Source organism: Corvus hawaiiensis, chromosome 5, assembly GCF_020740725.1.
Source record: "Corvus hawaiiensis isolate bCorHaw1 chromosome 5, bCorHaw1.pri.cur, whole genome shotgun sequence".
NCBI lineage: Eukaryota > Metazoa > Chordata > Aves > Passeriformes > Corvidae > Corvus > Corvus hawaiiensis.
The window spans coordinates 8,950,890-9,065,751 of NC_063217.1; the positions used below are offsets into that span (position 1 = coordinate 8,950,890).

At 37.6% G+C, this 114,862-nt stretch overlaps 2 protein-coding genes across 3 annotated transcripts; both read right to left on the reverse strand.

Annotated features, from left to right (window-relative positions):
- Positions 1-7,243: 7,243 nt before the first annotated feature.
- Positions 7,244-108,126, reverse strand: POLN (DNA polymerase nu). The gene is made up of 25 exons (XM_048304689.1): positions 108,083-108,126; positions 99,003-99,137; positions 95,533-95,594; positions 93,213-93,701; positions 92,673-92,860; positions 90,756-90,868; positions 88,787-88,944; positions 86,196-86,264; positions 84,731-84,791; positions 84,457-84,521; positions 83,585-83,668; positions 83,087-83,176; positions 80,978-81,034; positions 80,048-80,101; positions 79,743-79,808; positions 62,761-62,818; positions 61,201-61,278; positions 60,662-60,776; positions 42,694-42,776; positions 38,414-38,545; positions 35,446-35,556; positions 31,104-31,182; positions 20,354-20,421; positions 11,650-11,711; positions 7,244-8,802 (listed from the first exon to the last, which is right to left on the reverse strand). Exons 2-25 carry the CDS (start codon positions 99,121-99,123, stop codon positions 8,734-8,736), a joined length of 2,532 nt encoding a protein of 843 aa, XP_048160646.1. The 5' UTR covers positions 99,124-99,137; positions 108,083-108,126; the 3' UTR covers positions 7,244-8,733.
- HAUS3 (HAUS augmin like complex subunit 3) lies at positions 100,642-109,357 on the reverse strand. Of its 2 annotated transcripts, XM_048304688.1 has the most exons (6): positions 109,269-109,353; positions 108,260-108,322; positions 106,601-108,133; positions 105,154-105,590; positions 103,288-103,516; positions 100,642-101,989 (listed from the first exon to the last, which is right to left on the reverse strand). In XM_048304688.1, exons 3-6 carry the CDS (start codon positions 107,522-107,524, stop codon positions 101,723-101,725), a joined length of 1,857 nt encoding a protein of 618 aa, XP_048160645.1. In that variant the 5' UTR covers positions 107,525-108,133; positions 108,260-108,322; positions 109,269-109,353; the 3' UTR covers positions 100,642-101,722. The 2 variants fall into 2 exon arrangements, with proteins under 2 accessions (XP_048160645.1, XP_048160644.1); XM_048304687.1 differs by lacking the exon at positions 108,260-108,322 and having other exon boundaries at positions 109,269-109,357.
- Between the last annotated feature and the right edge of the window lie 5,505 nt (positions 109,358-114,862).

Sequence of the window (114,862 nt, forward strand, 5' to 3'; positions counted from 1 at the left end):
AAACATGAAGCATTACCTGGATTGAAGAAGAGACAGAGTCCAGGCTTTTCTGTGGAATGCAGTAACTTGGAGGCTGGACAGTCATGCTCTTTTGCTCTTTTTTTGTATTTTCTTTCTTCTTCTTCTTCTTCTTTTTTTTTTTCTGTCTCTCTCTCAGAGCAAATATTTATTAGTTCAAATGCAGTGGCCAGTCCCAAGAGGGACCACAGAAAGCTCCTCAGCAGAACATCCTGTAATCTGGTGATTTGTGCATTCCTGCAGGTGGTGGATGTTGAAAGCCTTTCAGGGAGAAAGGTTTCCTACACTTTGCAGATAAAAGGACAGGAGCAGCAGCAATGTCCATTGCTCTGACTGCCTTTTGAAGAAAGGAACAGCCTCCTCAGTGTTAGAACGAAACACCATGGATATCAGTCACAAAATGAATTCCAGAAGTTGGCACTTAAACTCCAGAGGGACAGAATCCATCACTTCCCTGTGCACAGGTTTTGAGCAGGCTACTTGGATATTCAGAGGACTGGCAAACAAGGGACAGGTCTTAGGCATTTTGTGGAGTGCTGAGTGTATACCTGTTTCTAAAAGCGCTGTGTGACACCAACAGTCTGCCAGCTCCTGCTACTCCTGTCAGGCTGAGTAATCCTCATACTAGCAGCTGATGAAAAGAGGGGTCACAAGTTCATTTGACCCAAGCTGGACTTAGAGATAAGCAAAGATAAACTGCCCAGCTCAGCGGATCACTGCTCCCTGCGTGGCAAGGATGGACAGCAAGAACAAGAGCAGGAAATGGAGGGTGGTGCTGGGGTGGGCTGGGATACACAAACAGACTTCATGGCCAACCTCAAGGGTAAGGTGCACTTACTACACAAAAGCCAACATATTCCTGATCATGCCTGCCAGGTGCTGAGGGCTTTCAAAGGATCCATGCTCACGCTTACCTTTGAGAAAGTCACATGTGTGGTTTTGCTATTTTCAAGCTCCCAAATGAACTGACAGCAATAGTTCTGAAAAGAGTCTTCAGTCAGAAAATATCAATGTGTAGATGCCTCACAGTGATGAGCTCTATCAAATGCACCAGAAGGAATATTTGGGACTATGAGCTTTTACGCCCATTTTGTGATTTGAGCTTGCAGGCTACACAGGCATGTCTTCCTCAGAATTGAAGCAGAGGGAACAATTACCTCTGAAGCCAAAACTGTGTACCTTAAACATATTAGGATATGTGGAAATAATATTTTAAGAAATTCAGGTGTTTCACAACATGGAAAAAAAGCCAGTAATTTCTGATGGAAGTCTGATGAATACAAACTTTGGTCAGTCTTAAGGAGCTGTCTGCAAATCAACCTGGGAACTGTTTTCTGTCTTATGACTTACTGATCTTGTAACTTGTTTCAGAGAAAAGACCCTAATTTGTACATTGCTACGTTTAAACAACCACAGAGTTATGTATATGTTATATACATATATATTAATATGTTACATTTTAAAAGGGTGACCCTGGGTAAGGGAATGTATCAAAACCTCAACCAGCTGAGAAGCAAGTCACGGACAAAGATAGAGATAAAAGTTCCCAGTGCAAGTACCTGGGAGTTTTAACTCACCCAGCTGAAGGTGCCTCCTTGAGAACATGGAGAGGAGTTCTGTCACCAGTCCTCAACCAGTGATCACCAACCCTGTCCAGAGCTTTTGGATCAAGATGTGCCCCATTTCCAAGGTGCCAATAAAGCTTGCTCAGCAACACATTGATGCAGTCGTTCCTGTAACATGTTATCCATAAGGAATTGGCAATGAATGGTCACTGGCAAGTAGGAAGATACGTGGGGAGACAGGGAAACAACAAAGTTTAGAGAGTTTGAACACCACTATTTTTTGCTTGATCAAAAGATTAAAATTCTTTAAAGGGCAGGTCAGAACTTAACTGTTTTGTTTCAGTATGAAGAAAAATCCATCTGCACTAGTTGAGACAGACTTCATCAGAAAACTCCAGTTTTCTCTCTCCTAGTAAAACTCCAGTGATTAAAAAACACCATTATGGGCTCTTTCTCTGAGGCAAATAAGAACCTGGCACTGTCATCCAGACAGACTGCAGAGCTAGACCAGGTGGGATGCTAGCTGGGAATGACCCAGCCGAAAAGCAGAGTGCTTCACTTCCACTATTGGTGGCTACTTAGAGAATAATTGAGGTTGGAAAGGATCTCTGGTGGTCCCTTCTACTCCTGTCCCCAAGGGCCAGCTTCAAAGAGAGGAATGGCAGGAGCTTTATTTCCTCTTACACAGTACAGAGTCTGCCCCGAACTAGTAACACGCATCGTACTGGAAGCACCCTCATTTTGCACTGGGGACGTAAACTGGGAGTCTGATTTGCTGGTGTCATTGAGAGCCAATTCTCTTGCTGTATGTGCCATTCTCTGAAGGCAGAACTGGGGTTGGAAAGGATCCTAATGGTCTGCTCAGCCTCTGCCCCTGGCCTGAAGAAGGATCAAAGTAGCATAAGTATATTGTGATGTGTATTTGTCAATCCTGTTCTAGAAATGCATAGTAATAAATACCGGAAAGCTCTATCAAGTCCATCCAAATGTTCAATTATCACTAGCATTCTTTTGAAAGACTTAACATCTTCCCTAGTTATACCTTGCTGAAATTTAAGCCATTCTCTTCGCATTCCATCTCCAGGGGACCTATGGGGCCTATCCACCTCTATGACAGCCCGTCTCATACTGAATTCTTTCAGATTTCTCCTCAGTCTTCTCAAGGTTAAACAACTTAAATTCTTGCAGCCTTTCCTCACAGGTGATATTGTCTATAGCTCTGGTCACTCTTGTTGCTCTCCTGTGGATTCCTGTTGCTCCATCTATTTTCTGAAATGCACTTCTGAAAGTTGGGCAGGGCATTCAACTGAGACCTTGCTGGGGCTGAAGCGAGTGGAGGGATTGGTTAACCACTCTTGACCATTCTACAAACACCTTCAAATCCCCAGGTCTTTTCCTGAAATTGATACCTAACTAGCTGTTCCCCATATTTTGGGAAACATGTTGCCTATATTTGAGTAGCTAACTGGTTTTGCTTTTGTGTGAAGCTTTGTGTTTATCCTCTCTTGTTTATATTCATCTTATACTACTATTCCACTGTGTTAAAATCCTTTTGAATTATAAACCTGTTGGCCAGAAGGATTTAAAGCAAGATTTCAATTCTACAAAAGCAATATAAACAGGGTTCAAGAGCTTCCCAGAAAGAAAGATATGACTCGTTGTCAGAAAAATATTTGGTTTGTTGTACAATGATAAATGTCTGCCCAGACTGGAGATGTAGGATGAATTAAAGAGGTGATTATTAACCTGATTGCCAGGGAATGGAAGGTGTTAAGGGATATGGATAATGTCAGGAGAATGTTAAAGTTTAGGGTAAGTATAAGAAGTGAAAGGACTAAAAAAATTCAACTCCAAAAGAAAAATCAAATCCATCAGAAGCCATAGTATCAGAAGCAGCCAGAGAGTTTGACTACAGCCCAACATTTAGAACACTTTTTTAACCTCATCTGAGACCCACAGAGGCCCCAAGGGAAGATGTTGACTTCTCCCAGCACATATGCTACAAAAGCTCATTATATTTAAAGGAAAACCTCCCTGGGAAGCTTATTTAATTTAACATCACGGTTCAAGTGAATGGATGGGAAGATAAACAGAGATGGGGATTGCTGGCAGGCGAGTAGGGTGGCTCAGCTTTCAAACTGCTGCAGAATTTTTTCGTTGTGAAGAAATGAAGTTCTTACAGGTGTCTTTCACATGCAGTTTGAAGTCAGTCATCAGCCTGAACCGGCTCTGGGGCATAGCTTAGAGTTACAAAGAGATAGGAAAAAAATCTGGCAGAAGTCCTGAGGACACTTGTCTTCTTCACCTAACCAGACACCAATAAGACATTTAGAATAAATCAGCAATTAACTAATTCCTGGACTCAGCTGGATGTGGACTAATGGATCAGTGCAAAGAGGCCAAGTAACCCAGAGAGATATTTAATTTTGTCTCAGCCAATTCTGTAGAGAAAGGCAGTGTAGCAGGCCGCAGCCACTTGTGGGGAGGATGGAGGTTGATTCTCAGGAGCCTGTAGATACAGTTCTCTGCTTAACACACAAATTGGAAAATGGGATTGTAATCTAATGCATGACACTTTTGAATAATTAGATGTGACAAATTCAGTGTGCACAGCAGATGAAGCTGCCAAAAAGTGTAGGGGAGGGGGGGACCAGAGAGGATTTCTACAGTCAATTTTTGATAGCATGGAAAAATTGATCATGAAATGAACAACTACAGTAAAAATATAGTTAGCCAGGGAACAGTCTCCAAAATGCCATAAATGCATAAATGTCATGCCAAGTGGCAGAGGGAGGGGAACTGAGGGTACAAAGATCAGAGGTAAAAAGACAAACAATTCTTTTTTTTAACTTGTGGACAATTAATAGAGAGATTTTACCAGAAATAAGAGTACCTATGAAGTGCAGGGGAAAGGTTGGCAGTGGATTAAATTATTAGTGCAAGAAGCAAAAGCTGAGGAAGAAAGAAGCTAAAAATTGTCCAACTAATTAGCCTTGAATGGAGAAGGTGACATGGAAAAGTGCACAAAAAATGTGCAAACATTGGCTAGAAGTTGGACCTCCACAATTCAAAACACAGGCAGAGAGGGCAAAAAAATGGCCTGGACTTACAGTAGACAATAACAAGCTTGATAACCAAAAAGGGACTTCCAGAAACAGGTGGTAGAAGTGCACTTCAAATATGTCTCAAGAGAACCAGCTGACAGCGGCTGTTGTCTCCAGTAGAGATGAGCTGATTATTAGGCTGGGGAAGTTTCCCAGCAAGCCAAAAACAGGACATGATTAAACCTTATTTTAAACCCAGAGATGCACTCTCTACTAAAATCATTGCAGAATGGCAGAAAAAATGATTCCTTTCCACTCCCTGAATGTTTCTGACAACGTGCTAATACCAAAAGGAAGTATGCCAGCCAAAAGTGAGCCTGTGAGCCAGGGAATATAGTAAATGCTGGCACAGAATGAGGCAACACAGGTGGGAAGGAGGGATGCAAGCCCAAAACATTTCTGGGCCTTCTTCTGGGATGGCACTATATACTTTAATGTGGTGCAGCATTTGTGCAGAATGTTTGAAGGGATTTTCTGATTTGTCTTCCACCCAGGTGATTGCTGTTGTCCTAACCGAGGAATGACACAGGACCAAAATACAGGTTGGATGGGACCTCAGGAGGTCTCCAGTCCAAGCTCCTGCTCAAAGTAGGGTGAGCTATGAGGTCAAAAAGAGGTTTCTCAGGGGTTTGTCCAGTCTAATCTTCTAATGGTGAAGCAAGAAAAGATGTTTTAGGCCACTGAGGAAATATATCAAAAAACAAGAATACAACCTTGAACCCATTATTTGGCCTCCTTTTAAAATTAAACAAGAAATGAGAGGAACAGATTTTGTTGACTTCGAAAAAATAAAATTAGTTTATTTTTAAGCGTTTTTTTCTTAACCATTTACATGAACAAATGATGTCCTGGGTGCTCTAGCAGATTCAATCTCTTAATCTACTCTCATTTTTCAAAAACTGAGACTTTTTTCCCCCCTCACGTTTAAAATGCCCTGCTCACATAAAATCTGAGGCCAGTGTTTGAGCTATGGTTGTTATCAAGTTGGACCAACATTGAAGATCAGAGTCCTGCTGTCCCACAGTGGTATGAGGACATTACAAGATTTGCAAGCAGGGAAGTATTGGTCATGCCATCACATGCAAACACCAGCAAACAGCTGAGCTGTTCCATTTCCCACAGACACTGAGTTAAAGTATTTTCAAATAGTGCTCTTTCCCCACTACTTCACATGGCAAACAAAGAGATTTACAGATGATTTAAGAGAAGATTCAGGCCATCAAAACCACACCTGAAATCAAACCCAGACACAAATCAGTTCAAAAGGGGCTATTACTGTGTTCAGAGAATCAATTAATGAAACTCCTGCTCACAAAGGATATCTGAAACTAAGTACAACCAGCTATTTCCCTCTCCTCATCTGTTCTGTGATTTCCCATGCTCATTAATCAGTCCTTCTGTGGGGTTCTGCAATTCCGAGAGAAGTTTTTGTTTCTTGCTCTCCCAGTACCTCTTCCCAGGTTGTGAGGAAAAGCGAATCAGTTTAGAGATCAAGTCAAGAGCTTTAAGGATGGAAAAGTGCTCTTATGATTGTTCCTGCTCAAGCCTAACCATGTTTTAAAGTCCCTTTCACACAGAACCAAAATAACCTGACAAGTTGGTTATTTATTATAATAAAGGTATTGAGTTCCATGGTGTGAAATTATTGTGCCACCCAAAGGAATTCAAGGCAGTCATCAAACACTGAATATTTTCACCTGTATTTATCTGGGAGGAAATCTGTGGTCAGGACTGGCCTTGCTTCCCTATAATGGCTCTTTAGATTCAGACCTCAACTAAGGTTTGGAAAAACTGCACTGCCCAGACTTTATGATTATACATGGATCAGCACACAAGTGTGGTAAAACTGGTGCCTTGTCCAGAGGACCTCATTGGGAAATGAATTGCAAACACTACTCTTTCTCAAGTGTAGAAAGCTTCTCAGTTTCTTTACTGGAGAATCTGGAGAACTGGAATGAAATCCCAAGTTCATAGTGTGTATCCTGCAAGTTGGGAGGACACAAACTTCACCCAGTCTAGAGACTTGGTCAGCAACAATCCTCAAAAATGATGCCAGTTTGCCTTTTGCCCTCATACTAGTGCACAGAATGAGGCCTTGGACACGTGTGATAAAGTGGTGCGTTATTGCTTGGCCCTCTTCCTTTTGTTAGCTGACTCTTCGGGAATTTAAAACCATGAAGAAACTGTGACACAAGGAGAATAAAATATTAACTTTGCCTGCTTGTATGACAACCTACACAAAGTGCACATGTCTGGGGAACTGTGACTGACAGTCTTTTGTGAAGGGTTGTGTTTGAAAATTTGTTCTTTATGGTGACCTCTGCATATCTGTAGCTTCATATTTGAACAGATGTCAATTCACACAAGTGGATTGAGGCTCTTGTTTTTCTTAAGCATGTTTTTGGGTTTTGTTAGGCTGAAGGGTATTGCTAGTGCTGTTTGGGGCTTGAAAAAATACACCATCTATCTCATCATAAAGTATGCATCCTAAGAAAAATACACAAGGTGAAAATCAGCTGTGAATGTACAAAAAAAATGGTGATTTCCTCCATACAGTAGCTTTAGAGAAACAGGTTTTAATTAGTAGAGACCTCCCAAAACCAGTAGATCTTCAAGAGGAGTGAAAGAGATGAGACAGTAGAACATTTCACACTTACTCAATGCCAATGCAAACACAGAGGGCTTGAAAATAGCAAAAAGCAGAAGAAAACTTGTGCAACCTCTTCTCTGCTGGAAAGGTGAGATCAGGGCCCCTGCTCACAGGACCTGGCACGGTGTCACAGCCATGCAGGCTGGACCCCCCGACCAAAGCACTGACCCCAATTATTATGCAGAAGGTTCGGACTTTGCTTACATGATCAATGCCAATTTTATAAGAATCAATTTTTAGAAACTACTGACTCACGTCAGCTGACAGGTTATGTATGATGAATAAGCAACATAAGAAAACAATATTTAATAGTTTAATGGCTTCAAGTGCAAAGTAAAATTATTTAATTATGCAAATTAAAAATGCTGCAAAGTCTTTACAACCATACAGTTCTAGAATTTAAATTGTAGTACTGTGATCATTTGGTGTCTAATGCTGAAACATATTGAACAACTCTTAAAAGTTTTGTGCTAGACTGCAACTGAATAATTAGTAGACTTTGAGGACAATTTCATATTCCACAAGCACAGAGACAGAATTTGTGAAACAGTAATGTTATGAAACAAATCTCATTTGAAGAATAAACTCCACAGAAAAACAAGTTATTAATAAAAAATCCAAACATTGAAGTAAAAGCCTGAATCCTAAGAAGTATAAGGCTGAGTCCTAAAATTTATCTAAACAGTATCTAGCATTACATCAGTAATAAAAGTAGTAGATTAGGCAAAACTGTAATATTTCCTCAAAAGTATGCTAAGGCTACTGTGCAAATTCAGTTTGAAATTAAATGAATTGACAACAATCTCCTTATTTTTAATACATTTAGGCTTCTAGTTTTGTTTACCTGTCTTGTCCCAAAATTCTAGATAAAAAATAGGTTCATTAACTCCTTTTCTAAGTCTGAGGAATGGAACATTTAATATGTGATGAACACCAAGCAGCAATGTTCTACTCACAAAATACAAAATAAGCTGAGCACAACAGTTAAGCATCTGATCCAGTTCCAATACTGCCAGCTTATAAGTGTTTTTACACAAGCACTTCACAAAATACTTAACATTAAAGTCTAAACATCTGTGTAACTCAAATAAATTTGTGATGCTCCCACAGGGTTAATACTGTCTTGTTTCATTTCTTACATGTAGTAATTTAGCTGTGAACAAAAGCAGCTCCCTGCTGGTTACCTTGGCTAAAGGAAACACAATGAACTGGTAAAAACCAGTTTTATCTCACTGCTGTTGCCTAGGGCTACAGACAAAATGAAGTAAAAAAATTCACATGCAGAGTATTAGGTGCTTATGAAAGATCCAGCAGCGCTGTTGCCTAGTGATTCAGTGAGGAATCAGCACAGGCCAATGAGGTGTTTGGGTACTGAATAATATCCCCGATGACTGCTTTACATCTCCTGCAATTCTGTCATACACCCCCATGATTTCCCAGTGGTGAGAATCACTTTCAAGGGAACCTGCCAGAAAAAAAAAAAATTAAACAAATAAACACATCACATATAGCAAGATTACTATTTTTGCTTTTCCCTTTGGATGTTGATACTGCTCTAGATTACATGCCTATCCAATACAAAATGTTCTTCCATTTCTATTAATACTCAATTATTGCTACAATTCTGATAAAAATACCTTAACAATTTAAACTAACCTTTAGTTTTCAAATTGCAAATACATGTTACTGAATTGCAAGGAATACACTACAGCAAAATTCATCTTATGCTTTTCAAAAAAGCTGCAAATGATGATTTTGATATTTATCATCAGCAACTTTGTCTGTAATGCGGAAAGATAGTAGGGCTTTTTTACCCCCCACATTTCAAGTTCTGGGGTATTTTTATTGTTGCTTTGGTTTAATTTCAGTTTGTTTTGCAGTTCCTTGTGCTCTTGTACACAGTAGATTTGTTGACATGAAAGCTGCCTCATTAGCATGGACTATATTTTGGAAAAAAAATAAGCTACTTCAAAGATAAAGCATCCTTTACCTCAAAGAAGAAAAAGAGATCTCTCCCCACTAAGACTATATATGTGCTCTACTTTAGTGACATTTTGTCTCCATATTAAAAAATAATATTCATATTAACAGAGCACATAATACATATTTAGCTGAAGTAAGTCTGCTGAAGGAGAGCAGGAACATTTCACAAAAATCTTTTCATCTTCAACATCTCTAATCCTAAAAGACATATTCCTGTATAGAAGGGTAAACAACATGAACAAAAATACAGACTTTTTTATTAAAAGATCACTCTCAATTTCTTCTCTGAGATCAAACTTTGTTTTCTATCTGGCCTCTGTCATTGATCTCTTTTTGATGCTTCAGAGGAAGATGAAGTATTTTCATGATGGATGTAGTCTAACGTGTCATACGAGCAAAAGTATGTCAGGACTCCTACAGTAATTTGCTTAGGAAAAGGAGACCAAACAAGGGTAATGAAATGTGTATCTCCAAATAGTTCTACTGCCTATTCTAATCTTTGAAAGCCCCAGAGAACTACTTATTGTCCAAGAATGTGTTTCTTTTCACCTATTAAAGTGCAGTTGGTGTTTAACGGAGAATTACTGTTCTCATGGGAATGACAAATTGAATCCATTTGTTTAATGCATCAAGATGGATTTGTCAGTGTGTGACAGTAAAACACCTTAGACAGAGGAGAATAAGATGGTATGTCCCATTTGTCCACAGGACATTGAAACCTTCTGCCACTTAATGGTTAGTCTGAAATACGTAACACTAAAATTATATTCCAACCATGTAACCATGAACACTCTCAGTAACCACGTAAACATTTCTTAGAAACTTAGTACAGTGTTCATGTTTATTGCATGACCATGACTTCCTCAAAGTATGAATCTTGTTACCTCTGAAAAAGACACCAAAAGTCCCTAAAACTATCCAAAAAGGACTACAGTGTTGCTATTCACCTTATATGCCACCAGTATGCCATATTTGATTATTTTAATGAACCTTATAGCAGCACGAATGCCAGGTATCTAATACAGTAATTAAAAATATTTAAATGTGATATACCTTGAAAAACACTCTCGCTTCTTTTGGGTTTTTTTCCAAGGAATTTGCAACAACAGAAGCTAGGCAAGTACAGGTGTACAATGTAAGCAACCTACAGAAATGCAGTTTGCAAAGCTTAGGAGTATGAGTGCAAGAAATTTATTATCTCAGTATGTCCAAAAGGTCTCACTGGACCACATTTGGTAAACAGGAATGTAAAATCTTACAAGGCTTAAATGAACAGTGAAGGGGGAAATTCAGTATGGGAAGCAGAAAGATTAATTTAGATCTTGGATACCCTTCATTATCCTTTCTCAATTTTTGAGGGAAGGATGGGCTCCCTAAGGACCTAGAAAAGATCTTCTAACTGCAAGATCTCCAGAGAAAGCCTCACAAAGTAGCTGGAATGCTGCAATAGATAGAGAAGATCTGGAGGAAGAAACACAAGACAAATTATCTAGTACTTTTCTTTTTCAACTGTTTCCATTAGTGCAAGTCTGTATGTTGCAACCATTTCTGAAATAATTAGAATAAAGTTTTTCTGTCTCTGAATCTTTTCGAGTATTACTGCTGATTGAGTGACCTGGCAACACCAAGTACTCCATTTGTCAACTGGAAACCCTTGGGCTGTTGCTCACTTAAGTTTAGGGATTCCCAAGAGCTTTAGTCTTTTACCAAGCAACAAAAGCTGAGCAGTAGGCTACAGTGACAGATACCAGTCTAGTAATGTATATTTTATAATGTAATTCCAGCTAGGTCCAATACATAGATAGCTGTGTAGTTAATCTCCTCACTTTTTACAGATGTTGGTCTGGTAGGTGATGACCTCTACTTTTAGCAATGACCAGCAATTTTGTCTGCTTTTGTCTGTGTTAGGCATCCACACAGAAATGTTAAATAAACCCATTTTTAAAGTGAAAATTACTGAAGAAAGATCTTTTGCAATATTTTTTCAGCAGTAACGAATGCCTGGTACATCTAGAAAGCCTACTAACGGGGCATATTTCTCACTATACCACACCCAACAGAAGTTTGATGGCAATGAATGGAATAGATTTTTAAATTACCATATGCATTGCTATGACAATCTCACTTTCCAAAAGGGAGTGTACTTTCTTTCAGTTATCTTCCTTTAGAAATTTTATAGTTATTTGAAAAAGCAATTACCTGCAAATATGAAAATGAAACAATTGAAGTGAAAAGCAAAATAGTTGTTGCTACATTCCTAATATGATGATGATGACATACAAAGCCAAGTATGCCTGAGAAAGTAATGGAAATTCAGACTTGTCCCTACCTTCAGTGGCACTTCCAAGGCTGTGGTTTGCTGCAGGGACTCCATTGTTCTTTTTACCAATGCTGTAAGGTAAATTCAAAAACCTACAGCTTTATTTTCCAAGTTAGAATTGTTATAGATATACTTATATATAAATAAAAAAAAATCACACTTTAATTCTGTTATATAATACCTGCATTTCTGCATTAAAAAACTACCATTTGCAACTTTTTCAGATTATTTTAAAGAATTTTATTTTAAAGATATTTTATCTCTTGTGAACAGCTTAATTTCTTTTTTAAAATTGAATTTTAGGGTAGAATTTGCAGAATTATTTAATTTATATATCCCATATATCAAGAAGTACAGCACTACTACATTTCATATTAAGGTATATAGAGCATGTGTGAGTGCTCAGTTTTCAAGTTCAATACTCGTAACTATTGGTTTGATGACATTTTATACATTTTCATTTTCTTGTGCAGCCATAAAGCTCAATTTTAAAAAATGAAGTGAGAAAATAAACCCACAAGAATCTGAACTTTTAAAAATATTTTACTCTTCAAAGTAAAAAGATCAGAGCCAAATTTTTAAAAAATTCTTCCCTGTGGGAGAGCAGAGCTATCAGCACTCTAAACAATTAAACTTCAGTACAATTCATGTAACTTAACAACTCATCATGCCATAACACTATGCTCACTATTGCCATGCAAATGCATCTATAATTATTTCAAATCAATCATTTGGGATCAGATTTGTCATCACTGGTCCTGCCAATTAGTGTTTTGCTTGATAAAGATTGCTGCTGCAACACATACTGTTCTAATAAAAATCAAACAGAGATTCAACAGATCAACAGCTTTTAAAAAAGAAGTAATTTTTGGCTAGTGAAAGTGAAATAGGAATACCAGGTGGCCCCAGAACCTCCACTGCTCTGACAGGATGGATGACTAAATAATGCATGCTGTCATGTGCCTCACAGACCTGAGAAAGAGCAGGGTCTGTGATACGAGGTGGTAACTGCTAGAGCGAAACCCACATGATTACTGAGCAGCTTCCTTTGAAGTTATCCCTCGCTGCACATCACGGTTCTTTGGCAGCTGAGGTTAGAGGCAAAGGAGTGGCAAGAACTTTAAGAAGCTGTGGATGTTGTTGCTCTGGCTGCTGCCAAAACCTTTTCTAATGATGCCAGCAATGAAGAGCAGTCTGTAACGTTTCATGTCACATCACTGACACTGAGGCTGGCTTGATAATAATGATGAGGATGACCAGCTTCTACCTGAACAGTCCTCAGACCGTGCTGGCTCACTCAGACTTGTGTGCTAATGAGCTGTCATAAGCTTTTCCATGAAGTCCGAATTATGCAGTAACTCAAAGAATCAGCAGATCAAGTGCCAGAGCTGAGGAAACCAAGATATTTGTTGACACATCTACATACAGCTACACATGTAGACTTGGTTCACGTTCGATTTGAAGTAGTTCATGGTCCAGTGTGGGAGAGAGCAACAATTTTGGAGCGCACAAACAAACATTGCAACCCACAGATTGTGAAAGGAGAAGTGCTGGCCTAAATAATTACTCATTTGTAATCCAGTCCAAGTCAACATGGCTATTAATAGAGGAGCGTTGGGCTGCCTCTGTCTTGAGAAGCCCACTCTGAATTTCAACAAGCTGTCAGCTCCAGGAGGTCAGCAATGCAGCAGGTGCTGGGGCACCCCAACCAGGTGGGATGCCTTCAGAAGGCTCAGTGTGTTGCCAGTCAGTCCTGGGTAAACATTTTTTCCAAGCTATGACTGCACAAAACTTTTGAAAGGACAACACCTGATTTCTGCACTTCCCTTGCAGAACCACTCAGCTCTGTATGTTCCACCAGACATTTATGAAGGGCATACTCAACTCTGTGCAGCCTAACATTTTTTGTGTTAGAGAAATAAACAGCAATAGAGCATTTGGGCAATGGGAGGAATAGGTCATCTTGACAAAATGAGCTCCAACAGACAGTAAAAGATGGAGCATGAGTCAGCAGCGTCAGCTCCTGGGTTGAAAGATGTGAGGGGTATGGCAAAGGGTGCTGCCTGCCTGTGCACTGAGTTAGACCAGTTTTCTCCTAGTTCTCTAGACCTCTGAATTTGACTAGTTCTGTCCCATTTAACTGTTATCCCCAAAAGGGGATTCATGATGGCAGCAATGACTGCAACAGCTTTCTCTGTTGGTTCACACACGTTTTGCTCTAAGGCATCTGGCACCACCAGAATTCTGCTGCATTCTTAAATACTCTTAATTTTAAAATGCACAGATTAATGTGGCCACATCAGTGAACAAACCCAATGGTTCCTCATTCACTTTGACAACCATTAAAAACCTCTCCACAGGTTTGCTTCATTTTCTTTTTTCCTTTTTTTTCTGTCAGTTCAGCTCCCTGTTCTATTTCTCATGTCACACTGACTTCTTCTCTACCCAGAGTTTAGTGGGTGGCATAGTAAAGCCATTCATTTCAAGCAATCTGAAGTTGTTGTGCCTGCATTTCAACCTTTTGAAACCACTCCTTTGCAAATATCAAGAAAAAGCAGCTGGATTGTCATTCCTGTTCAGTGGTCTGCTAAGACAGTAAACAGTGAAGAAGGAAGCATTTCAACTACATTACAGTATTTGCACAAAAAAAAAATAGGTATAGTGGCTGAATACCTTTAGGCTGGAAATTTAAAGGTCTAGATTTTGGAGAGACAAAACTCTGGAATAGTGGTAGTAATTTTTCATATGAAGATTATAATTAATAAAAGAGACCATATGGCATGGGGGTATGTAATCACAGGAGAGGACCCCTTCAGTCCCATGTACATAATATCTGATTCTCCCTCTACTTTCTCAAATCTCCTTGAAAATTTCCCTCTTTCTCCAGGTTCAGAATAAATAATCAGACATCCACAACTCTATCTTCTTTATCTCATCTACATTTTAGTGTAGTCGCTAAAAAACAGAACCACAGCATTTTAATAGATCTGTCTCTACCACTCTTAATTTTTTGTTTCTCTTCTAAGATTTAGACTGGAAACTTTGGGAATAATGATTATTTCTGCTCAGTCAAGAATCCAGTATATCTGGGGCACATAAATTATTAATTTTAAAACATTCCTTTACAGCCAGCCATATACTGCAATGGCATCTGTAAAATGCTGTTCTCCCAATCTTTGCAACTTAACTCTCAAAACCCATAGTCAGCAATTAGAAGAGTTGTTGATTATAGGCATCTTGAAATGCTTTGTAAGTGTTAAGTATGTGCACTAAAATATTATATATAAAAAATGCTGACAGCAAAGTTAAAAGATTATAGAGGAACTGAAATTTTAACATATGTTTTAACAAATATTAGGTTTTCTTGATACTGACCAGAATAAATATGCTTATTGAAAGTGCTGTGAATAGGAACAAAGAAAAGACACGCATGCCTGCTGTGGAACAAAAGCTTATTTGTCCCTATCGAACTGAAGACATTTTTCAAGTGCACTCACCTATGAAATTATGACTCCAGAAACATGTCAAAGCTGGCCAGACATATGATCTATGGAACAGGGATTTTTGCAAATTGAAAGCTATCTAGAGGCATCTTTAGTTTACGCACCAGTGTTTTTCAAGTTAGAAAAAGGCAGCGCAGAGGACAGAAAATGTCACTAACTTGTGATGACCAGTTCATTCTTTTGTTCTTCTGTTACTGCAGTCCCCTTTTGAACATGTGCACATTTTTATGCAGCTGCCTCAGTACCCAGTAAGCATAAAATTGTAGCAGAAAAAAAAGAAATTTCATGGAACTTGTATGTGAGCCAAAAATGTGTACTGGCAGATGTTTAAAAGAAGTATAAGATACTGTTCTTTAGGTAGCAACTGATCTTAATAGCAAAGTAAATAGGCTTAATTTATCTTGATTTTTTTTTTCTTAGACTGGCCATTTCAGTATTCTTATACCTGGTAAAATATTAGAAAAATTGTTTCAAACTCTACATTGTACATGTACCAAAAATAAGAACAGATGCAGAAATTCTTCAATTCTATCAATACGGTATAATTATAAATGAGTTCTAAAAAAAATCCTTTAAAAATTACTCTAATGCACTGTGATATTGAACACAACACACTGGAATACATAAATTTCTACAAAAAGATGTTATTTCAAGTACCAAGTATCTTTCATTTAATTATCACTAATGGATGCAATTAAGCAGGCAGAAAGACACGGAAGAATCCACAGTAACTGCCAGTGGCAAAGTTCACCTTTCAAACTCACCAGCTATTTATAGAACACACGCAGAAGCCAGATTTTACAGATGTAACTACAGGTATCCCTGTACTTTAAAAAAAGAAAAAATTATTCTGCTTTCCTTCACCACAAAGTGTATCCCCCTTCTAGCTGTAATGCATTCAGCATAATCCAAGGGCAACGAGGCACTTCAAACTTAGCATGGAGCAGCAGTGTCAGAAACAGTCCCCACCAAACGAAAAATTGGGTTCTGCCATTCCTAAATACTCTTCCAGAGCCTCTACACAGACTCACAGTCTGATTTGGGGACAGATTGTCTACCTGATTACACAGACTTCAGGACTCAGAGATGCTGAGCCTTCCCAGATCCAAGAACCCAGTTTTTGGCATTCCCATAACATCATCTGCCTTTCTACTTCCTGGGGTGCTGGAAAGCTCAAGATGTGAGGAAGCCAGACAGGCAAGCTGGCTACAAACCAGGGAGATTATTGATGGTAAAGCTGAGAGTCTTCTGCCCAAGCCAAACAAATTTCTGCCAAATGTTTTGATCTGAACTTCCCAAGCACCCTCTAATAGGAAATTAGTATTTTAAAAAGCTCTTTTGCTGTCATGTTCTTGCCCTAAACAGAGAATTGAGGGAAATAATATGCCACATCTTTGATGAAAATTGCACCATTCAGAGTAGTATGTGCTTCATTGTATTTCAAAGTATGTCAAAGCTTGGACAGTCAAAACCTTCTTATAAATAAATGATGTTCTGCCTTGTCCATTGAGAGTGAGCCATATGTGTTCTATAAAACTGCAGATGATGGATTCCTTTTGAAGAAGGTATCCTTCCAAAATGCAGATAAGACCTTGCGATGACCCACCTAATGCAGTATTTTGTGCAGAAGTAGATAAAGAAAAAAAGAACAATTTTTGCTTGCCTCTTGTTTATTAGATTCAAAGGATTCCAAATCATCTGTGCATTATTAGATACACTATATATGGGATTTCTGTATATTGAAAAGTACGGAAAATTCTTATTGGAGCATATGAAGTCCTAAGCAAGACTAAAGAAAGCACCAATATTACAATCCCTTGTCGCAATTTTCGGCTGGGAAGTCTTAGAAGCAAATGGACATTTTAATGTTGTGAAACAATTCAAAAAAGACACTTCCATCATGGAAATGCTGCTGAGAAGGCTTATATCCTGCACTATGATCTAATTAAATATTACTATTTACCTTATGTTCTTCATTTATAAGTCTTAAAAATATTTTAAGTTTTATATCCATTCTACAAACAAGAAAAAGGAGACATATTTGTTGTTGCTTTCCTGAAAAAGTAGATCAGAAGCATGAATGGAATCAGAATGCAAACATACTGAATAGTAGGCCAGTGCTTCTTGGATCACATTAAATGCTGGTGAATAACACAGCACTGACGTGTAATCCATTAAAACCCTCAAACACTGCTCTTTAGCTTTAAGTCCACGTCTGCCTTTACTGAGCTTTGTGACTGTACAACTGAGATTTCTCTCTGGATCATTAAACTGCAGGCTGGAAACTGCAAGTCAGCAGATTCTGTAATTTAAAGTTTCTGAATGGACAAAAGCTCATTAGATATGCGAAGACAAAGCTGACCGCTAAAGAATATTGGCAAATAAAAGTAAGCACAGTAAGGATTTTAAGAAAGGGTGAAAGAACTTTAGGTAAAGAGATGAAAACCATATTTAGACTTTCAAAGCACTTAAGTGAATTAGGAGCACACATCCTACTGACACTTCCTTGGTTTAACACTCAGATATCTAATCTGTTACCTCAATCAGCAGCTCCTGAAAAAATTGGAAAAGATTAGGAGAAAAGAGTGTTCCTATTTAGTTTCATCTGAAAGGAATCTAGGTCAACTGCTCTCAGAATGCTCTGCGATGTGAACCAAAACTGTTCACACCATGGACTGGGACAATAGGGAGATCTGCTTCAGCATGTACTTCCGACTGGAAGTAAGATGCTAGTGCAGATACACCCTTTCTCTGCCTATTCAGATCGTATTAAATCCTCATTAATGACACTGAAGAAGCACCAGCTTTGGAACCTTTTAAGACACCTTAGGTTAGTTCTTCTACCAGTAGCAGAACTATTTGGAAAATAGAGGCAGGGAGGCTGGAAGGAACCTTTGGAGGTTACCTGGTCCAGCCCTGCTGCTCAGAGAGGGCACCTTGAGCTGGTTGCCAAGGACCTTGTCCAGATGGCTTTTTTACATCTCCAAGGATGGAGACTCCACAACCTCTCATGGCAACTTGTGCCAGTGCTCAGTCACCCTCAGGGTAAAACAGTGTTCCCTGATCTTCAGAGAGAACCTTTTGTGTTTCAGTTTGTGCCCATTGCCTCTGGTCCTGTCACTGGGCACCACCACTTCCTCCAGATACATATATACAGTATATATGTATTTTATATATATATATATATATATTCTCTTCCCTGGGCTGAACAGTCCCAGATCTCTCAGCCTGTCTTCATAGAAGAGATGCTCCAGTGTGTTCATCATCCTTGTGACCCTTCATTGCACTCGCTCCAGTCTTGTACTGGGGAGCCCAGAAGTAGATGCAGTACTCCAAGTAAGGCCCCCCCAGGGATGAATAAAGAGGAAGGAAATCAATGTCTCAGGTTGGTCTTTTTTGTAAAGAATAAGACAAGTTATCACTCTTCTGTTCTGACAGGAGTATATCTGAAAGTTCCTGTGATGCAGAATTTTCTTTTTTTCTTTGCCTCTTAGGGCAAAGTAGAGACAAATTGAAAAATCAATCTTCAGTCAGCAGAATGAAACAAACTTCCATCTTGAACACCCAAGTTTAGCAGCCTATGTTAAGTGCAATGACAATTTCCAAGGTATCTCGGACCTCTAGACTGCCCAGGTCCATTTTCTAAAGGTCATCTTAGCAACTTCAATTACAGGGTGATAACTTTGAAGCACAACAAAGAATTTACAGGTATGCTTTTCCTGCACATTGTAGCTACACCTGGAGATCAGGAAACTAATTACTGTGCAGTACATACTTTAAACTTGAGTATTTGAACTGCACTATTTTTGTATCTTCAGAAAAAAGCCTCCAGTCATCATGTTTCCATAGTGGGATAATGTATTACTATTATTCATACAATAGCTGGAGGTTTTTTCTGTTACACTTGAAAATACTGATTTTTCGGAATTTGCTACAAATTCACACTAGTAATGGAGATCTGAATTTGACCCAAGGAGGGCAGAATCTATGATTTTCTATATGTATAAGCAACCATGAATAATTTTTATCTTTTGGGTATAATATTAGCTCTATACTTAATGCAATTTGATGGAAAATAAGATAATAAAAATCCTTCTATGCTGTCCTACAGATCTCTTTCAATATACTACGATTCCTAACTCTGAAATTATGTCACTTTTAGACATTGCCTTTTCTGAACAGATATTGCAATCTCCAATAAATCGTATAATTTTTTTAAATTTAAATCAGATTTTAATTCCTGTATTTAGAAGTCAAATGTTAATATATTAACTTAATTCATTATAATGCCCTGAATATATTGAGCTGAAATATTTCCCAGGTAGCTTGTTTAGATTAGATAGAGGTTTAATGTTCTCATTTTGAACTAATACTCACAAGAGGGATCAGTGATGAAATGAGACTAATATAGCAAATTGCATTGTTCAAATGAACGCAGCACGGGAAGGTGAAATTAATTTTTTATTAAATGCTTAGGCTATAATGGAAGATATTTCTTGTATTGGTTCATTTAAAATATTTGTGACATTATGCTAATTGGTTTAGCCAAACATATTGTTGAGCTTTGGTCAAACTAGACCAAAGTTTGTGAATAAACACTTGGTGCCTACAGGAATAAATCCACTGCTTAACAGAGAAGAGACCCAACAGTCTGCTATGTGCCCTCGCTTGCTTGCTAAATTTGTACCAGATGCTGAGACAAACTCTGGCTTACAGAATAATGTCTGGAAGTAAGCCAAAGGCATGAACTTTTACTAACCTTAACCTTGAGAGTGCCATCATGAAGGTTTCTTAATATAAAAAAGCAGTAAACTAACTTAAAAATTACAGTCTAGTATAACCTTACATTAATGCTTCTTTGTGTAACAGGCCTCAGTCTAAAGTACTTCAAACTGGTTTATTTCCTTCTAAAACCTTAGAGGAAATATTACTTACTTTTACAGGATTCACACAGTGGGTGATGGAATCTTGATAAAAAAACTAAATACAAATAAGCATGGTAATGAATTCCAAATGAGTATATCACGTTTTATCTACATAAGAGCCAGTGGTGGAAAACATTCAGAAAAATCTGCTTAGTATACATTTTCTTAATTGTGAGAATCAGTGTGTTTATTCTTGCTACATAAGTTCTTTATTCTCTGAGAAATCACAGGATATAGAGAGTAAAAATGGGGTGGGAGGGAAAGAGCAAGAGAGATTGTATTTACCTGAAAATTCCTCGATTTGAGAATCTTCTACTTCAAACAACAATTCATCATGGATCTGGGCAATTAACCTGAAAAATTTCAGAGACATCAGATAACATATGCAAAAAAATTTTAACAGTGCTTTTCATTCAGGGATAAGTTAAAGTAAAAATAAACATCCAAAGAAAATTTAAAAATAATTAATGGACTTAACAGAATTGCCGCTCCCCATATTCTGGAAACATAAAGGCCACGGTTGTAAGCCCAAATTGTGCTTGCTAACTTATAAACGTCACTCAGGGATTTGATGGCATGACAAGGCATTACTTAAAACCAACATAATTTGCAGAAAAATGCAACGAATTATTGAGAGAGACTATGTTTTGTTAATATAGCTTATTTTTTGGACTGGATATAAAGAAGAAATTCTTCCCCATGAGGGTGGTGAGGCACTGGAACTGGTTGCCCATAGAAGTTGTGGATGCCCCATCCTTGGCAGTGTTCAGAGCTGGGTTAGATGGGGCTTGGAGCAACCTGGTCTAGTGGAAGGTGTCCCTGTCCATGGCAAGGGGCTGAACAAGGTGGTCTTTAAGGTCCCTTCCAATCCAAACCATTCTGTGATTCCATGATTTAAATTAAATGTCACTTGTAGACTTTTCTTAATACCTTTTCTTAATAATAGCAGTTATTCAAGTAAATAATTCTTTACCAATGGCTGAACCATCAATATGGTTATGACTTACAACTTTTCACAGCTTCTTAAGATAGTTTCACGCTGCCTTAAATTACAATGTGACATTGACTAACAGTGTGGTAAGCTCTAATAATAGACCTTAAATTATTAATCACGTACAACACAGTCAGAAGCAGAGTGAAACAGATTAACATATTTCTAATAGGAAATTGGGACACAGGACACAAAAAAGAAAAAGATTAAAAGACCAGGATCATCTGTAGCAAGAGAATACAGTTACATAAAAAGTTGTAATTTCTAATTCAAGTAAATTAATTAAAGCAAGAATGTCCTCGTAACCATTCAAATGACATGTAAAAGGTATAAATCAGAACAGTGAATATTAAAGATTAATAGACAGTGAATCAATCTAATAAGTGAAAATAATTGCATTCATTAAACCAGTTCAATAAAAACACGATAGACTGGTTATTGTTTGTACCAGAGTAGTGTCTCATGCCTTCAGTCAGGATTAGAGCACCATATATTCTGAATATTTGGTAAGGAAAAGTCCTTTCTTAGAAGAACTTACAGTATACATAAAAACTTCATCATAAATTTATCAGGATTTAGGAATGGAAGAATAGGATTTTCAAAACCTCGCAGCATTGTAACAACTGATCACCTCACGTTCATGCTAAAAGTAAAACAGGAGGAGCAGGGCTGCACCACAATTAAGTGCTACCTTATGTGTGCCTGAAAACCTGTGGAAGTAATGTAAATTAACTCAAATTTTCTCTCTGGACAGCAAAATAGACTTGATACAACTCTACGTGCTCCAGTTCACCTACTGAAAGCAGCCCAGCTCTTTTAGCTTGGGTCTCCATCTGGGCTAAAGGACCCTGTTTCTCACCCACATCATCCTGAACAGCACAGTCCATCAGCTCAGTTATACTGCCAGTTATCTCAGGAACTGCACGGAACTGCAGAGTTACATCTGCCCCATCTTGCACATCTGGTGATTAAACTGAAATTCAGGACAATGTTCTCTCTGCTAAATACAGAACTAGAAGTTGGCATTGCTGGTTCTCTGTCTAGCTCTGCTGCTCTCCTAAGCAATGCCCATTCAGTTAGAAAACGGGAACAATAATTGTGAGATCTAAGAAATCAGTATTTCTAACACACTTCTACTTTCAAATGAAAGATATTACAGAAGATTTAATTAATGCTAAACATGATTTCCTAGATTCATGCCAAGAAGTGAAATAGTATACACTATTTCTTCCTTAATGTTCACCAAACAAGTTACATATTTTTTGATGATGTTTTTTCTCTTTTTCTTACCCATTTCACAGAAAAGTAATGGATTCTGGTCTTACAGTACAAGGCCACCTGTATTTTTTCAGGCTTGCTGTAATAACACTTGCATGCAATATGCTGTTCCACAGAAGGAAGCATTCAATTTGACATCAATAAAGATGAAAGAAAAAAAATCAAAGCAATTTGTACATTCAAAATTTACAGCTTTCACCATTCCCCTGCATGCACCCACCCAGCCACTGCAAATTCTGAGTGAAAGAAGTTTGAAAAAGTCCCTATACTTTTGCTTAACAGCTTAATTGAATCCTCTTCACTTTGAAGGAATACTGCAATAGCAAGCTCCTCTCATTATCTCGTGCTAAAAGGTACGGCCAACTGGATTAGAAACTGCAAACCAGGCAGAGACTAGTATATTTTTATTTCTACAGATGATAAGAATGCCTTTGATTTAGAAACTAGGATTTTATTAACTCTGTTCTTACCTGACTGAAAATTAGGCATGATTTTTGATGAGTACACATATGATTTCCCTTGCAGAGAAATGCGACTTGCATCTGAGCATGCCAGTGGTGTGTAACTAGAAATAATGCTATGGCCTGACCCTTCAAATGCAGAAATATTTCTGTGACTGCCAGTCTGAACATGGCTTTTGACACCACTTTAGTGTGCCCAGAATACAATAACCATCTGAAACTATTATGCTGCACTATAGAATTTAAAAAAGAAAATATTTTTCGTTTTCTTAGCACTACATTGATCATTCTTCCAGTTTCCTATAAAGTAACACAGATACTAAACTTCTCAGGCCTTCAATGGATCTGCCCAGCTATCACTACTATATCATAATCATATTAATGAATTATATATGCCAAAACTAATCAAACTGTTCTCAAAAGATTTTTTTCATTTTTCTGTAGTACCAGGCCAGTTGTCTAATAAAAGACCTAATGAGGATTTTGTTTGTTACTGTAAATTAATATATTCCAGGTCTGGACTCCTCTGTTCTAAAGTACAGAATTGCAAAGCTTTACATGACTACTTCAAACATCTAGAAATAAGTATACTATTGAACTGAACTCAACGAAACAGCTGTTACCTTATCAGTGAGCAGCTGTATTTTTCTTTATCATTAAAGGAAACAAGTTTCTGTCTAAACTTGAAACTAGAGCACTCTGGCATGACATGCTGCAGGCTCCAGTGTAGGTATATTCACTGGAAGAGGCCAGTGTAGGCAAGGGGTTAAAAAAAGACAAGATTGCCATAGCCTTTATCAGAAGGAGGTTTTTAACAGTGATGTGCAGTGTTTCAGGATGTTAGAATGTGCCAAGAGATGCTCAAACTAATTAAATTCATGCTTCTTCTACAGACAAGGGACTAAGGCTGGTTCTGACCTAGATGTTCTGAACTCACACTTGGAAAACCCCAGCTCTGTGCATTGACTTTGTGGGGGTGCCACCTCCCAAAACAGCTACCTGAAGTTAGGCAGAGATTAACCCTCTCTACATTTTTGTGATGCATTTTTGCATCAGCAGGGAAATTTTTACTGCTGTTAACAACACACCCAAAGCATAACATGGTTTAGCTTTCCAGACTGGTCTGTAGGAAGATGATACAGAATATAAAACACCAACAGTTCAGTGGTGGACTTGGCAATGCCAGGTTAACAGTTGGACTCAATGAACTTAGAGGTATTTTCCAACCTAACTGGTTCTATGATTCTTTATTACATCGAGCTGTCTGTTTTAAGAATTTGAGTAGAAAATAAATTAAAATAAGGTTTAAAATTGGGCAACTGGAAAAGCTCTAAATAAAAGGGTTTGATCATCATGCATAACATAGCTTGACTCAAAGATCTTAAAGGTCTTTTCCAACCTAATTGATACTATAATTCTGTAAGGAATCAAGGACAGCTTATTCTGACCAAGAGCCAGGCTGAGAGCCCAGACTAAAGTTTAAGATGGTTCCTGTTGGATACTTCTACATCTTCAGAAAAAAAATGGTGCAGCACCTGGCCACAGGTTGTCTGATTCTGAACTAGAGCACTCCAGTGTAAAATTTCCCTCACAAATGACATATTTTATTTCTAACTTGAAGACATACTGAGAACTAAATCATATCTGAACAAGAGATTTCCGAAGGCAAAAGGTTTCTCTTTGAAGAAGGAGTGAAGAAAAGGAATTATTTGAAATCCATCATAACTTAATGGTTTGAGTAAAAATTCTAGTGAAAAAAATCCTATAATATATCTTAAGAACTTAAAACAATGTTAGTGGTTAAGTTGTTCAGTTTTTATATAAGCAATAAAAATGTAAACATGAAAAAGTTACTAAAAGTACCCCACTTTAAATCGGGCATTAATGATCACTTGGTAGCAAACCAAACATTTTGAAATATTTTTAAAAAATATTTTCTAGAATATTTTCTAAAGTATTTTAAAAATATTTCTCATTTTCTATTCCAACAAGGTTTTTATCTTATTTAAAAAAGCACAATGTCTCTGATCACTGAAACTAAGGTCATACAACAGTATCAGATTTTATATCCCAAATATTAATATCCTTGTCTCTCATCCTGTGTTATTCCCTTTTTCTGATATAATAAATCAATCAATAAAATAATAATCCAACTAGTAACATCAGAATTTTTGTTTTGAATTTGAAACTAATAAATGCCTAATGGGAGACTTCAAAATCGCAGATAAGGGAGTACACAATTACAAGCTTTGTATATAAAGATAAGTTTAAAAATAAAACCAAAAAGTATAAAACCTGTTAAGTGGTTAGGGGAAAAAAAAAGATAAAAACACTAAGGTATTTTGAAATCAGACAAATGGGAGATTATGAAAAAAAACCCCAAACCCAAGCCACCAAAACCAAAAAACAAATGGAAATAAGTTTCATATTAAAAAAAAAAAAATTAATCACTTGAAAAACTGACACATTCACACTTAATAAACTAATATTTAATAAAATAAAATATTGACTTTTAAAAGCATGTAATGCAACACTTCACCAGAAAAAGTCAGAATGGCTGCTCATGTAACAAACATTTGCATGGATTTCAAGAACACTTAGAAACTACGATATACAATGATTTTGTGGAAGGACTTTTCAATCTTATATTTCAGAACCTAAGACTCATCCCCACAAGCCAAGGAAGATGAAAATCTGCAGACAGACAAGCTATTCTTCTACAAATCTTACACCTCCCTCCTGAAGCATCTGCTACTGGCCACACTCAGCAATAATGGACCAGATGGAAGTTGGATCCAATTCCTCTTAGAAATATCTACATTCCCTATACTGAAACACCATTTATTTTCTGATACTACTAATACTACCTGTTATTTAATTGTGCCACAGTTTCCCCACAGAAGTACACAAATTCCAGTGGGCAGATGCCTATTGTCATGTAAATAAGGAACAAGATTATTAGAATTTTGTAATATTTTGTAGAATTTTCCCTTTCTAAAATTTTTTTTTGAAGCTGTACCTATCAGGATTCCTAATGTGGTAATATCAAAAGTTATAGCTCAAGATACATCATGCCTGCCTAGATGTTACTTGCATTAACTTTAAGCTACCTCTTTCAATGTTTTCTTGATAAAGACCAAAATACTTTAACCATAAAAATCCAGCAAGCCTGTGAAATGGGTTTTCTCAGCAGCTATATCATGAAGAGCGGGAAACTGAACAGATGGCTAATTAAAGAGAATAGAATTTTTGTGTGTATCCAAAATGTTTGAAAACATACCAATCTAAAAGGTGACCTACAAAAGGGTTTTATAAATGAAATATATTTATTTGCATTGAATGTCTTACATAAAAGAATAGTGAAAAGCCTGCTACATCATGCATGTCCCTTTTGGCTGTGATATTTCAGCATGTTAAATATATTTAGCTCTTTCTATAAAGAATAAATTACTCTGACTTGCTCTGGCTCACTGAGTATGAAGTGTTCAGGTAACAGCTCACCATCTTGTGGATATATGAAAAAGACTGCTTTGGCTGCTTGAGGAAAGTGATGATTATTCTAAGTTACAGCTTGCCTAGAAATTCAGTGTTATTTGGCTAGTTTGGGAGGCAAAGAGCTCCATACTGGACAGCAGCTACGGAGAGTGCAATACGACCTGGGAAGTTTCCTTCTGCTACAGAAACAAAAGCATTTGTCTGTGAAACAACAATCTTATTCTCCTCTCAAGCAGAATCCAATACTTATCTTTTCCTTATGGTTCAATTTCTCTAGTATTTGTCTAAGGATAAAAGATAACCATCTTGCTAAAGTTAATCCATTAACTGGGTGGAAATTTTGGGCATATACTGAGTGGGAATTGTGGGCAGAATACCAGAGCAAAAAGCATTTATTTGAAAATCCTGGTTAACTGCTAGAGAAGAAACATGAGTGAAAACAGTTCTTTAACTCCTGAAGAAACAGATAAAGGGATGGAATATTTACATCCAGAATTAAAGATCAACACATGTAGCAGCAGCCTTAAGAATTTTACTCAATGTATTTGTTTGAAACTATGATCTAATCAAGAAGTTGGGTTTATTAGTATGTCTTCTTGTATGAGTCTGACAGATTATAAGCAGTTTGCAAAGTAATAATGATTGAATCCCTACACGCCTTATAAAAATGCCTCTAGATTCTTGTGTTATACTAAAACTGAAACCACTTCCAAGAAATGAATCATTTGTGATTTAGCACATGACTTCTATCTGAAAAAAAATCCAGGTCATATAACACAATGCTTGTTCTGGGAAATAAGAGTTGTTTCTAACTAATTTAGCTATCTGTAGAAGTGAGTTGCATTTACAGCTCACCAGCACAGAAAATCATTAGGTTGATTAAGGTGTTTGTTCCTTGAGGAAGACATACAAAACTCCAACATCCACTGCTTTTGAACAGCAGCTGGGACCAAGAAAATAAACCTTTTGCTTTTATTTCCTGATGGCTTCTCCTTTTCAGATCACTCATTTATATTTGGCCTGTGGTTGAACCTGTCTCTTTAACTAGGATCCAGACATGCTGAGAAGTAAAGCTGTGTGTTTGTGGCACAGATCCGGAGCCGAAGGAACAATAATTTGGCGCAAAAGCAGAATTGGTGGATCCACATCAAATTACTCAACGGTTCTGTAGACTTGTTAAAATTCATCTGCATCTTGCTGAGATATTGTCATTTTCAATGACTTTCTGAGAAGTCCATGTAGTACCAGGTAGACTTTGGGCAACAGCAGTGCTTCTTCAGCTTACAAAATGATAATATGTACAAGCAATGCTATAGGCAGCAATTCTTCCACAATTCGCCAGCATCTTTCTTTCTCACCAAGTTTCCACATGATTGTCACTGCAATGATGTTTTAAACACTGAAAAGAACTACAACTGTCCATCTGAGTTCACCGAGTACCTTTGCACTCTCACCAGTTCCATAAATCTTTCTTTCAGCTGCTACTGTAAGCCTTGATCTCACTTCAGAAGTTTCTCTGCTATCATCTGCCTGCAGGAAACATCCTATAGAGGTTCTGTGGATTGCATCAGACAGGTAAAAGCTGGCACTTAAATAATTTATGTCAGCAGCATATTTTCAGTGAGCAACTTGGCCAGCAGCAGCAGAATATCTTAAGAAAGATCTAGGTAAAACAGAAGTCTCAAGAAATTTTGATTACTTGTCAGCGCCACACAAAATGCAGAGATGTTAACACTGATGCCACCAAGCCGTACTAATATTAGATCTGTATCATATGTATTACATTTAATACTACTTTTCCTGATTTCTGTAAAATTGCTTCCAAGTAACTGATTGGCTTGTTATTGTCCACTGCATAAGCTGCTAGGCTGATATTTGAGTTAAAAGATGAAGAAACATAAAGAGAAAAATGAGACTGCTAGTTGACAGAATTGATCAGTCACAGTGGAATATTCTGTTTCATCAAGGACGCCTCTCTGATGAAGCATCATGAAAATGTAACTTGATTACCTTTCCCTGACTTCCAAATACAGTATCATATGTGCAAACATTAACTGAAAATCTACTGACTGCTAGTCACAGAAAAATGAAGCTTCACGCTATTGGATCAGAGCTTGCTCACTGCTGAACAAGCCTCCAGCACAGGAACAATGAATGCAGTGTTGTGAGTGAAGACTGCAAACATACCTGCAAACTAAGAGTAAAAACTGTAAGACCTTATTTAGAATTATTTTTTCTTTATTTCAAAGGTAAGGAAGAGAAAATGTTGAGCATTAGCCAAAACTTAGCTATGCTTAAGAGGATACTGTCTCTCAGTGCAAATGTTCATAATCACATCTAAAGCATGTAAAAATGATATTTCTCTTTGATATGCTGTTCAAAGTGAAAACCCTGTTTCCAAAATTAGAAATTCTAACAGGGAAATAAAGATATTTACAAGGGGATAAAGATAGAAGAAAAGATAGTAGTGTGCTATCTTTGGAATGAATATGATCTGATGGGGTGATAATAGGAGATTGATTGTATTTCTCATTTTGGAAGAGCTACTGTGCATTCCCACTGTTACAATAGCACCAATTATGTCCACGCTTCCTTTCAACAATATTTTTCAAAAGGCTTTACAAAGGATGTTAGGATCATTACCCTGACCTGACTGATAAGAAAATTGAGAAACAGACCAGTGAAAAAATAACTAACTGAATGTCACCTGGCAGACAAGCAGAAACACAGTATTTCAAGTTTCAGTCCCATATTCTTTTGGCAAGGTCCTTCTGATGCTTTCCAATGCCACTGTCCAGGCAGGGAAGTGCTTGCAGAATTTACCAAGGCATTAATTGTGCTTTTCTGACAAGCCTGGCCTGTAAGTACCTACTAAATATTACAGCAAGGAGCCATTATTGACTGTTAAAACACTCTCCTCTAGCAAAGCCATCCATTTGTTAATCACTGGCAGAAGTTCAAAACTCCTGTTTAAAACAGTCTATCCTTTTTAAATGCCCTTGCAGTGTTGGTCTTTCCCAGCTGTGACATTTATGATAGGAACAAGCAGGATAGGCAGTGATATTTTTCTGTTATCTGGTGTAGCCATTCCCCTATGCTTTCACAACACCAGGAATTGCAACATGTACAGCACCAATACTTCCCCATGTCTGTTACCTCCTTAGCAATTTGGTGACACTATTTCTTTAAAAGAAATAGTTTTGAGAAAGAACAACCCAAGTAAAATTTTCTGTTGAGAGAAGAGAACATTCACAAGCTTTATCAGACATGACATTAGTAGCAAAAGCTTTGGGTTTCTCAGAACTACAGCAAACATCCAGTTACTGAACCTACAGATCTGTGTGCCAGGCAGGAGCTACAGAAGGGAGTATGTTCTTTGCCCTCTCACCACCTCCTCTTACCTCCTCCGCTAAAGGCTGTTGGCTGCTCCTCTAGCACTCATCTAACTCAGAGTTATGCCTGCTACTGCTGCAGAAATTTTCATCCATGCCACAGCCAACAGATTCTGGGCCCCTCATTCAACTCAGGTAGCAAAATGAATTACAATCAGTGCAGACAATCTGCCTGAAAGTGTACAATGCAATATGTGATAGTGCATCATCCAACATTTAATACATAAATGCATCATTGTCTGAGTGCAGGCAGGATCTCCACCAAAGAACAATTTCCCCTTTGAGATTTGTACTAGTGGGCCACTTACCTTTTTTTTTTAATAGTTCAATGGTATTTTGCTTAAAAAGTTGCAAGAACATTTAAGAGTCACTCAGAAGGTGGGGTTTTTTTAGCATAGGAATGAGTCAAACTTTGAATTCAACAAATAGAACTTATATTTGTAATTAGAAATTATATTTTCAAACATTGGTCAAATAAGACAACACTGCTCTATGTAAATGATACACACACTAACACACACAGATAACTTACAGGGTTAGATAATACCCATAATTGCCAAGTACATTTGGAAGGCCAAACTCTATTTCACTGAGCTAAACATTCACAAAAGTCCTTAATGCATGATTGCTGCAGCTACATTGTTATGACCCTTTCTAGATGACAAGAGAAACACTGATGTTCTGCACTACTTGCTGTCTCTGCTTTTGTCTGAACTTCCACTGTGCCAATTCATGTTCTACTGGATTGTTTGACACAGCATTACCAAAGATGAGAAACCAGTTATTTGGGGATTTTTCTACATGTTTGTCTTCAAAGTCTCTTTCTATTGCAGCAAATAATAATGGTCACTGGCTGTCTGGACCAACTTCTCCACAGGAAAAGTAGACTTCATTATTTCTGCTACTGGCATAAAACTCTTTGAGGACATTCTGTGACCTCCTACCTAGCTCTGAGTAGTCACAAGAGAATCACGATGACCAAGCTTTTCTTTAAAGAAAGCCATCTATACAAGAATAAAAAAAAAGTTCATTTATTTTGCTTGAGCACTGGTTTCCGGATTCCTGGTTTTTTCCCAGCCCATTGAATGTTCAATTCCCACTGTACAATACACTCAAAATACAGGAAGGATATGATCAGTGGGCTTGATTTCAAAGGTGCAGAACTACCACTAAATTAGATCTGACCGAGTTTAAATGACCCCAGGGCACTTCAACGCCTTGGGATGCATTTACAGATCCAACCATTTAAGCACAAAGATGTAACTTTAAATGTATAAAACCATTCCACATGTCCTTGCTTGTTAAGAGATTCAGAGGTACACATGGTCGTTCTAGAGCTGCTTAAAATGCCAGAAACACATTCATTTCAACTAATTTTGTTTTAAAACCAAACAGTTTTGCAGTCATTCATTACTAACCTGGCTGTTAAAGTCGGAGAAATGACAACAGAGGCAAAAATCTTCACCATAGCCATTTTACAAAGATCAGCTGCAGAGCCTGTGAAAGAAAGTGATCTGTTTTTAATTTAAAGCATGCAAAAGGAAAACAATCTTCTTGCAACTATGGCATAGGAATAAAAAACATCAGTAGATTCAGAATTATAAGAATTTTCAAAACTAGCAGATCCAATTAATGTAATATGTGAAACACCTTATCAGATTAATAAATAACAGAGGAAGTAATTATGTGTTAATTAAAACTAGAAAATAACAATATGAAACTATGCGTTAATTAAAGGTGAATTTGTCATTCACGCCTATATGTTGAAAAATTGCTTTCTATGAAACAAAGTATGAAATTATCTATCGCTAAGCTTTAATTAAAATTTACCAATTAACCAATTACAATTTAATGTCACAAAAGGTCAGAACATTGTTTCCATGCTGCATTTAAATTTGGAGCCTTAATTCTGCACTTTTTCATATTTCCATGAGTAGGTAATGTATATTCACTACATTACAGTGTTAAGAGCAGTGGTGCATAAAACAGTGTCACGGTACAGACTAGATGACACATTTCTGGTCATCAAGAGGCAGAATAATTCTGCAGGCCTGCTGTTTGGTGAAGGGCTTTGTTCTGAACCAAACATTTTACACAAAAGATTTATCAGATAATAGACAGAAACAGTCCTTTAAATAAAGATTGGAAGCCATAATCCTCCTTGTCCCATCAAACATCCTAAATGTCCTTGATCATGGTCCTTTTCACAACCCTGTAACTCTATGAATTCTGAATTCTTTCCTCCAAATGATTCAACTTCCAGAATAGGGGCAAAAAACAGCCAGGTAGCCAAATGATAAGGGTAGTCTGCTTAGAGATATTCAGAAACTCACAGAATATCTCCAGACAGGAGGGACCCATAAGGATCATCAAGTCCAACTCCCTGCTCCTTACAGGACTCTAAATCTGAACCATATGACTAAGAGCATTGTCCAAACACTCTCTGAACTCTGTCAGGCTTGGTGCTGTGACCACTGCCCTGGGGAGCCTGTTCCAGTGCCCAATCACCTTCTGGGTGAAGAATCTTTTCCCAATATCCAACCTAAACCTCCTTGACACCAGCTTCACACCTATTCCCTCAGGTCCTACAGTTGTCACTAGAGAAAAGAGCTCAGACCCCTCCTCCACTGCCCCCCTTGAGGAACATGTAGACTGTGGAGGTCACCCCCCAGCTTCCTCTTCTCCAGGCTGAACAAAACAAGGGACCTCAGCTGCTCCTTGTAAGTCTTGTCCTCAAGACCTTTCACTATCTTGGTCACTCTCCTCTGGACACAGTCTGATAGTTTGATGTCCTTATATTGAGGCACCCAAAGCAGCACACAGGATGTGAGGTGGAACCACACCAGTGCAGAGCAGAGGGAGACAATGACTGCCCAGTGGTTGCTGTGACTGATGTCCCCCAGGATACAGTGGGCCCTTTCGGCTAGGGAAGAATGCCTAAGAGAATGAGGACAAAGCTTAACCTCTCCTCTTTCTCTGAAGTTTTCTATTACAAACTGCCTCCCCTGAATCCCATGCTGAGACTGTTTTACTCATTCACTGTACCAAGTGCAGACCCACAGCTGATGACTGAGATGTCGCTGTCTGACTGGGTTTAGCCTCAAATACCCATCTTGTTTTCCTGTTCAAATGACATGTCAAATTGATTCAATACATCACAAAAAGGGACAACTGATATGAAAAGTAAGAAAGGATGTTTCAGCAAAGGTTAGGTAAATATCTTCTTAGTGATTGTGGGAATAGAAGTATACTGAGCATCTAGTCCATCAGGAAACATATGTTCTAGATATATTCTTCATGAAACAAAGTAGAGTAATAAAATATGAAAGACATCTCAAAATAATTTTTACTGAGATATGATTTCTAGAGAGATGCTATTTTAAACTTTTAAAAAAGAAAATAATTATAAATAAATAATTAAAGATAAAATGAACTGTTTGCTCTATGGGGATAGGTAGAGCTGAATAATACCTAAGAATAATATGCTGTAAAGTGGTGAAAACTATTGAACCAGGAAATATTCAAAAAGAGAAAAAACGCTACAAAAGAAGTGTGAGAAACCCAGTTGTAATAATTCAAAGCTGCCATTCTACATTCCTCTCAATATTGTCATGCATCTGGAGTGTTCTGCTATCAGTCACTGCTACTGGAATCAAAATGTAAACTACTTAAATTAATTAGACTATTAGGTATAACTATAAAACATATTAAATGCAGTTTAGTACACTAAATGTGATAAAAGGTTTTATCACAATTTAGAAAGCTCTTACAGTCTTAAAATATTATCACATAGCTGAAATTTTAAAATTAAAAAATCATTGTAGTCTAGAATGAAATTTTTTATAAAATTTGGGAATACTGAATATTTTAGAGTTTTTAATCCTCGCTTCACCACACTTTCTAATACTACATTTTGAATAACAACTTGTCCTGAGTTGCAGTGTATTCTATTACCATCCTCATGAGCTGTTGAAATCAGGTGGGGCAGTGTTTCCTTGCCTCCTCCCCCCAGACTGTCTTTCTATTAATGGCCCATCATTGTCCTGCCGCATGACTCAGAGATAACTCCCTCTGGACTATCTTCTGTTAATGAGCCTCATCAACACTTGGCCTCATGACTCGTTACCCCATTGTGAGATGCTCCACCCAGAGGGAGGAACCAAGCATCCCATCGTGGATGTAAGCTGAGACTCTGAACACCAGAGACAACCTTTCCACTGGATTTCCAGAGGACAGGAGTTACACAGCCACCACTGGACCTTCTGAGGAAGAGCAGACCCCTTTTCTACAGGATCACCACTTCAGAGGACTGCAGCCACCATTCTACCAGACTGCTACCACCACCCTAACAGGGAGTCAGGTTATATCTTGACTCTGTCAGTTTGAACCAGTGTTTTCTTTTAGTTTTTCCTTTTCTTTAATTTCCCCATTAAATTGTTATTCTGAATTGGTGCCTCCCACTGGTTTGTTTTCAAACTAGTACACAACTATATTATTTTTATCACATTTGTCCCCCAGTATCATTTCAACCGACCGTGAAATCTGACAATCTTACTACTGTAGGTACATAGAAGTGAGTGTTTCATAGACAGTCCTGTGCCAGCCTTGCTCCAGCTCTCGGGACAGATGGACATAGCAAGTGCTGCTCAGAGGGCCATGTCTCTGCTAATGCTACACTGTGTGCTCTGCAGGACTCACAGAATGAGAATTAGAATTCTAGATCTGTAGGTATCCTTGCAGAGACAGGACTTAAGGAGTATCAAACACAACATAAATACTTAAATCATCTTAAAAATGAAATATTAAAATGAATAACGTTTGGAAAGGAAAGCGATACTTTCAAAAGGAAAACTCAAAACACTTTATAAGAAGCACACCATCACCAAGAAGGCAGATTTTCCTTGCCTGTAAATTGTACGCTTCCAGTATAATTTAAGGAAAACCCTGTCAGCATCATCCAATTTAAAAAATAATTCTTTATATATTCTTTATATATAGGGACAGCTTGGTAGGAGGGATCTCAGTCTTGGGCTGACAGCTGAGGTTTTTTTCCTTTGGGTGGTGAAATTCTGTATACAATTGAGCACCAAGAAACTTAAACAGAATATGTTAATACATCAGATTAACTGACATTTGAGCACATAATGCTGACTTTTACCTTTCCAATCTACATGTTAAATATTTCTCTGTGGAAAAAACCACCTTTTTTCTTGCCCTCTACAGAATTAAGTTTGAAAGTTTCTGCAAAGAAGGAGCTGAATTTCAAAACAAATAATAACAATGCACAATTATTGTAACATTCTATATTTCTTAAACTAAAGCTATCTGGCAAAATAAAAGCTAGAATCTGTAAGAAGCGTAATCACAGAAACTCTTCTGGAGTAACAAACTATAAAAACCAGAAAGAAAAGTGTTTAAAGAAACAATGCATCTGAAGAACTGAATTCTAGATATTCTCTCTATACATAGTTTGCATCAATACCTACATTTAACTATCACAGAGCACTCTAGTGTGTTAGAACATTTATATTCTTGCTGTTATTAATATTACCATTACTATTATATTATTCTGTTTACTGGCAATTTCCAAGGTAGATAGAATATATAATTATAACTTCTTTTTCACAGTAAAACTCACGCCTACTCTAGTAGACTACTGGAGTATTCATTCTTCTGTGATCATCAGAGCTGCTGCCCACTAAAGCCAAGCAGAGACAGAGACAGGTGGGTTGACAGGAAGGTCGGAAAGAAGTTCTTTACCTTGAACAACAAAATTGACAGCCTGCCTCTCTGCTTGAGTGCGTAGCTTGTAATCCTGGGCATTGATATTGGCCAGTGGCCTTTTGCGTCCCATTATGGAAACCACGTAACCTTGCAGGATTTAAATAAAAATTAGTAATGTGATATAGAGTGATTAAAAATTTCAAAAATTCTTTTTGAAGATAATACAGATATTTGTAATTATGTCCTGCCTGAGTCAATTTAATATTTTGTCCTCTGAAAATAGTCAGAGCTTATTTAAACTTTCAATGCTTATTGTATTTTTGGTTTAAGAATCATCATTCACAGAACTGGTACATGTTATACAAGGAAAACTTTTCTTCTTTAAAGCTGTTAAATCTTCATTAGGAATGTCTACTGATAAAACAGCAAACTCTCTCTGTGGGAGATGAAACTATAAATACCTAGCAGAATTAGCTATCTATTAGCAACCATAATTAGAGCTTTCCACGCAATGAATAGTTTACTTGGGAATAGTAAAGAAAAATCAATTTGTGGAGTAATTAAATCAGTAATGAATATTTCCCAAAAATAAAAAATCATTTTTTGGGGGAAAAAAAAGTTGGGGTTTTTTTCCATTTTCTTTATGTAGTATTTCTGTGTTCCTTTCACAGCCAAACTTCCTGAATTCTAGTGTGGTGGGAATTTTTAGTTTAAAAGAAACATAAAAACACAGTTAAAGCTTTATGTTAGGCCTAATGACGTATTTTGTTAAAAAAACCCCTATTTTGGAGGGCAAGTGAGAGGAGTTGAGAGAGGAAAAGAGATGTGAGGATCCTCTTGTCAAAATAACACACACAAAACTTAGCTTATCTTCAAAAATAAACTTCTGTTGTTGTTTTAAGAAAAATGAAAAATCATCCATGTTAAAAATACATCTTGAAAAAAATCTTTCTTTATACCTCTGGTCACCTTGACTACCCATGAATTGTCAATAGATACCATGGAAGTTTAGACTGATGCAGTTTCTTCTCCTCTGCTATGCAAGTACAAGTGACAAGGAGACCTCTTCAAAGAAAAAGTTATCACCCTGTTACGGACAACACATACCGAGACTTGTGTGCAGAGGATGAATTAATACAGCTCTCTGCAAATTAGTGTATTTCCAGAAGCACTGATACCAAAAATACCAGTTTTGAAACAACGAACAGAATTATGTGGAAGGATATTCTTTGGCAATTCAGTCTTCCCAATTTAACTAACATTTTCCATGAAGAACAGTATTTAAAGATGGAATTCATGAAACACTGTACTCTTAAGTAAAATTAGATTTGCTGTAATATCCTTATTCCTGTGAGGTGTGACTCCACAAGAGAATCACCCCTGCAATACTCATAACTGAGCAGCATGCCCAAACAAACACCATCATTCGTGTTACAGTGGCAGAGTGTTTGCCTGGGATCAATGTTAATCTGCAAATGCATGCCTGAATGATGTCTTAATGTAGTCTTGCCAATACATCAATAATTTCATCAAAAAACAACAGCAATATAGTAATATATACACTACCAAATATCTTCCTTATAAAAGAATTATTTATATGCTTATCATGTCTACATGGAGTATCAGACTTTCATAACACTTAAATAATATTAGTCAGGCGGGTGCTGCTGACCTTTAAACTGCACATAAGTTAAGAAAAATTACCATATAATGAGCTCAATAGGTTGGAATGTTTTTCTTGGAAAGTTAGAATCTGAGGTGGATTAACAAGAAAAATATTAAATAATATTGATCTGCTGAAGATTTCTAGAGCTTGTACAACCTAAACAGATTGCTCTTCTACCATTAATGGTTAAAAAAGGTTGATAGACAGAAATGTAAGAAGGAGTAATTAGACAAGTGTGCTTTGATGACTTTAGAACATTAGTCAGGACATTCTTGTCTACTGAACTCATAAACTGGAATCTCTAGCATAGAGGTTTGTGTAATGAAATTCATTCACTTTTAAGAAAAGAATGCTAAGTTATTTTAAATAGATCATAAATATATAATAAATGTGTAATATTTTACTAGGTGTTATGGTGGGCTTAATTACAGCTAAAAATAGATGTTCAGTAACTTTACTTTTCTTGAACAATATAAACAAAGGAATGCAACTGTGTGACACAATGACAGCTCATTTCAGTAAATTTTTAGGCTTTACAAAGTACAAAAAATGAATACTACCTATTTTCATAACTAGAAGTCAATTATACGTTTCTGTCACGACACTCACTCATACAGTGATGGGTAATATTATATTGCAAATTTACTATTTATTTCTAAAAAATGCCTTAGTACTGCATGCCCTATTAAGAAACAAAATAACTCAATTTTGACAGTCCTGCTAATTAGCTTTTAAAAGACAATAGTTCAAGCAGCTATGTTTTCTCTCCTCAAATTACTGCACTCCTAGGATTCACTAAATATAAATGAACATGTAGACTAAAAACAAATTTGATGCAAGAAGAGCTCGCAGCTGCTGGCTCCAGAAGCACTCTGCACGCATCTGTCATCACAGCTACCACCTGAACTTCAAGAACATAAATTCTGACTGATGCAAAGAAAAAATAAGCTAAAAAAAATTGGCTGTGTAAATTGACTGAACTTTCACGGTCCAGCAGCCATATATCCAATTTATTAAGTAGAAGATTCCTTGGGCTTTTTTTGTGTTGGAGTACATTATATGTCAAAATGATGCAGTGTAACTTGACATTAAGTGGGGTTCATTCTGAGAACAGATGTCTTATTCTGTTAGCATCTTTCTGAGAAAAGGCAGACTTAACCAGCTCCTTTTAGAGTTAAAAAAGAAAAAAAACCCAAATCTGATTCACCAAGAAAGGATATTCCATCTTTTTTTGTTGTCTTGTAACTATCTGAATTTAGGTCAAGCTGAATCTTTGTCTTCGCCACTGTCACACAGTGCAGATCAGTAAACAAAATATGGTCACAGACTTTGGATTACCTTTATTTCGGCACTGTTCAATAGTTTTCTTTGTAAATTCATGTACTTTCTTGTATTTTTGCATAAAACTCTCTATAAATTGACTGGCTTGAACAGGAGTAATTCCCAAGCAGTCAGCAAGACGTTCTTTACCTGGTGGTACAGAAATCATCTCCATTATGCAATAAAGCAGAACAGAAAACCACTTCATACAATAGCACTGTTACCTGCACAATTAATGGAATTAGTTAACTTTACTTACCTCTATGAAAGAAGATGGATCTGATACACTAAAATTATATTGCAACAAAATAAATGTTTAACTCTGAGCTTGAAGGTTTTATTGACGTTACTGGATTAAGTATATAATTAATAAAAAGTATGCAAACAAGAAATTCCTAGTTATAATTTATACCTATAATATTCACAGAGTAATGCTGTTGCTTTAAGTATAATTTTACTGGTTCAGTGTTGCAATCTCCAAACTTTGAAGAGCAGACAAAGATTTGGAATTAACTTTAAACAAACACAAATACAATAAAGATCTAAAAAAGGATGGAGATGTTTGAGGTTGAGTTTAGCTAGAAGTTTTAGAGCTTAGCCTGAATTTAGAAAGGGTGTTTGGAGTCTGAGTCTCACAGATTTCAAACAGTCTTAGGCTCCTCAATGTCAGTAGAAATTGGGGTCCAAGTTCTGAGATAAAAGGTTGGAAAAAGGAAAAAAAAATGGATAAAGAAAAACCAGAAAAAGTGTTTCAACAGAGAGAGAAAGGAATAATAGCTTTTGGATAGGATATAGGCACACAATATATATTACATTGGATCTGAGAGCACTTATAAGAAAAGGTCGAAAAAACCTGAAGATACTCCAGAGTTTGAAAATATAAACTATGAGCTACAGTTTAAACCCATTTATAAATCAAACAGTTCCAGTAAAAATAAAACATACATCAACATTAGTCATACGAAGTTTGAAAGACAGATATATTTATGTCAGCTGCACAGCAACACAGAACAAGCACTGTGTCTGCAAAGAACATAAGCTGAGAGGTGACATCTCAAGGCACCAAAGGCACAGAATAGTCATTGTCACAGTAAGACTGTCAAGAAAAATTATCTAGCACTTTTAAAAGAGAAAGGATTTCAGCCACCTAAATGCCACCACTGTCAGGCTGATGTGCATTTCAGAACAATTCTTGTAGCATTTTGTTCTCCGCCACGCCAGGATCTGCACTTAGCTGCAAGAACACCAGTCTGGACAAGGTGCTAGAGGAAGAAATTCACATAGACATCCAGGACAACATTTGCTGAGCTATTATAGATCTGTAATTTTTTTTTTTTTACATCTAACTAATTTGGATTTTCTTCCTGGATCAGCAAATGACAAACCTATCTGATAAAGCACACATTGCTAACAGCTAGGAGACTACTGTAGCTTCCTTAGAGAACTGTAACATCTAAGTTTGTCCACATTATCAATTTAAAGAACTATTAATGTACAGAACAATTGCATAAAATACTAGGAAAATTAAAGCACGGTATTAGCAAGGATGCCTGAAAGTTCCCAGGGAAATGCAGTTTCTGGGAAGCAAAAAGAGGGGGATGCACAGCCAGGTAATTGTGTCAGATCATGCTCCACAGTGCAGGAGCATAGGCCATGCAAGGCAAAGCCCAGGAGTGGACTAAACCTTCCCTGAGCACTCTTCTTGAGTTATCTGTGCCAGGGGAATTATTAGCAGCAGCTATGCGTTTCAGAGTTCTCCATCCTGCAATATCATCTTTCAAAACTGAAAATAGCAGTAGTTTTCATTTAAACACTTTGATAGCCTGCTGTGTCGATTCAGGGCTTGAACATACTGACGTTGAATAGAATGAATTCCTTATTTAAGTTCAAGTTGCCTGTGCTTTAGCTCTACAAGATGACTGAGGCAGAAGCAGGTGAATTGAACTGACTCAAACCAAGCAAAAATACTCATAGAATGTCCTGAGTCAGAAGGGACCCACAAGGATAGATTCCTTGCCCTGCACAGGACACCCCAAGAATCACACCATGTGCCTGAGAGCGTTGTTCAAATGCTTCTTGAACTCTTGTCAGGCTGGTGCTGTGACCACTTCCCTGGGGAGACTGTTCAAGTGCCCAACCACCCTCTGGGTGAAAAAGTTTTCCTAATAACCAGCCTCCTTTCTTTATTATCCTCCAGAACTACAGAAAAGACCTTGAAAACATGAACCAAATGTAACCTAAAGCTAAGAACACAAAACAAAACAAAAAGATTACTATTTACAACATGAAAGGTTTTTATTAACTCCTGTAAGCATAATACAGGCAAGCTCCTCAGGGAATGTTTTTGTAGTTTTCAATACTAAAAGAAGTATTATTCACACTCTTCAGTTGTATCAAAAATGTCTCCTTAATGAAAAGTGAGCTGTCCTTTGAAGGGAGACAAACTGTGGGTAGAATTCAGTCCATCAATTTCAGGTATCTTAACAATTACTTTTTGTCAGCCCAGTTTCCATCTAAGTGGTTTAATGATATCATGTCATGTCTTAATTAGGATCTGATCACACTTCTAATGAACTGGAAACTTCTTATTATCTTTGAGGTACTTCAACTGCCCTTGTTTGAGAGAGAGGGACACAAAGCAAACAAGTAAATGGAGATACTTCTATCAAGCACTGCTGCACTGAAATGTTCAGTGCCTGGTTCAGAGCAAATGAGGAAGTGCCAATACTGTGCTTAAATATAAACATGAAAGCTCTCTATAGATGAGTAGACAGACATAGGCTCCACTGAGCCCCAGGAACTGAGGCATTTCTGACTGTATACAGAACTACAGGACATTCAACTGGTGGTGATTCATCTGATTACATCTGGTATCTGTCTGTTCCACCCACAGTGAAGGGGAAGAGATAGGAGATGTGTAGCATTTGCATGGACCAAGGGGCAGGGGTGATAATGCTGGCATTTTGTAAAATAACCCAGTGATTAAACCATTCAGGCTGGAAATTGAAGATTTGATTCCAATATCAGCACAGGCAGGTCTGAATTTACAGTGGAGGGAACTAGTGCTGGGTTTTTTTAATATAAATTTTAAACACAGTTGTTTCAAATGCAGTACAGCTTAATGTAAAAATGCAGGTTATGTATGCATATATATATACATATACACACACTCTTATAGGTGTGTATATAACATACACACACCCCTAAACGTAAAATAGATATTCTGGAGAGCTGAATTTGAAGCATTTCTTCCCAACTGAATGCTGTAAATGATAAACAGAATGCCTTGGCTGATGCTGCCTTTGGTTCAAGGACTCAGTGCAAAAGATGGCTTAGAAAGCATTCTCAGCCAGGAACGCAAGATGTAGCATTAATTGTTTCCAAGCTACATAAAGCCTGCAGCCCAGGCCTCTCATTTCCTAAATGAGTTTTTCAAGAATTCATCCTCTGTAGAGAAAGTTAGTCAGCTGTTCACTGAAACCAATTCACAAGAGCTGGTAGGCTGATGATACACATGCACCTATCTCCCCAGAAAAGGTAATCCTAAGCATGTATGAAGCATAAGGAGAGTTGGGTAACATTTAAGAAATAGTAGGCAGTTTTGGAAAGTATGCAGAACATCTTGATGTACCCAGGACCTGGTCAGGACTTAGGCAGAATGGGTAACAGTGGATTTTTGCAAGTTTTAGTTGTGAAGAAATGGCAGCAAACATTAAGACTCAAAGTAAGGAAACACTTTTATACTGTGAGGGTGAGTGAGCACTGGCACAAGTTGCCCAGGGAGGCTGTGGAGCCTTGAAGAGCCCTTTCTCCAGCCTTGAAGACATTGAAAAGCTGGACACAGTCCTGGGCAAACAGCTCAAGGTGTCCCTGCTTGAACAGGGGCCTGGATCTGATGACCCCCAGAGGCCCCTTCCAATCTCTGCCATTCTGTGATTCTCTAAATGTGTTTTAAAACAATATTGGTGTTTTTTAAAAATTTTGTTGCAGCTATTCTCATCTCTGTCTATATACTGAGAGAGTACAAAGTCCATTCAAAATTAAACTCATTTTAGATAAATGCTTCAGTTATATCAGCAGCAAATAAACACAAAATCAGATAATCTTTGTATATGACAATGTAGCTACATTAACTTCATAATTTTTATACTGAGTAGATAATTTAATAATTCTGGATAAAAGTATAAATGTAATACTCAAAAAAACTTTTACTCACCTTTAGAAATTCAGTCTACTTATATAAATTATGAATAAAGTATAAATTTACAGTAGCTGGGTTTTTTTCTAAAAATGCCTACCTGCTCCATAAACCACTGAGTAAACTATACGCTTTGCTTGCTCTCTATCAGCATGTTTCACTTGTTCACTTGGAATCCCTTTCCTAAACAAACAAACAAAAATCATACATTTTCAGTTAAAACTAATTTGTTATACCCACAGAAAACTTAATTAAAGTCAATAATTGTTTAATAACTACAAGCTTGTAAGATATGAATAGAAGCACTTAAGGGCTTTTGTTGTCAGCCAAGAATGCACAACTTCTTTACAAATTTTCATAGTGATAGTCCATAGTCAATGAAATTCTTTATTTTAATTTTAATTTTAATCTTCTCCTTTCATTTTCAACAAAATTCTTGGTTAGGAAAAATCCTGCTACTGTATTATTAGTTCTTCAGATTGAGAAGGATTTAATACTGGCTCATGAGAAAAATTAATTTTTTCCAGCAATAGCATTTCTTCAAGATGTGAGAGTCTAGAGACTCAAAGCATAAGTCTGACCTAAAGCTTGTTTAAATAAGGTTATTATCAGGGCTTCACTAACAGGAATATCCAAGCTTTTATCAAGAAATTACTGACAGAAGCAAGCACTGCTTGCTCCATATGCCTTACAGAGCTCCACAACAGCAAGGCTCCATAAAACAGCAGCAGTGGCTGTTTCTGACCTCGAGAGTGCATCCAGATTACTCCCAGCCAAGTGTCCTCCTTCCCAGTTCCCATTCTCTCACCAAGTGACAGAAACAGTCCTACAAAAATGCTAATGGATTTAGCAACGTGAAAAATGAAAAGCTATGACTTCAATCATCAAGTATGTGCCACCTATTTTCCTTATCCAAATGCAGCTTCAGAAAGAATACTGACATTGTTAACAACTGAAAACACTGAAGAATATTGATCATTTGGTTTTAATAGAAGTGTGTTGGGGGAAATCTCTATCATATACTCACTCTCTGAAAACAAATACCTACAAAAATTGTATTTGAGACATGGAAATTGTTATCAGAGATACTTGATGATATCTGCACCATTTGGGAGAAAGTCTCCCCATAAGTTTGTCCATTTTTTTCATGAGTCTGGTTGCATTTTTAAAAGAAAAATTTTCTATGATTTTCTATGACAGCTTTTTTGCCAAGAAAGATGCTTTGTTGTGAAGGTTTTAGCTGAGGAGCTTTAAGAAAATGGTGTATTTCTCTGTATCTTCTTCAAGGAAAGTCTTTCACCACTATTACAGTATTTGAACTCCTAGAAAATCAGCAGAGCCACCAATTTTCGCTTGCTTAGTACTCACACTGATTTTAGCCAAGCCTATGCTCAGTGCTGCTATAATTTGGCATTCTGAATGGTAAACAGGCAGACCCTGAATGAAATCAGATTTAAGCAAGTCTTTATGGCAGTACAGATTTTCTGAAGAAGAAAAATAAAATTGAATATAATTTCAAGCCTTCACTGGGCAACAAGTCTTTGGTTTTGTAGAAGCTCACATTGTTCCTTTGAATACTACTAACTGCTCAAAGATGAAACAGACTTTTCATTGCTCTGTTTCATTGAGAAACAATAACAAGATAATTTAATAGTGTTTTCCACCTGTAATGAAGGCTATTCCCACTTAATCATTCTGCCAGTTTGAGACTCTCATAATTTACTTTCTTAGCTGTGGCAGGTCAAAAGTTCATGGATCTTTTGAACACAGTAGGTTGAGATTCCCAGTTCTACCTGAATACAAGGACAAAGTGGCAATTGGAGCTAATAAGTGCAGCATTAGGAAACTAGACATCATTAAGGATTTCCTGAAGCAATCTCCAGCAGAAAGATCGCAGGAATTTCCTGAAGAATCTGGCAGAGAGCTACACAGACACTTGAGAAAGCATCTATCCCAAGGGAAAATAGAACCTGGTAAGAGAGCAAATCTCACCTCAGGACCTTTCTGACACGCAAAACTAAGATTGAGGAATGCTGAAACTGGGGAAACCCTAGAAAATTTAATACTGCTTTCCTAATACTGCATAATTTGAACTAGAGGATTGGAGAAGGCAAGAAATGGGAGAACAGCAACAGAGTTTGCTTGCAGACATACTGAAGTCAGAGGCTAGAGAGAACTGAGAGGCAGTGGGTACATCAGCTGCTCACTTCTCTGGAAAAGTACGGCTACAATAGAAAGGACACAGTGGGTAAGAATCATGGAGACCTATAGAGGAATATATATATTTATCAGACCATGGTACTTAGGAAGACACAAGGTGAGACTTGCTGGGAGGGACTGGTGGTTCTAGAGAAGTTTTAGCAGTGAAAAGACACTAGAACTGGATTGTGTGCACAATTAGAACCGCTGCTTGAACTTTGATTATGATTTTGCATTATCCAAGCTTCAACTTGGACGGCTGATTTGAAAAAACAGGAATAGTCTTAATGCTTCAATCATGACTGGCAGTGTCAGCAATCACAATAAAACCTTGCCTAACACAGTTATTGGTGCAGATGTACATGCATTATGTAATCACGGTAATTCAACAGTCACTTAGCATTTCCTTGTCTATGGTTAGTCACAAAACACACGGAAAAAAATTATAATTTCAGAGCTTTATCTCAAATATTTCCTTTAATGTAATGTTACAACCAAAATGGTCAGTCAACATCTCCGAGTGTGTCAGTGGGAAACGTGAGCACTGGACAGAGAGGCGTTACATCTACCACTCTGAGTATTTGCAAATTTATGTACCACATAAAATACATAATTATAAGGTATGAAATTGCCATATAAATCAAAACTGCTTGAGCAAACAGAAGTCATTAATCATAACTAGTCTTCTTTTTTTTTTTTCTAATAAATGCTTTTTTTCTGTTTGTATTGACAATGATTGGTTTCTACTAGAGTGTTTGGTTCCTTCTGTAATACAGAGAGGCATTCCTGCAGGTTGAGGTGAAGGCTATTTATTCCTTTGAATAACAAAACTAAAGGGGACGTGTGCAGTTTCTCAGAATTGCAGCAGCCATGTTAGAAATCCCCAGTGGGCTTTCTGCTTTATCCTGTTTCCTTTACAAACTAATTTACGTTTGTGATAATTGATTTGTTTTAATGGGTACTGTGAGAACCTATTGCAAGGTAAAAACTTTATTTTGCCTTTGGACTCATCATGAAGCACCATGATAATCATAAAAAGACATTGTTTTCTGCATACTTGAAAAGAAATTTTTAGCAAGCCATCCAATGCATGCAAATACTCAGTGCTGAAGTGCAGTAGGATGTAACACAGATCTTCAGTGGAGATGCACTTTTTTGAATAAATTTGAACCTGAAAAAGCAAGGTGAATGGGCATAAAGTAGTCTTAGCTGCTGGGCAGTGACACTGAGGCACTGACTCCAGCTTACCCAGCAGTTTCAGTACAGCTGGAGTAAGAGGAAGACTGTTAATGCAATGGTAGAGAAATTGATGCAGGAAAAAAAGCTCAAGAGGAAAAGGAACTTGCTGCAGATTTTTTTGTGGAAACAGCAAATTTCCTGAAGTCCTACAGGAAATAAATATGCAGTTACTAGTTCTAGCATGAAATGTATTTTCCCATTTAGTTACATCCTTCTCATTACTCTGTCTCTAATAGGCTGGGAAAAGTTCAAGTTCATAATCTATATTTTCACCATCTTCAAATCTCCAAATATGCAGTATTTCACCTCCTACATTCCTGTCCTTGCCTGCATACTTGTCTCAGGCTATTTCCACATCTCTGATTTGTTTGTCCTTTAATTTGTTTAGCACTGACTTGCACGTACTTTGACTTATAGTACTTTATTTGACAGACATCTATTAGGTAGAATAAAGAACAGCCCTCAGTGCTGGAAGACACATTCAGGTTGGCAGATCTCACTATCCTGGGATGGAGTCAGCAGAGCTAAACAATCTGGAAAGGTCTGTGAGGGCAGCAAACAGCTTGCAGCCAAAAATTGTAGAATATCTAATAAACAGTGAGAGTAGAGATACACAAAGTCTTCAAAAAGGTAGCTATACTAAGAACTGAGCTGTGTGCCTAAAAGGGAATAGCTGCCTAATTCTGAGAGTAAAAAAAATGGAGCAAAATTTTCTAGCAAACAGTGAAGAAGGATAACATCAAATTATGATTAAGAAACGAAGTGCAGATATGAAACAAAAGGAGGAATATGTAATTTATTACTTTTTCAGAGAAAATACTTTGAATATTATCATAATTTCTCCAAAATCCACTATATATTTTCATATATTATGGTGTCTAAGGGACATCTCAAAGAGTTTCTACTGAACTAAGTCTAAAGTCTTTAATACATATGAACACAAAGTTTCTTTATACCCAAGAAAAATATAGCAATCGTATCTCTAAAAAAGTTTAAGTGTAAACTGGAATAACACATTTAATATAGAGTAGAGATCTCAATGGATTAATTTTTACCTGTACAGAATATAAAAAGAACTAACATGAATTTTAGTATACAGAAATGAGCTCACACAGCATCAACACATTAAAAAAAAAAATATTAAAGAGGCCACAGGGCATAATGTATGAGCAATGGCAAAATAAAACTTTGAGAACAGGTAGAAATGGGAGGAAATCAGTCTTAAAAGAAAGAATGCGATAAGACATTCCAGCATTTCTGGGAAATGTTGTGTGGTGACGGAAGCCGACTGTTTATGCACAGGAAAAGGCAGAACAAACTCCTCAAACACAATACGTGGCAGGCATGCATTGCCTTGGTCTGCACTACACTCCAGCCAAGCTAAGCTCAGTCATAATAGTCACAAACTCTTGGCTGCTCTCTTGCATCTGCCAATTAATTCAAGTCCAAACTGTGAATTGTTGATGTGGGAAATGAGATGGAGAGGCACTAAATTCATTTTATATGTGGTCATTAATGTCCAATAAATGAGTAAATGTATGAGTGAATACACATTTGTTCATCTGACAGCTCTTACAGCTTTTTTTATTTTCATCAATGAACTATACAAATCGCTCATTTTCAATCATCTGTTGCTGCTTAGTAGCAGATGATGGTTTTATATTCTGTAAGTTTGTGCCTGGAACTTTGTGTTGGGATATCAAACAGGTACAGACAATTTATGTAATCAGTAAAATTAAAAAAGCCCAGTTTTACAGCAGTATCACCATTGGGTAGATCATGTAGGAGGTAAGTTCTGAAAGTTCACTTTTTCAGTTCTGCAGACCTTATTATACCTGAGGCAAACAGAATATCTATAACAATGTATGTGAGTATCCTAGACATATGGAAAAAAATTGGCTACCTGTAACCCAGTTCACTCACTGCTAATGCAATGAGCAAGAAAAAACAATTTTTTTGAAAGCTGCTATTCCATGACTCCTGGAAGATGCTGACAGGGCTCAGAGATACTTTGCCTCAGATATCTGTAAGGTAATACATGGAAGCGAACTTGGAATTACTTTTGCCTGGCTAATCTCTGTTACAAAATATAGAAAAAGAAGAGGTTGGGAAACAGTTTCCCTGAAGACACTGTCCTATCAAAATATATCACTACTTTTGCCTTATATCAATCAAGAGCCAGACATAAGATACATACAATTAGCCCATGTAAATCTTTTTATCATACAGAAATGTAAAGTGTATGGTTTCTATGCTTTCTATAACTATGAGGCATTTACACAACTATGTTCAAAACAAAAAGTAGTGAGATTACCTTTTATGTAAGAACATGGAAACAGCAGGATGAAAAATGAAATTTTTTCTAGACTGCCCAGAAAGTGGAAATACAGTTGATACTTTTCTAAAAATAGGAAAGAAACTTCTCCACAGAGAAGTTGTGGAGTCCCCATTCCTGCAGGTGTTCACAGCCAGGCCGGATGGACTCTGAGTAACCTAGAGCAACCTGGCCTAGTGAAGGTGTCCCCTGCCCATGGTAGGGGGTTGGAACTAGATAGTCTTTAAGGTCCCTTCCAACAAAAACCATTCTAGGAGTCTATGAAAAAAAGCACCTACAAAGACTAAAATGCAGACTAACATCTTGCCAGAAGGAAAACAGCAGGTCAACAGTAAGATAAACCTTTCTGATGTAACCTAAGTATACATTAATTTTTTCTTGTATGTTTTTATCTATGCCACTTCTAAACACTTCTCATGTCTGATTCAGAGGTTATGTCAAATGCTTGTATTCGCAATTTTATTGTGACCTGGTTTGCATAAGTGAGATAAAAGGTGACAGAATAACACAAAGAAACTCCTCACACCATAGGACACCAGATCCCTCTCATCTCTTCCTCCTTATCTAAAGGACAATACATAGTATTACATTTTATCCCCACCCTGCCGTCAGGAGAGGCAGAGCTGTCTTCCAGTAGCCACTGCACATGCTGGAGGATCTCTGGCAAGGATCTCCCATGTAAATATAGGAGTCAGGTACTTAAGCACAGAGGGGAGAGAGTCACAACACATGGTTCAGGAGTTTAACATTGTGTTGTCAGAGGTTAGTTCAGAGGTTTTTAAAAAAGTTTTTTTTGTGTTCAACTTCTTTGAATGAAAGACTGCAGCTGACAGCTTGATGCCATCCTTCCCAGACTACAGTCAACTCTAAAACATTTTTGTCATTGTGTCTCTTTTCCCTTTGGGTATGCCACCCTAGCAAACTGTGGTTTAATTTATTTTACATCTATTTAGCACCAGGAACATTTTATAACCCCTATAAAACACTTTTGCAAGAATCCAGAAGCACTTTAGTATTTTAAAACTTCTTCCAGTAGTTAATCATAAAATAATTTATTTTTTCTGAGTAGCCTCTATAATCCACTACATGAAGATTTATTTTATTAGTCGTCAACCTCCTTTTAAAGAGCATGGCATCTAGCTTTTATGTATTTTACAGAAGATAAAGACATGTCTTTGCAGTTTGCTATGAGGGTCAAAAGTCTTTTGTTGTTACATTTTAAAGTAGCAGGGAACCAGATAAAGAAATTGCAACAAGGTCACATCATAAATTATAGCTATCATCAGTAACAATTTGCTGAGCGATTAACTTGTGACTAAAGTGATCCATTATCTTTACTAAGATATTTACCTGCATGTTGCTGTTTCAGGTATCAAATACTGAAGAGATAAATTAGATAGCACTTACTTTCAGTGCTCTTCATTAGAAAAAGGCCACTTAAAAGATTTTTCCATAAAAATGCACGATTCTGGACATATGTCAGCTGGAACAGAAAGTCCCTGACATTGACATAGGTTCTTGAAAGAGCACACCTTACCCTACAACCTTCAACTTGTCTCTCCTTCACTCCTAAAGGGAAAAAGAAAGGCTTTCATCTCACATAACCACAGTCCCTCTTACACAGTGAATTACATGGACTTTATTTGATTGCCAGTCCAAGATACTTATTTCTGAGTCACGAGGGCAATCAAATATTCTTGATTTTAGGGAGACCTTATTTTAGGGTCTCTGGGTCTATGAGTACAGAAGACAAGGAAGTCAGGGTAACTAGCTCCCCACATCAGGTGCTAGTGTGAGCATTGACTGTGATAGGCACCATCACCAAAAGAACAAATAAATGTTAATGGATTAAGGGGTCTATGCAAACTGGGATGGCATAAAATTTCTCAGAGGCCATCTGTATAAAACAACGTCAGGGATCAAATGCAAATTAATGTCCTTGGAGTTCTTTCTTTACTTATCACAAATACCTTTCAAGCTTTTCTTTAAGAGACTTCAAACAGTCAAGAAGGAACAGCAGCCATTTTGGGAGATGATACAGGCAGCTGCAGCAGAGCATCAAATAATTACACATCTTGGACCCATTAGAAGTCTCATAAAGAAACAGAGGGACCTTCAGAGCAGCCTTAAGATAAATAGCAGAAAAGTGAAACAGAGAGAACAGAGTTCTTAACATATAATCAAAAGATGATGTAATGCCATCTCAGATATTACACAGAACAAAATATGGAGCTATCATACTGTTACAACAATGTACAGTTTGCTCAGGAAAAATAAGCAGGGGAAGAGGGGAGATGTCACGTTACATCAAACTGCATCCGCACAGTAGAGAAAAAAATACAAGACAGACTTTGAAATATCTCAGACAGGCAATCAAAAATGGAAGAAATTAGTCATGCTATATATAAGGGTCTTGAACAAATGAGTTCTGCAGAGAGGGATCAGAACCTTCCTATCCCATCTTTTTCAATTTTCACTAAAAACACCTCTTGCAACTTAAATTTCTACTATGCCTTGGGTCAACACTGAATTAAAGGCAAAAGTAGAAGTGAAGAATGAATTGCCTTGACATTCTTGATTTCATCAAAATTTAGCTTGACACTAGAGTTGAAGTTGAGTTAAATGAAATAAATGGAAATATTTTATTGAGCTCTGGAGTGTACTCACAGAACAGAGCATTTTATCACTCTAGAAGGACATAATGGTTTGGAAATAAGAGTTTCATGCACAAGAAAACCTCTCTATGAAATTAGCAAAGCCAAAAGTTATCAGATACCACAAAACAACTGAGGACTGTCCAGCCTCCTCAGAGTTTGCTTTCTCACTAGTTTCTGTGTGAGTTGTGATGGTGGCAACTGTAAAACTTTAAATTTTTTTTATTCTAGAAGGCTAAGAAAGCATTTAATGTACAAAAATAAAAAGCTTCCAATGTGACATAAAATTAAGCTGTCTGGTTAAACTTCTAGTTAACCCCCTGGTTTATTTAAAGCTTCTAAAAACAAAAGCCATTATGCTTCCTGAAGACTTTGTTCCCTCTGCTTTATTATGTGCCTGTCTAAAGTCACAGCTGCACTTCTACAAGGCACTGTAAACTACAAGGTGAAATTTCCATAGGTTGCCACACAGAGTCTGCCAGAGTGCAAAGTAAGACAAGTGTTAAATTTCTTTAATATCAACTATTTCAAGTGAGATTTCAAAACAGATAGAAATTGTTTTGCTGCAAAAGTAACACTGTTAAAATATTCCACATCAACACCCATGAGGTGTTGAACCTTGAGCTTAAAATGTTTTAAAACTGATTCTGAGAAGGCAAACTGAACATCCTCCCCTTTTACTAGATACAGCAGCTGCAGGAGCTGCAAGTGGCACAGCCTCACTCACAACTATTTTACCAAACAAGTTATCAAATACCAGATTCATAATGAGTAGTACCTGTCCATAGTACCTGTCCCTGAAAATGTGACTTGGTTTGAAAGAGCATGCCTTCCCATTCAAACTGAAATTGTCTCTCTCTTAACTGCATATATGAAACAAATTATTGATTCCACACTTTTTATCAGTATCACTCTAAATAAAGGTTCAAGATGAGAGATATTTTAGATATTGATCAGAAAAGAAACGATATATATACTGCAAAAAATGCTTCTTCCGAATCTATTTCACAAAAGGAAAGTAAGTAGAAGCCTTGAAACTAACTAAAAATTGTAACAGGATTATAAAACCAGCCAAGTAAATGATAATGAAAGAAATGCTATATCAACCCTTAGTGAGTGTCCTAGAAGGCAGCACTGAGCTTAGCACCTCCTGATTTACAGTGAATCAATACAGGCTGAATTATACAGCCAAACTTCAGAGCTGAAGGATCACAACACAGTCATACACTTCTAAACAGAGACTTCAGCAGAGATACTCAGTTACACTTCTTTAAGGGGGCTGCCATGTAACACACAGGGAAACTTTTCTCCACTCTCCTCAAAGGCAGGATTCTAGAAGTAATCCTAAATACTCCCTGGTGAAGAGCAGGTGTGATTGTAACTTGTCTTAATACTGAAAAAGTTTCATCATCTTGTATGTGCTCAATGGCATGGAATGTCTCTTGTTCATTGCAACTCTATAAACAAAGATTTTGCCATTTTGCAATGGATGAAGTGAAATTAATTAACTCAAATCCAATTGACATTAAGTTCATAAAAAGTGGAGAAATAAATCCAAGAGACCGCATGTCCTAACTGATTAGAAGTGTATGAGATAGCCTGGATTATCTACAAAATCTTTAGACAAATATGGAGCTCTAAGAACTCTAAACTGGTATAGCTCATTATTTAGACAACGAACAAAACAAAGAAAGCTCCCCTTGGGGGAGAGGGAGCTGTGTAACCCTGTGGCTGCATCTTGTAGCTGTATGTCTGCTGATGGGGACAGGAGGAGAGCTAAAGCTCTTCCTGTTTCCTTAGTAAAAACCCACCTGGATAAGCATGATTATTTAATCATTCCTTAATCACCTAATAAACACACAGGCAACATCTCTTAATTAATAATGACACTGTTCAACCTTGTTGATAATATTTTTGTTAAATTAATATAGAAGGACAAATATTAATAGCTGTTTAAAAACCATTCAGCTATGGATGTGGTTTTTACTTCTCAGAAATCTATTTATCTCATCCCTGATTAACAGGCCTTTGCTATTGCTATTTGAGTAGGCAGCCTAACTGAATTCCCTATCTGCTATACCATACAGTTGTATGAACTAACCTGAAAAAAATACTATTTTGTGGAGGACTAATCTTTAATCTATTTAATACAAAGAATGTATTTGAAACAAGGTTGTATAAAATGGGTATGGGCAGGTGTATATATATTTAGTCAGCCTACCACCAAGCATTTGTGCATATTTGACCTTATCTTTTTCAAACATACCCAGTTATTTTTTTTTATAATTCAGCCCATGAGGACTAATTTTGATTCATTGTTGGGGTCCCTCCCCTGCCGTGTAGCCCTGGGAGAGGGGCCCTGAGGGCACAGACACGGGGCTTCCCTGTCCCTGCTCAGCCTCGTTCCCATTGGTTGGTTTGTGTTCCCTGCGCGGGCAGAAGGACCCTTGGTCCCGTGACTGGAACAGCTCCTGGGCAGAGCTCCGGCCATGCGGCTGGAGAAATAAACATCTCTGAAACAGCTAGCAAGAATCTGTCTGTCCATATATATTTCCTTTCCACGGGACTCCTGGTTTGATATATGCGTGTTGCAGGATCCCCACTGCAACAATTCATTTCTGGAATATCCAAAATACCTCTGCTTATTTCCTGTATTCTTCAGAATTCAGCAGGGTATCAGCAGATAGAGCTATTGTCAGGAAGTATCCTGAATTGCCAAAAGGCTGGAAAAACAAGAGTCCCTATTTTGACACAGTTCCTACCAGACCAACTGCCAGTGTGCAACAGTTTGGCTCACCTGGCTATCACTGGTTATAATCAGCTTGGTGAATCCCCTGCTTGACAGGTGGTAGAGAAATAAAATTCCACACTTCCTGTAGGAAGACATTCTGCAGAGAACAAACCAAATCTTTCTTCACCATCGTCTTTCTATTCAAGTATGGCTGAACCTATCTTTTAAAAAAAGGACAACCCAAAAACATAACAAAAAGCCTTTTCTCCTTTAAACATGCTGATTCCAAGTAGTTCTGTGCTTTTCTTCTCTCTAGGCTTTTTCTCAAGTAATTTCCAAAATTAGCATGTCAGTCTCAAACAAAACAGTTCACAACAGATATTACCATGATTCCACATAAACACCAGCTGAGGAAAAATGGACTTTTGTGTTCAGAACATTTTATAAACAGTCTGCAGTTCCCAAGATTATTGGAAATGAAGTGTTCCAAGTTCCTCTGATTCTGGCAAGGATAGTATAAGATAAAGACCCTTCCATGTCTTAAAAGCATCCGCCAACCAAGCCCATGCTATAAAAATGGAAAGAAATGTTTTTCAAGATGATTGGTGGTAAAGAATTTATAAATCCCTTGGAATTCCGAGATAATTACACACTTCTTTATTTTAGATATAAACTGCCATTGTTACAAAGTCATGAGATATGTCCTCTTATCTGCAGCCATTTTTTTTAACTCTCTGAAAGCCACACAGACTCAGGTGAACAATTATTATATCCAGTACTTACTAGAAGGTAAATTCAATACCTGGAAGAAGCACAGGTATTTATGCTGTTCTCCATCACCACACAAAAGAAAGCACTAATTAGCAAGAATATGAGGAAGCAGATGACAGATGAGAGAAAAGGGAGTATTTTGTGGTTTGGACTTTACAAAACTCAGATCTCAATGTGAAACAGGAGCAACTAGACCACTATCAAATTCTCCAGCCTTCTTTCAAATGCTGCCATGAGTGTAAGCATTGCACACAACTACCACAAATTGTCCTTTCATTGGTATAATCAGAGTAAATATCACCTTTAAAGAGTATCCACTAATTACCTTGTTACTTTAATTCACCATCAGTAGTTAACGTGTACAGGTTAAATTACCGTTCAGACCTAGAAATTGATACTTTAAAGAGAATGCCTGTTTTCATACTGGAATGGCATCAGTTATCAGATTATTCAGATTATTATACCTTTTAATACATAACACACCTGTATATTGAACAGTATTAGAGCTATTCCTCTACTACATAGTACTACATAAGTATTTTTAATACAGATTATTTAAATATCTCTACTCTCTTATTATTTTAGCTTTTAGAATATAAGGAAAATTCATTGCATACAGGCAAGATTTTTATGTGCTCTCTGATTCATATTCTCTGATTTCCACACTGTAAAAGAATTAGAGTACAAAAGTTAAAATACTAAGCCACAGCTGTCTAACAATGCCATCCATAAAGGCATTTTTCTGAGGCACAGACTCACTAGGTATCATTACACTGGCTCTACACTGGCCCAACAGACTATCTACAACACAGAATATGTGACAGAAAATACTCAGGTAATTTATCACTGCATGGAAAAGTTTGTGCACAGGGACAATTATCTCTCTGCTCTCACACAAATGAAAATACACAGTTTATAGTAGTAGCAGATTTATGCTTGCAAGTAGATCATACTGTAAGCAACTTACTAAATATCTTTCTTAATTTCTCCCCTTCTCAAATAGCAAATATCATCTAAAGAAAATTTATATTTACCATGAGAAGATAACATTAAATCAATACAAAAAATCCAGAAATATTATTAAATCTCAGAGAAATGATGTGGTCAAGAGAATGTTCTTTGTTTCATATGCTAATATTATCCCTAGAGACTATAAATCACCTGGGTATTCCCTTTCCCAAATTTCTGGATATAGGAGTATTGGATTTTCACTTAAATCCATTTGCAACAAATCTACTTACAGGGTCTTTGCCTCTGAACCTCTTGGTTTATGAGGATATAGTCTACATGTTTTAACATCTTAGTTCATAGTTATAATTTAGAAAGGGCAAAATTGTCTCATAAATCTGCTAGGCCATTTATGACAGACACATCAGTATTCTACTTCAGGCTTGAGAACATAAAACATACGACATAATTTGCAGATATCAGAAATGTCTGTAGCAAACGCTGGATCACAGTGACAACATCTTCAAGCTTAAGTTGACTAAGCCAGTTCAGTGCCATAAATAACAGAGTTGCATTTGTATGGCCAGGCTGCCCTCACAACCCTTGATGGAGGGCACCACTCTGCTCTGCTGGCTGCAGCTGTACTTATCACTGCTGGGCATCTCCAGTTGTCTGAGACAGATTCTGAAGAAACAGAGGAAAGGACTTACCCAAATATTTTAAGTATGGATTAATGCTCCAGTCATGGGACCCTGAAGCAGTACTATCCCAATTCAAAAAAGCACTCAGGCAGGAAAGTAGGCATACGTTGGATAGGATGAAACCCCATACTATGGTGTGTTTAGGTGGTTAGCTAAATCAAGATACTTTTCCTGGTTTTTGACTCAGTCTGGTCAATATGAGCATATACTATGACAGAGGAACAACAACCTACTGAGAAGGGTGACAAAAGAACAGCTTGAAAGAAATTGGTAACCATTACATATCGAATTAAGAAATTCTGCAAAGAAATTGCAGACTACCTAAAAGACTAAACTTATTTTTCAGCACCTATTTTTGAAAGAGATGTTAAGATATGCATATCAACAGCATTTTAAATACAATTATTTGTTTTTCATCTATTGTGTAAAAGCTATAAAAGTGACAGAAAGTTCACACTGAGGTTTGTTGTCATTTGGATATGTAACAGCAGTTAGGTCTCTTGGCCAGTCAGATAGCTGCCAGGACAGCTCTCGTCACCTTCAGCACTGGGATGATGATTTGGATTTAAAAGGATTATGACTGTCATAGGGCATCAAGACACCTTAACACAAGCTGAACTTGCAGGTAGCTAGAATCCACTGTATCATTAATTTTTAAAAGTTTAGGCAAGCCTTGAAACTTTGCCACGTGTTCAATATGTCATTAACGTAATGCATACTTGGTGTTGTTGTAATAGCAGGTGTTGATCTGTCTTTAAGGCTTTCTCTTTGTAGGACATAACAGAGGAGTCACTTTAAGATAATTTTGGTAATACCTTATGATCATCATCGCAGGGGAACTAAGCACTAAGCATATACAAGTGAACATCAAAATCTCTACAATCTTAGTTTTAGCTGGGGTAACTATGTTAGATGACCAGAAAATATATTGACCATACAAGGCAGAGATGAGCAAGCTGGTCTAGTGGAAGATGTCCTTGTCCATAGCAGGGGGGTGGACTAGATGATCTTTAAAGGCCCCCTCCAACACAAACCATTCTGTGCTTCTGTGGTAGTTAACTGCAGCTTCTGATAGTTTTACCTGAATAGCAATTTCAAGACAGTTCTGCCAAAGAGATACAATACTTAAGAAACTATCTACAGCAAGCAGTGTCTCCAGCAAACAGCTGAACACAGTGCAGAGAAGCACAGGGTGGTGGAGCTGAGTTACTCCTGAAATGAGCTGTCTCAGCAAGCTCACCAGAGCAGCACAAGATCCCAGCCCAACCTGGCCGGGAGCGTTGCCTCTCACTGGGGTCGGTGGCTTGGGTATTGTGTTGCCCATGACTGAATTTTAGCATGGAAGTTCATTCCTCCACTCAGCCCTTTACTACAACATACAGACACAGTCTGGGCTGACACGTACTTATGCATCTCTACCTGCACTGGTGAAGAGTAAGAAGATTCCATACGAACAATGCTTAATAGAAACATGGATCCATCCAACAGGGTTCCAAAAGAGATGCATCTCTAAGGAACCAGAGACAGGCTGAGTCACAGTACAGAATGCCTAACCAAATTATGAAAGGAAAGCTTTTATACATAAAAGATCTTTATTTAATCAGAAACTCATAGAGTTCACCTCTTTGCAGAAACTGCCCACCCATGTGTATTTCCTGCCAAATGCTATAAAAAGCCTGTGAAAGTTTTTTAAAAGGTTGGATTTCAGACAGAAGGCTTTAGTCTGAAGGGCAGCTAAGGAATGGAGTTACATTTCAGTGGAGAAGCCATGACGTTTAGAAAAACTAAGTGAATAAACTGATATAAAACTTGGCTGGACTCTGGAGTGTGGCTCAGATTTCTATGTAATAATGTATTCTTTTCTATTTATGATTTAATATTCATCAGTCTAAGAATTTTTATATACAGAAAACCTCTAAAAGATATCAGCTGACATGCATTCAGAAGCTGAAATGCTACTAGACGCTAACACTAACTTAATTTTTTGTCTTTGGAGAGGGAGTTTCAGAAACAAATCCATTCCTTCCAGATCTCTTAGAGAAAAAACCTTTTTTTGTCAAGGTTTTCCAATTGTACAAAATATGTCAGAAAATATTTACAAATAGTAACAACATGCAACTCCTTCAAACAGAATGAAATATTTGCTATGCCCATTGATGTATCAGTTGCACAGATTTTAAAGGATTAAGACTCAGAGAAAACCAGACAACCAAGAAGAGATAAAAAGTTTCTTGTTTATTTTGCTCTTCTCATAAATCATTCTAATACTAGTGAGTAGAATCAACTACAATAAAGTCAATTGACTAATTGTTGGCCCTAAAGATTTTATTTATCAATAGTGGACTATGAGAGATGAATAAGTATCTGGAATGAGAAAGCATTTGTGAAGCCTGTAATTTTATATCTTCTCTTTGGTGCCAAAGAAATTTAGGACAACATTCAAAAATCCAAGATGAGTTCAGTTGGAACTGACCCAACAGAAGGAATTCAATTCGTCAGAACAAATACAGATGTCTACATTTGAGCTGGCCATCCCAGACCTGCTTTGTTCTCAATGGTGAGAAGTCAACACTTTTAATGTGAAATCGACCTTATTACACAGGGCATATCAGCAGTTAGCCAAATGAATCTCTCCAAGTATGTGACAGATGTCCAAGGTTAGATGAGATCAAGCACGCCCTTCAGGTTTCTGTGACTGATAAGTCATCTAATAGATTCAATAGAAATTTTCTTCCAAGCATTAGCTTTCCTGAAGCTTAAGAGAAGAGTCAGCAGAATCATTATGTAATGATTTTGTAGACACACCATGACAATTCTGTCTGATAAAAATATTTGCCTGTAATATTTCATTAAATTTAAAGTTACCGTGTAGCAACTGCAAGAGGTTGACGGCTGCCAAGAGCCGTGAGATTGCTGAATAGAATGGTATTTCTGGAGCCGTGCCCAGAGCTGAGACAAAATTTGACTCATCTTCATGCATACATTTCCAATAAACCATCAAACTAAAATAAGGATTTAACTCCATCATGAGGTTCTGGCGATATCATGTTAGAGCTAAGAATTTATTACAGTATCAAGAGAAGCTTCTAAGAAACTCTAAAAGAAAGGTGATCTTTCCATAGATATATTCAGTGGAATGTTTGTGGTCTTGAGTTTTGTTCTGCCAGAATGCACATGCCTCAAGCACTGGGTCAGGTGTTGGTAGCAGGATAATTATAATGTGAGCTCCATTTTGTTTCTTTGTATGACTTCAGAGCATTAACAAATATGCCCCATTCCTGGACGTGTTCAAGTCCAGGTTGGATGGGGCTTTGAGCAACCTGGTCTAGAGGCAGGTGTTCCAGCCCCTGGCAGGCAGACTGGAACCAGATGGTCTTTAAGGTCCCTTCCAGCCCAAACCATTCCAGGATTCTAAGATTCTGTGAACTACGGAAGTGTGTAGGAAATACCATGTTTGGGAAGACTATGCCTGCAAAAATTTAGAAACTGTAGGATGAGAATTAAGTTCAATCATATGTATTTGTGCTTTCATTTTCAGCTAACAATCTTCCAACTAAAAATGGAGATAAAAAGATAAAAGAGAGAGGGAGACAAAGAAAATAAGAAAATTGCATAATATTTACATGAACTTCAGTCTGTTCAAACAGCTTTATGCTACACCATTTTATTCAATCTTTTTCTGACCTATATGTTGAAACTGCAAGCTTCTTGACATCTATCCTGTCACTTATTGAATGCTCATGCATTTTTGAGACAAGGGAGTCCCAGTCTCAGGTGAGATTTTTAGGCATCACCATAATACAAACAATATAAAATACCTTCAACAGCTAAGTAACTAATATTCCATCTTTTTTTGATAGTTAATCTTTTAATCTGCATACTGAAGAGATCAGTAAATAATTATATAGATATGGAGATAAAAAAATCTACCTTTTATTTTGGTTATTGGGGTACCACTTTTTCTAAGTCCTCCATCAGAATATGGAAGCACTAAACTTTATTAGCTCAAAAGGAATCCCATAAGCGCTAGTCTCCATTTCTTAAATATATGTGATTTGATTCCAGGTACTTCTATTGGATAGATAAGTAAATTTCAAAAATGCTTGTACTTTTACTGAGAAAAGCTGTTCTGCAGTTTTTCAGATGGAAAATCTATCTAACTGCCGCTCAATTTTTAAAAAGAATCGAATAAAAATAATACAAGGAGAGTTATCAGCAACCACTGTTCACAATGCAACATTGCACCAGCTTTAGTCACAAGGCTCACACTGGCCGGCTGGATTGCAACATTTTGATACGTGGTAATTAAACACAGTGGAGAAGAAAAGGCTCAGAAAGACAGAAAGGAATTCATGGTGTTAAAATAGTATGAACAGTAGATATAGTAATAAAATACTGTCTTTTGTTATCATTATGCAGTAATACAATAGCTTAGGTTATTCTTACTATTTTGTCTAATTACTATTAAAATATGCAAGATTTTATCTTACCACTGAGAAGCCAGTGTAGAAAAGATATCAGTGATTTCAGGTTCTTGGAACAGTTTCAGAAGTTCTGGTTCAGATGATAAGTCAGCAAGAATCCTTAACTCAATATGGGAAAAGTCTAGAAAACAGTGTTAAAATGCATCTATTGCTCCAAAATAAAAACATACTTGCATTTTAACCAAACTATCACTAATTAAAATGTAAGCCTGCAGTATTCAATCACTTCCTCATGCTCAAAAAAGACAGATGCCTGTAAGAAGCTCATCCTGAAGATATTATATTCCAGCTATGGATCACAAAGTGTCTCATTCCTTCATTATCTTCATGTGTCAATTAATCTTACTAACTCTGTTTCTAGTGACAAGGCTTAAAGATCACCCACTTCCAAAGCATAATAAGGAATACACATCATATAACAATATTAGTTGATACTAAGAGATTTGACAGCCTTGTAAAATATGTCATCCAAAGGAGAGCAAAAAAAGACATGACAGAACTGTGAATATTAATCTGTATGAGAATAATAATACACACTCTCTTACCTGCTGCTAAAAATGTACACCCTTTTTTTGAAACAAACAATGTTCTTGGAGAAATAGTTACTATGTCCTCTTCTTTTCCTAGAGATGTGACAGACATTTAAATCCCAAAGACCAGTTCAAAAATACTGTGTTGCAAACCATAGGAGGTTTTATACCAAACACACATCTAACACCACAGAAATGGCAATATAAGCAATCTAGCAGAGCATCAAGTGCCAGCATCACGATTATTTCACTATATCAGTCATATACAACTTAACCTCTACCATCCTTGCAGTACTGCTTACTTCCTTTCTCAAATCCAAACTCTTCCCTAAACATAAGCTATCAAATATATACAACTAACATTATTCACAGATCACTTAATAAAGGATGCATTCATAAAGAAGAGTCTATAAAAAGAAGTAAAAATATGCATTTTTGCATCTTTGAACATGCCACAGCAATGTGTTAATAACCAAATTCTGAGTTACAGGTGGAAGGGGAATATAATATTGAGAACATACACCTGTCATAGGCATCCAAACTGTAATGACAGAAATCCCCAATAATATCATTTAACACTAACGCAAGGTACTAGAAACCAAGTACATCCAGGGAATATCACTTGACATAGTGTAGGGAAGAATGGTGGTTTGAAATGAAACAGACTCTGGTCAGTATAAAAGTGAAGAAAATAGAAAAAAAAGTGTCTTGACACAGGAAAAACTTAGAAATACATTTCTGAGAAGCGCATAAGATCATTAACAAAATCTCCAAAGTTTCATGTGCTACAGTTATGCCCAGAACCTCAGGTTTATGCTGCCCCTGCTGACACAGTTTTTTATAGCAACTTTTAAAAAATACCTATAAAACTGAATCATGTAGATAAAATAAAACTATTATCAAAATTTTACATTATCTTCCATAGCCTCCTGTTTAATGACCTTTATTATTTCCAACAGAGGGAGTGAATAGCTGTGAAAGGCAAGGCTTGCCCTTAGCAGAGAACCAAGCACCACAGTGAGCAGCACTGCCCAGCTGTGGCCGCAGGCATTCAAGGAGAATGTATGTTCCAAAGTCTCTCTCTTATATTTGAGTCTGCTACTGTGCATTTCTCTCTTTATCACTTGGCTCATGCTTTTCTAGACTTTACTTTGACTCTCTCTGAACCATCTGCTTTAAATCCACTTCTGTTATCAAAACCAACACTAACTACTGGTGTTTAGATGTGAGTATTATTAAGATGACCCAGCTTAAACATTGACTGAGACAGAGCCTTATGAGCTGAACACACACAAAATCATCCCTAGGATATTTAAGATGCATAATTTCATCTGGAAAAAGTGAGGGAAACAAAAAAATCCCTAAAAGCTTGTAACTATTTAGATCAGGGCTGAAACACCAAACTTTTTTTCAGGAACAACCAGAAAAAGTAATTGGTTTAACTGCTAATGTATAACAAAGCATTGATCATCTGTTATTTAATGCTGGAGCTATCAGTCTATATAAAAATATAATACCACTCGGTAAAATAATTAGATAAAACTGTCTTTTCATCTTAATAAAAACACAGCTTACCTTTTATGTACTGTTTCTTTGTAATTGTAACTGGATGTTTAGAGATACCTTGAATGTTCTACAAACAGGAAGAATAAAAAGGCTTCGTAAGTGCAAGTTTATGAAAATATGTTTATGAGCAGTTTATTACCAGTATTAGTGATACTAGTGCCAACAAGTTTTTCCCATATAAGAAGTAAGAATAACCACTTTGCCTTTCAAAGGAATCTTCACACTCTGCATCTGCAGACACTTTTGAATATTTGCTCTTCCTTGAAAACTGGAAGCTTCTAAGAACAATTTCTCATTGGCAGCCTTTCCAAAGACTAATCTCTGGATGCACCGTAGAAGATAATTAGTAATCCAATAAAAATAATTTTATTCTTATTTTAACCTGTGTCTTTTAGATATAGTGCATTACTTCTGAGAAAAGAACACATGTGAATCTTGCCTGAAGTCTAAAGGAACTGAATATTCTTCAACCTCTAGGATTTTTTTCTAGTATCTATTCCTACTTTTTTGAAATGCATGATAAAATAAATATAGAACTCTTTACTGGCTACAGTACATCAGTACAGGTTAAAAACTAGAGCTAATTTTATCAATCAACATGCAGGATGAGGATCAGCAGAAGATTTTTTTTTTAAGATCTGGGTTCATACACCTCTGGTAAAGCATCAAAGATGCACATGACAACTCCTTTCTGTTATTTTGTGTCATTATGACTCTTTATCTAGAAAAGTAACATATGACAAGAGAATGTGTATCAAGCTCTGATCTTGTCATTCCATGTAATTAATTTGCAAATGGTTCAGGAATTAGATGATCATACTAATATTATGTAATACTGGGAATTCAGAGGGTGGGAATAGTGCTTATAATTTCCAAATCAGAATGATAATTTTCTATGCAATTTTCAACTCAAAATTATAATTTTAAACTTGAGGGATGTAACAAGACAGCAAAAGATATTGAAATTTAAAGCAGAAGCAAAAGAACAAAATCCCCAAACCACAACAGTATCATTCCTAGTTTTAGTACCACCCTTAAAGTTGTACAGTTAAAAGTATTAAAGTTGAACACCTGCCACAGCACCATACAGAGAGAGAGATAGGAAACTACCACATAACATACAGAATACTTTCACAGCATGGGTTAAAACTAGGAACACTGCTCTTGGTCCACCAGTACCCAGAATAAACACTTGCCAACTGGAATATTTTATTCTTTAGCTTCTAGAAGCATTTAAAAATACCATTGTGGCAATGTTTACTGTAATGTATATTTTAAAATCATATTTTCAAGCAAGTGGTTATTTAATCTGTACATAAAACTAACATTCCTATTGGCAACTATTGATTTCCACCAATAACAAGTTGGGGAGAATCAGTGCCCAGGTATTATTCAGTGTACGAATAATAGGCAGTTTGAGTGGCCATGGAATCTAGTAGATCCTCAGAAATTCAGAAAATTTAGTCCTTTATTATGTACCTGGACATGAATAAAAGTGGGAGCCTAATTTTACACACATTAAAAAAAAAGTTAATTCTGACTTACAGAACTATTCTAACAGAGGCTGTAGAGGGCCTTTTCATTTGGCTCTGCACTGGTATTGTGACATGTACTTAGTCAGGCAATTTCCAGCACAAGTAAGAATTGTTTATAGTTACTCTAACTGCTGTTTTTCCTTGTCTCATTAGCTTCAAAATCCTGAACAAACTGAATTTTAAAAAACACAGTATTTCAGGATCTATCTACAATGTAAAAATAAATCACTATATTGCTATCTTGTTTTTATTGCGAGCATCTGTACAAAGTCTGCTTTCAATGCAATTTTAAAAGCGTTACTAATAATTCTGGAAAAGACTAATAAGTAATTACAAGTGCAAAATGTCTTTTCACTTGTAAATTAGTTAACAACTCATAATTTGAATAGATCTTCAGAAAAGAGGTAACTCAAGAAACATGAGAGTTGTAATGCTCATCTTCAAGCTATTGGAATAGTTTAACACATCCCTCTCATCTAATTTTAGATTAACTAATTTTAGGCAAGTTGTTGGCCTAAACTAGCTGTGTAGAATCCCTCCATAGCCAGCAAAGACAGGAATCCCAGTGGGTAGTTCAACCTATCTGTATAAGACACATACTGACAAGTCGTCCTAAGGTTCCCCTGGAGGTGATGTATTCTAAGATTTAGATCATCAAATCTGATGAGATAAATTTACTCTACATGTTTAAAGGAATAGAGAAATAAGGAGACAATCTCACAAGAGTCTTCCAAATAGCAAGCTTTCCTCTGCTTGAGTCAGGTGACTGTTTTACAGTATGAGAAGTGGAAAATTAATGTGGCTTAGGCAAATTATTATCACCACCTTGGACTACATAATACAGCCTGTATTTTTGCTTTCATGTGTATATTTCAAGTATTTCTGCAAATCCTTCACAGATCGAATCTGAGATGTGACTATTCTGCCTTATTGTTAGAAAAGGGTATCCACATTTTGTTAGATGTAACAGAGAAACAAAATTGCCCTCCCTGAAAAATCACATTCCAACAGACAAGAAGGAATACTTGATACAGTGTGGTGGAAAAGCTGGTTGTGGAAGTTAACTATTGTAATACTTCATTGTTTCTGAGTGAGGGGAAAAAAAAATTAGGCTACTCTAGTAGATGGTTAATAAGAAAACTCTAGCATTATTTTTTTAAAAACTAAAAAACATGAAAAAATAACTAAAATAAAATAATTATTTTAATATAAAGTAAAAGGCCATAATCCAAAATTAACTTCCAGCAGTTCCAACTGATAGAAAGATAGATGAAGCCAAGGTCCCAGTTTCAATATGTCTGAAAGGCTGTGATGATCAGGGGAGATTTCTAAAGAAAGCAACTGTCACTCCTATCTTCCATAAGGCCAAGAAGGAAGACTCAGAAAACTACAGGCCAATGAGGTTGTCCTCAGTTCCCAGGAAGATGATGGCACAAATAATCCTAGAAAACATCTGCAAACATATTAAAGTTGAATAGACAGTCTGGGGTAGTCAGCATGGATTTAGAATGGGGAAATCGTGTTTAACCAGTGACAGCCTTGTGCAATGCAGTAACCAGCTCTGTGGATGCAGGGAGAGCAGCAGATGTTGTTTACCTTGACTCCAGCAAGGCTTTCAAAACACTCACTCATAAAAGCCTCAGAGAAGCTGCTGAAGTGCAAGTTAGATAAGTGGACAGTGAGGTGGACTGAAACCCGGCTGAACTGCGGGTCCAAAGGGCTTTGGCGAGTGGCACAAAGACCAGCTGGCGGTCAGTCACTACTGGAGCAGCCCAGGGGCAAATAAGGCCCAACACCTCCATCTATGACCTGGATAACAGGACTGATGCAACCTCAGCAAGATGGCAGGCAATCCAAAACCCTGAAGAGTGCCTGACATGTCAGGTAAGCGATTCAGAGGGATCTCAGGCATCTGGAAAAATGGGTTATCCCACAGAGTTCACAGTCTGGAAGGCAGCTTTGCAGAAAATGACCTGTGGATCATGGTGAAGAACAAGTTGAGCATAAACCAGTAATGAGCCTTTGTACCCAGGAAGGCCAACAGCATCCTGGGCTGCATCAGGAAGAACATGACCAGCAGGCCAAGTGACAACAATCCTTGTCCTCTACTCAGAATGCCTGATGGGTGCATGTAAAGAAGACAGAGCCAGGTTCTTCTCACTGATGCCCGATGACAGGACAAGAGGTGACAATCAGAAACCATTACAGGAAATTCCATTAATGTAAGAAAAACTTTCCTACTGTGACAATGGTCAAATACTGGAATAGGCTGCCCAGAGGAGTTCCGAAACCTCCATCCTTGGAGATGTTCAAACCTTCACTAGACAATCTCCAGCAGTCCTGGCAAGGAGACTCAGAACCGATGGACTCTGGATGTCTCTCTTAAAGCCTCACAAACACAGTTTCAGGCCTTGAAAAAATGATGCTCTAATCCATAAGGAAAGTCACTGTATCCAAGGAGAGTAGAATTATCAATGAAACAATACCTAATCAAAATCAAACAAATAGACAGTTTCCCAGTTGTACGAGTTTCTTCTCAGTCAGTTAGACTCTGTTGAGATTTCTATTTTGGTATCCAACATTCTACATCTTCATTTACCATTGATTTTTTATTCCTTCCTAGATTAAAACCAGTATGCTATTTCAGTTCTTTCCAAGGACTACAGTATACAGACATATATTGGATGAATTGCCTTTCAATTCAGAGTAGTTAGACTTCACCTAATCTCAGAGACCAGTGGTGCATTTTAAATATTTCTCACTCTTCATCAAGTAGGGTTGTTGATCATGTTTCCTATAATTCCCTTTTCTGTTTTTTATATGGAGTCAGCTAACCCATACATGTCTCTTCCTCTCTATTTACATTTTCAGTAGCATAAACTGCTATTTTGAACAAGTAACCTCTGTCAACCCCAGTGACTCTCAGAATAGACATCCATGTCTGTATACAAAGGCATCAATAGCTATATGCATTTTTTTTTAACTACAAAATGGCTCATTAATCTATAACTACCCAGATCTGCATTTCTAAACCTCTATGGAATATGTCCATCTAAATACCTACAAGCTGCAGGGAGGGGAACAAAGCAATGTAACACGTAGTTACTGAAATAAATAGGAATGTGCAGACGTGGCTGCTGACTATTCTTTGGGCACTTGATTCTGACTAATTCCCCCACTGTTCTAAGGCCTTACTTAAAAATAAGAATGGAGACAAAACTTACTACTAAAATAAGAGTAGCCATTCATAAATGCATACAGGATGGATGTGTCATGAGGGAAGTTAAAAAATAGCCAAGAGCTAGACCAAGCAGATATAAGGAAGGAGTTAGACCAGGTAAAGTTATCATGTACATATCCTTTGATGTGGTGACCAAGCCACCTGCTGTTAGCGAGGCCCAGTGCCAAACACTAGAGCAAAATAAAGGAATTAATTATTGTTTTACAGTGGGTACCAGTGCAAACAAATAGCAAAAACTAGTTGCATTTCTTGTAAGCAATAAAATTTACTGGGACTGTGATCTTGTTAGATTTAATTACTCTAATAGATGTTGCTTCAGGAAACCAATTATTTCCTCATACTTGAGAAATACACTGATTTTCTTTTCCATTTGAAAAAAGTTCAGAGCAGCAAAATTCTACTTTCTATCATGGAATGTAGCACTCCAGCAAAAATTGAAGCATTATAAGTCGAAAGTTTCTGCAGTTCTCTTAGCAACTTCTTCTCCAGAAAGTTTATTAGAATAATTAGGCCACAACTATTCTCTTTGAATAGTTTCTTTGAACATGAACTCAGCTCTACACAATGAAACATGAAGTAAGCTTTTTAATCCATGGCATCTGTTTGATGACTAGCATTGTAATACTTTTGGAGCAGAAGTAAGACTTTGGTCTGTAAGACCAGACTTCATTACAATGCTAATAGATACGTAGATGACAAGTCCTTTGAGCTTTATATTCTAAATTTCGAATTACTTTTTAATTTTTTTAATTTTTGTTATTCTTTACTTTTCCCTCTGGTTTATTTGCTTCTTCAAAATCATCTCACTCCTTCTCCTTCTTTTTCAGTTGTCTTTTCTTGCTCTACATGGGACCACACCTACCGATAAACTGTGCTCTCACACCTCATTTGATCAGTTTGAGAAGAAAGGTAAGCACAGGTTCAGTGAGCTACTTCCTTAACAATCAACACTCCACTTGCTCCGTTGCTAAAGGCCAAAGCCATTGTAGAACTAGCAAGGAAAACTTTACCCTGCCCAGAAGAGCATTTTTTGCAATGCAAAACAAGAAGACTGAATCCTGAGGGCACTCACAACATCAAATTCACTCAATTTATCTGGCATCTGCAAAGCTGGAGGCGACTCACTCATGAGAAATTACACAGAAAGAATAATTTTTAAAAAACTTTGGGAAAATTGCCGCATTTAATTGTTGCACATAGCAGCATTAACTTATACTTGTAAAGGAATAAACAGTTATTTTCTGTGACTTCTATATGAAACACAATTTCAAGACAGTCTGGAGACATAATTCTCAAAATATGGCACGCATCTCAATAAACAGAGAAAATAGGAAAATGAACAAGGTCACCATACCAATGCCAGCCTGGTATGGACATGCACATGCATTCCTTCGGAAATCTTGACTTGTCTGCAATTGCCACCTAGTGGCTTGTGGAAAACTAAGGACATCTGTTTTCCTTGTCAAAAACCACAGAACCATATAGACTTCTGGAGAAGGTTTCCCTCATTTTTGGTACTTGTTTCTACTTTTCAGCCCAGAACAATCAATCAAGGGTAAGGCACTCCCCTCTTGCGTTACCCAGCAGCAAAGAATTATCAAGGTTTTAGACATCAGACAAGTGGGAAACTTAGAGGTAAATCATCCTATTCCCACAAGTTTAATCAGCTTTGAAAGATGTGAATACAGGGAAAGGAAAAAAGAGCAACCAAAATTAATGACTTCTTACTTCAGAGAGTAGGCCATATTCTGCCATATTCCCTGAAATTTAGACCTGGCAATGATCTCAGCTAATAAAGATACAGCAGCACATGAAAAAGGTTTTGATGAGTGATTTTTAAAATGAAAAGAAAATTATTTTACTCACTGATTTGAGTAAAATCTCTGTGTTCTGTGACAAATATTTTGTCAAATCATGGGTTCAGCCCAGATTCTTGGCAACATACTGACAGATTACTCACCTTTGCATAGTAAGCAAGGGAGTTTGTATAGACATAGCTCTTTGCATCTTTCAGGAGAAAAAGACTGCTTTTATTTCCCATAAATAAACTGACTACATTTTATTACTTATTTAATTTCATTTTCCTGAAAGAAAATTATACACAGAATACTCACTCTGTTACACTAAAATTCATTAATATGGGAAGCTCAAACTCTGGGATGAACTCCAAGGAGATATGATTTGGTTTTGGTGAAATAAAACCATTGCTAAGGCATTGAGATAACGACCCTTTGAGTGGCAGCTGGAGCTAGTAAATATGGTATAGCTGTAGATTAGCTGCATATTATATAGTTTTTTAATTAAACAGTGTCAAGGCAATATTGTCCAAAGGTAAAAATACCAGACCTCTAACCACACAAAAAATTACAAGTTCCAGGCTGTAGGAATTTGCTGTTAAAAGAAAAGATGTAACAGTTGTTTTACAAAAAGAGTAAAATTTAACATCTCAAACAAGATTGTTCCACATACTGAGGAATTTACTCAGCATATGTTAGCAGGAAATTCCTCTTGTAAGGCTGTGAACAGGAAGCTAGTTGCAGGAGTTAAAAGAAACCTAAATAAGTAATGTCTCTTTCGATCACAGTGAGGAAAGGACAGTTCCTGGCTTTACAGAGGTGGTCCTTATACTGTAAGTTCCCGAGAGTCAGAGCCAGCAGATGATCATGCTGGAACAGGAGAACTAAGGACAACAAGGCCACGTGGCAGTCAGCACGATGACCTGTGTCCTATTCTGTCTCTCTTCAGCAACCCTAATACGAACCTGTGTTGGGTTGACCCTGAGTTGATGGACAGTCTTTAAGACCAATTACGCTTCTCACAATTTACATATTTAAACCGCACGGAAAGGCGGGACTTCCCCTTTTTGGTCGGAGCTCGCCTGCTGGAAGGTGGGGGGGCTCCGAGCCTCCCGGCCCCGCTGGGCCGGGCCGGGGCCACTGCCCCTTTCCCCCTTTCCCCCTTTCCCATCGCTGCGGCACGGACCCTGGGTCACTGAGGGGGACTGTCCCAGAGCCGCAGGCAGCTAAAACCAGCCATGGACTGCTCACAGCTAAACCCATCCAGCGCGGCTTCTGGGGACAGGCGGGTCCCTCTCCTCTCCATGCGGAGCCGGCAGAGCCTCCTGTCTGCAGCCAGCACACTCCGTGCTGAACTGAAGAGGACACCACGCAGCCAGCAGCACAGAGGGAGCGAGGCTTTCCCCACCGTAAAGCCCGAACAAGAACACTCTTCAACATGGCGGCTTCAGAGTCAGAGAGAAAGAGAAGTGAGTCCCGTGGGACGGAGCTGAGCATGGCGACGGGAGAAAAGAGGGCGGTGCCGCGATTCTGGCGCGCAGCTTAAAAGAAACCTTCTTGCATGCCGTGGTAAGAAACTGTAATACCACAAACTGTTTGTCTCTTTAATCCATTTGAAGAACATGGGGGGGGGGGGGTGGAGAATCAACGTGTGCCTATGAAGTTTGTGAAGAGTGCCTATGCCAGGCTATATAGAAGTAGTAAGAGGCTGTTAGAGACTTGTGGCGAAGAAAAGCCTCTGTGTGCAGGCCAAAATAACTTATCCTTAAAAAGATTAATAACCCCATGTGATGGCCCGTGTTCTGTAGTGTGAAAGAACTGTGAAATTCTTCATGGGAGAGATGTTCTACACACAGCAGACTGTTTGTTTCCGGGCGGGTCTGCTATTGGTGGCAGTTTGGGAACCACGTGCAACTGAAGGAAAACCCTTTTTTCCTTAAGCATAAGAGAGAGACTTTTCAAGAACTGCAACACTGACTAACATCCCATGTTCTGTTATCCCTTGTGTGAGCTGGGTAAAAGGAGAGAAGTGCTGGAAAGAGGGAGGGGGGGGAATTTACTTTAATTTTGTTTTGTTGTTTTCTCTTTACTTTTAATTCTGTTCGTAATAAAGCTCTTTCATTGTACTGCAACTGTTTAAGGTTGGTGCCTGCTTTGCTTTTCTCCTAATTCTTATCTCACAGAAGGAAAATAAGTAAATAATGAATATTTTGAATCAAAACCACTACATTTAATTAGTGTTTCCGCCCGGTTTCAAACTCAACCCGCTACAGAACCACTAATTTTTTTCCACTGTTGTTCCCAACTTGAGAGAGCACCTCCAAAACTGCACAAAGTTTCCTGAGGCTTTATGAAAGATTGCTGAGGAAATAAAGAATTGGCAAATTTTCCACTTCTTGGCACAGAAACAAAAATTGTCAGCAGAGAAGGATGAATACAATAGGAATGTAGAGCTACTGAGATAATTTTCTGTATTTCCTTGGAATGCCAATGACAAAGCTTTAGAAAATCATTACTGTGTGAAAACTGGACTATCCAAGAAGTCTCTTTTAATCTACCTAACTTCTGATCTTCTCCTATAAACCATTTCTTTTTATCTTTCTGCATTTCTGTCCCCTTCATTTTTGTCTTGTCAGACCTCTCAGATCTTTTCATGTTTTCTGAGACACGAATTGGAAAAAGATTGTACAGTAGAATATTACATAGCAAAATAAACTATTTAAATGCTTTTGCTATGTTAAAACATAATGAAATCTATGCTGACATCAGAGTTAAGACTGTATTTTGTCCTTGCAAAAAGGAATTCAGATATTAGAGAAATATAGCAACACTTCTCTCTTTTGAGAGCTTGTAAGACAAGACATAATTCGTGTGTCTGAGATTTTTATTTTAACTGTCCTGTCAGAACATAAGTCTCCAAGCTCTGAATAGTTCCTAAAGTGTATACCTTGAACAACTCCCTCGAATGGAGTAATTCATATGAAAAACAAAAAAAATCTTCAGGCAGAATTTCTCAAATATTAATCAATTCACAAGAGGTTCCAACAGAAAACTTAAAAACAAATAGACACACAGATATTTAATATAAGGATCACATATATATTTGTGCATATTGCTGAATATTCAATTTGAGCTACTGCCTTATGAATGAGGACAGTAAAATTTACCTCAGTAGGACATGGGCTCCATGAAACTCCTCAGAGCTTACAGAGGTACAGTGACTCTGACCAGTGGAAACATCAGGGCACGCTGCATATACCAACCTCAGGCATAAGAAAAGTACCCAGCCAGGAGTTGAAATGTGAATAGATAAACAGTAGCAGAACAAAGATTGTGACAGACTATGAGGGAATGGCACCAATTGTTTCCTGTAACCTAAGCACCATGCTAGTATTGCTCTTAAACTATTCTCAAATTACATGGAATCAGACTTAATAAAATTCTAAGAAACACAACAAAGTGCGTAGATTAACTTACGTAACAGAATACTTCAAGTAATAGATATTACTATAATTACTTCACTTTAAAACACCTTTGAATTTGTAAGGTCGTGAAAGCTACACAAAACAAGTTTTTTAGCAAAGATGATACTAATTTTGATTCTTCTTAGCTCTGTGCTCCAATCATATTAATATTATGGAGAAAAATAACCTGGCAGTAGCACTAGTATTCCAAGATGAATTTCTAAAACATGATCATAGCTTTGGCTTTTACCTGTAGCATTCCCAAAACATTGCTGGCAAAGGCCATTTAAAGGATAAAATAAATCAGCATATAATCAACAACCTTAACAATGCCCACTTATAGCAGTAAATGCTCAAGTGCTGACAATTTAATTTATACATATAGGATTGAAATATATCATCTTCTAATTTTAAAGAAACAAGTGGAAGTATGCAGTGCTGTCATCTCTCTAGCATAGGAAAATTTTAGAGGAACTTTTTTTCTCCCATTTCTACAAATTTAAGCTTCTCTGAGAATTTCTTTCGCCAGAAACTAAAGGACAGTTGTGGAGGCCAGCAAGCCTACGGTACAAGGAACTAAGAGAGTCAGCTGGTTAGACAGTCCCTGGTACCAGAGAATCCTCCCTAGGGTAGGGTGACCAGAAAGGCTTCTCTCAAAATGCTTTGCCCTGCTGCGGTAATATACCCCAGTTCTGCTCCCTTGGTTGGCTCGTGAGCCTCTCCGCCCCCTTGTTACCTTATTTGTCCCACGCCATAGAAAGTCCTCCACTCCAGGTTCCCCCCACTGGTCTTTGCCCCTGGAATCCTTCACAGTGTGGAAGCAATAAACTGCTCCTGTGGAGCTCTATGCAAAGCCCCTTCCTGCCTCTTTGCCGCTGACCCGTATTACTGAAGCTGTGCGTGCGTTTGTGTGCGCGTGTGGGTGTGTGCGGCTGATGCTGCTGAGCGCCTTCGCTTTGGAGACGCTTCTGGAAGATCGCAGCACCTCGTGCTCCAGCACAGAAGCTGCAGAGCCCGGGATAGCAATAGACAGTGAAGGAGGATTTCAGCCTCCATAGCCAATATTTCATAATGTGCTAAAACTGATTTGGCCAATATTTTTCCAAGTTGTATAGAATCTTTCATTTTTGAACTGTCAATTTTAATTGCTCTGTTTGTTTCTGTGCTTATGTTTAGCTTGTAGAAGAAAAAATGACAGACTATCTTACCCTGCATAAATAAAATGCAAGTATATTTTATGCTATTACTACAAAGAAGCAGATTTATACTGTCTGCACATTACCTTTCTTTAAATAACACACAGAACAATTATAAAGATAATCCGAAACAGAAGAGGACAGGATTGAACTGCTTGTTTCTACAAAATTACAGCCCAGATGATGCTACAAGCTTTACTGAGCCAAATTATGCTATAAAATTTTGTCCATGTATTGGATACACCACACTCACCATAAGATAAATTAATCTATACAAATCAGGAGCATTACAAGAGAGAATGCCAAAGATGTGCATATATCATAGAAAAGGACACTGTAGTCCAGATGCTGGGAGAACAAGGGTCTGTAATGAAGAAACCTTGTTTCTGCATTTGGGTAATAAATCAACACAATGATGTTCTAGAGCATCAGATATGAGCGTTATGATATGACCAACAGTGACCTTCTATACTACAGCTGTCACACTAGTACCTAAGAACTTTCTATTGCAATGTTAAGGTAGTGTAAAATTTCATCCTGAAAATGTAATTGGACCAAAGTCTTGTCAACATGCCCATTCAGTCATTTTAAAGTACAATTTTCCTGTCATAAAACAAACTGTGATGAGTGAGGAAGAGGAAATAGAGAACTTCTGTCTCCAACACTGTAAATACAGTTTCTTGAAGCCTTCACTAAGATTACTTTTAAAAAAACTAAGCAACAACAAAAGAGACTATAAAAACATCATGACTCTACTCATAAAATGAGATACTATTTTAGCGCTATTAGTGCAGTCATAATCACCATATGACTCAAGAGTGTTTATTGGAATAAACATACTGAAAAGAAATATGGCACAAAAATATGTTCTGAATGCAAAAAATACTCAGAGAACACCAACCAACCACAACAATCAGCATGCATACTCTGGCTTTCTCTAACTGCACGTCAACTCATCTGAGTGACAGGGGTCACTAGACTGACTAGAAAATACAACATTAAATTGCTTTAATTCAAAGGCCCAAGAAAGCACAGACACATTCTCGTATCTGTTAAGATAATCTACCCTTGTTTTAAGCAAAGCCCACATTAGCCTAGATGATATTATAGAAGACTTTGGACTACATATATATATATATTTGTATATTTGGACAATTTATATAGAAGACTTTTTACATGAACCTGTGATGTGTCTGACGTGTCTCTATCCCCAGTGCTTTCCAATAAACATACGTAAAAAAAAATAGCTAACACATTCCAAGACCAATGAAAATGTAAGGCCCATACCATTTGTCCATCTTAAATAAATATTCTTCTCAGTTGGACAAAGTATGAACAAGTTTACAAAAATCTTACTCTTAGCAGTGCAGTTGCAAAAGCAGCCAAGGCCTTGGCTCATTTCAGGGGAGGGGGTTAAAGAAAAAAAGCAAAATGCAGTCATATCCCTGTTCCTAGACTTGGTGTCTGGCTCCTCACATTGCATCAGCCTCTGCCAAACCTTCTAAAAGCTGTGAAAGAAAGGGGCAGGGATAAAACAAGACACTGTAGAATCTCATCGCAATTGAAACACCTTGTAGAACATTTCTGCTGGAATCTGAGTACAGACTTCAAACTTGCAGAAAGAATATTTGCAGTATCACACATCAGCCTGTAGCCTTAATGAGGCCTTGGACAAAATGCCTGAAATTTGAGAGCTGTCACAACGGCTTCGGTAGCACGATTCTGTCAGACCACCCTGCTAGGAGTGAGCATGTGGGGATGTCAAAATGTAAAACCTATTGGGATTCTGCTACAAAAGGGAGATAAACAGGCAGGATCTCATCCACACTGTCCAGAAATAATCCCAAAACTACCTCAAAACCACATTTCCATTTTACCTCAGAGAAAACTAGTCTATTCACTCCAAAAAAACATAGCCCAGAGGGGAAATAACACAGATACAGTATGGATAATCAGAAATACTGGTTTGCTAAGTTAATTGAGAGAACAGACTTATTTTGGATGGCAGTTGCTCAGAGGGGCCTCTACTTCAAGGGATTGTCTCTCCCCTTAGAATAAAAACCAGATGGGTAAATTCATTATTCATATTCCAAACACTACTTGCAACACACATTTTCTAACAAACAAGCATGTAATTCTCTATTGTGCATTCACCACCAGAAAATCTTATATCTGTTGAAGAGACTGAGATACATTCAATATTTCAGGTTCTTTATGATCCTTCCTTAAGCATGTTAACATTCAATATGCCCTAATTAGTTTCCCTTTCAAACTACATTCCTGATTTCCAAACTATAGGCTAACATGCTTCTTTGACTGATAGGTTAAATTATTTTATTTCTTTGCCGTTTTTGACAAGCTGTAAAAGCATTTTTCCTGAGGACAAATAGGAATGCTTTTTTATTTTTTTTCCACTTGCTCCAAGAAGGTGAAAATTTTTATTTATCTTCAGCATAACTTTTTGTTACTAAAAGGAAGGAAATGCTCCCTAAAGGCCACCACTTTATGCTTCTTAGTTTAATGATACAAACATCTTCTGAAGTAGAGAAGCATAAACTCATTAGCAGCATTTCAGTTCTCCCTGCTGCAGAAGCCTGGAGGAAAGAAATCTTAATACAGAATATCTGATTCTAGCACTGAAATTTACATCTTAAACCAAATTGTAACATCTAATTGTATGCAATCTTTACATCTCAAGTTAGGATTTCTCTCTTTTCATTCTGAAAGGGGCTTGATCTTAATTGGGTTTAAGCTTTTCCACTCATGTCTTGACTTATTTCTGCTTTAAAATATGAGAGGCTGAAAAAATGTATTTCCAGGTGGGTTTGGAGAACATAAACAAGCTTTTATGAAGGTCATAAATATATCTAATAGGAAAGTTATCTATGAGCAATATAAAAAAGAGAATCCTAATGTAGACAAGACTAATATATTTATACAAAAGCTATTTGAAAATAACATATTCAAATATTAAACCTAATTAAATTCCCCTAAAAGTCATAAGCAATCCATCATAGAGAAAAAAAATAACTACCCTATGGATACATTATAAAATAATTTGCAGGGTTTATATTTACTTCTATGTTTCAGATACTCAGGTTCTCCAAGAGCAGCAAATAGACACCTACAATGCAATCACTGGAGACTGCAAGATCAAATGTATCCCTGTTTAACAATAATACATTAACACTGTTATTTGTGAAAAACATATGATTTATACAGCACACATATCGTAGAAGAAGCAGCCAAATGAGAAGAAATGAAGTGCACAGTTAAACTAAAGTAGATGAACACATGGAGAGCCACTGAAGTAAAGTGCTGCTAAGAAACCCCCTCTAAGTTGCTACAACATAAAAGTCATAAAAATTCATGTGAATAAACTTATCTATTGAGAAAAACCCACATAAAGCCAAAAATATACATCATCTGTATATCAAATGTGGAACTGTCTGAAAGAAGATGACAGTAGAGTTTATCTGAAAAAGAAATACTGCTCTGTATCTAATGTTTAGTCATTTCCCCTCAAACCTGTAAGTAAATCCCTCCTGGACTCCATTAAATGCCTTAAAGGAAAGAGGACAGATAGATCCATTACCTTTACAAAACAAAAGAAAGAAAAAGAAACCTTTGTTTGGAATCCCATCTCTCAGAAGCACTGTAGAATATGGGATGTTTTTCCATTTGAATTCTCACAGTATCTGATTCACGCTTATCTTTTGCTTTAATCCCTTGTTAAAGCATTTTAAAACAGTTAAAAATAAACTACCTCAGCAAAAATTCAGCTAAAATTTGACATAATATCATAGTAACTGCAGAAATATCTCCAATATTTATGATTTCTGGCAAGAATCTTCCCAATCCTTTAACACTTAGCAAAGTGACTGGGCACTGCAGTGTATCTTCTATATCAATAAGTGATTCAGAAACAGATGGTATAAGTTCCATAAACATTTCAAACAAAAAAAGCCATGCCAATGTTTTTCCTTAGAAGGAAAAGGCAGCCTTAGGCAGCCCTGGATGCTAACTTTAGCAGCATTATTTTGAAGAAAATCAACTTCTAAGAAAAATAGATTCATGTCCTTTTCATTATGATGGGCCAAAGATCACTTTGTGTTGTATGTGGTTGTTCAAGACAGCTGTCTGTTCAGCTCTGACTTGGAAATGCCTGAGCATCACATCAGAGACTTCAGCAAACTGTGACCTTCATGATCATCTTTTCCATTTTCCCATCACTTTCTCCCATCTGGTTGCATGAGAAGAGAGAGCAGCAGTAACACTTCCCCATTGTGTTGTTAATTCAGAATCATTGTGTTGTTAATTCAGAATCCTAAACACTGATTTTTGTTCAACAAAAGAGCACATGCACTTCCTATAAATTGTTTGGTGACAAACTGTAAGGGAATATGGACCATGAGGGTAGGAAGATGTAAATGAAACCTGAACCGTGAAGACAGGTGAAGGAAGAGCTAAGGAAGTCACCAGTATGGTGAGGGTGAGAACCCCCAGGATGGGTTTCTGTCAGAACTCCGAAGTCATCACTCCAGGCAGGACTTGCCAGGAACCACATGAGCCCATGCATGCAAAGTGGTCACAGCTGTTAAAGTTTACATCTCTGCTCCCACACAGAGCTGTGGAAGACCGTGGACTTTCTCCCAAGATTGCAGAAAGCTCCTAATGCCATTTGTACCCACAAAGCTAAAGGCTGGGTCCTGCACAGAGATAAACAGTACCCAAATCTGCACGGATAACAAATGACAACACTTTGGGGCACAAGTTAAAGGGACAAGGACCTCACAGATTCCCTCCAGCCTTCATGAGCCAAGTCCCATCTCTGCATCTGCTCCCAGTCATCCCAGGGCCAGAGGCCAGGTCTTTACTAGAAAAGGCCATGATTAAACCAAACAGAAACTTTCCCCAGTCAGGCAGTCACTACTTTTCTTCTGCTGTTCTCTCACCTACGCCTTGAGCCCCTGGAGCTCTGCAGCCCCATCTCCTCTCACACCAGGTCCTGCACTCTCATCCATGCAGCCATGGGCTGTGACAGAGGGGAACACAAAGGTCTCACCAGTCTGTACAGCCAAAGCACAGCGTGCATCACAAACACCAAGAGAAAAGGGATCATAGAATACATTCAAATATGTCCTTAAAAGACCATTTTGTGGGGGAGAAAAAAAAAAAAAAAGATAACCCAAGCCCTCAGCAGTCCAGAATATCAAATAAAACACATTTCAAGCACAAGCATGTACATGGAGATCATTATAGTCAAAGACATGAGAGGAAGCACAGAGCCCAAATGTCACAGTCATATAAGCAAGACTTCCAGAGCACCAGCATTGCCAGCTGAGCCCTTTATTGCTATGAGGCCTGAAGCCAAATTCCAGAAGAAGAGAGCGTCCCTTTTTTCTGTAACACCCACCTTCCAGGGCTCACTGATCCTTTAGAAGGAGTGGTTCATGAACACCAGGAATACATGACAAGGAAGTATTGAGGGTACATGCATTGCTCACAACTGTATTCCTCTACTTCAGGTAATAATGTTAATTCTGATCCATAGATAACACAAAATATTTGTAAGAACATATGTCCTAGAGTAAAATACCCATTTAATAAGCTTTTTCTGTCCATTTAGATACAATACAGCAACTGCTAGACTTGCATGAAAACAAAGATTTCCTGTGTTAAAAAATTACATATTTTGTTCAAGTAATATTAATTTTTCATTTCAATTAAAATGCAAATCTTCCAATAAGCTCACTTACAGGATGTTTGGATGAAAGTCTGCCAGTCACAGTTCCTGTTTGATTCCAAGTAGAGGAAATAAATCCCTTTAATCAAGTAAAATAAAAAACAACAAAAAAATGAAGACACAGTGCTAAATTTTATTTAATATAAGTATCAAAATTAAGTAATAGAAATAAAAGTAATAAAAATTCACTGCAATCAAAACAAGAAAATAAAAAAGAAATACTTTTAAAATTACCATGTATAAAAGTTCTTAAACTGTAAACACTGCAATCACCTCACATCTTTTTAGGACTTTACAAGCTACTGTATATATTTCTACCTTTTTCATGCATGTTCGCAGTCCATCCACATAAGTTGATTTCATCTTATGAACCTAAAATACAAAAAATTTAAGATAGATGTTTATTTATAAAAATAAGGAATTTTTCAAATTAAAGATCCTAATTTCCAAATGCATCTTGTTTGTAGACTTTTCTTTTTTAAAGACAGTTTTATCCTAGGAAATAATGGATTTATACTCACTAATAGCTTAACCTATTCACATAAGTTAGGTAAGTGCTTGGTTATAACCTAAAGCCGGGGCTTTGCAGATACTATTAAATGAACTATTGGAATTTATTATTTTACATCTTATATCTCCAGCTCAATAAAGTACATGCAAACAAACACACACAAAAAACCACAAACAAATTATAAAAAAAAAAAAAAAATCTGAACCAAACACAAACCCACACTTTTAAACTTTTTTTTTATTTTTTTTAAATTCTTGGAAGCTCATTCACTGAAAATGTCAAGATTAAGTGTGGGAGCAGACTAACTAGTTCGTTTTGGATTTTCAGGTGGCTCGTCACCCCAGAATCCCCTACAAACAGTTATCTCCTTCACTTTATGCAAAGCATTTCTTCAGAACTCAAAAAATAAATGTTTTGCTCTAAATATGCTCTATAGCACTACACAAATTTAACAGTATTAATTATTAAGAGAACACAAATTTAACAGAATTAACATTATTACCTGAAGTTTTCCAATTGTTTTTGCAACCAAGTTGTTTGCTAGCTATAATCTAGCATAGTGCAAAACAACTATAAACATTTAAATTTAAAACTCTTAAGAATACTGACTACAAATTAGTATTTGAATGAATTTTCACTAGAGCCAACTTATTTATTTGTTTAACTATGAATATGTTATCTGCCTTGCTAAATTTTGCTTCAGTGCAGCTACACTTTGTGAAAAAATATCAGCTCACCTGGCGGTATTCTAAAATTATCTTAGGCAAAGGGTGAAGATCTTGCAATTTATTTAGCTGCAAAATCAAGAATGTGAATTACTGACATACTTTTCTTTAAGTTATATTATTAAACAAACCTTAACAGAATACATTTCGGAGGAAGAAATTTTCTTGACAAGCTGAATGGACAAAATACTGGCTGATGGATGATGTCCTACAAGCAATCCCACCCCAGACCCAAGGAAGCCTCCTTTCATTCCTGCCTTCTTTAGGAAGGCTGGAGATTACTCCTCCCCATTTCATTTTCACTCCTGTCCCAGACAGGGACAAAAAGACTCAGACACAAAAACTTTTTCACAGAAACTTTGAAAATATTGGGGTGTGATGTGTGTGTTATTTATGGCCTTTTGTTTATTTTTTGTGCTATGCAGCATTAATGCAAGAGAGAACACAATAGAAGTAGACAAAATAATACATATATACACACATACATATTTATACACACACAATCCAAGAGGAGAATTTCTCCTGTTCATGCTTTAATAAAAGTTCCAGGAAAACTTCAAGAGAAATTGGAATTGTCAAATTAAAAACCAATAAAATAAAGCATATTTATGATTACTTTGATTGGAAACTGCCAAAAATTCTGTTGAGAAAAAGAATTAAGTTATTAAAATAGAGATTGGATATTTATAGGTACAACAAATAAATACCTGGAACTACAATAGTCCAGGGTGAAAAACAGATACAACTACACTACAATGTATCTTTAAAAGCATAAGGGTTTTTTTCTTGCTACCAGGGAGAAACAACATCTTAAGATTAATTGTCTACTATTTATCTCCTGGAAGGCTTCATCCTACCTTTCTCTAAATAACCAAGTCTCAGCAGTTGTTGGAAAGTGAGTACTGGACTACATAAAAGTATTGGTTTGATTACAGCAACAAATCTTACGCCCCCACAAAAAGATGACATTAATTCTATTTCACTGATCCCTCCCCTTTCCCAAGGCTCTCTGTCACTCTCCAAGATTACATGTTTGATCTATGAAACCTCCTTCTCCTTGAGTAGTGTGTGGATTTAATGGTTATACTGTTGAGGTTACTGGAGATCATATTTGGTAGTTCAGACACTTGACTGAAAAGTGGAATTTCCTCCTTGAGAGATAAATGTTAACCCTTCTACCTTCCCCAAAGACATTCATGTTCAGCAATGAGTTGAGCACTTTACTCTAACTCCTGTGTAAACTGGAGCAATACAGTTGTGGCACCGAATCAGAAACAGGTGCAGCTGCATAGAGGCTTTTTCTCTTCTAAAAAGAATCTCCATTGCTATTATTATATAACAAAATGATTTTTTTTTTTTAAATGATCTGACAAGGGGAGCAAGAGCACCCCCAGTCAGTTTGCAGATGACACCAAATTGGATGGAAGAGTTGATCTGCTGGAGGGCAGGAAGGCTCCACAGAGGGATCTGGACAGGCTGGATCAATGGGCCAAGGCCAATGGTCTGAGGTTCAACAAGGCCAAGTGCCAGGTCCTGCCCCTGGGTCACAACAACCCCTGCAGTGCTACAGGCTGGGGCAGAGTGGCTGGAAAGGGCGCGGTGGAAAAGGACCTGGGGGTGCTGGTTGAGAGTGGCTGAACATGAACCAGGTGTGCCCAGGTAGCCAAGAAGGCCAAGGGCACCTGGCCCGGCTCAGCAATAGTGTGTCCAGCAGGACCAGGGCAGTGACCATCACCCTGTACTCAGAACTGAGTACTGTGTTCTGTTTTGGACCCCTCATTTCAAAAGGGAGATTGAGATGCTGGAGTGAGTCCAGAGAAGGACAACAGAGCTGGAAAAGGGTCTGGAGCACAAGGCTGATGAGGAACAATTGAAGGAGCTGGGGATGTTTAGCCTGGAGAAAAGGAGGCTCAAGGGGAGACCTTCATTAGCTGCTTTGTTTCTCCCCATCATACAGGGCAACTTTCTTTTCTGGCACAAGTAATTGTAGCACAAATAGTACAATACAAAAATAAATCAAGATCATTAGGAAAACTTAAGATAAATTCCAATTTCACTGGAATATAACTCAGAAGCCTTGCTAAATCATGCAGCTGGTTTTAAAACCCTTCCCCGTCTCACCACAACTTCTGAGGTGGATACAAGTTGCTGTATTTCAGTTCTGTGAAGTTTCTCACACAGCATATGCAGCTTTAACTTATCAAATAGTACCTACAGTAAGACAATAAATCTTTCAGTGTTTCAAGTGTTAAAATAGAAAGAAAAATTATTGGGTGCTTGAACTTACACAGAAAACAAATTTCAAGGTAAATAGAGTATACTGTAGCAAAGAGAACTAACACAGTATTGAAAAGACCAGATCTTTATTTTTGAGCTACTAAAACAGTAATATATTTACTAAAAATAAATACAGAATTTATGTAAATACATTCAAATACAGATTATTCAACATTGTCATATTCATGAAAAACTGATAGGTCCTTCATTAACATCGGAAAATAAGATAATATAGAAGGAAATCATTCAGAAGTTGTAAGGATACATATACTTAACAGTTGTTCGGTATCAGTAAATTTATAGAACTTACACCTCCTCAAGTAGAAATAGTACAAATATTACCTCTCGGAGTTGACAACTGCTGGTCAAAAGGAATCGTTCTCCAGCAACCTCATGAGCTTCCTGTTCAAGCTCCTTGAGCCGCAACTATAAATTAGGACATCAAAATTATTCTGTTCACATTAGGACATCACAAAATTATTCGCTACTTCTAAGGTTAATGAGAATATTGGACCTTTATTCAGAAATGGAGTACTTGATACTGTGTCATCATTGCTGGCTAACAACATTTGGTTGAATAGATTGCTTATATACTCCTTCATTTTTATTTCTTCATGATCTGGGAAGGGGATTTATTGTAGTAAGAAGTACCGACATTTGTGGTCAAAGAATTTAGGTTACTGAAGCCTATAGAGATCTGTGAGAAGCAGAGCTATACAAATTATTCTGATAAATTAGCAATCTATCGGACCACTATGATTAACTAATCAAATTTTATGTTACAAAGTGAGATTCTCTTGTAGCTATTTTTATCAAAGAACACTCATTTAAAGAGTGTATTGTTCACAAAAAGAGGGAGAGAACTCTATCACTTCTCAGGAAGACAGTTACTGGAAACTGTAGGTTCAGAAAGAGTCATTACCATTTTTACTCTACAACACATAACCCAAAAGGACCTGTGCATTTTGCACTGCAATTTCAGTTCTGCAGCAAGGCTGATGAAGCAAATGTGTCATTTTTACTTGCCTAAATAAATAAGGAAGTACCCTAAAATGTAAATATAATTAGTTTTATTTGTAACAATATACTAAAAGCCCCAAACTATTACATAAAATATGACAAATGTTCCGTCTATTTTTAATCAGTTATCCTCAGTAAATGCACAAAGATCATGCTATACAACTTCCAAGAAAAAATATTAATACAAAATTTACCCCTAGGATCTCTGATGTTTTTTTCAGTTCTTGTTTGTTCACATATATTTTGTGTGTTTCCATCACTGTAAATACAATTTTAGGTTAAGAACATTTATAATTGACAATTTCAATCTTACATGCTTCTTAGACTGTAAAATGGAAACTCAAACTCACACAGCTGTTATGAGGCTAAGATAGCATTTCGTATTCTGAGGAATTACATCCCCCTTGAGCATAGTCAGCAGCTGTGTGAAAATAGTGAAGATTCATATTTTGAACTGAACTTTCATACCTGCCAGAATTTTGATAAGTGGAAGCTCTAATGTGCAAAATAAGTTCCACAAGCCTTGAGCCTGTAAAGTAAGATATAAATACATTCTTCAGTACCAGCTAATTTTGATCTTAAAACATACCCTAGTGTCATTAGGTGAATGCATTTTCCATTGAGGAGTATTTCACTTTCTGTACATTCCCTTTTTGCACGACAACACTGTTTGTGGCATGAAGTACTACTTAGTGTAAATCATAGTATCTAAATGCTGTTACTAGGAATTCTGCAATAGTAACCATTTTGTACAAGAATGCTAATAAAGAAAGATATATACCTTTTTTTTTTTCTTAACAGCTTATTTTTAAATCAATCTTCATTATAATAGGACACACAGTTATCCCTTTTCCTTTGTTCAGCTGAACAATTAAGCAAATATTCATAGTTCATAACTTTGTTTTCATTAGGAAGAAAATAAGAGTTGATAGGGTTATGCTCCCAAATTAGTTACAGAGAACAGAAAGTCTGTTTTTTCTCTAACCACTGAAGCAATCTGACTTTTCTAAAAACTCTTGTAGGCTGGATCTCGGTGTTCCTGTGCCTTTGGTGTTTCCCTGCTGCCTCCCTTCAGATTGTTCACCATGCTGCTGGGCTACTTGGATATCCACACTTATATGGCTCCATCACCTAATGATCTAAGCCCTACACCTGCTACTAGCAACTTCAAAGAAAATCCCCAGGAAACTGTGATGTCCCCTCCACCAGAACCTAAGCATATCCCTATATCCTGGCACTGTTCCAGGTATATGATCACAGGCAGAAAACAAACACACACACACTAACAGACTTCTTGAGATTTATTCTGAACTGCAATAAGGGGTAAAATAGAATACAATAGTTCACTTGGAAAGGACCTACAAAGACTATCTAGTCCCACTGCCTGGTCAATTCAAGGCTGACTAAAATTTGAAGTATATGATTAAGGGCACTGTCCAAATGCCTCTTAAACACCAACAGGCCTGGGCCATCAACCACCTCTCTGGGAAGCCTGTTCCAGTGTGTGACCAGTGCTTGGCTAACACAATCTAGAACAAAAGATATGCTGAGAGTTTTCATACACAGGTTATACATGGAAAAAAACCAGCTATACTATGTTTTACCTCTGTCAATACTTTTTAGACAGTAACATATAGATTTAAAACACTAAAAGAAAAGTCACAATATTATGAACCTGTCTTGTTCTCAGAATCTTCATTTAATTAACTGTTGTAGAGAAAAAGTTTCTTCTAAAGATTAAGCTTGACGCTCACCATCTCCTTCTAGAAAAAATGGCAAGTTTGATGGGCAATTTATTTTAAATGTTGACTACTAATGTAAACCACTAAGGACTGAAGCATTCTATTATTCCAATTTGAATGAGAAATAATCATTAACTCTCTAATTCGATACTTACATAGTTATTCCTGAGCAAACTCTTTTTATGTCTTACCTTTAAGCCATCAGCAAGGTCCATCATTACATTATAAAGCTTCTCCAAGTTCACACCTAAGTTTTGATACTGATATAAATAAATCAAAAATAAATCAATAACTAACAAAAATATTGCTAACATAAAAATATTTAGACTTTCTTTTTTAATATGTATAAATTGGAAAAATGTGCTTTTCTGTATGCCTTCTGTTAACATTTTAGAAATGTTCTTAGATTTCTGACAAACCCAAATCATTAACACAGCACTACAGATTATGAATATTCCAGATTTTGCCTGTTCCTTTATTTACATTTTGCATCAAGTACAGAGAAATATTTTATCAATAAACTGCCTTTGACACTGAAGTCAGAGTTTTCTTACTACTTGTAAAATGAGGAAAAATTCCCTGCATTTTTCTTTCTCATATAAGTACTGCTACTTTTGTGCCAGAACTGTTCACTTCCTTCCCAGAGGTGTTCCACACAGCACCAGGCCACCTCCTTCAATTGGCTAGAATACCATTTTAAAATGTATGCAAACACAGAGTATGACTATTCGCTCCAAGAACATGACCATTAAAAATAAACTTAATGAAGACTGAGAAACAGCAGGCCCTGAAAGGTAGGATGCAGAGGGCTCTCTTCAAAGCTGAACTATCTAGATCCACTGGTGATAATCTTTGTTCTAAAACAATCTAGTACACACTGCAGTGAAAAGTCATCAACCTCTCTCCAAGAAATGTTGTCCATACCAACTTGTTCTGGAACAAACGAGCTGTCTGTGAAATACAGACCGCTTGCTTGATCCCTTTCTGGAGTGGAAGAGAGCCCAGTGACAGGCTTCAACTGACACCAAGATTCCTCATCAGTAAATGCAGCGATGACATGACCAGCATAATGTTTAGCACCTGTTCCAGCAAATGTTTCAGGGAATATGGACCACGACCACTTCGGCACAGCACCAAATATACAGACAAGCAGCAAGCAGCACATCTTCATGCTCGTGGTGTGTGGGTGAGTTGTGGGCTACAGAATAAACCAGCAGTCATTCCAAGTACTGTGGTGGGTGGACAAGACTAGCACAAGACAAGGAGCTACACTGAAGTAGTGAGGCACAAGATGATGTATCACCACAGATCCCTCTGGCAGTACAGACAACTGCTAGGAATCTACCAGTAAAAACAGAGCAAGAAGATTGAAGAGATAAACCTGGCAAAGAGCCAGGATTCACAGGAAGAACTGGGACTCACTGAGCAAAGAGAAAAGCCAAAAAGGAAGTGTGAAAGTCCAGGTGACAAAGAATAAGGAATGGGGGGAATAAGCACAGGATGTTCCAAGGAGGGATTAACTGGGAATTAAGTGAACAAGTCAGCATAAAGACACTGGAGATGGTTGGAGCAAGGAAACAAACTAGACCTGAAGTAGGACAGGAAGGAAATAAAATTTCAATATTTAACTCAGAGCTGGGAATCAGGATGACAGAGTTGAAAAATAGCTAAGAACAGATGTGATATCTGAAGAACAAAAGACCGAGTCAAGCTAAGGGAAGAGACAAGATTAAGGATGCTGACTCACAGCAGGGCCATCACACATAGAAATAACTATAGATAACTTCTGTCTGTTTGCTTGTCTATTCCCGACACTAATAACTTAATTCATGAAGTATCTTCTGAACAACTGCAGTTTAGAGTGTTTTAAAGTAAACTGGCTCTGGTTTGTCCAGAATGTCTACGCTGATGGGTAGGTGCCAATACTACTGACCTCTGTTCATGCTCTAACCCCCGTTGACATCTGTGGGTTTGTACCCTACAAGTCCTATAACCATGGTGCAATACTTGTTCTGAACAAGCGAGGTCTTTGAAAAGTGAATGGCATCAAACAATCCATTATTTAGACTGCTCTACATCTTATCATTCAAACAACCTCTGAAGGCTAATGTGTCCACAGTAGATTACCATGGCCCAAAACAGACACAAATATTTTGTAACATTCAGGAAATACATTTCAATAGGAATACAGGAAGACATTTGATAAGATATAGGAAGAAATTGCCAGGGCATAACGTCTCAAAAAGTTCATCATGCATTCTCTCACACTGAGAATTAAAATTCACAGATTTTTTCATAAAAGTGCTAGAAGGTTCACATTTGACTCACTGATGTTTCTCAGCCTATGATGTGGTGTCTTTACCAGCTGTGAAATTTAGCAAAATTGTTAATAACAACTAAATATAGGCTACAAGTCCACAGGAATTGGAGAACACAGCATTAGACATTTTGGAAAGGAGAGCTGGAAATAATTTCGCAGGCAGATGAACAGAAAAAGCATAAAATTATATATTAATTAATGTTGTTACTGAACTTTACAGTTTTGAAGGAAAATTTTACAGGTGTTCCTGGAGGATGAGCTCTCATCTTGGTAGAATGCAGTGAAACCTCCCCTTCTCCTCTTTCTTTAGATTTCCAACATGTAGCATTAATAGAATCATGTTCTTCCATTAGAAAAGCATTATCTATTTTATTTTGCAATATTTTCTAAGCAAAAGCAATTCTATTATAATTTCCTTCCCTTTTTAACTCAACCACAAACAACTGAAAACAAACTACTTACAGATATATTTCTCAAAGTGCCTGTATCTGTATTTTCTGTTCCCTTTGAAAAAGGCTTTTCAAAATACTTCTGTATTAAACACTCAAAGGAAGGAACTGTGTCACTGGGGTTTATCAGCCATGCTGCAATCCTTGGATCTAACACGACACAATCGGCAACTACAAAAACAAGTTATTCAAAATATTTAAATTACCTCCCATACTGAAAAATAGCTCTAGAGTTTGGCCCATCTTTCCTGCAGACACACATCAGAAAAGTATTTACTCAAGAAAAATGCTAAGCATTGAATTTGCAGCTCTAACAATCAATATCATGACTACACAGGAGGAAGTTCAGTATTGCATATTTTCAAAGAGTTGTTTTGTGAGGTTGGGGTGGAATTTTTTGGTTGGTTGATTTTTTTCAAGTTTTCAAATATAAGTAAACTTCTGGCTCCCTAGATTTACTGTAAAAACCTCTCTTTCTTAGAACTGAAAAATTTCAAGCTGAAGTTCTTTTTATAAGAGTCTCACTCTGGTACAGTTTTCTTACTGTTGTTAACTTGACTGATATCCACAAAATTGCTATTGGGAATCAGGGAGAGATTTACTTCCAAATAATCAGACCAAGATTGTTAACATATATATACGAATTCACATATGGGTGCACAATGCATCATTTCCAAAACTCAGAACCTTTTGTCTTATAGGATCATATGTGCTTACAGTGCACCCTCATGTTCACATAGATGGATAGGATGGGCCAAGCCCAGGGCTGTTTCACTTCCCTTTGAACTACAATCTCAACATGTGTCCTGCAGCTCTACAAAGAACAGGAGAAACTAATAACTACATTGCTTTGTGATATATTCAAAGATAAACCTAAGTATCCTCTTCAGTAACCCCTAAGTAAGTTCAAATGATGACCTACAGGTACATTTATAGAGAACTCCATGCTACACCTTACCTGGATGCAAATTTTAATGTCCATAATGCAAATTACAGCTTCAGAACTACTCTAAAAAGAATTTTAGGGGTTTTGTTTGTTTTATTGGAGCTTTGTTTGTTTTTTCATAGCAGAAATAATATGTGAGGAAACATCAAGTTTCAAAGTTTAAAAGCCTAGACAAGAATTCTTTTGGTTACCAGAAACTTCAGATTCAAATCCCATGGATCAGGTAGGATCTAACCTATCTAGTACTTCCTCTGTGTGTACAGGTTACAAAACTGTCACTACCACCAGTCCCATTATGGCATTTCCTTCCCCATCTTTCCCATTTCCAGTGCTGGTTTTCATACAGATCTTCACACCAGATTTTGAAAGATCAAGAGTTTACTGTGATTTACTGAAACTTTTCAAATGCTGAGCACAAGTTGACGATTCTCCATAGAGGGAGCCCTCCCTGAAAGGTCATGTGTACTTTTGTAACTCACTCAGCAGTAATTTGATACATGGAACCAAAAAAACCCCCAAAAACTGAAAAAAAAAAAAACCCAAACAAGAGATCATATTTACATCTTATGCCTGTTGTTTGCAGTTGCTTTTAAATCCACAGAGAAGAGTCTTGTAACTATCAAAAAAACAAGGGCCATTCAATGATTTCTAGTTCTGACAACTATGAGCATCTCTGGGATTTTTTTCAGCCTTTCCTTTGAGAAGAGGAAGTTTTTTTCTAGGGAATATGAAACATGAAGTAGTTTGACCTTTTTGGCTACAGTCAGGACTGTGTTGAGAGCTTTTGTTTCCACTGGAAGCTATCCTTAAATTACTCAGTTATTTGATTCCTACTCTGAGAAGAAATATGTTATCTTGATGTGCCAAGCCTCTGGTCACAACCTCCCCCAAGAAGGGTGCTCTTTTTCATGGTACTAAACTCTGTTTTTCAATATATTACTTAACCACCAATTTAGTTATTTCTACACTTAGTGATCTTAACAGAAACACCAATAGCACAGAGATTACAGGATGAGATCATAGATTCAATACTTGCCTTGTTTCCAGCTGATTTCATCACCATAAACTTGAAGTAGAGTCCTCAGGAAATCTTTTGCATTGAAGCAAATTATTGGAACTTTGCACTGTAGCATTTGAAACAACACTTGCCTGCACAGAAGTAGTTCATTAACACACACTATATGCTACCAGATTTAGTCAATCTATTTACTGTTTGTTTAATTAGCACCTAATACTAAACAGTTAACCCATTTCCTTATTCCTATAAGAACAGAATACTGCATTTGAATATTAAATTCTCAATTCAGTAATACTCAAAGCTATGTTCTCTAAGAAAATAAAACATCCTAGCAGATATGCTTTATCACATACACATAAAGAAAACAAATCCTTGTTTAACTCTTAAAGTGCAACCTTAATCCAAAACACCAACTGGCATCCCTGTAATACTTCAATGTACCCAAATAAGATCACAGAGGCTAAACTGATGTAGCATTATAAAACACTGATTTAAAAGTTGCTACACAATCTAAACTGTCATAACTGCCCTGTGTTAATATGCTGTTTAAATCCAAAAGGCTTCTCTTTGTCATGTATTTCCATACCTCTTGCAAATGTCTGTAATTCCCTTATTCATGCTATTTTAAATAGATGTAACCAACTATATACCTATATATATATATATCAGTATATAGATTTACCAACTATGTGTGTCTTTTTTTTACTAAGTTCTATTTTGGGCAATACAGAAAAATAATCATTTTATAAAGCATTTTTGATGGTATGAGACCACAATCCCAAGGGTTTGGACATACTAGAAATCACATGGATCACTAGGTATTGCTGTATGCATTATAGATCCATTCTTAAACAACTGCACTATTCTTACAATAAATAATTACCCATAGGTTAAATCTAAATGCTAATATCCTTATTCAACTTATTATTGAATTTTTACTGTTTATATGTACATGCTTTACTGATATATTATTCTCAATTCACAACAACCTATATTCAATCTGACAACACGCTATTAAACTACTTGTCACGTAACCCCAATATTACAGCTGGAGAAGTACAGGTCACCAAAGTTATGACTTGTTTCAAGCCATGAATTCAAGCAGTGGAAGAGATGCAACTAACAACCAAGTCCCACATCTTGAAAATTAATGTTTTGTAATTTAATAATCCAAATTCAGCTGTTTACAATAAAACAACTATTCCTGAAAGTCATAAAATATTCTGATGAAGTTCTAACATGCTAGACTATTACATCTAAGAATCCGATTCAATTCTCATTTCTCCCTTTATGGGATATGATTTCTAAGTTAATAGGAATAAAAATGGACTTCGGTTACAGTAACTGGAAGTTTAAAACATAGTCCAACTTTTTGTTAAAATTTAATCCAAGCATTAAACAGATACACAGAGCCTTCACTTCAAAATTATATTGTGTTATTATTGAATATTAGTAAAACTTCATTTGGAATGTCAAAAGTCATTAAAAAACCCTGTGCTAAAAAGATTTAAAGTATTAACAAAGCTCAGAAAGGGTGCTTATCACAATGATGTCCATCATAAATGTGCTAGATAAGAAACGCAATTCAGGATTTGGAAGATAAAATACAAGAAAGATAAGCCTGGACAAAATATATTCTTTGGTGCCATCCAGCTTTAACTGCTCATAAAGGATTTGCAGGTGAATGTAAACAGCTCCTACCAGAATCCCAACCTAATTGTGCAAGGGCTGCAGTCAGTGATATGCTGAGCCCAAAGGAACAGTCTATTCTTATTTGGTTTGTATTAGTCCAGACTTGACATAGAACTAATACAGCCAATATGAAACTCAAGGAGTCTGACATGTAAGGAGATTAGGCTTGCGCTAAGTAACCAACATCATTACTGCAGAAAGCATATGTAAAGCAAAATAGTATTTTTTCTCACATACTCTCACCAAGAAATTTTCTTGTGAGCCTGTTCTTGTTCCCAGGGAGATGATTGTTCAGTTTTGAAATAAAATAATTTATCGTTTTCATTAGCAGCATTCCAAGTATAGCCAGTTGAAGTGTGACTGGGAGGACAAGGGTGATCAGTCTGATTCTTCACCAGCACAACAACTCCTTTTACTGATGAGGTAGAGGCCTGTTAAGTACAATTACAATAGTGTTTCCTCTGACAGATTTTGTGCAATCCTATAAAGAAAAATTCTCAAATATTTTACAATATGAAACCTATTATGTATGCTACAGTTACTGCATACACTATTGACACAGTAGAAGAGCATGCAAGTGTTTCAGCCTTGAAAGAAAAATCCTAGCAGTTTCATTTTCTTCAAGTTTTACTTGGTACTTTAAAATAAAATGTAATCTAAATGTACATGTTGGTATGTCATACACCAGTGTGCCCAGTGGACACGGGTTTGTGTTTATCAGTCAAATGCACACTGAAAGGGTTCTATAGAACTGACTCTAAACAAAACCCATCTTTCACTAACCTGCTCTGAGTTGAGCTGTGAAGAACCATCTTGAAATACCATAGTAGTTACAAAAGCCACGGCCTGTTCTAGAGTTACAAGCAGTTCATTTCTTTCTTCACATCCTAAACTGCTGATATCACAAGGGTACCTTCCAGAAGACTTTACTTGTCCAGGAGTACAGCTGTATCTTCTTTCATGTGAGGACACGGAGGTATTTACATGCAATCTTCTTGTTTTCTCTGAACAAGATGTAGACACATTTTGTTTTCTTTTAAGAGGAGTAACTATTTTCTTTTCCCCATTCTTCAGGTTTTTTGCTTCTACTGAAAGACTCCTTTCTCGATATCCCCATTTTGGGAAGCCTGAATCCTGGTAACAGCTCACCATTTTAATATCTTGACAGCCAAGCATTTCATCTGTATGCACTGTCCTGACTATCTGACCAGAAGGTTTTCTTTCAGGGCTGGTAGTTGCTTTTAATATGGCAATTCTGGAATCACAAACCTCCTGGGAAAATCAGAAATTTTTTAGCAGATCCAATTATTTGACTTATTAGGAGGAATTAAAAATTCCATGAAGTTTATTTAGATAAACTTCCAAGAAAGCAAAATTCTATGAAAAAATGTTGATACTAACAAAACAGAGCCAGTTTAAGGGAACCACATTACATAAACCAAAATTCAAGTATTTATCAGTAGAGATTATTTTGATGACATATATTGTTTACATCCACAACCACTTTTTTTTTTAATCTAATGGTAGTCCAACACTAAAAATGGCAAATTAACAACTGTAAGATGCATCTAGCCCAGTAGCCTGTCTTCCACAGTGACAAGGTTATTATTGTCTGAAGAGGGAAGAGACTATTCATCTTTAGCTTCAACATTCAGAGTTGTTTTCATGACAGCTTCATTTGTTATAGAACTTCTGGCAAGGGACTTTAATGACTGCTTTGGAAGTTCAAGTACATGAGTCAACTGGATCCCTTCAAGCAATTTACAGGATTGTAAGACATAACAAAAATACATAAGAAAGTTGCATTGAAGAATTATTATCATCTGTATGAGTAAGTATTATATTCCATTCATTTTAATCCACTACATCCAGAAGAGTTTTCCTACTCCAGATAGTCCCTTTACAGCAGCATGCTACTAAACAGCATTAAGCAAGATGCTGCATGGTAATGTTTGAATTCTTCTCCTTCATCCTTATTTCCTTCAGAAATTTCCTCAGTATGTTACCGGCCCTAGTACACCACAGAAGGGCCAAATGCTTAAGAGCCATAAAAAGGCAACTAATTCACTCAAGTGTATTCGCCAGTCAAACTGCAAATAGTTTTATCATTTAACACAGCAGAATTTGAATTACGACACTCTAGTAATTACAGAATCAGGAATAAGCAATTCTCTTTTAAAGGCTAAAAAAAATAAGAACAAAGCAATTTAATTATCAAGTCAGAATAATACAGCTGGAACTACAATTAACCACAGAGAGAAACAGCAGCTTCTGTGACAAACTGATCTGTTAGAAATAATGACATGGCTGGAAGTAGAAAAAATTACTCCCAGGATGTAGTTTCATAATTTATGTCAATGTAGGAAGATCTCATTAGATGTAGTGAGTCAGTATTAGTCTCATCATCACATAAAGGGGCTCCACTACTATCCATGTGCACCCACAGCTGCATGAGCACCTGGAAGCCAATGTAATTTGTAGGAAACTATCCCACTCCACACAAGGCATCAGTTTTCTACATCTTGAGCAACCTGAATGGAATTGAAGTGTGCAACATGCACCAGAGTCAGAGTAAGGAAGGCTGTGAAATCTGCAGCTGGATCAGTTGCAGCATCTGCAACTCATCAATCAGCTCAATGGATTTTACAATCACAGCCTGAGCTGCGGCTGCCACAGTTACCTGTTCCCACTCTTGCACTGACACTCACATGCACATCAAACAAAATTCAGAAAGACGATTAAACCCAAAATTAAGCTTCCTAATATAAAATAATTTTTCACATGAATCAGCTCATTTTATGATTGTTCAGTGACAGAAGTCTGAGAACATTTCTAAACCCTGGTAACTGTCTGAATGTGGCAATCACATTTCTGATCAATCTGTCATAAAAGACCAGCTTCCTGTGAAAAGGGAACCGAAGTGGGGCCAAGAATCTCATAGGTAAATATAGGCCAAGTGTAAAATAAGACAGAGGAAGTTATCTGAACTATGACTGTGTAAAATATATCGTGATAAAGCTTGTTATGAAAGACCCAGTCTATAACTTCAAACCTGCTACAAAAAGTGTGCTTTTAGTGGTTTTCAATCTTACAAAACGCTTGCCTTTTCATTTCTCAGATGTGCATCCTTATCACCTAGTTTATTTTCCTTTGTCTTCTCCATACCTTTAAAAAAGAAGAAACAATTTACAACACAAATAAATCTGCAAGCAGCCCATATAACTTAGGTTACATACAAGGTTATGTTACTGACACTTTTACCAAACCTAAAAGAATTGTCAAAAAATTTCCCTTGACAACCACTTGTCAAGTTAGTATCAAGTTAGTATTCATGCTTAAAAGGGCCGTGCAGGTTCCAAAATACGCATATGCTGATGCCTTAAGAGGCATCCTAGAAACAGAGACTAGAAAAGAGTAAGGGAATAAAGGTAGGTATTTGTTTGAAAGGCCTTCAAAGGTACTCCCCGGGGAGCCAGAGGCTATTGCCAAGATGGACCCCAAGATGGACGACAGGTCACGAGTTCTTTGCACTTTTACAGGTTTGGTTCATTTGCATATCAGGGTTAATTCTCCAATTAAAGCTTCAGTTAACGATGTAGTTTCCCCAAGCTTGCCCCTCCCTTTAGAGGCTTTTGGTTTTTACTTTTTGGGCCTAGGACGGTCTGAGTGTCCTTGGAGAGCAGCCCCGGAGAGGCTTTGTTATGTCTACCTAGCATGAGAGAGCAGAAGTTAACAGGCTACAAGAAACTTCAGAGTTACACACTAGGCAGTACATGATTTGAAAAATATAAAAGTTAAAACCTAAGGCATCAATGCAAAAGCCTGCTCTGTCACCATTAATAAAAAAAATTACTTAAAATTCACTACAAAGCTGAAAAACATTTTCCATGGTATTCAGAGAAAGCATTACTATAATTCCATAATTATGTGAATTTCCCTCTTTCAAGAAAACACAACTCAGTTTGGTCATAGTAAAGCTGGGGGTACGAGCATGAAGGAAAAAAAAAGAAAAGAAAAATCCAAACTCTAGAAACTTTACACAGCTTAACTGTTTTCTTGGAATTCAGCAGCAAGTATTCCACAAAAATCTTTGTTCTATAAAGCATTATTTGTATTTGAGTTTAGCATTTCATGTCCTACAAACAACTGACCATGTTTCACCTGCAGAGAATTTTTTCACATTGTTCATCTTGCAATAGAACAGGCATTTTAAGACCAGGTGAGAGAGAGCAAGGAGAACTCAGACCTGACAAACCGACAGGAAAATAAGGTGACACCAGTCTCACGAGAAGCAGGACAGCCACTGGTGCTGGGTCTGACACAAAGCACAGCACAGCTGTGAGTCTGGGCCCCCACTGAACTGCCAGAGACCTTTAGCCCACGGCTCTGAAAGCACAGATGCTGCAGTTCCAAGAAGGGTTTGGAAATGCACCTCAGACTCACACCATGGCAAGTGAAACCATTAGGACACGTGTTTCTTTTCTGCCTTAGCACTGTCCAGAAGTCCCAAGAAGAGGAGAAGCAAGTGAAGACTGAAATGAAGGAGCCAGGGGTAACAGGTTAGTGGCACTTACAGTCTGTGGGTACAGAAGGAGGAACATGGAAAGAGAACTCCCCTGAAGTGCAGGTCTCTCCAGAGTTTGCAATGAGTTCGGATGCCTTTATCTCTAGATTATCTTACTGCCCAGCCAAAAGACACATCACGGGCAAAGTACGTATTTTGTCCCCCCATACTGAGTACAACACTAAACTGCTGCTGTGGGCTATGAACTTGCATTACCAGTACTTCTGAAACAACTATGGTTTTGACCAATGTCAAAGCATAAGGTGATCTATTTCTATTTACTAGAACTGTTTTAAAAAAACTTGTCTGGGCAAATCAAGACCTTTGTCTACAGAAGAAACTAAGCCTATTTCTACATGTTGGTCTAAGTGTGTAGTCTGACATTTAGCTCCAGCTCAGACTTCTAACCCAAACTCTTAGAACAGCCAATATGGCACAGCTGTATTTGGAGCTTCAAACATTTTACCTTTGGTTTTCTGAGCACTTTCTACAACAGTAAGATAATAAATTAAGAATGATAGTATCTGAGTTTATATTCAGTGCTTTTAATTGTTTCACAGCTAGACACTTTTCCTTGACAAATCCACACAGACAAGGATTACATTTCTCTCCTCCAGCACACAATAATCAGTATGACAGGTATTGAAGAGATCTGCCAACTTCCAGTTTCTGAATTATGACAAAGTATCACCAGATGGCAGCAGAAACCCGTCCTTGCCTTCCAGCTCCTCAAGGCTTAATGGAAACATTAGAGCTCCACTGCCAGGATAACCACAGAATTTCACCAAATAGGTCAACATTGCAGATATTTGTTCTATTTGAGCCCAATATTTACCTTCTATAGACAAACAGCTTTTACATTAAGTAGAATTTAAAATTTAAAAATCTATCTATAAAATACAGTTCATACAGTCTGAAACAGACCAACATCAGAGGTTTGCAGTTGTTTCTGTTTTTTTAAAGGAGGCAAACTTCTTTTTTACAGACCCATACTAAAGCTGTATGTGTATATATATATACACAGACAGGCAATGACAAGGTAGCAAGAGAAGTAAAATATCAAACTGAGGCTAAAAAGAGATCAAATTCTGTAAAATCATCTGGGTTTTAGTCCCAGATGTAACACATACAATGTAACATTTTAAAATTAACTCATCCCATATTTCCTTAAACATGTATCACTGATTTACACAGTGATGAACTACTACCTTTGTCACTGGTACACCACCAGGCTCCACTGATCCAAAGCTTTACTGAAAGAGGAGCCTGAACCATAATTTATATAAAATGGAGGCTGCAAAAAACATGATGTACACAAGAATAAACATTAGATTTAAAGCCCATTGATCAGATAATATTCCAGGATTTAGTTCTCAGGAAAAAACAGAAAACTAAAATCAAGCAAAACTCAACTTTCTATCTGGTTCTTTCTAGAGCCACAAGATGATAGACTGTGACTTGCACAGAACTGAGAATAAAAACTGCACCTTGCAAAACCTCCTTAGTATCCACAGTGTTCCAGATCTGCTGAGGCACTTTTAACATTACCTAATTTGCTCCTTCACTGGGACTTTTGCTCACTCTTCCCCCTAGAATTTCACAATGAGCACACTGCTAATGAACATATGTTTTAAGATTAGACATGAGTCTGGAGAGTTCACAGGTCACTTGGTAAGTTCCAAGTACCTCCAGTGATCTTTAAACATCTAGTCCAGAGTCAAGCTAATGTATGCATCTAATTTATTACATTGAATAGAATTACTTAAGTAACACCTTGAAATTCCCATATACTTCTGTACCACATAGCAAAACAGAAAGAAAAAATGTACTCAGGTAACATTATTTAATCAGAAAAGTCTCAGCAAATGTCACAGTTACAGTTAATTCCTTTTCTAAACCTGTAAACCTAAACTCTCACCTTTTCTTTTCATCTATATAAAAAAAGGGACTAGAGGTTTGATATTTCAATTTTTCAACTGAAAAACACATATAGGCTGAGATTTACTCACTCTGGTTATTATCTCTGTTAGTACTAACTTCTACAGGAATAGACTGCAAAGCTGTCAGAATCCTCTGAGCAGTATCAGATAAAGGCACTTTAGAAATCTCACATCCTATATACCGCTCCATTTTTAAGATTAAACCTAAACACAGAACACACAAATTATGAATTAATCAGGGTCATGAGTAATCCTCACTTATATTCTGTTGAAATTAAAGACAAAATATAGTGAATATGTTCAGCCATTCATTCTCAATAGAAAATTACATTTGCTCCCAGACATGCCCATCAGTACTGTATTGGAAATAAAAATGTAATAATTTATAAAAACTAACTTATTTGAATTAGTGTTTCAATACACTGATTAAAAAAATCACAGTCCTAAGTACAGCTACCTTGTACTAAAAAAAATCTGACAAATAAAACAAAAAGTATGTATGTCTGAGATACTTTCCCCCTCCCAGCATCTTTAAACTAGTCTGTATCTAGCACTTGCTTACGTTTACTGTTACTAGTGCTTGGATTTTATCAGGAAAAACACAATGAACTTTCAAGTAATTGTAAAAATTAAGCCAACATAAAATTAAAGAAACAAGCATTACTATCACAATATACAGTCATTAGTTTTGTGCTGTTTCAGAAAATACTTACCATAAAAGACCTCTACTTTCTTAAATTTTGTATAATTGATGCACACAAATACTGTTATATATTGGTAACTTTAAAATAGCTACTATAGCTTGTCAATTTAAGAAACGGGTCAGCAGTATCTATAGTCTCTACAAGCTTTGACTCCAGCTACTGTTGTTCTAAATTTTATCCTTTTCTGAAAAGGAGCTGGTTTTCCAGCTGACCTGTCCATATTCTGTAATACCTACAAAATACTTGGAGAATCCCTAGGTACAACATACGTTGGAGAATCACAAGTAACAGTGTCCACAGATGACTTGTTGTTTTACAGTTAGACCAGAAGAACATGTAAAACTTGACACAAACACAAGACAAATATCCAATATTTTAAAAACTATACTTAAAGTATCCAAGCTGTACAAATCAATCACTCTACCAAAACCTGCTGTTTACTCAATTATTCCTATACAAGTGGGTAACTGGACTCCTGTTACTCTGGTCTTCTCCCACTACATCCAGTGCATGACCAGACTGTCAAACTTAACCATCAGCAAACAACAGTTCCTCTGCCTACATAGAAATCTTTTTCTTGGCTCAAGACCACAGCTACATTGCAACTTTCAATACTTACAAGTGCAAGCATTTGCATCCAATTCAAAGAGGAACATCCATCATACTGCATTAGTACTGACTGTATCTATCTAGCTCTAATCAGTAAGCATGTGAAGGAAAGGGTGAGAGGTGGAATGGCTTTCTTTTCCCTTACATTCCAGGAGTCAGAAGTATAATCCTTCCCTGCGCACAACTCCTCCTAACTTCTACAATTAAGAGCAACACTTCTTTCCTACACAGGGTTAAAGTGCTCTCTGACTTCTCAGGCTGGGAAGCAGCAGTCACAGCCTCAGGGGCAGATTAAAATGAGAACCCATCAGACTAAATATAAACAAGACACCATGCCTGAGAACAGGCCTAGAAAAACCCACACAGATTCACCATAAATATTAGCCACACTGAACTGAATTTATAGAGTTTGGCATTTAATAATAAACACAAAGTATAGAGTTAAGCAGCATAAAATCCAGACATAAAGACACCCAACCAGTAAGCTAAAAAAAATATTACACATTTCAAAATAAGTTATAATCACATAAAAGTTAAAAGTCTGCCATCAAAATAGTTTTAAGACTACTGTTACTGAATTTAAGCCAATATACTAACCTTCATCAATATGTAAAACGCTTGAAAGCAAGCACAGCTGATCCCATCAAAAGATAAAAGACTGGAAGTTATCATACTATAAAAGCCTATTTAGTTCCATTGGTATATTAGGAAGCTATATAAAAATTTGATAAACAGGCTAACAATGCACATTGTTACAGAAGTATGAAAGCATCAGCACTCTGAATTGAAATGCCTATCATTATAAATTATAAGGCAAACTCAGAAGTACAAAAGATAAATTTAAAATTCTTTTTCATTGACAAGCCCAGTATAAGTATGGACTGGTTTCAATGGAGAAGATAGGCCATAAGTTAAATTAAGAGATGCTGGAATGGTCTTAAAGCAGATGGTCTTGGTAGTTAAAACAGCTTCTGGTACATATTCCAACACATTTTTAACAAAACCAAGTCTCCTTAGAAGAACTGTAAGGGAAACAATCATGGAATATCTGCCTTGGAGATCTCTCCTCTTCACTATGAGGACATTATATTCATGTTCCAAAATCTGGAATGCCTCCTCCACATTTATTTTGCAGTTCAATCATAAGTTCTTAGCGTGCAAGAAAAAACTTAAGGGTATGACACATTCCTTTTGGTGCTATGCTGTGTGCAGCAGAAATGAACACACAGACCAGCAGAAGAGCAGCCTGAACATACTTCTTTCAAATAACCAACAGTTACTTCATATCCAAGAGTTCTGACAAAACTGAGATTGAACTCGGCGGGCAGAAGCCATAAAGCAGCACTGGTAACAGTGGCAGTTAAGACTCACTGCAGCGACAGGTAAGTGTAAGCATTGACAAGCTAATGCTTATTATTCCATATACTCCTAGACAGTTTACATTAACATTTTCCTTTCTTAAGAGTACATTGCTGTTTAGACATTAAGAACTCCACTGGTTGTGAAATTCTCATCTTCCAGACCACTGGCTTTAGCCTGAGACTGCTGCTCAAGCTTCTCCACCATCTCTTTCAAGTGATCTTCATCTTTGAAAAAATACACATACAAGTCTCTTTCCATCTGATGCAGCCTATTGGACTCTAAAAAGCTTCTCTTCGACTTCAGATCAGCAACCAGATCCATAAGGAGATGATTTAGTTTCTCTAAATCCACTTCTAGTTGGTGAAACTGCTCAGTAAGTTCCTAATAAAAAATACAAGACAAAAAAATTACTACTTTTCTATTGTTAATACACTAGCTGGTCTAGAAATATAAAAGGTTTTTTGCTTTGGGAAGGCACTTGTTTGTAATCGAAAAGCAATCACAAAAAAAACCAGAAACAAAGATAATAAGGAATTCCATTCAATTTACGTCATTTTTGAGCTCCATGTAACAGAACTCACATCAGGTTATGCAAATGTAATTTCATTTACTTGTTGACCGGATGAGTTAAGACCACAAGAACCTGACCCTGACCTAGAGAGATGAGTGTCATATTTTATCAATTACAAGTCTTCATTGCTAGTCAAATCTTAAAAGGGAACAAAAAAAGGTCATAACAAAAAAGCCAAATCACTTTTACAATTAAATCATTAATTACCAGCTACAACTTTCCCAACTGTCATTCTTATGATAGTTCAGTATAAGCAGACTAATCATCTACTTGCACATTATTCCCTTATTAAGGAATTACTTTTCTTGAGAAACAGTAGCAGTAGAACAAGATGTCATATTTTAAGAAGCAACCTATATCAATAGGAAGGTATTTGATTTATCAATGTGCAATCCCTAAATACATACTGTTCCAATTAGAGTCTCGTTTTCTAATAAAAACTCTTCTATATGTTGCAAATTCACTTGACAGACGAATGTTAAATACATTTTTATGTAATTAACCAAGGAAGTATTATGTAACAGAAGATTTCCCTTGATGCATTTTTGAGGTATCTACAATCTTTTAAAACCCGTAACAAGGTGCATTTAACAAACCCTGTTCCCATTTAAAAGATGTTCTAAACACAACACCTGAGAGCTGTGTAGCAGGACTGTCCTACCACAACTGTCCTTCAAAATTCTGGTATTTTTATTTTATCCAAATGATCCACCTGTAGCCAGTACTGTTGAGGTTTTAGAGGTAACGGGAGAAAACCCATATGAAATGAAGAACAACATAAACGAGTTTTCCAGTGACACCCAATCCAGACACCACATTTCTCACACCGTAAGTTTACGAGAATAGAGGACTGCACATGCCTTTGAAAGAAATTCAGTTAGATGCAATGGTTTGCTCAGAAACAAAAAAATTATTACTTGCCAGCATTTACAAAAATCCAACATTTGCCAAGAACAATGTAAATACAGCATCCATCATCATTATGTTAATAGATTTGTTGCTGATAAGTGGGGACAGTTTGTGTGTCTAGAGCTTTCACACTATACTTCTATCAGTAAAGAACATGACACATAATGTAGTAATTTTTTAAAAATCAATAAGGGCTTACCGGACTCCGGAGTTGTATCTGATTTGTTCCACAATAGAGAGCACCATGAAGGGCATCCACATCCCGTTCTAGGCTGGACAAAAGGAGAGACTGCTCTTGAGCAGATGCTGCCAGCTGATCTTGTACTGTAGCACAGTCCTGCTTTAATTTCTGAGCCATCTGCTCCAGGCTTTTGTATGTTTTAAACAATTGTTGTTTTTTATTTCCTCCTTCCAGGAGCTGATACAGCCTGTAACAAGTGAAGTTAAGACACACAAGCACTTTTAAGTTTCCTGTGCACTCTATCATCATTAGTTAAGAGACAAATGTCTGTGTTGAGAAGTCAGAGGACAAGTAAGGCAAGTACAGCTGAGGGCACTTTTACTACACTGCTATATCTTCCACTGATTTCAGGATTCCATCTATATATAGTAGTGATTAATAGGAATCCAAAATACTTCAATATCAAATTAGCAGCAACAAAATACTAAAGTAACAGTTAGTAAGTACATCGTGAATGCAAATAGAAGTTGACAGTGTGCTTCTGCCAACTATTTCCTGACACTTCAAGGACTGCAAAGTAAGATAGATTTTTTTTTAAGTGCTGAAAGAAAGCAGACTTCAGTGGCCAATGAGAAATAAGAACAATCTTTGTAACAGTTTCAAGCTTACTGAAGTATTTCCTGTTTTCCATCTATGAAGAGACTGCTAAGAAATTCTCCAATTAGTTACAAGTCATGCAAAACACAGCATTACAAACTATAGCAAACTTGCCCTTACCCAAACTGTACCCTTACACTGCACAGGAATAGGCTAACACAATTATAGGCAACTTTGTTCAAATGTTACTACCACCTCTGTGTAACAAAATCTTCAGGAGTTGATCCCTAACATAAAATCAGACTGGCTTTATTGAGAGCAGAAACTGTATTTCAGAAGTAACTGAATGTCTTTCAAGTGTCTTCTGTTTACAAACCCGATAAGGTTTTTAATTCTTTCAATTTCCCCTCCCTTTTTCTAACAAAAAGAAAGAAAAAGAAGAAAAAATAGCCAGAAACATTTCAGTGATTTGAAGACTTTATAATAAACCTGAACAAAAATGTAACAAGTTGACACAAACACATTCAGTTTCTTCCTAATTCTGCTGCCTAATTCTTCCAGTTATTCACTGTGCCAAACCATACTCAGCTATCACTAATCAATTATTAAAAAAAACGAGAACACTTAAAGCACTATTCTAAAGAAGGAGGAAAATCTGACAGTAACACACCTGTAATTATACAACATACTTCATCAAAAACTTTAGTCTTGATGGAAGAGCAGCACAGCACACATCTTTAACTGTATCACCTGAACTACAAGACTTAATTACTTAGATGGTGAACAACTAGACTCATACATGGGCGCCAGGACACTCCAACCAGCTGGCAAATCAAGCAGTAAAAATGAGCTAAACACATTTCATAGTCCAAAGGAGTCGTTCCTCTCTCCTACCACACGGGGGTTTTTTTGCGGGCTCAGCTGATGAGGCCGTGCATACAACCTGGGAAATCACTGCTATTAACATCTATACCTCTAGAGTAAGTTTCAGGAGGTGCTAGATAAGAAACGCTTGGGTTTAAACATTCTTCATGTTACGCATATTAATTAGGAATGCTTCAGCAAGATTAAAAAGACGGATAATCGAACAGTTTTTCCTCAGGCAAACCTGAAAAGAATTTCAAAGAACAGGGACAAAACAAGTTTCACATCTTGAAAATTCAAAATTCTAATCAGCTACAACACATAACTAAGAACTTAGCAGCAGGCAAGGCTTAGCTTGCCTGAGCTTTCATCTCCCCATTATTTCAAAGTAAGTCTAAGTTCAATAATGACGCTAATGCTCACCTGCAAGAGAAACCATCCTCTGAACTAATAGTGCTCCTTGGCTTTGCCTGTTGAGTTCGTTCAGTTATCACCTGTAGTCTCTGCTGCAACTCATCAGTGCTCTGTTTCAGAGATTCTACCAAATTCTCAAGCTGACAGCTGATCTCCTGATGTTTCTTCATCTCCATTTCACAGGCCAGATGAATAAGTTCAAATGATGTTTTCTGTCTTATCAAATGCCTGCCTATTTTATCTTGAATTGCAGCATAACAGTCCTGCTGAGCAATTTGGTGATCTAAGTACTCTTTCACCACTGGTGCAGTCAAAAGCTGTGCATTCTTTTTAAGAAGGGGAAGTAGCTCTTCAGTATTTAACTGAGCTATATCTTGTTTAATTGATGAAATTTCAGCACTTAAACTAGATATTTTAGCATCAATGTTTTCCTGTTGTCCAATATCCTGCATAAAACAAAATACCTGTGAATTTCTTCATAGTTCCCTCCAAGCCACTCCCCAAACATTTCTTCAGTTCATATAAAATTCATGTATTTATGTTACATTTATCTATGAAATTAAATCCACAAGTAGTTTCACAGAATTTTACAACATAATGCAAATACAGATGAACAAAGTAATTAATATATTTCAGTAAAAAGTAATTTCATTCTACCACAGAGTCAGGGAACAGTTTATTTTGTTAAAAATAAAAGAGCTGCATTTTACCCAGCACCTATATTTCAATCACGTCTAACTGAAATCTCACATGCAAACTTAATTTTTTATATTCAGTCGGATGATCAACACTGCTGGCAGAATCAATCTTTTTCAAATTACCCTAATCAATCAAGTCCTATATACTAGTCATCCATAAATGAAAATATACAAACTGACATGATGCCTCAAGTGATTTCACAACTGGCATAAGCAAATACCTTTCCTTTCATTATGATTTCTTCACAAATCCCACTAGCCACATCTCATTGTCACTAACTTGTTGAGAGACTTCTGAGGCTTCAACTATCAGATTCATTTATTTGGTACAAATACTTGAGTTTCCAGAGTAAGTGAACTAAAACTTTTTAAGGTTATGCTACGCATATGAACAGGAATACATTTATCATATTGGCTCCTTGATACCACGAAATTGCAACCAAAGCTAAGATTCTGTTTATTGTACAAAGAGCCAGTTCTAATTTGAAAATTCTAAGTTAAACTAAACTAGAAAGGTATTATAAGTTCTAGTATTTTAAAGGTAATAATGCTGGACAGTAGAATTAAAGGTACTGTGCCACACTGAAGAATTTCTAACTAAGGAAAATGAAGCTGTTTCACAAGAGCAGTTTTGTGAGCAAGACGAGAACTTCATAATACATAAAAATAACTGAAATACCAATAACTCAGCAATTCCTTTCACTAGATCCAGTGGAACATGCCTGTTTGAAACTCCAGTACCTTCTCTTGTGCCTTACCTTGTCCCAGGACTGCAGCAGGCTCTCTGCACACTTGATAGCTGAATTCAGGCCCTCCTCTTCAGCTTGCCGCTGAATTAGCTGGTTCTGACCACAAATATACGCTGCCTGGAGCCTGGCTATCTCTTGCCTTTCTTCACAAACTTCATTAGTCTCATTGAAAGTGACTTCCTTGATTAAATCCTCAAGCTGAAAGCTGCCTTCATGTGAATTTTCAGCACATTCAGGCATACCTTTATAAAAATGCTTTTTTACGTATGATGTAAGCGCTGCAGTGCTTTCATCTTCCAGAGACAAATATTTGTCCAAAGAAAGCTGGGAAAAAAACACTGGATGTACATCCGACTCTTGTTCTGAATCTGAAGCAGTGAAGAAAGAGGCAAATTTCTTCACTGCAGCTATAAGAGACTGCAGTTCATTGTCAAGCTTATTATTTGCTGCAGTAAACGCTTCCAGTCCTTCTTTCCAAGCCTTACGTGCTTCTTCCTCTCTGCTTTGGAATGTTTGTAACACGTGGCTGTTTGTAGTAACCAGCAGTTGAAGCTTATTATGCCGGTGAATTTGAAGGTTTTTTAACTTCTGAAGAGTTTGAAGCTCATCCTCTAATTTCTTCGCTTCTTCCTCTTCTTGCATGTCCTCCTCTTGGCTACTGTTCTTTGAACCCGTGGGCTCCAAGGTTTTAAGGACTGCATCCAGTGCATTTCCTTCCAACACAGGCTTACCACACTTGAGAAGATTATCAAAATCTTGCAGCTCTTCTTCAGATACCACATGTTTCTCATTTATGTTTCCACAAAACCACTCCAGAAATGATTTGTCTTCTGAAGACTCAAACATCCAGTCAAAATCTTCTCCATTAAGCTCATCAGCCTTTGGATATCCAATTTTTTTAAGAATTTCCACAAAATCCTTTCCACAGCTCATGATGAAAATATTTTTGCAAGCAGAAAATATCCAAATACATGAAAAAATCTGGGGTATTATTCCAGTTTTAATTTTTTTGCCATTTAAAATGAATATTCAGTATTTTCATAAAAAGAGTCTGTACAGGAAAAAGGAAGTGTCAGATCACAAAAAATCCCCTGAAAATTGTTTTGGATCAAAGTGGCTATTCAAAGACTACAAAACAATTTTAATTTCAGAGATCACTTAATAGCTTTTGTTAATCAAATCAGGACATATTTTTGCATCAATTATATCCCAGATCATTGCAAGCACATATGTTTTTCCTTAATTCACATAAACTTATTATGAAAATAGAATAACATCATTAGTTTAAAAGCAACAGGTGTTAATATTGAGCAACTCATTGACCTACAGAAGTGATTTTACTTACACAGTTTTCCTCATATTCACTTACAAAAACACCCACAATTATTTTAAATCTTCCAAAATGAGCAGGGTTTTCAGTTTGTTCTAAAAACAAAACTACAGTGAAGTTACACTGCACTTCAAGATCTTGGCTATAAGGGTTGTTTTTACCTCGACAGCAAGCAGAATCTTGTCTTCTAAACCTTTGTTTTAAAGTTTCCTCTGAAAATGGAACAAGAAATACTTTAACATATAAACATCTCAAAATAAAACTGCAGGGTTTTTGATCAATTACAAAAAAATTAAAATCAGTGTAAAAACACTCTTGTGAAAACAGTCACAGCTTACAAGAACAAGGAGTTTGCTGCTTTTCTGTAGTTTCCTAGTAGACAAATAATCAGCTTTGGGATCCTAAAGTGCATGTAACAGACAGCAAAGGATATAGGATAAGTTATCAATAAATAACTTAGAGACCTTGTTTGCAAGACTCTGGTAATACTAAGGGATTTTTTTTAGTTTTATATTACTTAATACTTCGTTTCTAAAACATACATTTCACCAGAGAACCCCACTTTGCTAGCCAGCCTGGAGTGCTGAACAAGTAAACGCATTCCTCTGAAGTTTCCTGTGTCTGACTTAGCTCAGTTAGAGACTGCAGATGACACAGAATGTTACACGAGGTTCCTGTCACAAGGCAGTGGTCCAGCCATCCTCTGCCCTCCGTGTTTAAAAGGGCTATCCTCAAAATACATAAATATGGGTGCCAAGAGGATGGTGCCACACTCATTTCAGTGGTGCCCAGTAACAGGACAAGGAGTAATGGCCATAAACTAAAAGACAGTAAGTTTGACTTCAGTATGAGGAAGAACTTTACGTTGAGGGTTGCAGGGCACTGGAACAGGCTGCCCAGGGAGGTCGTGCAATCTTCCTCTCTGGAAACATTCCAAAACAACACGGACACGTTCTTGGGTAACCTGCTCCAGGTGACCCTGCGGGGGGAGGGGTGAGTGGACCGGATGCTCTCCAAAGGCCCCTTCCAACCCTACTGCTTCTGTGAAATAAAAGGCCCTCACACAGCTCTGTGCGTGGGCACGCCGGGCCACCACGGCATTACCACTGCCGTCAAACACCACAAACAACAACTGCGGAGCCCTGAGGGAGCACCCGCGACGCCTCCCCACGCAGGGCCGCACAAGTGGGGCCCTCAAGGGCCACGTCCCGCCCGCGGGGCAGCCGCTGCCTCCAGCCACACAGGGATCCCGGCCGGGACGAGAGGTCGGAGGGGAGCGGGGACGCGGCGGCTGATCCCGTCCCGCCGGGAGAGAGGCCCGAGCCCGCAGCACCGCTCCATACTCACCTCAGCGCTCTGCTCTGCCGCAGCGGCGGCTCGAGGGGAGGGGAGCGAGGCGGGAAATGGCGGGAAGGCTGAAGGGAGGCTCAGGGAAGGCTGAGGGAAAGCGGCGGGAAGGCGGAAGAGAGGCTAAAGGAGGGGGGTGAAGGGAGTCTTAGGGAGGGTGAGGGGAAGCGGCAGGGAGGCCGGGGGAGGGGTGAAGGAAGGCTGAGGGGAGGGTCAGGGCAGGCTCGGGAAGCACAACTGCTCGAACCGCCCGCCGCGCGCGCGGTGTCCCCGCCCTGCTCCGCCCGCCGCACTTGCGCGCGCGCCCGCCCCACCCACGGGGGCCCCCGCGCACGCGCGCCGCGTTCCGCCTCGCGCCCGGCCCCCGGACCGGTGCGGTCGTGTGGGCGGGGCTCCCCGCGGCGCGCCGCGCTTCGCCTCAGGGCGGTCGCTTGGGGCCCGATGACTTTGTCCCGTCCCCTCAGCTCCCCGCGGCCCTTGTCCTGTCCCCTCAGGTCCGCCCCCTCAGCTCCGGGCGGCCCTTGCTGGCCGTTTCCCTTGCCTAGCGCACGGGAGAGGGAGGAGGGTGCAGGCCTGAGTGCAATTGATCTCGCCCAGCTCTGACCGCTATGCCTCCCTGAAGCCCAGACATGGCTAACGGGGGCCACTTCGGCCATCCGCACCCAGTGCTGCTGTGTTGCTGGTTTTCACCCCTGCTTAGTCTTTTCATGGGCTGCTTAGTCCACGTGGGCTTTTATGTCCATGGATTTGCCAGATGCCTTTTTGGACATGCTGACATCCCCAAAAAACTTCACAAGACAACATCCCAGACCATCACTACGTGCTGTTTGAAAAGACACTTTATTAATTGTTTTTTTAGCTCTCTCTAAAACCCATCAAAAGATTCCTGGCACTAGTATTTCAGGATCTGGTCAATGCCGCCTCTGCACGTACCTTACCCGTGGTATTCATGGCAATTTACAAGCCATCAGTACATGTTCCTTCAGCTTTGTCCTCTCTGTAGAGCCAGTGCTCCATTCCCCACATTGTTCCCAATGTCTCTCTGAACCTTTTACAGCATCGCCGTGCCTTGCTCAGGGTGCAGAGACGAGAGTGCACAGAGTCGTCAAGGCATGGGTGTACCAAGGTTTTATACAGAATCCTCATTTCCAGTGCCTGTCCTTACAATGCTCTCTGTTTTCTTGGCTTTTTGGCTGCCGCTGCCCGTGAAGTCACCAGGAAGCTCTCGACACAGATTGCAGGACCTCTGCATTGCAAAGGCTGGTTCTCAGACGAGCATCATGTAAACTTGTCACTAACACGTTGAGCATCCTTTATGAGCCACTCCTTGAGTTTAGCCATCTTCACTTCCTGTTTACATTTCACATGCCACGTTTTCCTGGGCTTCCCCATGTGCCTTGCAATAGCCTCCTTAAGTTTCTCATTGAGTCATGCAAGGGGGGGAAGGTTTGTGGCACATTTTTCTATTTATGTCAGACATTTTACCTTGGCTTCTAGAACTGTATTTTTAAGCCGTCTGGGTGTTTGCAGGCTTCTTGGTTTCAAACTGCTCATTTAGGGGCTTTTTTTGGCATTTCCCCCCATTTTTGTATAGGTCATTTTCTTAAAATTGACTATCTGTTTGCTTTATTTGTCTTGCATTCATCTTGGTGTTAAGTTTAATTATATTGTGGTTGCTACTATTGAGCAGCTGACCCACTAATAGCTCTTGAATTAGATCCTCTGCACTGCTAAAGACTAAATTCAGAATGGCATTTCTTTTTCTTGTAGTTCATAGGGCCAGCTTTTCTAGAAAGAAATAATTTATTGTATCCAGAAATGTTATCTCTACAATTCACCCTGATGAGGCATTGACCCAGTCCGTATGTGGGTGGTTGAGCCCTCCCACTACTTGTCCTAAATGTGCAGCTTCTCTGGTCTCCCTTAATGCAATTGTTGAAAGGAATCAACACAGGGAAATGAGCAACCTTGCAGCTCAGCACAGCGAAGACAAGCTCACATTAGGTTTTCTTGATCAAAATCAGCACCTGTATCACTTGCAAAGTGCAGAATGTTGATTTCTGGTATAATGTGGTCTGTGCAAGACATTTTTAGACTAAACCCTGACCTGGCAGTGAGTTCTCATGGGTAAAAAGAGCTGTCGTGTTGGATTCCTCCCCATCAGATTACAGCATGTTATGCAGCTGCAATTTAGGCTGGCTGAGGTTTTCAAATCATCTTGCAGATAGAGTGCATTGTGTCTGTCTGGTGGGGAAGGAACAAAAGCATTCACCAGCTTATTTCGTAAGGCCCTGCTGTTTCAGTTCAGTTAGTTAGTTGCACTAAAATCAACTTCTCCTACAGCGGTATTTTGCAGACTTGTGCTTCACAGTATTGTGGTTTGGGGTTTGGGTTTTTTCCATAAATATCAGTGTTACTCATGTAAAAAAATGCCTGAGTAAAAGCAAATTCTAAACACCTAGAAAAATTCCTAAAATTCTGCTGTCCAAATTCAGCTCTGCCAATGAAGTCCACATCCTAGATGAAAGAAAATACATCTGATAAAAGTTTGCCTGTCTTTTGTCTATCAAATTGTCTGCCTGGATTGCTGCAACTAATGCCTTCAGATCCCTGTGTGACTAGTTCGTCTCCCTCTTACCAGACTCACATGGCTACGATGTCCCACCTCCTTTGTGGCCTTTCCCAAAACCTATGTCCCCATCTGTTTACCTGGGCAAGCAGCACTACATACTCATCCTGTAGCAGGTTTGGAGTTATGTCCATGCTGGCCAGTGGCCACCTCTTGAAAACAGGGAAGAGCTCAATTTGGCCATGTTCAATGCGAAATTGTTTATTTTTCTTTCTACCCAGACATGGAATTTCCATGAAAGTTTTCATCATGGATTATTAATTGCAGCCTCCATTCTATCTGTGCTTTGTCAAATTTGGTGAAAATTAGCCAGAAGGTTCAGAAGTTATCAAGGAAAGGAGGAAGGGAACAGATGGACCAAAGAGGAGTTGACAGACAGCATGATCTCATAATCCCTGCTGGCATAGGAATTGAGGCTAGAATTGAAATATTTTAGGTCAGAACACTGTGCACTTAAAATTCTCATTTTGAAAGAACAAGCCTCTAAAGGGAAACAAATTTTCATCTGTTAGACCATCGATCAGCTCTTAGGGCAGAGATTAAACAACAGCCTTCTACAAACATATTGTCAGAATTTCTGACAGCTCCTTTCCCCACCCAACCTCAGACCCACGTGCTTCAGCGTTTGCTTTTGCAGCTCCTTTTGGGTCAAGATTGTTTTCCTCTGATTCATTTTTTTCTTGGTTGTGTTCAGTCAAAACATAATTAAGGCTTACCTTACCCTTTTTTTCCATTCTAGGACCAGTTGTTTTACATCTGTTTCCTAGAACTGGAGAGGCTGCTTAGATAGCATATTGCCTTTACAAGCCATTTTATGGTGAATTCCAGTGGATTAAGGCATAAACATTTCTGGAAGGATGTCTGCAAGCTCTGCAGTATTCCATCCATACCATGTTGTGTTTGTTCCACTGCAAAATATGATGTCATTGTGCCTGATACCTCAGAGAGGAGCTCTCGGTTACCCATCGTTCGAGGCTGGAACAAACAGCCAAGGAGTGCAGTGCCACCATACAGGCATTGCAGCTGCCCAGTCTAAACCCTCCCACTGGGATACATCTGTGAGATGAAAAATTCTTTTAAGTCGTTTGCTCCTTACTGCTTTAGGGTTCTGTTTTGATTTTAGTTTAGTTTTGGGGGAAAAAAATCAACACAAAGGAGGCAAGGAAATAGGCTGTTTGTTGGTGAACTGTAACTGTAATAGAAGCTTTTTGATTTTGCATCATACTGCACATCTGCTGACAGCAGCCGGATGGCAAAGGGCCCTGCTGCAGACTGTTGAAGCAACAATCACTCTTTGGAAACACCCTGTCCTGAAAGGTAATTCATTGCTTTAAGCAAATTTATATTCTGGGTTAAGCACAGCTTTTGAAGTGCCATGTGAACTTTTATTATAACAAAGTCAGAAGACAGGAATTTGGCACCAGCTTGTTTTCTGTCCCAAGTGCATGTATCTTCTCTCCAGAGGAATGGTGGATTTCATCCTGAGACCTTGTATTCCCAGAAAAGCAGGTCAGAGTGATTAGCTTCCTTCAGCTTTGTTGGATTCAGTACCATAAATATACAAGAAGCTCCTGCATATTTGGGCTAACACTCCTAATGTATTTAAACATATAATGCACAAGGGGATTTTTTTTTTCCTAGAAAATTGTTTGTTTACTCTCCTGACCCTGTTTTGAATGAAAACCCGAAGCAAGGCTGATCAGCTTGGCTGTCTCCAAATGGGTTTGGTTGGTAAGAAAGTGAACCTGTGTGTGGGAACGTGCACTGGGACTCAGCAGGGACTGTGCAGGACCAGAGCACTCCCTCCCGCTCCATCTGTCCCATCAGCCTCCTGGCGCCTCATCTCTAGTGGGGCAGGGGTGGCACAGGAGAACAAGAACAAGCTTTTGGGGGGCTTTCCCAGCGCTGTGTCCTCCTCGGCTTGGGGAATGTAAAATCCTAGCAGGCTCAAGGAAAGCAGCAGCAATGCCAGCCCTCTGCTCCTCCTCTGGCCACCAGAATCATTCCTTTCTTGCCGTGCCACTATCATTAAAAACACTGAGTAATTCACAGTTTCTAGAATAATAATAACTCATAACTTTGCCATTAAAACCACTTTAAAGTACCTCTTTTAGAGGAAGCTGATGGTTATATCATTATGAATTTAATTATCATTTAAGTCTCTTTTCTATTTAAATAGGTTTTGACAAAACATTTTCATCCTGAAAGGCAAGACAAGCTTCTGGATATTTAGTATTAAATTTGAAACATCCATCATTAGCAAAATGAGGAAACTTATTTTTCTTATAAACAAATGGTATGATACAACAAATGTCATAAATGAAGCTGTGCAGATCATAAACTGTACAGGATTTACAAAAATAGTGCCAAGACATTTATAATAATATTTTACCCAGTGCAATTCATGTGCTGAGAAAACTGGTGCTGTCACAAAGTACAGCACTGCTAAAATCTTATTATAGCTATTTTTTTTCTGTTGGAGATTAATTTATAATAAGTTATTAAGTGCTAGATTGTATTTTATATTTTGTGATAATGTTAATTTCAAAGAAAACTGTGATAGAAAAATTTGTTGATTATGCTTTGCGCATGAGTATTCTACTGATTCAGCAGCTCAGCTTATTCAAATCAAACAAATATATCAACAAGCTACTGGCCACGATTTCAGCATAAAACTGCTATTTCTGTATTTTTAAGATATCACTGTATTTAAGACCAACATGTGTGACAAACTGAAATACAAACCAGTGGATGTCACGCACTGCAGCTGAGAGTAAATAATGTAATTCACAGAAGGATTTCAGCTCCATCCCTCCTCTCATCTCTCATCAACTAAAATGCTCATTTTTGTCTGGCAGCACATCACTTTTGATGTGACTTTCATATTTGAAAAAATAAACATGCAGAACTTGTAGGCTGCCTTTTAATGGTTTTTTTCCCTGTCTTGCACGGAGCTGAAATGATT

Coding starts and splice junctions, on each gene's coding strand:
- POLN (XM_048304689.1), bottom strand. CDS start 99,123: ATGGAGCGGTATATAGGATGTGAGATTTCTAAAGTGCCTTTATCTGAT. Junction 95,595..99,002: donor TAACAGAGATAATAACCAGA/GTGAGTAAATCT, acceptor TCTTTTTTAAAG/GTATGGAGAAGACAAAGGAA. Junction 83,669..84,456: donor AAACATCAGAGATCCTAGGG/GTAAATTTTGTA, acceptor CCTAATTTATAG/TTGCGGCTCAAGGAGCTTGA.
- HAUS3 (XM_048304687.1), bottom strand. CDS start 107,524: ATGAGCTGTGGAAAGGATTTTGTGGAAATTCTTAAAAAAATTGGATAT. Junction 105,591..106,600: donor TGCTGCAGTCCTGGGACAAG/GTAAGGCACAAG, acceptor TGTTTTATGCAG/GATATTGGACAACAGGAAAA. Junction 103,517..105,153: donor GAGGATGGTTTCTCTTGCAG/GTGAGCATTAGC, acceptor CACTTGTTACAG/GCTGTATCAGCTCCTGGAAG.